Here is a 108,335-nt window from a genome sequence, read left to right on the forward strand (position 1 = left end):
CACAGCCTCCCTGATCTGATTTTCATATATGCTGTACGTTTCACCCTCTCTGCCTGACTGCTGAAGCACGCAGGAAGTCTTAATTATGATAATGTCAAAATATGTATGAAGTCTGCACGCGCGTGTATGCCTGGGCATGGGGGTGCCTGCGTATGCCTGTGTTTGTGTGTGCAAGCATGGGCACGCAACATGTGTGTGTGTGTGTGTGTGTGTGTGTGTGCATGGGCGTGTGTGTGTGTGTGGGGCGGGGGGGGGGGGGGGGGGGGGGTGTTTGCCCGTGCGGGAGTGTGTGTGTGTGTGGGGGGGTGTTTGTCTGGGCATGTGTGTGTGTAGGTGTGTGTGTGTGCACGTGTGTGTCTGTGCAGGTGTGGCATCCTCAGCCTTTGACACATGCTCTCCGCGTGTGTTTTTCAGCCATTCTGAAACCACTCAAACCATCTACAGTATTGCAGTGTGTTTTACTGATTGATCGTATCTTAACTGTATCGAACCACTGAGTTGGTACGTGTATATTTCCAACTGTCATTCTTTGAAAACGCACACTCCACATGGCTAATACTGGCACAGGGCAGTGTCCCTTAGGACAGCGGGACAGTGGCAGGGTCCTCCTGTGTAGGGATCCGGCAAGTACAGATCTGACAGCAGACAGGGAGTGCTTGGCACCTCAGGGCCCACTGTCAATGCCAGAGTCCCCAACATCACTGCATCGGGGTGGCTGTCCGCCAGCGATGAGAGGAGGAGGAGAAGGGAGGGCAAAAGGAGGACACAAGATGAAAGGAGGAGTGGGGAAAGGTAAGGAAGAGTGGGAAAGAAGAATAGAGGAAAGAGGTGGCAAGCCTGGAGTAATATCTCCTTTAATCCTTGGGCATAGGCACAGTGATAAAACAAACAATAAAGAACAATAAAGCCAGGAGTTTCACTATCCTCATGTGGTAAAAAGATGCATAGTCTTGTTAAACTCCAATCAGTAAATCACGCTAAGCACAGCAACATAACAAGCAGCAGGAGACTGCCAGTTTGTCAGGCTGTGGTTGCCAGTTGTTGAAAATGATTTTTAAGCACAGCTGTTCACAGGACAAATGTGTGATAACATATACAGTGATGTTGCAAGGATGTCCAGTAAAGTACAACTTTGAATTGAATTTGATTGATCATGATGTCTGGTGCAGAGTGGATCCTGGCTGTATGTTTGTTACACTCTCTTGGCGCCATGTTAAACTGCGTGTCCCAGGACTGACATAGCGGCATGTAAGTGTAAATGCATTTTTAAACTGAGTTCTGGAGTTCGACATGGGAACAGCATAATATATGTTCACCGCTAAGTGGTTAATGGTTTATTTCGTCTGACAACTAACACGTAAATGTTTCAAGCACGGTAGAAGGGACGCCTCGCGTGGACGGCTATAAGCACAGCTGTTTGCATGAAAAAGTAATGCTGAGTACCTTTTCGGAAGGAGTCAGGGCTGGAAGTCGTGGCCCGGAGACGCGTTTGTATGCAAGCCGAGCGCGAAGGATAAATGGGGCCGCGCGGAAGCGCCAAAAAAGCATGACTAAGCTTTGAAATGCCGATTAAAGCATATTTTAAAGATACGCAACCTTTAAAGAAGAAGATCACCGGACCCTTGAGCCTGGCGCGCAGCCGCCTAAGCCGCATCTACATCCATCTGGCTGCTCGCCTCCGCTGGCAGCCCATGCTCGGAGTCAGCGCACCAGGACAAATTATATGTGGTGTATATTAAAAACACAGAGGAACAATCTGCGCATATTGCTGCCCACGCCGGGAAGCAATCCTTGGGTATTTCTTTAATTCCCCTCCCACTCGCACTGCAAGCTTCGTTAGAAACTAAGATGTACCTCTAATTAGTTTTGCGGCGAAAACTTCAATCTTTTTTCCCCTAAATGAGTGTGACCTTAATAAACAGACGAGACTTGGAGCAAACACAAAACTAGTGGCTTCAGCATTTTACGGTTTGATGTACTGATTTGTTTAGCCTAGTTACACGTGGATTGAATAAAAAAACATACCCAGAGAGCCACATGGGTTACACAGAGGTCACTGAGAATAATCTTAAAGTCAGTGATTTGTAACTGTGATACGCCCTGCTGCTAATATTAACATTAATACAGACTGTGGACACGTGTCTTGCATCACGAAATACCGTATTCAAAGAAGCAGTGCGAAAAGGTACTTGCGCGCTTATATATAGACTGTTAAATGAACAAATATCACAGAATGTGAAATCAACACTGTGCACGTACAGATGATACTACTACGCTGTATAATAAACCTTTATATGGGCAATAGGTATCATATACATTCACACTACATAACCTACTCTTTCCATACCTGGCAACAGTTACATTTAATCATTAACCAGACGCTTTTATTCAGAACATCACACAGAGTGAAATTAAGTAGATTAACGGCAGTATAGGTGCAGTCATTGTACAAGGAAGCAGTGTCATTGTATGACAGCGTTACAATCAGCAGTTGAGTCTCTACTAATCTAATCAGAGGTCTGAATTTTAAACCAGAGTAAGTTAATGTATCATACTGTGTAGCATCTGAAGAATAAGGGTTGTATTTCAGTACATTGATGTGTGAAATATTGTATGCGTGCCAGCCCATTACATTATAAATATATATTGCAGAGGCCATTTTTGGTGTGTTTTGGATGCATACAGGATGCATATATGATCAATTATTTGTTTTATTGTATTTCCGTATTTGTCAATATATTCCGTTTTCAACAGAGGAGGGTTATTTGCTGCTCAGAAAACAATTATTTGGTGCCTTAGATCAAAAGATCCATATAGTGTAGTAGACCGTTACTCTTTGGTTTGTTGGTTGACTTTGGTGCATTTATTGCCTTTGCTATGCGCACAGCATGATTAGTCCGTTACTATAGAGCGTATGATGGGAAAAAAAAGTCCGGAAGCATACGTTTCTTCCTCGGAAAATAAACACCAGACAGGTGATTCCAGGCGAGGTTTGCTGCAATACCGGAGCGAGTTTCTCAGCATTAGATGCACTGCAGCAGAAAGCGGATTCTCAGGAGCATCGGCGCATGCATACGGGATGCAGAGTTCACCCGAACAGCAGTAGCCTACCTGAAGACAGATGGACGCGTGAGAGAGAAGGCCTCTTGACTTTACGTAATCGGCGCGGGCGGAGACGGGGGTCGATTCTGCGAAATTCATAATCACGCAGCACAACTTCTCGGCAGGAGACGCCGTCGGCTCACCGCATTGTAGACTCAGGTGCTTCAAACCTGAGGTGACTCAGGGACAAATCGGACACTTGTCACGACTCCGACAGTGAGGGGTGTCATCTCCTTCATCGAGATCACGTACACGATAAGCTATATTTAAACATCTTTAAAGCCCAAGCTGAAACACATCTTGTATAGAGTGTGATGACCGCTGCGCCCATGACTACAGCGAACTGCTGGGCTCCCAGCAATTATAAATTTACTCTGGGGCCATTGTTTTCCAAAATACCCCTTTGCTCTTGATTCACTGTTTTTCCTGGCAACTCTGGAAGCACATCCATAAATTAAAGTTGTTGACTATTGACAAGCATTCTGCTTCAAAGGCTGCCGTCTCCTGAGGAATGGAAATTAGATGAGATATTGATGGCAATTCTTTAAACTTTTATTATTTCAGCGACGGCTGTGGTAGGAGAGAAGCTCCACTTTTGTGTCGATATCATTTCTATTCCAGCATTTTCTTGAAATATTTAGCAGATGACTTTTTATACGCAAACTATTCCAAGTGTTTTTTTTTATAGGAAACCATTTGTTTCTGGGTTTTATTCTGATAAAAGAGTAACTTTAGGATTTTTTCTGCCAAGTTCTAAGTGTGGTGCACAAAGTAAGACCATTGTAGAGATATTAGGTTCTGAGGCTTCATATCTAGAGGAAATATTGAATTATTAAGATCGAATAATCATAAATATCCACCACCCACTGAGCCAAAGCTGCAGCCTCGTGCTGCCTAACAAGACAAACCAAAGAAAAAATATTCTGCACCAGACTTCATAATGGCAGCTGCAGGCCCCTCTCTGTTTTAGCCATTCAAATGCCGTGTCATTACGATATTGTGCCGCGTCCAACTGTATATGTAGATTTTTGTTGTGGAATGGCTAAATACTCTCGGCAGACCTGAAGCCGTATGCATGGCGAGACCGGGTAATTCCGTGTCAAGGTGCGTCTCGTATATCTCCGCTGTAATGCTTTTCATGATCGCGCTCTCATCAATTAAAATCTCCCCTGAATTTATAGGAGGCTAGGAGAGAGCGGCAGGATGGATGGTCTTCGTCGGCAAACGAGTCACTGACTGCAACCGCGGGTATCATATATCTCAGTCCCCATTACAGTCCCGTGTTTGTTGACATTCGCCGGGGCTTCATGCTTTAGTCCTCTTTCACCAAGGAGCGTCACACGGCTGGATAGATGGCTTCATTCCCACAGGCCGCTTGGGAGCGGCGCAGAACGTAATGTCTTGCTGAAGGTCATTCGCCACCATTCGTTAAACTATCACAAAGTTGTTGCAATGGCTTTTGCAGCTGTGCTACATGTGGTAGTGTTTTTCGTACGCAGTCTACTCCATGGCCTCAGCACTTAAAATAAAATGAAATTTTGTCCTTGTGACAGTAACGTTGTGGTTACACACATTTAAAACGACCAAAGATGACTGACCAAACAGAACCTTGACATTCTGAAATAGAACATAGAATATATGGAATGTAGAATATAAAATGTATGGAAGATATTTAACAGGGACTGAATTAATTGTGCACGTGATTTTAGGTAATGACTCTTAAGTTCAGACCTATTGAAATGTCTTAGCATCCATTCTTCATGTCTTATACAATTTCCAGATCATAATCTCTACATCTGAAATACCTGTAAGAATGTCATAGCATTCAGCGAATGCTCTCTGTCTGCATTCTGTATAAAGCTGCTATGGTACTTCATTCAGATGTACCCACTGATGGAGGAAGTAATCAAAGCTCCAGAACAGGACAGGAAGCTAGAGTCTAAACCTTCTAAAACTTTTATGCAACTTTATTTTTTTGCCTGCCTGGTAAACTGAGTTTGGAGAGCATCTTGAATGGTCCTGTCAAAGACTGTTGGTAGTTTACCTTTTATGTTTCATTTTAACTACAAGGCCATGACTCCTGCACCATATCTTACATTTATCATTTTTCCTATGGGACTGTGAGTCCTGCACTATGGGACCACTACCTCTGGTAATTGCTCAGAAAATGCTGCATGGAAACCAATATTCAAATTGGTATCCCCATCATTGCTCTCAGACATAGATCCAATGCTGCATGCTTTGCTGCACATGTGCTTGTGTGGAATGATCCGCATGCAGTCAGCCATGTAATTTTGTTTAAGTTCTTCAGTGATGTGTGGACTGCCATTGAACCCAGCAGACTTAAGAGAACACTTCCTTCTTTCATATATCTATATCGGGCACTGCACATTATTCTGCACTAGATAACAAAAAAGGTGTTAAATATGTATTCACCCATATTAGTGTAGATGTATCAGTCTACTTCCTGTGTGCATCTGATTGGAGCTTGATTTTAAATTTAATTAATTCATTTTGAAACATTCAGTGGCTGGATGAAAAATAAACCCAGGCAACTTGTTAGTCATACCACCCCACACTCAACTTACCCCTACAGGGCAGATCTGGAAATTCTTGGTATGTTCAACCAAACACTTTCCCTGGGTTTTGTTTCACCATAGAAAAGAGTTGAGAGCTTTTTAAGGACAAGGGGCTGATGGGGAGGCTGAAGGCTTGAGGGCTTAGCCCCCCCCAGAAGTACACGAGATGCCCCTCGGTGAATTTGACTCAACCTCACAGTCTTCAATTCAACTGCTCCAGCACTGTGAAACGGCTTCGCTCCCTATTTTTTTAATCAAAGTCACCACAGCGTGTTTTGAATTGCACTCTGTGGGGGGTATTGTTTGTGATCCGATTCGGGGGAACTGTAGTAACATCACTCTGCAGTGAGCCTCCTGCATTTTCCATCAGAAGTGAGCAGAAACCAGGACCAGATGCTTTAAAGGGGGATTTCCATACTTCAGCTGGACAGGTTAACCCCTGTGTCCATATCAGATGGTTACTGGAAACTGTGAATAAAAGTTAAAACACCAAACAGAATGCCTATTTCTGCAATAAGGTGGGATTTGCAATGAGAACCTTCCACCCTGCATATGTGTGCTAGGCAGTTTGAATTCCCCAGAATTCAAATAGCTCTTGTCAACTGTTTCTGCACATGGGACATGATTAAACATGTATATTACTTAAAACCTATTCCAGATTATTTTGTCCAGTAGCTCATACAAGCATTGGTAAAAATTGCCTTTTTAAAACAGTAAAGGAATTTTCTTTTTAAGACCAAGTGATGTTCAGAGGGTTTGTGGAATGCTCTGTGCTCTGTGTGTGAGGACTGGGCTGTGGGAGAGGGTGGGCCGGGTGCAGAAAGCAGGCACAGCTCTTACCCACACTGTAAACAGGCCTGCTGACCGCTGCATGGCACTCTGAACAGCTGTTTCTCACCCGTCCTTCCTCTGACCCCCTCATGTTCTCTGCTGTGTTCAAACAGGCCTCAGGCTCCAGCACATGCCCTTGCCATCCCTCTACTGCAGAACATTAATACATATCACAGGAAATGATTCAGCTATCATAAGTAACCATGTAGCCATCACAGGAAATGATGCAGCCCTCATAAGACATGATGCAGCTGTCACAGGAAATGATGTAACCATCACAGGAAGTGATGCAGCTGTCACAGGAAATGATGCATCTCTCAGAGAAAAATTTCACTAGTGTTCGATGACGTGGCTGCTCTCAGGGGAACTGGGCTCAGGAAGTTATAGCCTTGGTCAGTGAATGAGGAGCCCTGGTGCTCTTTTCAGTGTGGTGCTCTATTGGATCGAGATCTGGTGACTGTGGAGGTCATTGGAGTACACTGAACTCATGGTCATGTTCCTGGAACCTGTTTGAGATGACATGTGCTTTGTGGCATGGCGCGTTATCCTGCTAGAAGTAGCCATTAGAAGATAAACCTTGGTCATAAAGGGATGCGCATGGGCAGCAACAATACTCAGGTAGGCTGTAGCATTTAAACAATGCTCAATTAGTATTAAGGTGCCTAATGTGTGCCAAGAAAATGTTCTCCACACTATTACACCACCACCTCCAGTCTGAACTGTTGACACAAGGCAGGATGGATCCATGGATTTATGTTGTTTACGCCAAATTTTGACCCTGCCATCTGCATGTCGCAGTAGAAATCGGGATTCATCAGACCAGGCAATGTTTTTCCAATCATCTACTGTCAGTCACCAGTTTTGGTGATCCTGTGCCCACTGTAGCTTCAGTTTCCTGTTCTTAGCTGACAGGAGAGGTACCCGGAGGGGTCTTCTGCTGCTGTAGCCCATCCACCTCAATGTTTGATGTGTTGTATGTTCAGAAATGCTTTTCTGCATAGCACTGTTGTAACATGTGGTTATTTGGGTCACTGTTGCCTTCTTGTCAGCTTGCGCCAGTCTGGCCATTCTCCTCTGACCTCTGTCATTAACAAGGTGTTTTCGCCCACAGATTTGCTGCTCGTTGGATGTTTTTTGTTTTTTGCACCATTCTCTATACACTCTAGAGACTGTTGTGCATGAGAATCTCAGGAGATCCCAGCAGTTTCTGAGATACTCAAACCACCCTGTCTGGCACCAACAATCATCCCACGGTCAAAGTCATTTAAATCAGATTTTTTACCCATTCTGATGTTTGGTTTGAACAGCAACTGAACCTCTTGACTATATCTTTGTGAATTTATGCATTGAGTTGCTGCCAGATGATTGGCTGATTAGATATGTGCATCAACAAGCAGGTGTACAGGTTAACCTAATAAAGTGGTCACTGAGTGTATACCCCCACCTCATAGTCCTGCTTTACAACCCTGCTCTGTACCCCTGCTTTATACCCCTGCTCAGATCTCTGCTGGCGTTCTTTGAGGAGCTCAGTCACTCTGACGTTATTACAGCCCTGGTCTCCCCTCAGTTTTATAGGCCGAGGTTAGAGCCGCTGCTGTAAGACCATGCAGACACTGCTCAGTGCTTGTTATCATTCAATACATTCAATACACTTTTACTGCCAAATTGTAAAGCTTCCACCATGATTATAGTAACATTAACATTTATGAGAGCATGAAAATATGACAGGAGATCCTGGGTTTCCTCTGGAACTAAATCACTGATCTGTGAAGAGAAGCTGTGAGAAGCTCCTGTTGGTAGCCATAAGGTCTCCTGCCCATGTGTTGTACTGTTCCTGTATTGTTTCTTTACAGCAGTGACAGCACAAATGTCAAATACTTGTTATTCCTCTGAATTAGTGCTCTCATCTGATCTCTGACTGGATGCTGCTGTTTGAAGTCCAGTTGGTATCTGAGTTGATTTAGTGGTGTGCGCTTTGAATATGCAGCACTTTAATCATTCACTTTTTTTGGAGGTGAGCTGGAGGGATGCCATGACAGAGGTTGTTTAATCTGTCAGTTTTTGTGATTTTTAATGATGTCTTATGAGTTTTTATCTTGTCTTTTTTCCACTTTAATTGGGGAATGTTTAGGCTGGTTCTACTTTGGTACCATATCTCTTTGTGGGGTGAGTTTTTCCAATGGGACTGACAGCTTTAGATGTATTTCACTTTTTCAGGCATTTTGTCATTTTCATGTCATTGCATTTTTGTCTGCAGTCTCACATCCATGTAATTAGAGGTCCACCCCACCTTTCAGTATGTACTTGGTTTATGGCACATTGCAATATTTCCATATGCTATGCACATGCAAAAACAGCATTTATATAATTTCTGTCCAGGACGCCAGGTGAAAAATATGAAAAGTGTGTTAAAAGGGAAGGTGGTAATAACTTTATTCCTTACCTGCTACAGCTTTCTAATAGACTGTTGTAATTTTGTGTATATATATATATGCATGTGTGTGTGCGCGCATATGTGTGTACATAGTCTAATTATTATAATAATATAATAATTGTTATAATAGGTTCAGTGCATTGTTTGTGTATTGCTCCAGGCCATTTTGAAAAATTGGATAATAGTATGTGGTGCATTATTGACAGAATCATGATATTTGACAAATTACTGGATTTCATTCTATTGACACCATCTCACTATGTCAATCTGAAATTCCAACATGCATGTTTAACAAGGAGGAAAACAGACTAATGGATGTTGCACTTTCTTCCTTTGGTTCTAACACAATAAAGATTTCTGAAAAATAAAGTGATAGCACAAGATGTGAAGCAAAGATGGTTTGTTGGTGCAAGGTCTTAGTCACAAAATCACTCAACAAATGTGAAAAAAGCATTTAAACAAAAATGAACACTTTTAAATTTGACTTATTGAGTATCTATATACAACTGAGAAAGGGATGCTAACAATGTGCTAATATTTATTTTCCATTTAAATCCCCCTATAATAACAACTGTTTGCTTTGAACACTTTAAAGCATTTTAGCATTAGCATTTTAGTGTTTGTCATCTCTAACATTGGTGTGAGAAGGCTGGACTTCAGGCTAATTAACAAGGTAAGGCCCTAGCATTGATTTTCACTCCGCACAGAGGATTATATCTCACTTCCAGCAGGCTAGTGCTCCCCTCTTTCAAAATAATCACATTCAAAGAGTCAGCATTTTTTTCCCCATAACGCTGCTGGAGGCCGATTGGCGAGGAGCCCTCTTCCCTTCTAAGACGTCCCTCTTGACCCAACATTATAAATTCCTGGGGCTTGCCTTTTCCCTCCCTGGCATTTAGGGGTTGCCCATTCGTAACATCTGAGCAGAGTTAAAAGGAAGATTGTGGGATTCTCTGCCACTCTGCCGAGCCGTGATTGCAGGGCCCGGCGCTGAGTAATCTTCCGTGACTTCCCGTCAAATTCTTTCGAAATCCTCGCCGTCGCACTTGGCGCGGTTTTCCCTGCCGTGCTGACTCACGTGAACACCGTGCTGGGGATAAGCCATGCCTTGGAACTCCGATGCAAGGTTAAGCTACACACTGTCTTTCTCTCTCTGCCGCTCTCTCACACACACACACACACACACACACACACACACACACTCACACACATACAAAATGCACGTACACAGGGATGCATGCGCACATACACAGACAACCAAAACATACGTACACAGATAGGTGCACACACAAAACACACATACACAGAGATGCATGCATGCACACATGCACACACGCATGCACACACACACACACACACAAAAAAAAACGGGAACAAGGCAACAGTGAGAGGAAAGCTTTGAAAGTCACTCATGACTAAGAGAGCCGCTTGCTGGACCTGATTATGCAAATGCTAAGCAGGATGATGAGAGAGAGGGAGAGAAAAGAAGAATGGTAGAGAGAAGGGGAGTGGGGGTGGGGGTGCCTGCAGCTACACATAACCTGCAGAGAGGGGCACTCTGGAGCCCCAGTGACGATCACGCCTGGGTACAGGGCACACATCAGGGTTTTCATGGCTTGTAAATGCTTCAGCCTGATCACACTGATAACAGCACATAAAATCGCATGTACATGAGATATGGTTCATAAGTTGTGTGCCAGTGTAACAGTGCCCTGTGGGTATACCGTATATGCATTTCGATATTGGATACTATCTTATTGTTACCACAAAACCTGATTGTCAGATTGAGTGACTTGGGGGGTGGGGTGGGGGAGCACTTTGATATTCAGCAAATCCTTTCCTTCTGCACAGTTGTTTCATTCAGTTTGTGTGTTAGGGGCCAATACCAACAATGAGAAGACCACATTCTCTCTAAGACCACCTTCTCATTGGCATTGGCGTAAATAGCTTTAATAACAAATATCAATTAAGAAAATGCAATCACAAATATCTAACTGTTACGGAAATGTTACACTTAAAATTTTACACTTGGAATGAAATATGCAGTGCAGGAAAATTGGCAGGAGCCTGGAATAAATTATTATTCAATATTATCGACCCTGTTAGGACCGACTCACGTTAAAAAAGAATCTATGGGATGGCTTGATCATTGATGTACTGTTTATCGGTATAGTCCCAGTCAGTTATCTGTTTCATTTCGGCCTTTCATTTTGTCTCTTAGGCCTACTGTACATCCCTTTGAATATGTAAGACATGTCAAGGCGATGTTCCATGTGCAAAATTCTACAGGCAGTTACTTGTGGTGTTCATTTTCTGTTTAAGAAATCCAGCTGAGCTGTGGTGGATATCAATACATCACAATGTTATAAGCAAGCAGGCTGATTTCAGGAGAGATGCAGACAGACTGGTGCCCCTGATATTCATCCATCTTCTGAAGCAGCAGCATGCAAGGAAGCCCAGAGATAAAAGATGTTTCTGGATCTCAGAGCTGTCTGTGCTGCTGTCAAGGAATACAGCGCTGAGTTTCCTTTGCGGAGCTTCTCTGAAGCGCTTTTGCACAAAGGCACCAAACAAGAGCTGGCTAGCAGCAGGGTAGCACTTAAACCTTCCTGATAAAGAGCACCTTTGATAACTCCACCATTTTCAAGGACGCTGTCTCCTCAATGATATCCCATGGACTCAAACAAAAACGGCCACTCTCTCCTTTTCAAAAGGCTTCCTTTCCACTCACAACACAGGAATGATGCACAGGGTAAGCCTTTGAGGTTCAACTGATGCACATCAGGGAAATACACACATACACACACACACACACGCACACACACACACACACACACACACACACACACACACACATACACACACATACACACACACACAATACACAAGCAAGGATATACGTAAACACATATACACCCATACATACACACACTTGCAGGCACACACAGATACACACAAAAATACACATGGTTGTACACATGTGCACACATAAAAACACTAGCACACATGCATGCACACATACACTGACACAGAAATACACACGCACATGCATATTTACGGGCACACACATTCTTGCACGTATACAACCACACATTCATTTGAGACTGCACAAAAAAGCCCACCCAAGACAGCTAGTGGTTTGTGAGTATCAATCACATGCGAAATAGAGGTCATCTCCCTCAGTGATGGGGTTAATAGTGACCACTCAGGAGTGGGCTTGGGGGGGGGAGCATGCCTCCGAAACAATTACACGGCCGCGTCAGGACGGGCGGCTGGGCGCCAGCCGAAAGGCAATACTCACGCGTGGACCTCAGTCCTCAGAGTGATTACAGAAACCTTGCAATCAACAGGGCCCTCTGTTTCCCATTACCCAGGTCACCCCACGGCGTGCTGTGTGGGGTCTTGCGGCCGGGGGGCACTTCACAGAAAAGGCCTTTAATATCACTCTCGCTCGTCGGAAAAGCCCCCGGCCTCATCTGTCACTAGTCTCTGCAAATTTTCCCTCATGTTATGCAGTTTTTCACTCAATCTCCACTTCCATCTGGCGGTAAAATTTAACATTCTTAAGATTCTCAGAGCTCCTTTATACAGCATACGCTATTCAGTAACAGTCATTCATCTGATTTATCCTATTACTGGCTATAGCTGCCTGCCAGTTGAAACTTGAATCTATTTTCCTTCCTTGCTGTTGCTTGTGAGTATTATCTAATATCAAGTGGCAGTCACCCATTTATAACATTGAGAAAAGAACACTTCAGATACATGAAGTGGCACAAGTGTGTCCATAGAGTTGAGTCCCATAATTTCTTGGAAAACCCTGGTTCGTTCCGTTGGTCGTTAATGCCAAGGGCACGCCTGGGTTTAGACTGTGCAGTCAGCTCTCAGCGCACAGCGAGCAATTAGTTATTACTGACAGTCTGTACACAGAACATTTCCCAATTGTGCACATTTGTCATTGTGGGTTTGAGAGGCAGTGAGCAACGACCGCGGCTCTTGCTGACAAGCGTGCTTTCTGAGAAATACGCCTGACACGGGAGTGGTGGAGACTGCATGGAGCTCAAGAGCATTTCCTTCTTGCAGATTGTTTTCCTCGTTTCCACTGACCTCGCCCAGCTATACCTGGACCTTATTGTGCCGGTGTGTCTGTTTGGAATTTGCCTGTGTGTTATTGTAACTGCAGTTGGTTCTGGGGCACCATACTTGCACACCATTGGTGTCAATGACACCTAGCTTGTCAGGATAACAATGATGGATGAGGAAAGAATGGAAAAGTTTGCATTTTCATATTCATGAGTACAATTCCTTCAATGGCAGACAGTGGGTGTGTCATTCACAGCATTACTTCTATGATGCCATTCACCCATATAAAAATGGCCATTTTACGTGTAGCCTGCATTTTTAAAATTAAGGTCTCAAATAACCATCTCTGATTCCAGCATCGTAGTGAATGATGAATACCGGTCTGTTTGTTTGATCATGTTGAAATGTTGATAAAAGATAGAAGCTGCCAGGCTAATGACATCCAGCTGACTGGCCAGCAAATAAATACACTGGTCTGCAACAAGGCCTCTGGCTTCTGTGGTCCTGTCTGCATGCCAAAGTGAGCTGTGCTCATCCAGTGCATGTTATAACAAAGATTTAATGAAGATCACATGGGCGCCATTACATTTGGTCAGTGAATAAGGCAAAATTAAAACATCATTATTTGCACAAAATGTGGCTGGACGTAGCCTCTTCAAAGGGATTGGTTTTGCTTACAATCCGCACTGTATCGAGTACCATCCAATTTCAGCAGCGTGGTTTAATAAGATATAGCCCTCCGCAGTCGAAGCAAGTGGAACCACGCTGATTAGCGGACCTCCAGTGCCACCCCACCATATGTCTGTCCCCTCTCATTGCGTGCCATGTAGATGCACAGAGGCAATGCACCCGAGAGCTGGCACGGATCCACGGACAGAAAAGCAAGTCGTCGTCCCCCCCACAACAGGGACTTGAATGAAAGGACAAAACAAGTTTGATGCGTGGCAGAAAGCTCCTTGCTAAACCTTACCCCCGCTGGACGCTGCCAGCTTGTTACACATGTAGCCAAGATCAATCATTCAGCCACTTTCAGCGCAATCGCTGAGAGAAAAAAGCTCAAGAGTATAAGCCACAGGCCAATGAAACACAAACATGGAGTTCAAAAGAGAGTACATATTGGTGAGCAGTTTTTAATTTTGAGATCACCCCCTTGCTGGTGAACAATATTTAATTGTGATGTCATCCCCTTGCTGGTGAGTGCTTTTTAATTGTGATGTCATTCCCTCGTTCGCAAACAACAGCACACACTGATGCACAGGTGCTCGGAGATAGAAAAGGAATTGTGGTGCTGCTGGAGGTGAAGGACAGTGGCCCCCGCTTCTGTGAATGGCTCCACCAGCTGGCTCCAGCAACCACGGCCATCTAAACCTCCAGCGCCTGCCAAGATCACCCTCCATCTTGAGCAAAAACCTGTTACATGGTCAGCCGAGCAGATGCCCGTATTGAGGGTGACTTACAGGGCTGACATGTTTATCCATTTATACAGGGGGGGAGTGCTGCTGAGGCCAATCACATTGACTACCCTGCTCAAGGGCACAACAACATTCCCCAACACTGGTTTTGAACCCATGGCCTTCTGGTGCAGGGTCGCAACCCCTTGCCACACTGTTGGCACTAACCACAGGTTCATGAAGCCCAGTAATTTACAACTGGGTATAGCCTCTGCCAGAGGCTGAGCATGTGATCCGGTCTACAAGATTATTCATTAAAAAAGAAAATCTTAACATGGAGAGGCTACAGAGTTGATTTGCCCTTTCAGCTTCTCATTTTAAGGTGGAACTTAAACACTTTGAGGTACAGCAAGTCTGGCTGTTTTACTGTGCTACAGTTGTACCCTTAACCATGTAGACAGGTGGAATTTAGGTCACAAGCTGACTTGGTCCTGTTGAAGTGGAATTATGTCAGAACAGCTCTCCAGTGGGAGGCGCTGTAGTCCCGAGCTATTCCCCGCTTACACAAGCTAACTCACGTCAGCCTCATCCAAGCCACATTTCTAATTACTGTCTGGCAGGAGCCCGTCACTGTGTTCTGGGAGCCCTGGACTGCTTGATTCACCCAGACGTGGCCACAGCTGCTGTTGAGCATGTGACTGTCGTCATCCCCCCCCCCCCCCACCTGCCTCTTCAGCGTTTGGCCCCCCCACTCTCCCCTGGGAGACCCTGATCAGTGCCCTCCCCCAGACCAAAACAAGACATGATGGGTCATCGGGCTCCCCCAGGCCCCCAGTGCTCTGCAGAGCCACGGTAGTCTGGCCCCTGACTCAGGGGAGAGGCCTCCATCACATGCAGGGCCAGATGGCAAACGCCTGACACCGTGATCGAGCTGCGGAGGACGCATGCAGAACGAGAAGCACCTTTCCCTGGGACCACTGTGTCTCTGCCGCCAGTCCCTTCATCGAGTAGCAGAGAGAGCAGCGGAGAGAGGAAGATTTAGTAGGGGAGAGATAATTATTCAGGCTGATTATTAGTCAATTATGGTTACTTTACAGGGCATTTGTGCTGGAGTGGGAGAAAGTAATCCCATGCTCAGCGATGTCTCGATAATTGTATTTTGTGCCTGCAATTTAATGTCAGGCACATTATCATCATTAAACATTTGCTGCACATTTTGTGGTGCAATATTCTGCCGTGTGATAAAGCCTTCGAATCTAATTCCGCCATCGCCGAAGTAGGTCTGCGGTCTCCCAGGGTGACACCGGATCGCCCTTGGATTCTGCTTAATGCATCGATGCAATCAGCAGCCCAACGGCGGTAATCTGACTTCTTCACTGCGATGGCACACAGTCTAAAAATGTTCTGGATCACGCCTTAGCAGCGATGCAGATGTATATGTGGGGTTGAACAGACGTCCTTTGGTGATTCCAAAGGACTGGATGATCGGAACCTGCTCAGTGTGTTAACCCAGGAGACTTCCTGTCTTCCTTTGTCGCAGTTTTGACCATGACCCAGGATCACACCTGATTCAGGACTAGTCAAAACCCAAGATCACACTTCTGTTAGTAACAACCGAGTTCAACCACGGATTGACGGAATTTTGCTCCAAAGCCCACAGTGCCATCTTGAAAATCATCCACCCACAGTCATATTGCCAGTGAACTCCTCACTTTTGTAATTTGGAAAAAAACCCTCATACTATTGATATCCCACAACATGACAGAAATATATGATGGATAAGATGGCATAGCTCCCTCGTGGCTTAGATGCTGAGATGGAAGCTGAATAAATAACACTGATCTGGGATCAGTCAAGGGTCATTCTACATGGAGAGTGCCAGGGGGCACAACAAAAGGGACATCAAAAAAAAGACCCTGCGTTAAACATTTCACACGGTGGCCTGCACTCCTCCTGGGTGATCCTGTTTCTGCAGTTCTGATCAGGGTGTAACTGTCCAGAAAAAAAACAGCCTCCATTTACACAGGGCTCAAACTGAACTGGCATTAATCATAAAGGGTAAACAAATACTCTGCATGAGGGTAGAGTCAGCATTGAATCCGAGCCCAACTCCTCAAGGTGACGCGCAGCAATGGGAAAGCCGCCGCAACCACGCAGTGAAAAGATGACGCAGCGCCCGCGAGCCCGTCGCGTCACCTCGCAGATGCCTGTCGTGTTTTCTGCGTCGCCACAGTGGCGAGCTGGCGGAGCATGGCGGCACGCGTAATCGGCTGTATCTCAGCGATTATGCACGGAGCGCGGCCCGCGCGCTGCATCTAATGCCGTTTACTTCCCTCATCCATGAACGCTCCAGGAAATGGGCCAGATGAAGTCTTTAGCTAGTGCAGACTCTTACTGATGCTTCCTGGAGCTGATGCGCTTTGATGTGTTCACTGTTTGGTGCGGTGGGGGCCAGCTGCTGTGGAGTTGTCAGAGTTTACAGTGTTAATGGCTCTTAGATGCAACTGTGCACTCAGTGGTAAAGGAGAGTGCATGTGACTGACACAGGAGGACAGGTGGAGCGCTGGCCGCTGTCTGCAAGAGGTTTAACCCAGAGTCTTTTTTTCACGTCCCCTTTCCTGTGCCCCCTAGTGCTCTCCACATAGAATTCCCCTTGGCTGATCCCAGATAATTGTTATCTATTTGGCTTCTGCCTCAGCATCTATGCTAGGAGGGAGCTGTGCCCTGTTTTCCATCACATATTTCTGTCATATTGTAGGTGTCCACGAAAGCACTGTAGCCTCAAGGCACAGTTGACGCCCATCCCTTCGTCACGGGCCAAGGGTGCCATTGCTTTTGTGCCGAACCGCCGTGGTCCTCCGTAGCAGGCGGGTCAGAGGCGGCTCCGAAGCTTGTTATGGAGTCGGAGGAGCTCGGGGGCCAATTAGGTGCAGCTCATTTCCTCGGCCGCGTGCGGAGGCACTGCGCAGTCATCTCTCATTATTAATGCTTTAACACCGCCGACCGGCAGAGGGGGAATCGGATTCCATCTACTGACCCCGACCGAGGGCCGCTCGGAGAGAGAGACCCCGAGCATCCGCCTCTCTGAGCTCAGAGGTCCTGGGTGTGCGTCCTGGACACATGAATATTAATCTTCGCCTGTGGGGCTCCAGGTCACCCCGGCCCTCGGGGTGGGGGGGGGTGGCGGTCAGAGAGGCCGGCAGCTCTGGAGATCCACCCCCACCTCACGGGTGACCTTTCACCTCCCCCCACCCTGATGGAAAGAATAAGCTCTTCTCGGAAAAGCACGACCTCATCCGCAGTCATCTGCAGGTGTGTCACGCATAGCCAGACTAATTAACACACCAGCCATGGAATCGAATCACACAGAACCACTGCACAGCACAAACAGGATCCCTTAACAGGTGATTTATTTGCACTTTATTCTTTGTTAACATACAAAATGAAAAATCGTGATGGTTGTGTAGCTTGCCGAAATCTGTCAGGTCACATATCATATTGCTAATGGACTGGCACTGAACAGTGTGGTGATGGTGAGGAGAGGTATGGCACTGCATGGCCTTGCGGCCAGTAAATCAGGTAGCTGATGCGCGATCACGCCCCCAAACCCCCTGCTCCCCCCAATCCCCCACATCAATCTCCGTCACAGAGAGCGGGGATGACAGCTTCTCTGTGCTGCGTTGGCAGCTTGTGCCACTTTGACCCAGCTGTTTGGCAGAGGCACTCCGATGCTGCTGTAAAACACGGCAAACAGAGGCCGAGCCCCCCCACACCCCCCGCCCCATACTGCAGCGCCCACTGGGCAAAGGGCCGACACGTTTGCCACACTGGTCTGAGGGCTTGGCCGGGCCAGGCCCTGGGTGGGGGGGGGAGGGGTCTGTTGCCCCCCCACAGACACAGATGCCACACCGGAGACGCTCTCCCCACCATTGGTGCACCACAGACATCAGACGAGGGCTGCCCCGCCATTCCGCCTGTTCCTGTGCACCGTGTACAAAAACAAGGTGCATTAACATGTTCCCTCTGCAACAGACGAACCCTCCTCTCACATTCGAAAAGAGGACAAAAACTTTGTTCAGTCATAATTAGTACCACAAAGTAGAAAATGGACAGTGTGTGCATTCCCTTTGAGAGATGTTAGTAAACAATTTCACTTGTGCTTTTCCATACACTTTTAAAAAATCTACTGTGACCCTTCACTTTCCAGTGTCTGGTCAGATCTGGAGCAGGACGGCTCCAGCAGACCCTCACAGGGCAGTGCTTCAGTGTTCTTCGCTTTGGGGTGGCATAAGTTAGCCGGAGCAGCTTTGGCAGAGGAAAGGCGAGCCGGCCGAGGCAGGCAAAGCGCCGCATTCCGCCTCCGAACGGCTGCCACTGCCAGATCTTAATGATTAAAACTTAATTATCTCCCAGTTAACCGTTTGCGCTTTGGAAAATTGCTTGCAGAAACGCTGTGCCTTCTGAGATCCGTGCTTTCAGCGACTGCAAAGAATCCCGAAGACTGCTGTGATCAAGAGGCGAGGGATATTTCTCGCAAATGGCTCCAGCTTCATTTGATTTCATCTGGCTGCCAACAAAACCTTTGTAGAAGTTGGCGCAACAGCCAGCGTGCTCGCTTTCAAGTTCCTCACACAAAACTAGATCATCTGCCAATGATGCATATAAAAGCCAATAAACTTTTACCCTATCTAGGCATTTTAAATAGTGTTTTGCTCTGATGTGTTTCATACAAGTGTGTTCCGATGAGACTGGTTTTTACATTCTTGGCAAATTACACGTCACTAACATAACATAAAGAGGCACATTGCCAAAATGCACAAACAATTGAAAAAAACTAAAAAAAAAAACAGGCAACATTTTTTGCACCATAGAGGTCCCATAGGGATGACCTAGTTAATGGGGAAGATAATATTGTAGCTGCAAGCAAAGGTTTCATCATACAGCAAGCAGTGCCACAGGCTACTATCACTAAATGAACTGTAACATACTCCTTTTCAAGCATTAGAATCATTACAAATGGTCCGGACTTGCCTCACTCCCACTCCAGCCAATTTAGACATTAGTTGACTTAATTGGTAAGTGGAAGAATGAATTGATGACTGAACAGATGAACAAATGAATGAGTAAATGGCCGAAGCCTTGGACTGGAGTCACTGTACAATCCATCCAGGTCACTCCCCTGTGCAAGGACAATGGTGTTAGGATCTGGTTCCAACCCACACCGTAGGCCTCTAAGCCTTGACAACAGCAAACCATCCAATTCACGCTCAATGATGAGGGTCTCTGTGTTATTGGCACTATTTAATGGAGCGACAGGGTATGGATACGCAAACGTGCTGAATCCTACGAGCCTAACACAGAGCTTCCCTTTCTTCAGCGGCGGAGTCGTGCCGTTCTGAGCGAGAGGTAAACATTGAGTGCCGCAGTGTGAATCGGCCGGGTCGAGTGGCACTCGGGATAAGGCACACGCTAAGCACACATGATGCTGGCAGTAGGCGTGGTAAACGGCTGCAGGAGCAGTCTTGATCAGACACAAAAGGCAGACGACCACTCTCTTATTCCAGCGATAAGCATGCACGCCATGATGAATGCGTAGTGGTTCCTATTTAAGGCATGAGGAGATGAAACAGATACAGTACTTCTATGAGCTATGACTTAAACACTAATAAAACCAACGCATTACCTGATCATTTTTTACGTGTCCTGCTAGCCCACCAACAGAGTATTCTGTCAGGACGGATAGGGGAGGAGACACAGGAGATGTTTACTCAGCCAGATCTGTTTTACAAGAATTTGCTGCCATACTCTATGAAGAATAAAAAGTGGGCCTCCATTTTGAGATGTTAAAGGAACCTCTGACTTTCCTGCACCAAAGGCAGATGTCCTTCTATCATAAATGACCAAATGCAGCTACAGAAGCTCTATGGCAATCATGAGCTGTGGGCGTTCCGGAACATTCCAGAGGGCAGCTGACATTTCCTCCCCTCCCCGTGACTGTGATGTCACAATAATATTCTCCTCCCCTGGCTATGATACATTGCAAGCGGCTGTCCCTGGCGATCATGGGTTATATCTCAGCTTGGTCCTCTGCAGGCTCAGTCGGACACAGCTTGTGCTTTAAAGTGCTTTTTCGTCAAAGTGAAATGCCCTTTCTCCTCCACGGAAAATTAATATGGTAGAACATTTTAGACAACCTTATTGCGTTTGTGTTTATTTCCCTAGATTATACCTCTCCTGTTCTACCATCATGACATTCGACAGGGAGAAAAAAGCTTTTTAATAATTCCTACCTCTGCTATTTGCACACTTTCTCAGTCGCATAGTGCTGACTGAACGGGCCTTCAAAATGCTTATGATTACAAAAACTAATCTCATACCCTTCTTTCCCAATATTAGCACAAGTAAAATCTATAAAAGTTATGGAATAAATAAATCATGTTTCTGACGAGACTGACGCTGGATTCCCCCCCTCCCAACTCCACCTTTGGGGATGGGAGCATAGGTTTAGAAACCCATCTAACACGCACGGTTTGGCACGTAACGCCCCCTGCTGGCGGTGTTCAGAACAGCTGCAGGAGGAAGTCAGGCGCCCACTCCATGGCAGTCTGCGCCACGGCCAGCGCCGCGGCGCCCAGCGTGGCCGAGATGCCCCACACGGCCACCTTCACCAGCTGGCTGGTGGTGGTGGGCGGCGTGTCCCCTGGGGGCTGGTGGTGGAGCTGGCGGCGCAGGACGGCATCGGGGCGCTGCTGGAGGGTGGCCAGCTGGAAGTCTTTGAAGGAGTTGATAGCGATGCTGTGGAAAGGCAGGGAAAGAGGATGAGTGACAGGTGAGATCACCCAATGACCTGGAGAGATCACCCAATGGAAAAGGTTGGTTAGTATAATACATCTTTGTGGTTTGTCTCTGCATGAAGTTAACCCAGAGCAAGGGTTTGGCTACCCATGCCATGTACTTGGTATGCCAAACCAAAAATGGCTTTCACTCCTTTTGATTTCATAAGCTATTGACTTTTCCCAAGAAACGTTAATTGAGTTGAAGCTTAACCTAGATATGATACAGAGTTAAATGAAACAGTAAATAATAATTTGCAGGGGAGGGGATTTTTATGAGAACAAAGCTGGAGGCCCTTTAAAATATATTTAATATAATATAAAGCTGACTCATATGCCTGTTATCTACCTCTGTTCCCAATATGATGGCGAATAAAATCTTCCAGTGGTATCCAAACATTCATGCCTTTGAAGTACAACCAAACTGATTCGGGTAAGTTAACAAGAGTCACATGTTGATATATACATGCTGTAGGCTTTGAGTTTTATTTTAAAGGAAAGCAAAGATAACATACACTGAACATAGCCTCCAGTCTCCAGTTAGCCTGAAACAACTCTACAAACAGGTGACCTTTACAGTGGTGACAACTTTTCACCATCATTTTTGGGACTGACCAGAGTGCCGCCAACAGGGACAAGCGTCGGCGATATTAATTAGCTTGGACTCGCTGTTATGGAAAGGAAAAAAAAATCATTAAAAAACCATAAAATATCCACATCTCTCATTATTTTCCCTCTAGAGGAATTGTAAACATTACAATAAATGAAATGCAAGTAGCTCTCCTCTCTGATTACGGCACCAGCGAACACGGGCTTTCCTGAAAATGCAATGCATGCGCAGTGGGGGCTTCGTGTCTTAAAGACTCGATTTCTTTTAAAATTAGACTTGATTCTTATTCTCCAGCTCTCATTAGGATCGGCCGCTAATGCAGCAAAGCTGAAAATAGCTGACAGGTAACACCAGAGCAATTAACTTTTAAACTTTTTACTTTAACAGCTTAAGCCCTGAGAGACAGGATTTTTCAATAATGAAACTTATTCCCCCACTAAGAGGCAGTGGACTGGCTTATTTATATTACTGAATCCTTCTCTCCCCGAGTGCCCTGGAGTTTTGGCGTTCATTTCACATTAACACCGTGCTCTGGTTCCTGCTGACTTGATGCAGTGATCAAATCAGTTTGTTCAAATTCTCTTCCTCAGCGCGGGGGGGAGGGGGGGGGTGTTGGCTGTCGGTGTATGTTAGCAGTTGGGTTTATTACGGAGAGTGGAGAGGTGTATTTCAGCCCGGGCTCGATAAGTGCTGCCCTCGTGGTGGGTGCGCATTCATGTCAAGCTTGCAGATATTCCCGTCCCTCTCACTGTAACGGAGCACCTGTCCCAGTGACCGGGAGTGATGAAGCTAAAGCTGTGCCCTGGCGCTGCAGCATGTTTGGGGTTGGTGATGTCAGCACAGCTCTAATGGGAATCCCCTGTGCTCCTGCTTGTGATTGCCGGTGTGCTGGGGGGGGGGGGGGAAGACACTCCTGTCTGTCCTGGAGCGGTGAGTGGGCTGGGCATGGGAGAGCAGCCCAGCTGAAACGGGACACTCCTAGAACGTATCTGCAACGTTGCAATGCTGCAATGCTACGAGAAGGCTAGGACTCGCTTGCCCACTCCGAGCCCCCTGGTCACCTCAGTCCTGCACCCTGCCCTGACAAGGTGTGACAGTTAAGAGCGGCGATAACAGTTTAGCCAGCTGAGGGATTGAAAACCACGCTGGTGGTGAGGGGTGGGGTGAGAGAGGGGGATCAGTCTAACAGAGTGAAGGGGCGCACTGCACGCACGCACGCACGCACACACACACACACACACACACCGGATGGTCCCTCATAGAGGGAGGGGCCTATCAGGAATGCTCAAAGCAGCACCAGCAAGCAGCACAAATGAAATCAAATGCTGTTCCATGGACCCCCTCTCAGCTGCACCTGGAACAGCAGCACCAGCACCGCCACGCAGGCGGCCAGCTACGTGCAGCGCCCGCGGCAGCTGAAAGGCTGCACCACAGCGGTACACGCAGGGGGCGCTTGTTATGCACGAGGGGGGGGGGGGGGGCGTGTTCCTGCTGTCTCTCCATGAGGGGGATCCCAGCTCGAGAGAAGAACAACCACCGCCCCAACCCCTAAACCCCACCTCTCTCCCTTTCCCTCCCCCAGGGGACTCTCAAACTCACACTATACTGCTTCATAAGGCACATTACAATGCCTGTCCACTTCATAACCTCAGGATGGCCACATCAGCACCGAAGAGTATAATGAGCTACAAGCAGCCAATGCAGCATAAAGGAGAACACATACCCCAGCTGACCTACAAAGACCAAACCAACAGACGCAATACAGCTCAGCGCATTTACGCTCCATAATGAAAAGGATGAGGAATAAAGAGGCCATTATCTCATTATCTCTTCTGTATCTCGCCACTGCCACCGGCCGCTGCTGCGACAGCAGACCAGTGCCTCGCTGACAGGCGTTTGCCTTCAGAGCAACAGGGGGCTGGTGTCAAAATCCTGTCATTACCCAGAGAGCCACGCTTCGCTCCACCAGTCTCAGGGAAAACCGTGTTTGTGTTTTATTGTCTGTCTTTTTTTTCTGCTGGGAAGAGTAGACAGTAAAGAATTCCCTCCCAGGAAGGTCTCTGAAGATTATGCAAAGCGTATCTTTTAGCTGGCATCGCTAAATAATTAACGCCCCCGATGGAGGTAGAGTATGAGGCCCCGCCCACGTTGCTCTCCGTTTCTGACAGGCCCCCTGTGTTCCTGCCTGTCTGTCTTTCAGGGAGCTGCCCATTCTCCTCCTGCCAGGGTGACTTCAGGTCTGCCATCAGAGCTCAGGGAAATAGAAAACCGGCACCTGTTTCTCCCCCCTCAAACGACTTCTCTGTGTTGTAGTGAGCCCAGGGAGCGACCCCTGCCATTGGTCACTGAGGAAAAGAGCAGTGTGCCATTCGCCCCCACCTTCTGGTGCCTGCCCATTCCGCTGTTCCCTGTCCCCCCAAAAACCCCCCGTGGGATGAGCTGGAGCTCCCAGAGGCCGGTTTCTCTTTCAGATGCCCCCGATCATTTGTCTCGCAATCGCCCCCAGCGATGAGAAACCTACCGCACTGATTCAGCACAGAAATCTCCGCGGGTGGCAGGGAAGGACAGAGCAAGCGTTTTGTCATCTGGCCCACTGGCCGTGAGGTGGGGGGGGCGGATGCTAGGAGGCGGGAGATTGGACCACAGTGGCAAGGGGGCAAAGGGGCAGAGCGCAGCAGACTTGGTGACCACCACCGGTCCCAGGACATGCTGCAGTCGACATTGCGCAAGGTCATGTGCACCAAATGAGGAGCCTGACCTTCAGGGGACGCCCTTTCCTTTTGTTGAGGGGTCACCCCTTTGCACAGAGTCAAACGTGCTCCTCTAGAGACGGGGCCATCCACCTCCTGCCTAGCGCCTGGTGCGGGGCTGGGGGGGGCGGTGGGTGGAGTGAGTTCTAAATAACTCTAACACAAATCCTCAGCATGCTAAACAGAGAAAACGATTCCCACGCCTCTGTCGGTTTAGGCTCTCTCTCCCTGTGGGAGAGCTGCGTTCGGCCCCCTCCCGCCGAATTAAGCCCTGCCCGAGGTGAAGCCGTCACCCACCGCACGCTTGGCAGCCACCACCGTCACTGCCAGCCGCATCAAATCCCGTCACTTCTCAGCTGCCCCCCCCCCCCCCCCCCACTTCAGAGGCTGTGTTACAGGTGGAAGTTGCAGAGTGACTTTCAGTGGGGTGGCGGGGACGGGGGAGAGTTGCCCAAATCCAAACACATGCCAACTGGAGATGGATTTAAAGAGCTCAAACCAAAAAAAAAAAAACCCTAAAGGAGTGGCAGCAGAAACAGGCGCGGGCGTCGCGGATGGGCGGAGGGAGCCGCAGCCGGCGGAGCGTTCAGGCGCGTCGCTGAAATTAACCGCCCCTCTGTACTTCTCCGCCATTCGTGACTGGCTGGTCCAACGGCGCCGGCGCTAGAAGCCAGGGACATCAATCAGGCACCTGACAGCTGGCCCCCAGGTGGGGGTGGACCCCCTAATTTCTGATTTTGGGGATAACTCGCTGTTTTTACGCCATGACTGGAGCTGCTATTTCTGCAGCTTAATGCTTTGAGTCATCGCCTGCGTGGATGCAAATAGGTGTTTTCCTGAGGATATGGTTAGGGATCTGTGTCGTGCGCGAATCCAGAACAGCATGAAAAGGCCAAGCGGAAACACATATCTGCAAACGACACATCCAGGGCCCTTTATAAACATGCCTCCATGCGGAACAGACTCGAGGAACAAAGACATCAGTGAAAGGGGGGGTGGAGGGGTGGGGGGGACCCCTTGGTGAGGAGCATTCTGGGGGGGCAGTTACATTCGGGAGGACAATATTGTGCTGGTTGCTGTGGGCTTCTGGGTCAGGCGGGATAAAGCAGAGAGAGGCACATCGTTTGTTCATTTCATCACCTGCGAGAACAATGCAGGGGGTGCCCCCCCCCCAAAATTCCCCCCAGCCCCCCTCCTCCCCCCTCCCGACCCCCAGAGAGGCCCCACAGCCTCGAGAGGCCACAGATGCTGAGGGGAGGTGTAATTTATGCAAAATTAGGCATGCACATAATTGCCAGGGGACTTGTCTCATTTATTGCATAGCTTGCCCCCATAAGGGGCCTTGAAGTCCCTTTTAACACCAATGGGTGAGGCCAGACAACAAGGAGTGCCTTTGACTCGAAAACGTGCCGGCTCTTTCACCCCCCTCTCGATTGCTCCATTGACGGTTCTGTGAGGGTAAGCTTCTGTTAAACTGGCCTGAACGGAGGAAAATAAACAACAGAAACAGCTCAAAAAAAAGGCAGAAACCCCTCCGAACGGCAGACAGTTCTCATCTCCCCCTGCGCCTGTGGATGAAATGGTAAAAGACCCCCCCTCCCTGTAGGAGATGGCATCTACAAATTCAATCTCCTGGCTTGATGGGGAGTGTTTAGATGTAGAGGATTCAGATGCGCACAGGCAGAGAGGCACGGGCGCTACATGACTACGCAGCGAAGCAGAGCTGAGCCATTCCGTGCTCAACAGCCCCACCTGCTGACCACTCAGCGTGCACTGTCTGCGAGGAGCGAAGGAAAGGAGGCTGGGGTACTGAGCAGGGGTTTCTGAACCTTCCGGGTGCATGGGCCACCCACCCAATTGCGTTTACCTCTCTGGATAAATGCTGCATTGATTTCCACGGTCAACAGTACAACGCGGATCGCACACGGATTACACACAGGGATCTCAGCTGCTCACCTCAAAAGCTGCCTCAGTTTGCCATTCAACAAATTATGCTCTCTTTGTGCTGGTTTCTGAGGCAGGGACACTTACATATGTGAAAGTAAGTATGATGCTAGACCCGCACTACAACAAGCATGCAGTAAAATGCATATAAAAAACCTAACACAACATTTAATCAATGTGGCTTATACAGGCCATTTGTGTAATGTAAAGTCTACAATGCACAATATGGAGTGTGTCATTTATAACGTGTGTGTCACAGCCAACATGCATCTGGAACAGGCTCCAGCAGAAATAATTAGAGCACATGTGTGATTTAGGCTGCCAGCGCTGCTGTCAAACCCTGTGCTGATACAAAAGCAGTTCAAGAACACGGCATGTGCTTATTAGTCACACGCAGTATATAATGTGAGAAGAGGCAGCTTATTGAATTAACCAGTACATTGCAGTGAAAACGTTTCTGACTGGACACATGAAGGCTGTGAGAACTTCACTAGCATGCAGCTCACTGTGAAAATTAATGAGAGAAAAACATTTTATGTTAAAAAAAATTCTGATTTAACACGTAGGCAAACTGAAGCTTGTGACACATTTTCAATACGAATTTTAAAATGGACCCCTGGGCGGATCAACAGCCCTTGCCAGGCCAACTTACTGATTCTTAGCATGTCTGTCCAAACACTTTTTCTGGGGTCGGTATTCAGACAGAGCCTTGTGAGAGCTGTGCCCAGGTGGAGTTGTGACGCACAGATGGTGGCGTTCAGCCCCTCTCTAGCTAAATCAGCACTTCCACTGTACACAGGACCCAGCCGTCTGAGTGCCTCTCATGAAGACGATAAGAGCCCACGCGAGGGGTTCCTGAAGCCCATGCATTATAGATCACATCCAGAGACCGGGGAAAGGTGGGAGAAAGGATCCGCTGGGGGAGAGAGCATTTATCGCTAGTGGACTACAGCCCTCTCTGCTTGCAGTCGGGGGTTCCAGTCAGTGCTGAAACTACGCGACTACAGAGACTCACTAATGCTACTTTTGAATCAAGACTGCAGGAAGACGTTTAAATGTTACAGTAAGTAAAGAATAAAGATAGCTGTGTTTTCCTGTCTTATCCTGGTAAGTAAGGCTTCTGAATGGTGTTGTTATCTCAGTACTAAAACAAGGTGTTTTAGATGGTGACTAACTGGACCAATGTGGACTGACATGGCCTGATACAGACCAATACAGACCGAATGTGGGCTGATACAGATCAATACAGTCCAATACATGCCTAACAGGCCGATATGGGCTGATGTGGACTGATGTGAACTGATACGGACTGATGTGGTGTGACACATGCCGAACTGTCACCTCTTTCGGGACTGCAGCACGGCCCGCTTGGCCAACAGCGGCGGGGGGTAGCGGAGGAAGAGGCGCTGGGCGCGGGCGATCAGGTCCTCGTACGGAAGGTCCTGGGGGATCTGGGACAGGAGGTGGTGCACGCTGGCCATGTCACAGTCCGCAGTCTTCACCTCCTCCTCCCTGTGCAGGACGATCTGGGTGCACACACACACACGGGCGTCAACGAGCTCGGCCCCAATCCACCACGGCAATGTGATCGACTGGTCCAAATCTCAGGTCCCTCGCCCCTCCACCTGAACTGCACCCCGCCCCGGCTGAGGAGGGTGCTCCACAGAAAGAGTTAAGGCCCCCCGCTCTCAGCCAGTTTTGAGGCAGGCCACACTGCACTTCCTGCCTGCTTTGTTATCCACACTTCAAAAGACAGCGTACCCCCCTTTGGTTTCCATTCCCCTATCTAGCAGGGGATAGGCTTATGGAGAAGGAAGAAAGGAACCATTTAAACTAATCTTGCACAAACAGCCCAAGTCTTCCAAAACAAACCTCTAGTGAGTTCATTAGAGTTGTTTAATTAACTGGTCTACAACAAAGTGCCCTCGATTCCCACATGATGCATGCAGCAACACAAAAAAAAGGAAGAAAGAAAAATAACTGAAACCCGAATTAAAATTTTGGAAGCTGTTTTGGAGCAGACCAGTCAGAAAAAGCAGAGCAGCTATATGAAGGGAAAACACTTAGTCAGAATGCCTTCCCTTTCATCTCAAAAACATGGTTCAACCGTGTTTGAGCAGGGACCATGTTGACATTAATGAACCGGTACACATGCACTGAGCATAGGGAATTATGCAAAATGCAAGGTCGCAATTATCATCTTTAATTGAGGGCAGGGTAATTAGTAATTATGCTGCTAAGGCAGGCATTGTTGAGGGAAAAACCCCCAGAAAATTTGAATTTGTGGTCAACTCTTTCCCTGTTTCACTGTGGATCATTTTGGACCAGGTATGCTATGGGCTAAAACAAACAGAAAAAACCCCAATCGTATTGGAGGTGAAAATGCTACTCAGTCTTAATAATGTGGCCATGGGCTGTCGGAGCGTGCCGCAGGGGACAGCCGTCACCAGGCTGCGCGGTTCGCCCCACTCCCGCGTGTGGCTCACGGAGCGAAGGAACGCAGGGGAAAAACACAGAGAGGAGTGATTCTTACCACTGCAGCGAAGTAGACGGCCATGAGGGGGTGGGAGGCCAGGAAGAAGTCGTAGAGCCGCAGGACGTGGCGGAACTCGGAGAGGACGTGGCCATACCACGTTATCAGCCAACTCAACGCGAAGATGGTGCCCACCTCCGCCCTGCAGAAACAAGGACGGGGACAGTGACGCTATGTGCATGGGAGGCTGTTCTGCAGGGGGGGCAGAACACAAACGCCTGTAAAGCTGCTGAAAAAGACGACTGAGTCGTGAGCAGGGAAACAACAGGTTATCAAATTCTACCTGTCACTTCATTTTGTTAGGATGCGGTCCACAATGCCCTGTAGTGAATTAGAGTTCAACCTGCAATGTCTAGCATGCACTGCACAGAGGTTAGCTGTACTGTTCCCAAGCTGAGGCGTTGGTCACCTGGCCCAATGAAACCTCTGGAACCTTCTTCCCTCAAAGTTTAGGGAGACAAACGTGTAACCAAACAGACATTCAGCAGCAGATCGTTCAGACCTCCTGGGGACACAGCAAGTGTGGGATGGACACAAAGCGTAGCAGCCACTCCAGTATAGAGCAGCCTACCAGAGAGGGGCCACGACAGCGGCGTGGTCCTCAACCAGTCTGTGGAAGCGCTGACGAGGGCGTGCGCCACTCGGCTGGGATTGGAGCTGGGATAAACTGGCTCCCGCTCGATAATGATTCCTGAATGTCGGAGACTATGGAGCAATAAAGGCAGTGCCGCTGGGGTGAGTCATCCCCCCCCCAGAAACTTCATTACCGCTCCAAGGACAAACTCTTATCACAGCTCATACATTTCAGGCCCCACACCGTCACCACAGCTTCCTGGAACACAGCCTCCTGGGACCTGATACTACAGCCAATAGCAGCTTTAGGAACTTGGAGCAAGACAGACAGAGCCAATCAACAGACACCTGATAGGTTTCACTGAACATACTATGTATTGAAATATTTCACCCTCCCAGGTTTGGGATTTGGGGGGGGGGGGGGTGGGGGGGTAGAGGAGGGGATTTGTTCTAGTCTACACAAAAAGTGTTTTTGAACAAATACTAACAAATGTGTACTAACTGAGTTCTCTTCAGAAATGAATCTATTAAGTGTGTCTACTTTTAATTGACAACCTAATCACTCTCAGCCAGAGTTTTGACACCTTTTTACAAAGCAATGTCTTGTGAGAAAAGAAAAGAAAAAATAGGCAGGTCACAGGTCATTCATAGAGCAGAAGAGTGCTAGTTTTCCACACAAAGGAGCTTTGGTTGTGGCATCAGATACATTACAACACAAAGCACCAATACAATGTGCACATAAGAGGCATTACAGACTCATGGGCAGAAAGATCTTGTGTGGAAAACCAGCACAGAATCACAATACAAAGCAGTTCCATAGGCTACATGCTTTAAAGAGGTCTGAATTAAGGGCAGAATGACATGTAAGGCTGCACAAAACCAATATAATGCAGAGCTGAGCTGCTTTCATTAGCTCGTTAAATTATTGGATATGCCCCAACTGGTGGATCAAAAGACTACAAATACCATCAGTCAATCTGCTGACTTCCTGTGAAACAGTGTGAACCATTAACTGTACGTTCACACCGGGAGCGGCGAGAGCGTCAAAGGAACCGGTCGTTCATTGTGAGCCAGCGTCTCTCGGTGTCGAGCAGCAGCATTACCGTTGGCGCGCATCTTGGGCAATGTGGGCGTCAGAATAAAGTTGAAGTTCAGGCAACTTTATGGTAATGAGCTATGACGCGGTTCAGTGGCAACCAATCGGAATTGGTTGTGCTCCACTCTAGAGAGTTCTACAGACCACAACCATGTAAGCTTTTGTTGCCACCCAACATTAGTTCCCAAGCACAATGGAGGAGAGGCTGATAATTGCCATGGCGGGTTTTCCCATTATTTACTTTAATGTAGGCTACACACAAATTAATGTTAATGTTAATTAAAGCCCAGGGCTAGTAAATGTGTCCTATAAGCTGTATGTTGAAATTTGACTTTGCACTTAGCATCAACACAAGTCACACAAATCGCTTTAAATTTGTTTATTTTGTTACCAAACATGTAATTATAATTGTTCATTTCTTTCTTTCATCGATTGACTTCTTACCTTCACATTTAAAAGATTTAATGAGGTTAACTTATACCCTACTTGTGGTCAGTCGGTACAAAGATACCGGTCGACACGTTTGTTTGCTTTGTGGCCCCTTTAAATAACGTCTGCAAGACCAAACATTCCAAAAGAACTTGTAGCCATCTACATCAGAGCGTCCACTTCTTCAACAGCGTTGTTGGCAGGGCAGCCAGAGCGAATTTTGACGCTCTCGCCGCTCCCAGTGTGAACGTACGGTAAGGCGAGGCTGGATGCTTTTGAATCAAGTATTGGGCAACTTCTCCCAGGAGAATCATACTTATATATGCAGTGCATTTACTGGTAGTGCTGCATACAGCTTGGTTTTAACACAGATGTATTTCTGGGCTGTAACCACTGCAAAACTTTCTAGTGAAGGTGTCTACTTCTCTCTGGGGTATCTACTGAAAGAAAAAGAAGCAACCAAAAAAGGAAAAATACAGGGCTGAGGGTTTGCTGGAAGACACTTGTGCACGTACTTTATCAGCTTTTTCTGTGCATCCCATAAAGATGCAGTTTGCAATTTCCATAAATGTTTTTTTTATGTTTATGCAGACTAATATAAAAGTAGAAAACAGATTGGCAGTCAAATTACTGTTTGAACAGTAGGGGGGCGGCAGTGTAGCATAGTGGTTAAGGAGTGGTTAAAGAGCAGGTTAAGGTTAAGGAGCAGGCCTCATAACTGAAAGGTTGCCGGTTCGATCCCCGCTGGGACACTGCTGCTGTACCCTTGGGCAAGGTACTTAATCCACAGTTGCCTCAGTAAATATCCGGCTGTATAAATGGATAACATTGTAAAGAACTATAACCTATGTAAGTCGCTTTGGATAAAAGCGTCTGCCAAATGAATAAATGTAAATGTAAACATTTCCCCATCATATTGATATCACAATCTTTACTGTGTTTGTGGATGCAACTCAATAAGAAATCACGGCTGTTTTTGTTTGTAACCTATGAGACATCTAGTGAAACATCTGCATTTTGTGTCTTATCCATAACATTTATGTAAATGAGGTACTAAGTAGTGCTCCACAACACTGGGAGTGTGAAGTATTAGCTTATGCAGAAAATGAGATGTCCTCCTTTTAGAGAAAAAAAAGAGTCGCTGCCCCCTCACAACAGCAGCCAAAAGAAGGCAGAGGTGACATCTTACTGAACACTGAGAAACGCAGCATAGCTCCACTAAAAATGTGGGGGAGGGGGTACACTTGCTTTTGCTCCTGGCACTCGGACGAGACAGAGGCCTGTAAACTTGCTCCCCTCTCCCAAGATGCACCTATTCATTATTTATTAAGAACCTCTTATTCTCTAAATTTTAAATGTCTTACTATTAAAAATAACTTTGTTTTGTGTCTAGGGCCAGACAAGCAGCACGCAATGGAAAAACACCCTCTGTGACTCATTCAGACTGTAGGTCTATGTGCTTGGCTGTGACTCACTGCAGGTCTATGTACTTGGCTGTTACTCACTGTAGGTTCTATGCACTTGACTGTTACTCACTGTAGGTCTATGGACTTGGTTGTGACTCACTGTAGGCCTATGTACTTGGCTGTGATTCACTGCAGGTCTATTCGCTTGACTGTGACTCACTCAGACTGCAGGTCTATGTGCTTGACTGTGACTCACTCAGACTGCAGGTCTATGTGCTTGGGAAAACAGGTGAAAACTGGAGATGGCAAATTGTGGCAAACTGTGAGCATCCTGTTTATGTCATACAGTGCCGTGGTTCAGAGCATCACCACTAAGCACACATCGAACAAGATCTGACGGACAAAGACATATGTGACGCTTGCAACTGCCACTCAAAACACTGATCATCTTAAGTGTGTGGGTTTTCACTGGATTCCTTCTTTTTCCTTCTACATTTCAGTTCACCTCAAAAGTCAGCCAGCAATATGGCAACTTGACAGTTACACAACTTGTAAACAAAATTGAATGACAATCAAAAAGTTTTGTGACACCAAGGGGAAAAAAGACAATAACAGCATTGCAGTGTTTAAATTTTGACTGCTGACAGTTTCTTGGGAAACAGGCCGCATGCAGCTCCAGCCTCCCCAATTATATTTTGCAGAGAGTTGTACTTTCTTGTCAGGTAATCAATTATGCACACACAGCAACAGGAGAAAAAGTCCCCAATAAACAACAAATCCACTGTATTAATGTACTGCAAAATTCTTTCCCTCCTTCCTTCCCCCTTCTGTGCCCCCCACTCTCATATTGCCTTAGTCTTGCTGGCTCAGTTGCAGTTAGGGGGAACACAACCTGAGCCAATCGATACAATAGATTTCTCCATATCTCTAACTTTTGATCTATTGCAATTAATATCCTGCAACATACCAGCACCTTGGGTTCTCTCTCTCTCCCTCCCTCTGTCTCTCTCTCTGCAAAACCTGCTGAGGCAAAAACGCACACTGCTACCCAAGAGAGGAAGTGATTAATTTAGTCACGGCCAATCACGGTGAAGCAACACCAAGCCCGGCTGAAATAAAGACAGCCAAGAGATCAAAAGGCCCTGCTTTGAGACAGCACAGAACTTTTTTCTTCTACAGGCACCAAGGGCTGTAGTTCACCTTAATAATTTATTATTTTATGTGCAATCTATATCTACCTGGAGCATGAAATAAGTGGTAACGCCTGGGTAAATCTGTACATATCTGTAAATGAACCCCAAGAAAAAGAGATTGGTCGGATGTTTTAAACACACATAAGTCCACGGGCCCCTGTAAGGCCGTGTTACGAATGCTTCGAATGGCAAACCAGACACTTTCCCTTCGTTTTCGTCTTCCTAAAGAACCACACTTGGCGCTTTTTAAAGGGAGCTGCGAGTAAATCCTGAAATGAATAGCACAGGTTTATGTGCTATCAGCACAGTGCTAAACATGTAGCGCAATGGCCCTTTTTTCAGAACAGAGATGGTTCAGTGCGCTGCTGTACAACGCACCAAAGCTCTGCTGAGACAATCTGCCTGTCCCCGGGGGGGTGCTGATGAGGCCAGCACTGCTGCTCCTGCTGCAGGTCTGCACCCCCACTTTCTGCTCGTACCTCAGCATGAAGCGGTGCAGCTCAGGGTCCACCTCCTCCAGGATGGGCATCAGGTAATTGAGGATGTGCTTGGTGCTATCCATCGTCGGGTCCATGAAATCCCTGCAAGTGCAAGCAAGCGACTGCTTCAGAGAGGCTGGTAAAACACAGGAACTCTCACAGTTGACACAGGACAATGCAGCGGGTGCACGCATTCACATTTACATTTACTTTCTGCTAAGGTGACACCCTTAGAGAGCTACTTACACAGCATACAGTTGTACATGGTATCCGTTTATATAACTGGGTGCTTACCAAGGCAGTCAAGGTTTAGAACGAAGGTGCATTAAATGTGCCCCACACGGGGAATTGAACCCGGTAACCTTTCTGGACTCGAGCCCTGCTTCACTCCCCTATGCCACCCCCCACCCCCTCACCTCAAGTGGTGATTGGAGAGGGTCTCCACCATGGCGATGGCCATCCGCTCGCCCACCACCAACAAGAAGGTGACAGCGATGTCGTGGTAGCCCTGGTAGTAGTGAAGCTGTGGGTTCCTCCGAAGCACGTCCAGGATGATGTCAATCAGCTGCTCCTGCAGCACCTCCCTCTGCTCCGCCCGCATCCCTGAGGAGGAGGCGGGGTATACATCTGAGTCCTGCCTGCCTCACGCCGGCCCGTATTTGCAATTAGATTGTTGACTGGGACAAAAAAACGTTCTGCACATGGCCGTTTTGTGTGCTTGTGCTTTCATCTGTCCATTTAACCCCCGCCTCCCCATCCCTCAAACCATCCCAAAGCCTACCTTTGGGAAAACGACGCATCGACCTCCGGACATCGAGGAGCACCTGATTGTAATCCTTATGGCCATCTCTGGCATCTTTCGCTGGAAATAATAAAGAATGGCCATATCACACTCCTGTACTCTGTTTATATGATATTCATCACTGAATGATACATTCACTTGGCATTCACTCAGCAGACATTTGGAAATGTTAAGTAGTGAATCACATGTTAGAAAGTTTCAGTAGCATACAGCACATCTCCACTAAGAAATCTACTAAAAAACACCAGAACAACACTGGATGAATCTTGAAGTACTGCACAGACACACAGTTATCTGTACTCAGAAACTAAGAAAATAAAAAAGTCACGGGCCATGCTTAAAAAACAGTATTGGACATCTGCTTCCTTATCTCAACACCTCTTTCAGTTGCACACATAAAGCACACATACACATGAGTACAGACACATACAAACACATTCAAAAGGACATGTACACAACTACACACACACAGACACACACACACACACACACACACACATACACACATACACACAAGGCTGCATAAACAGACACAGACACAAACATAGACACACACTCTTCTTACAGGGCTTGGCTGGTAAGTTGTAGATGTTGACACTGAGCAGCTTGGGCCACACTTTCCTCCTGATCTCGTCCGTCAGGAGCCCACCCTCGCTGATGGCCGCCCTGCGCAGCGTCTCAATGTCCACAGGGTCACTGTTCAGGGCCTGGTGGATTTCAACAAGCTTCTGCTTCTTCCTGGACTCCTGCTCTGCATGGACATGGGAGACGACAGCTACGCTATGCACTACATCTACACTGTGTAAGACTTCCAAGACCAACAGCAAACATACTTAATTTACATATCCCCTCATCTCCTCCTACCCACACCTGCTCCAATCCTGTAATGTTACAAAACTCTACAAGTGGCACGTGAAAATAATTATTTAAAATCCTACATATTCAATGATGTCTCAGTTATAACGTTGATAATTTATGAAAACAGCACCGAGGGATTGTGTGAGCATTTTCATGTCAATGTGAGAAACCACTTCGACAGTAGGACAAGCATGGTCCTCCTTGATGCCTATCCAAACCTAGCCCCCACCCCCTTTTTAGAATAAACTATTTTGGCAGTTTCTCACTCAGTTCAGTCAAAATCAATAATGTTCAGACCAATCAATACTGGCTTGTCTTCAATGATGTAATACCCTGAGGTATGTTAACATACATGTTGTTCATTCATTTACTGCAATAAAAAAAATGCATTTCTGAAATTTTAGTATTCATCAGCTGCTCAGAAATTGTTTGATTGCTTTTCTTTACTTGGGCAGAATAAAGGTTTCAAACTGATCCTGTGGATTCCTTGCTTTCAAACGAGCCTTAAGAAGATTGTTCCAGTCCACGGGATGGCTGAGATACACGCAAAGGAGGTCTTTATTTTTAGAAATTCCCTGAGTCCCTGGAGCGAAAAAAAGCTAATCATTTTGGCCTGACACAATAAATCGTACTCACTTAACTGCACGCACGCCACTTGGGTCATGACTTTAAAAAAACCTTCATTTGCCATTATTTTTTAATTTATTAAACAATATTTGTCACTTAATCGTGGAATTATCAACGCCACAGTACAAGTTGTACGGCACTTCCAAGTTGCGTCACTGAGAAATAGACAACATAGCTACCTAACCAGCTGATGGGCTTGGCACAAACGTAAACATAGGTCCTCACGCACTGGGCCCCATGCTAATGTGTCACACGAACACAACAGTGGGAACAAACATACGTATTATCACAAAAATTCAGCCATGCATTGCTTTTAGTTCTAGGAATTGTGTTTTTTCTGTAACTAAACCATGTATCGCATTGGCCTAATGTGTACCACACAGAGTAGTGTCAGACTAAAAGACGTTTCACTCGACAGTGCGAAATAAGGATAAACTATCAAGCTATGGTATAGTAATGGAATTATAGAACTGCCAGCTAGCCTATTCGCGCAATCACTTCATTTATTTCAGTAAGCTTTTGCTGAAATACCACTTCAATAATGCTTCTGTGTGAGGAAACACTAGGATTGTGCGAGATCGTTCCCCGCTGGAAACCGAGGTTCGAATGTTACACGTAACCAGCTATTTAGCCTGGGAGAGACTGCCAAGTAGTTAGCTACCAAGATAGCAAAGACTGGTGAAAGGACGACTGGTGAGATGGAAGCCAACAATACGTTTTACTTTTGAATGCATCCTTTATCTAACGTTAGACCTCCCGAGGGATCCGAAATGATGAAAAAACTTTCCTTAAATCTGAGCGCATCCACCTTACCTCCTTGTCTCCTCACGTTTCCATTCCCATTCACTTGAGATCCAGTGTTCTGTTGCTGGAGCTTCTTCCCTTTCCTCATTGCCTTGTAAACAGAAGATTAGCAACCGTTTCGCTGAAATTAACATGTGCCTTGTAGATTATCATATGCTTTAAATGTTAAAAGTGGCGTTACTTAACATAAAAATAATAGATCCCAATAGTTAGTTAAGAAGATAGCCGTCATCTGCCATACAGCTGTTCTTGTTCAATCGATCCTGTAACCTTAGCCTATCTTGACAGGAGAAACTGGGCTGTCCTGCTTCCGTCCAATTGGTGCACACGAAGGCCTCGAATGTGGGTGGTTCTTCTGATTGGTGAAATTCCACATTGCGGAAGTCCTTCTGAGAGACGTCAACACGCTATGCATCATGGTAATTGTAGTTGAAATAATTTCAGTTTGTTAATCTTTTTAAATCGACTCAATTCATTCTATTGACACGACCAACATATTTTGTTGTGTTTTCAACAAGCAAATGGACCAGTATGATACACTATGCTATAAAAATAAAAACGTTATGACAAGCACAGCGGTTTTCTGTAAATATAACGTTAAATGTACTCACATACAAGGGCGTAATTTTGCATATGGACGGTAGGGACATGTCCCTACCAATGTTTGAGCGAACACGTTCGCATTATCTTTTGGAGTGAAGTCATATTACATAATTCCAATGTCCCCTTGGTTGTTGTGTCCCTGCCAATGTTGAGACCAAAACCACGCCCTTGCTCACATATTGATGTAAGCCTTTGTTAAGTGACAAAAAAGTAAATTTAAATATAAAATATACCCCCCACCACTTAAGTGTCCACAGTTAGGGATTATACATTCCCGCTATGATTAAGGTATTGTGTGATCGTCTGTTTTGCAAGACAGCAAGCTATTATTTAGTCTTGAAAATGTTTGTAAAAAAAATCCAAATCGCGTTTCACTCGTCACTCTCATGTAATGATATAGCTTCAATAACTAATTACTTAATATGTTTATTTAAATAACATTAAATATCAATCAATTTCAATATACTTATAAACAAATAGGATATGCCATAGGCCTATATCTGACGTTTCTCTTCTCTCGAAAAGTATTTGAATACGTAACTGGCCATCTAGCGTGTTGATACACTGAAACGGACTTTTCGGAAAAACTTCAACTCCCAGAAGTCGTTATTCTTCCTCAACTTCAAGGGGGCACTGCAAGTCCTACGGAGCGAATGTACAAACGGCAGCGATCCAGCGTCTCTCCATTCAGCCTCGTTCACCTGTGTACGTCGACGCTAGTGTGAACGAAGGGATACCGGGGACAGCAGCGAACCTTTACTTTTACGCTATCTGGCTAAGACGCTGAGATTTGATCGACCAAGTAAAAGGTTCTTTGCTATGCAGAGGTTTAATGCATTGTAAAGAAGAAAATGGGCGATAAGAATGATAAAGGCCCTATTACTCGTAAAAGAAGGACCACCATCTCTGGACCAGGGGGTGCAACTTTGAAACAGGCGAATGGGACTCGGACAGATGCTTGTGACGCTATTGAGGCGCATCACAGCAATGGTAAATCGAAGGATCTGAAGGCGCAGGAATCCGCCACCCCGACGCGAAAGGACAAAGGGAAGCATGAGATCATTAACGAGAGACTCAGGTAAAATACCTTTCTAGATTGGCACGCATCAGTCACATGCCAAACGTCTTCTGTGTGCACCCAATGGACGCGGTGCTGGCCGGCGTTAAAATGAATGTTGCTTTAAACCCGTTTGCTAATTTGTCAAGGAATGCCAATGTTGCTGAAGTAGGTGTCCCAGCTAGTTATCTGCTCGTGATTATGAACATATCTTGGTAAATATTTTAGAGAGCTGTCCTCCTTTATAAATAGAAAGAAATACAAAAGTTAGGCCATGGCGGCCCTGGCAAAACATGTGTGAATTTATACGTAGGACTATATGGAATATATGATATCACAGCTATCAACCATAACAATTCACCTGAATACACTACGACATCTTACAAGTACTTCGTGTCCATTTGCATTGCTTTTACCGTTACCCGTTCTCACTGGCAAATTGTGTTGTAATCGTATTTGACAAAAAATCCAGTTACATCGGCTTTTATTTTTGAAGCGGCATTTTTTATATAAAGGGTAGCTAACTATAGCTAGCTACAACATAAACACCCAAAGAGACTGAGTAATGAACGGTGCTGTAGGCTAACTGTTTGATGTAGGTGAAATGTGAAGTGTCTGTCCATAAAACGCTCTGTAGCCACACGGAATTGCAAAGACAATGTGTTTGCACATTTCTTCCAAGTTTTGCGTGCTGTTTTGCGTCATATGTCTCAATTCGACAAAATGCTCGTATCACGGGTAGGCTATGAGTTGCAGCGTTGAAGCATTTAATACGTATTCACACAAGTATATTTGTTGCCTGTTTTGTTGAGGTGTTTATCTGACTGCAACAAGATGATACTGATCTGGGTGTGGACGTGTTTGGTGTGTGTGCAATTCAGATTAGCCAGATTATGTGAAAAGTGTGCCTGTGTAATTTTACCCAGAAAAGCAGTGGGACCCCGTACAGTACTATAAAGTAGAGCTACGACAATCGAACGATACTTGCAACGATTATTAAAACACCTCTCCCCGAAATATAAACACTGTAGGTTATTTGTTTTTTCTAACAGAGTAACAGTCATGGGTGGAATTTGTACTTTGGGATTGTACTTTGACAAACGCGAATCCGCACTTTTAAAAACAATATACAGACGTTACCTTTCATTCTCCGTGTAGTTTTCTGTAGCGTTTGTGTGTGTGTCGGGGGGAGTGGGTAGTCAGATTTTGGTTTCAGTGTACTTCAAACTGATAAAGGTACCAATGTCTTTAGTCGTTATATAGACATATCAGGAGTTTGGTCTCAGTGTTTGAAACACAGTAATTTTGATATACAAGCCTAGGTGTTAGCTAACAGGCCTCGCCTTTTCTTTTAGCCTGCAACTTTCTCTAGCTGTTTTTGTAAATTAGTGATTTGAGGGTTAGTGATTTTCACATAAACGAACCAAACTCAGTCCCCTTAAAGTGGACCAACAGAAAAGGGACTCAGTTCTTTTTGCGTTCACCATGTGAGTTCATTTGAAAGAGGACAGTTCTCTTTCTGGTCCTCTGATGGGGCCTCAGTCCTCTTGCTGTTCACACTATAGTTTCTCTGGACCTCTCAGACCTTTACTGCTTTAGATTATGGGTGGCTTTCACTTGGATCAAGATGGCTGTTGCTAAATTTATCCACATTCCTGTGGTATTTTGGTTAAATTATCGTCTTGCTATCGCTACCAGTGGCCATGGTTCCGTCTAGGGCTGGGCGATTAATCGAATTTTATTTTCAGTTACGATTTTGGCGTCTTAACGATTATGAAAACAAGATGATCGAGAAAATTATTATCATTGTGCCGCATTATATATATATATATATATATATATATATATATATATATATATATATATAAATAAATAATATAGTTATTTTATTTATCTCTTTTTACATTCTTTAAATTTGTTTTTCAGTTGGATTATATTTAACCATTTCGTGTGTAACTTAATTAAAGTTCAAGAAAATCCACTGTTAAAAACACAAGTTCAATAAATGCATGATGTTTCCAAAGTCAAGGAGTAATCGTGTTAAATAATCGTGATGTCAATATTGATCAAAATAATCGTGATTATGATTTTTGCCATAATCGAGCAGTCCTAGTTTCATCTCTTTGTTTATACGAACGTCCCAGCGCAATAACATGTGATCTGTCTACTGCAAGCCTAGAGGGCTTAAGTACAATGGCAAAAGACAAAGCGAACCTGGAGCGCTTTGTGTTCACAATGCACAGGTTAAGCGAACCGCAACGCGGACTTGAAGCGAACCAAACTGAGACCACTTCCCGTTTCAGAGTGGTCTGAGGTCGTTTGGAGTGTTCACATATGCTCAAAAAATGCGGACTAATCCCTCTGAGTTTGTTTTGAGGGCTGAAAGGGACCAAGTGTGAGAGAAACTTGAGTTTTTGGAAACATATTTACATTAACTGTTTAGTGAACATGCCAATTCATCAAGTCATAGGGGATCTGAAAACATGATTTGAATATTCGAGCAGCTGGTGCTTTTTTTTTGGCTGGTGTTCTTTTTAGCATGGAGGGATGCAATAAAGTCAACCATACTAGCTAAGTACATTAACATTATAAAGCTATATTCAAAGTTTTGTTTAAGAAGGGTTATCCCATTGTATGCGTGTAACTGACCAGCTTAGTTTGTTAGCTACTGTAGCTAGATGCAATAAGCAATTTCACTGGCTTGGTCTCAGTTACATACCAGACAACGTCCTGCCACAAACCAGACAAGTTGTAAAAGACATGACTGCAGTTATTTACACATAATTTAGAACAGGCCATATCAACACCATATGCACTGAGTGGAATGACAATAAGTGTGTCACTGCTTCTTGTAATGTGTTACAGTAAAGCAAAAGGTTAACTGTAGACATGGGTAAAAGCCAGATCTAAGCCAGGATAGCTCATAGGGTCAGCATTGGTCCCAGTTTGTATAGATAGATGCACTCCTTTGGTCAGAGGAACGGTCCAGTGCAGGTGCCATTACCCAGATCCATCTTTGTCGTGCTTGTGTGCCAGACGAGAGGGGGCTTATGGCTACTCCATAGCAAGCACAAGTATTACTACAGACCATGCTTTCCAGCATTGAAGGGAAATAATCTGAAATGTCTGCCTGGGTCAGAGAAGGAGATTCAAAAGCCCTGTTTTCACAACTTTGTTAGAGAAATTGTCGACTCATCTCAGAATCAGCCTCAACGGGCCTGTTCCACTATAATTGGTTATTTTAACGTTTTTATTCCATTAGTGTCATCAATGTTTTAAATGTCAAATTTTAATTGACAAAGTTTTAATGTCAAATCGGTCAATTCTAACTTGATTGCCTACCAACATGGATGTGGCAGTGATTTTGCAGATTCACTGGAAGATGATAGAGCTGAGTAAAAGAGACAAACTATTTTTTGTTGTTGTCATTTGTTGTTGTTTCCTTTCCATGTAGAGTAAGCAGTTATGCTATCCCCAGGGTCTTCAAAAACAGAACAGTCAAATTCACCACAGGATTTATTTGATAGAATAATTTTATAGTTGCTAGCTAGCAAGATACTTTGATGTATACTGTATGAAATAAATGGGAAAAAAATCAGCCATTAGTCATTCATTTAGGTTGCTAGTGTAGTAGAGCTCAGAAATATATGTAAATTTATAATGGGAGCATCCGCTAAAGAGTGATGCCACCCCCGCAGGCAGTACAAGCATATGATGATTGGCTCCCTTTGCACAGGAGGTGGGGCTTTACCTCAGGAAGCTAATCATATCTTTAGGTGTGCTTAGGACCTGAGGAATAAAGACATGTGACCAGGAACTTGGTTACTATGTCTAAGAACATGTTTTGTGCTCTGGCCATGGGGGTGGCATCCCTCTTTGGAGTGGGTGCACACACAACTAAGCACTACCACCGAAATAAGACTACCAGTACAAGTAAGCTAATAGTTTTAGTGCAGACTATGCACCGATACATTTTTGTTCATGTCATCTGGATATGCTGATAAGTCCCAGATAATTAGAATAAGGCATTCATGTGAATATTAGTAGATCTGCAGCACTTGCTCTATTGCCCTTGTATTGCCCTTCAGCAAGCAAACCAAAGAAGACGATGTCCCACAGTCAACTAGAAGAGAAGACAGTCCCACAGTCTTCCATTTAACTAGGCACAACAGAGGATGTCATGTGTTTTTAGCTCAGTGGCTAGACATGCAAATGATTTTTGTGTTTGGTATGTTCATAGTTAACTAGATACTGTTCCAGTAACTGGTATTGTAGATTGCTGTCCTGTAAGTACCCATATCCGTTGCTGTCCATGTAAATGAGAATAATAAAAAAGTGTGCCTAATTAAAAGCTGTTTTGAAACTAAATTAATCACAGAGGGTAGGCAGCTTGAATGATGAGTTTTGTTTCATCCATTTGAATTGTGCTTTGCCCTTACGTTGTTCCTGACTGAGTGCTAAATTTAAACAAGTGTTACATTTTACACGTAATTTTTCTTACAATTCAGCAATTGCTGAACTCCTAGTGCTGCGCAGGAAGCATTAATTTTTTTAGACATTATGGTTATGTAGCAGATACTCTTGCTCTTAGTGCCTCTAATAAAGTGGCCCGAAAAATTGCACAAACAGGGCACCACTAACCACGTATAACCAAGCGTGAGTACCAAATACAGTGCTGATATCACAAGTGTATGCTTCAATCAACATGCAAGTGCAGAGCAATATACTCCACAGAGGGACTACACCATTCCAAATGCAATGCTAACACATACCCTGAAGTAAAGCTCAATATAAATAATTTATACATAACTCTGAAGTACACTTCCACATAAATAATTACACATAACGTGATTTTTTATTATTATCTATTGGGGTTGGATTTACTCAAGCCTTAAGTATGAAAACCAAACAATATTCAGATGTTGCTGAATATTAAAAATGTTGTATTTCTTGTTAAATTATTGTGGGGAAAAACAGATCAGTAAGGCCAGATCTGTGATTTTCTTTAAAGTCTGAATCCTTTATGTTATAATGTAAGTCCAAGGCATTGGCCTAACTGGCTTGCATATTAGTTTAAGACCATTATGTTAAGGTTAATGTTTTACTGAGTATATATCTAAGTCAGTTTAATTTATGTATTCTAATTACATAGTTTTCGATGTTCATACAATGATTAGAAGTTTCTCTTAGTTCAGAAGTTTGTGGAAAAGCCAGGAGTTCACGGTTTCACAGCAGCGTAGTTCAAGTTCATAATTCAAGGATGCTGGGTATTGCATCTTGGATATGAAGAAAATATTTGATTCTGAACCCCACTTATTCCACAAGGGGCCGCACAGTAGATTTGATCTCATTGCAGATTCCACCAGACCTTGGAATGTTATTGAAGTTTCTTGCTTGAGTGAGATAGAGAAACCTTTTCTCCCCCTTTCAACTGGTTAATTTGCTTTTGTGTGTGTGTTTTTGTTTGTGTGTCTGTTTCTTAGCTGTCACAAATTGCAGGAGTCCTTGCTAAGCTCGGCCAGCGGCTACAGTAACTACAGAGGCATCCTTAACTGGTGCGTTGTCATGCTGGTAAGTGTCATACCTGTCACCATGAGGGCTTGAGCCGCTCCGCAGCTCCTGACTCTTTGACTCGAAGGCGAGAGAGGCGGCCTTGTCAGCTGAGGAGTCTTGACCCAATCCTGCGTATCCAGTGTCTCAAAGTGCCATGCAAGAGGCTAAAACCAAACAGCATCTTCTTCAACCTGCCAATAAGACCTATGTATTATTCACTCGGCCTGTTGAAAAATTAAGCGCATGAACTGTACTGGTCTGGATCCATGCAAGCTCGATCCACATTTTGCTCGATCCACATGGCTTTGGAGAGGGAGACACCCCCTACGGTTGCTTGTGGCGAAACTCGAAATCTGAAATGTATATGGGAATTTCACATTCCATCCAATATTACAACCCAGTATAGTTTTGCTGAGAGGACTCCTGTGGGTGTGTCTCTTCAAAGCTATTCTTTGTCGTACTGCTATCTTTGAATGTGGATATCGACCAGTTCTATGGAAAAATCAATGCATATTTGAAAATTTGAAAACTCATCTTCTGTTAAATGTGGCAAGCACATAAGTATTGAGCTTTTCAGATGTTTGGCCATATGTCTGTTGTGGTATTGCTTGTTCAGATACTCTGGTTGATTCAATGTATCAGGGAAGCTGAATGTATCTCTAAACTTTTTTTCTTTTTAGAGTTTAAAAGGGGTCATTTATCATCCACTTTACCAGTTAAATAGAAAATTTCACCCTAACCAACTAGACTTAACAGTGGGTTGGTGTGGGCTTTGCATCTTGGATTAAGTCGACTACTAGACATGCAATGAAATATCATAATATCAAATTTTGACAAATCAGAAAATGACAATGTTTTGTGACCCTGAGAACATATTGAGAAATTAGTTTATCTTGTGATTTACATTAAAATCGGCTAAAATGTGCTTTTTCCAAGAATATCATATGGCTGGAATTTTGACTTGACGTAATGCCAGTGTTAGCTGAGAAAGATAGCAGAATAGCGAGTCATTCTGATTAGACCAAGATAGAAGAGATCCAAATTAACTTTTTTTTTTTAAACCAAGCACTTTATTTTGAATAAGATTGAACTGTAGTGTCACTACTTATTTAATATGAAATATGAGTAAAAGAAAAAAATCAAAGAGAACCTGTTCAACCATGTTATATTTTTGTTTTCTTATTAGCATTTTTTCTGAGGGTTGTTGTTTTCTAATCATTTCAAATCGTTAGCTCCATGTAGTGAAAAGTATAGTACTGTGAGCTGAGTGTATCACCTCCTGCCTACCCATTACTCTTAACTGCATATGTTTTTATTTTTGGAAACACCTTTCTAATACAGGTAAAATCAGATAAAAAGTGCCAGCTAAAACTATATTTTTTAGAAAGTGGTTAAGGCTCACACATGTAAGAATGACTTTATGTGGAAATACTAACTGGTATCACTTATGGTCCAGTGCTGTTCTTTCAGTTTAATAGCTTGGATTCTTTGGTGTTTTTCTGGCCTGAAAGGGCCTTATAGTCCAGCAAGGGGAAAAACAACTTGCCTTGCTCCTTATCTCATAGCATGTCTGGATTGTAGCTAATACCATATGTACTGTAAGCAGGATGAGGAAGTTATTTCTTTTTGTCCAGTTGTCATATTAGAGAAAATGGGTACAATGTAATAACTTTACCACATTGCATCCAGTAGGTTTGGGTCTTCTCGCTCACTCTTTTCAAGGCAGTCAGGAACTTGTGTGGGCAAAGTGCCAAGATAGCCAATACTGAAATGAAAGTGTTGATTGAATCATCATCTTCCTCTTGCCATCACGATGATTGGTCTCAGCATTGCAAGAGGTGAGAGGCTAAGCCAGTGTAAGCCAAGGGCTAAGTCCAGGGTCTTGAGGTGTAAGGGTACATTTTACAGGGGAAATCCCTGTTACATGCTCACAGTTCAAGTGATGGAACAGATCAGGTGCAGGTCTGTCACATGAAGGGATGTATACAAAGGTCACATGAACAGAGAAGCTGATGTAAATATTGTTCTGTAATTCTTCCCTGAAAGTTCCCTTTGTATTGACAAACAAGCATGATATGTGTAGCATACACACAGCAGATAGAAATCAAGAAATATTAATATAGAACTATTATATAATATTAGAATAACATATAAAATAATATATTGTATATATGTATAACTTTTGAGCTTTTGCTTTTCTGCACTGTAGTGGAGAACCACAAATGCTGCCTGAGGAGTCTGGGAGTCTGAAAATCTTTAGTTTTCAATCAATAAGCTTCGGTTTCAGTGGAAAGAAGCAGAAACCTCTCCGAGCTGAACTCCTTTTCCCTGTGCAGTTCTAGCACAAATACCTCACCTGCCTCCATTAGCATGATTTATTACCTTTAAATAACTTTATTTCTGTCTCCTGGCCTTTTTTAGAGGCTTTTGTAGAATGAGCAAGAGCAGAATTATTTATTTCTTTATTTTCAAAAACATGGGAAGAACCTTCTCTAAGTGATTTCGCGTAAGGCGCAAAGATATGGGGCCAGCCACAGTACAGCAATGACTTTGGGGAAGCTGTGTCGTGGCAACCAGCTCCATTTTAAGCCAAAGAACAGCCTTGAGCTTCAGCCAATGGGACGTGAGCAGAGAGGGCTGGACCCAACAGGAAATGTAACTGTGAGTAACGGAGAGAGCATGCTGCTCTCACTGTGGAGCTATCTGAACTTTATCCCCCATAAACGGCGAGGAAACTCTGCCAGGCTCTTGTTTGCTCACTTACTCAGGATATCCAAATAATTACCAGAGCATTTACAGTGTACAGTTCAATTCACAGTCATACAGCAGATACAGAATGGTTATGTGGTTTCCTTTTTCTCTGCAAAGGCTGCTGGGAATGAGGAACAGTGGCACATCTCCCCCTTTTATACTCACAGTACTGCATACTGTATGGCATGCTATATGCACAGTACACAATGGCTACTGTTATTTAACTTTATAATGCATGGTCTTCTGGTACATTTAAAGCAGACATTTTTGTAATGTTTTGTCTTTAAAAGCACAGCAAAGAAAAATACGTGTTCTTTCACCCACATTGTAAAGGGCCACTAAAGTTACTTGGCCGGCTTAGTGGTCTGTTTTGGAGGCTGAGCCCAGTGTGTAAGGTTCAGGCAGTGACCGGTTCTGACACACAGTAACAGACTTTGTCAGGTGTGCTGGCATGGTTTACAGAATGCCTTTAATCCGTCCCCTGCCTGGCCACACTGTCCAGCCTTTTTAGCAATGTGGGCCACATGACTGGATTATCAGTCCAGCGATACCCTTGATTTGTAGCTGTCCAATTTGGCTCGAAGTCAGACCACATATGAGAAGCAGTGGGATATTCTAGCTTCCATTCTCCATAACACAGAGAACAATTCTTATTTTCCTGTTAGCACTGTTCTGGTACAGAAGTTCAAGGGCATTTTCATCATTCCATTGTACTTCCAGTGCAATTTAGCACACTCCAATTTACTGAAGGTTTTTTTTTAATGAATTTGTCACGTGTCACCTAAAAATAAACACCCTGCAACAGACCGTTCCTCTGAATTCAAGTGGAATCTGGAGTCCCGCCAGCATAGCCATCTTCTTCAAAGCCACAGAGAGTGAATTTCAATTTCTAAAGCGGCTGTTAATCTAGTCTTTGAAACAAGATCATTTTGACATCCGAATAGGTTTTTTTTTTATATACTTTGTGAACTTTCATCGTAATCCCACTGAACTCGCAGTATTCTTTGTGTGCAATAATGAAAATTTTCAAACCCAAGTGGAAAAATGCCAGTAGAAAAGATCTCGGAACAAGAGAGTAGACTGTATAGCCATTAAAGACAATCAGTCGGATTGGCACTTCTTACAGCAGCTCTCCAAAGTAAAGCTCAAATATTTACAGTGTGTGACAGTGTAGGCCAGGTAATTATAAATGCAAACTGACTCCGTACATGCAGTGTGTGCAAATGAACAATTGTGAGTCAATTAATTGAGTGAGGTAATTAATATTTGATACCACATATTTTGCTGCTGGAGTAAGCCTGTATGGTGTATACTCTTTTTTTGTTATTGGCATGAATTGGTACCTTGTTTGGTTTTGGTATGAACATGTCCCCCTGCTTTGCTGGAGTTTTTGATGCCATTTTAAGTTTGCCAGGAGAGATGAATTAGGGTTCAATACAGAATGATAAAACCCATATTTGTCAGTAGGAAATGAGTGAAGTGGGAAAAAATACCTCCTGCACAACAACAAATATGAAAATGTTGCACCACATTAGAAGGAATCTGTTTTTGGCCCTGTCAACAAAGATGACAGGAGCATCACATCCTCATGGTGCCTTTTCATGGGTCTGTGTGTCCATTTTACCATTCCTCCATCACAAATGGGTCTTCCTGTCTCCAGCATTGATGCAGCATTCATGATTTTTGATGGAAATTAACACAAGTACTGTTTTCAGTGACCATAGAGCCCTATTGATTCACGAGTCACAAGTTTGTATGGCAAGGTCACAGAGAACAGAAATCCAAAGCAAGGGGCTTCTAAGTCAGACACGCATGAAACTTGACATGAATGTTACCCTTGCCATTTCTCAGAATCTATTCAATTATCAGGCCAGGAGTTGTGGGTCACAGAGGCCTCTGATTGGTTCCACAAAGTTAGCCAGTTACATGTGGATTTTAGCAAAGCTTAGGGTTTTCCCTCGCTGTGCCCCAGAATCCCATCAGTTCTCAAGTAAGGTTGAATGTTACGAAGGCTCCTGATGAATTTTTCAGCTACAAGTTTTGTATTACTATTGTGTTCTCAGTTCTCCTTAAGCTAAAATCCATTCCACTCCTGTATGCATTCTTGAAGCTTTTAAATGAATTCTCCCCTATGTTGTTTTGAATCGACAGTTGTGTGGTTGCCCAGTCTTACCCTCAGTACAAATGCAATCCTGCAAAAATGCCCGTTTTTCACATTGCAACTCCCACAATGCACCACAGTGAAGTGGGTGCCAGTTGGGGGATAGTTAGCATGAGGATCTATTAGCATGAGGCTAGCCTTATGCAAAAGTGGACATCATTTAAATTCCACACAGTAGCACATTAACCAGCGCAGTACACTGTTAGCAGAAGGTGTCTGCTTTGTGAGCCTGTAATTATAGGTGGGACATATATTATGGATTGTGGGCAGTTCCATCTTGTTTCTGTCCGTGTCTTTTCCCCCAAGAGTATCCAGCCACTCATCTAATTTCAGTCTGGGAGCATGCTAAGGTATAGCTTTTAATTACACCCCATTTTGTGGCCTGTACGACCCAACCCGCCACATTTTTTTTTGTTTTATTTTAAAGATATCAATTATGATTAGAATTCAACTTCACTTGGACTCAAAGTAATGGGGCTTTCACCATGGGACTTGTTGCTAAGGAAAAGTAACTGGTTGCTGTAAAAGATTAATTAGCTGCATTTAGCAGTTTTGTAGATTCAGCCATCTTTTGAACAGTGAAAGCTTGATACCCATTGCACTAAGATACAGTAATGTAGAATGATGAACCATGTTGGCTATTACAATGCTCAGGGACATATAATTTGTATTTCTTGTCGCTTTACAGCACAATACAAAGTTAAAAATGAATTACAACTACATTGGTAATAGAATTTGTCACATATTCAGGGGAGGGTTGAATTATTGCTTTGTATATGATATGGTTGGTTGACAGTTATGAGTGATGTTATTATAGGTCGAGAAAGTGTAATGTTGTAGAAGAGAGTGATCTCCTATAATATGTACAGTGAGTGTGTAATAAAGGAGTTACTGTGGACTGAAATATGTTCTGAAGACCGGCCTACAATCTAGACTGTTTAGATTTCATTTCAAGTATTCATGTAGATCCCCTTCAGCTTTAGTAGTGAGCATCTGTGTGCCTCTGTATGTCTCTGTAGATAGGAAAATAGTATTGCATGCTTTTAGAGGGTGTTGGTGTTCGTTTGTTTGATTCATGCAAAGTAATAGTCAGTACTAACTTTCAGTACTTATTTCCTGTGCATTCGCAGGGCACAGGAAGTTGATATTGTATACATTTTCTCTTTCCTCATTTGGTACTAATAGTTACGATGATGCCAGACATGTATTTGCAGCACTCAGTAGTAAAAACCAGACAAATGAGGAGAAGGTGGTAGTTGCCAAGGTTACAGCAGCATTGCTTGGCAGCAGTCTAGGTGCTGTGAGAAAGAGCCCGCAGTGATTAGTTGGAAAGCTGAAGTTTTGTCTCCAATATGTGGAGCAAGATTAATGAACCCCCCCATGACCCTCGTCCCAATAAGGAGCGCATGTCTGTGGGCACATCAGTCACTAAACAGAGCAAATGAGGCCTGGCTAAAGCATTGGCAATCAACACCACATCAGGGTGGACTAATTCCAAATGTCAGATGTAATTTAGGACCCTTTAAAAAACATAATCACATCTGCTAGGTCTTTTCCTTCTCCTTCTTGCTTGATGAGCAAGTGCATTGCAGAAAACAACTAGTGATTGAACTGTTCAGTTCAAGAAAGATGAAATGGGAGAATCGAGTTTGGGATTAAAGCGGTGATGCTTTTAAGCGCCATATGGAATACCACATTCTTGTATTTGTTCACTGCACATTTTTCTGCTATAATTCAGCAAAAATAAAACATAGATTGATCCTGTAAGCATGCTGCCAATTTGTTATTTTTTGTAATCAGAACTGTTATGCTGAAGATTAAGCAGTAGAATTGCAACACAGCTCACGGTTGCCTGTCCCCTCTATACACTGACAGTGTATGTTTCCAGCTTTATCAGTGCTGCGGTCTTGCAGTGATAAACCAGCACGGTCTGTGGTTCCACATGTTGGGAGACTTTGATCTGCCTACCAGTCCCCTCATCTGAGTTATTATCAAAGTGCGATACACATCTCCTGATGTTGAGATAACGGTAGCATTGGTGTGGATTCTGTGGCAGATATGTGGAAATTCTCAGATGAATGGCAATGGCAAGACTATCACATACTGTCTCACCGCCCACACCATAAACGCAACTGGTCATTACACAATGCTCTCACTCTCTTGCAGGTCTTGAGCAATGCACGCCTTTTCCTTGAAAACATCATAAAGTAAGTATGGCAGAAACTTTGCTCACTAATTGTCCTTGTCCCCCCTCTTTTTCTCTGGAGCTTAATTCACTCTAGCTACTGGGACAGTAAAAAGGCTGAAGGGGATGCATTGTTAGTGGAGTTTGCCTTAATTCCTTCAAAGCACACGGTCAGCACACGCAGCGATAGCACTGCTGAATCTCTCCATTAAAAACAAGGAGAGAAGACATTGGGAATCCCAAATCACCCATCTACTTTACTCTCTTAAAGATGGTGCAGTAGAGGAACTGGTAGCAGAAATGACCGCATGAGAAAAAAGCTATTATACCTTGAAATAGACAGCAGGTTTTTTTCCCTGTTCTTACAGGGATAGAGTTGTCAGTTGGATTTCATCTGACAGTAAGATTTTGCAGAGTGGAGCAGAGCGTAGTTCTCCATGCTGGGGAGACCATATGTCGCAATGTGGAACACGGCAAGCTTGAAGCTGGCTGCGTCTCCCAGATGCCTCTCTCAGCCGCCGTCTTTCACTGCGTGTCTGAATCACTCAGGCTAGGGTGCGGTATAAGATGTATTCTGCTCACTGCATCTGTTGGGGGCTTCTGAAAAGCGGCTCTTGAGTGAAGCACTGCTCAGGAGCGCCTTCCCACGAGGCTGTCAGCAAACTCCTCTCTCCCTTCAATCAGGTACGGGATATTAGTGGACCCGATCCAAGTGGTGTCGCTGTTTTTGAAGGACCCCTACAGCTGGCCTGCCCCGTGCCTTGTCATCGGTACGTGTGCCATCCCCCCCCGGGGGACATCTCGCTGTCTGTCAGTCTGGCTTTACCTGCCTGACTGCTGGCAGTGGAACGCTTCCCCGGGAAAGGTGTTAGTCCCTGCAGTGCTGCTTAGAAACACTCCCTGCCCTACTTTATGGATCTTGAGGAGTGAAGGTGTAAGAGGATCCTCTCACAGGCTCAAAAAGCTCTAAGGCCTCACATTTATTCACACTGTCTGTATCGACATCCTGTGTTGCCAGACACAGCACAGTACAATCCAGCTTGCATGATGTTCTTAGTTGTGATGGATATATTTAATTTGACCTTGTTTATGGGTGATGTTTGTGCTAAATGTCACTGAAGATTTTGCAACTTGAGTTGAATGAGGGTCACAGAAAATGCTTGGATGTATCTTTTATGTTGCAGCATCCTCTGCAAGTAGTCAGTGTCAGATTATATATTCTGTATCATATTTTGAATCAATGGAAAAAAAGATCAAGTGCTTTTCTGACTCCTAAAAACCTGCCTGGCTTTGTAGAGCAGTCGATTCTTGTATTTTACCGAGTAGTCACAGAGCTCCACTGCAAATCAGATTGCACAAAGTTCATATATAGACAATTTACAGTGTACTGTGTTCATTACTAAATCATCACTGCTCTTCGTAGTATTTTTTATTTTGTACAGCGAAGCCCTCTCATGTGCAGGGCATCAGACAGAAATGGCCAATAAGAGCAACAGATCCTATTTCAGTCAGTCCGTGGCTCAGAGGCATCACCTTTGAAGGAAGCACTGTGACTGCCCAGATTAAAGCAGAACATGCCCTGTTGTTCCGAAACTTGAAGCTGTTCCAGGGTCAGCGTTTGAGGGCGCAGGCTGTTTACTCCCTCTGCTGGCAGCTTGCCGTCTGTGTAGCTGGCATGCTGTGATCAGACCAGCTCTGTCCAGATAGACTCTGACCCTGCGGCAGCAAGGTCACAGACACCTGGGAGTAAAACCAACTCTGCCAACTCTAACATAAAGTATTGCTTAGTTTACCTGCACTATTGCCAAATGCACCGTCAGAGTTTATTCTTTTGTTTCTGTGGTGCTGAGTAGGCTTTGGTACTGTAGTGAGTGTAACATTTTATGCACTGAATAGCATTTACAGCATTTAGCTCTGTTGAACATATCTTAAGTACAATGCTATGACAGTCTTAAACAGATGTGTTTTTGTGTATCCAAACATGATCTCCTTTTTTCTTTTTTTTTCCCAGTCTCAAATGTGTTCCTAATGGCAGCTTTGTATATAGAAAGGAGGCTGTCAGTGGTAAGTACTATGCTACGATGTGTGAAACTAGCTGAACAGATACACCGTGAATGGAAGTGGATACTTCTTTGTAATATTGAGATTGTGTCTGTTATTTACTTTTTGTCAGCCTATCCATAATGAATGCAAACATCTCTTTGATGTAGAAGTTACATTCACTCTCTACTGTGGGAGAGTGCCTTTAGCTGGTGTCTCCTGATGCAGGTTAAAGCAGCTGAGCCTCTGGTGTCACCGGTTTGTTTTTGAGTCGTGATCATCCTCTCTCCTGCAGGGCACAGTCTCCGAACGGTTTGGGACGCTTCTTCATACAGCCAACCTCTCTACCATCCTTTGCTTTCCAGCGGTCACAGTGCTGACGGTGAACTCCATAACCCCAGGTCAGTCCGCCTCTCTCTGTTTGACGCATTTCAGGCAGGTCTGTCCCTTGGGATACCAGCAGAGGCCACACCCACTCAGCGCAGAGACCACTCCAAGACTTAGGTCACACCCATTCAGCAAAGGCCATTCCCATTCAGTGTATGGCCGCTCCCGTCCAGCAAAGTGCTGTTTCCTCTCTCACTTAAAAAGGGCTACAGGGCACTCCACGGTGAAAGAGAGTGGTCCCAGCCCAGAATGTTAACTGAAGTGCCCCCAGAATCAGCTCCTGGTGTGAAATGCAAACTTTCTGTGACACAAGGTCATACACAGCTACTCAGGGATCTGACCATTACTCATCTTTCCCCCGCATGCCCTAACAATCATCGCTTCAATAACAGACTGTTTGTGCTATTACTACATTTCACTATTAGATGCATTTGAATGGCATTAAAAGTTAGCAGTCGTAATGTAGGCTGAAACAGTGGTTGGCCTCATGGCAAAAAGGAGAGCTGTAATACACTGGCAGCGTGCTGTGAAAATGCTGGTACCTGTCTCTGAACCCAGCCTTCAAAGTGTAATAAGTATGTTCTGTTGTGTTTTTGTGTGTCCTGCAGTGGGTGCAGTCTTTGCTCTGGGTGTGTACACCATCATCTTCCTGAAGCTCTACTCCTACAGGGACATGAACAAGTGGTGCAGAGAGATCAGACACGCAAAAGCCCGAACCCTGTCCAGGTCCCATTCCTGTGAGTGTGTCCGACTCGCCTCCTCCACGCTGCCGCCACGCTTCAGCACGGACATTTGAGCCAATCTGATCACTGTATCCCGGATTAAGTGGAAACCACTGTTTCTGCTCAGTTCTTGGCTGGCGATTTCCTCATATCGAGCATGCGTCCTCCTCAATCTCCTGAGACATGTGTTGGGGGGGCTGTGGAGGATTCCTTTTTCAGCCACTCTGCTATGCTGATGCCGATGCCGGTGAAGCGTTCACCTGTGGGGCTGACCTTCCCACATTGCCTGTGATGAGCTAAGAGAGAGAGGTTAATGAGGTTTATGAGTAACTTCTGTATAAATAACTCCTGTGACCCAGTTCCTCTCAGGCTTCGCTGTTTACCCCTTGGTTTGTTTACTGTGAAAAGCTTTCTGTATTTGTGCTTGGAGGACAGGATAAATATTTAAACAATCATTCACAAACTCGAATTTGTACAGAGCAGTAGAGGCATTCCTTAAACATTTGCTCTGCTGCCCTCTAGTGGTGGGAAGGGGAACTTGTCATCACCACCTTATTCATGCCCATACATTCCTACACAGGCCCAACAGTACAGAGGTCCAATGGATCAGCAGTACAGGCCCAGGTGTCCTACCCAGGGAACCTCACACACAGAGGTGAGCACAGAGAGCCCACTAGCCCGCAGTCCTTCAGAACCAAGGCTCTTCCTTTGTTTAGTCCCTTAGTGCAGCTCTCTAAATGTTAAATGTTAAGTGTACCTGAATGGTGTGAAAATTCGATGTCTGTAAACAGACTCGTCTCATTTCAGATTTATACTATTTTGTTTTTGCCCCGACCCTCTGCTATGAGCTGAACTTCCCGCGGTCAACTCGGATACGCAAGCGTTTCCTACTCAGGAGGCTTTTTGAGATGGTGAGTTCTGTGTTAAAACAACATCAGCGTTGTGTGTGTGCGTGCATGCGTGCGTGCGTGCGTGCGTGCGTGCGTCTTTGTGTGTCTTTGCTGAGGGTAAGTTCTTAAGCAGAATGTCTACAGTTTCACATCATACAACCCTTTTATACAGCAGAATTTTAGCTGGAGGCAAATCCACAAGTGCCTTTAGATTTTGAATGTTCACCTCGCCTGCTGTGGGCTCAAAACAAAACATCTAGTGTGTGTGTTAATGTGGTCTGCAAGATTTATGATTGCAGTGTCTTTGCATGTCAAACTCAGAGATGGCTCCAGCAACAGCTTTGAAATCCTTTTACTTTTGTGCTATGATGGAATTTTCTTACCTGTATTTTCCTCTGATGAAATCTTGAGTGCTGTAGCCCATTAGGATAGGCAGGTCTTAGACACATTATGCTCTGTTAAAGTATCTTTACAAATCTAAGGTCTAGTGGATTTGTGCAGCACGCAGTCTAAACTGAAGTCCGTGTAGGAGCAGAGCAACCCCTGCCCAAGGACTCACTCTCTGTGGCTCTGTGGTCTTGAGCACATAATTAAAGGGGAACACCTCCAGTGTGCATATCCCACAGTCCAAATGGAAAAACCCCCTTTTAAAGTGGAACTGCCACCTGCATCTCCACCTGCATGGAACTACGCTTTGATGTTCACGTCTGCCAGAAAGACCGGAGAGCATCACCACTCCATTCAAATTCTGGGTGCATATGTGAGCCCCGCACCCCCCACCCCCCCGTGGCTGTGTTAGTTCCTATAACATGGAGCACATGTTCTGTGCAGTAAGCTTTAAAGGGTTTAATGCTTTTCCTTTCAGCTATTCTTCATGCAGTTGCTGGTCGGATTAATACAACAGGTGCGTAATGCTTCTATCACTTTCCTCATAACAAGCATTGCTGGTAAATATTTAACTTAACAATACCTAGCTGATCACTTTATTTGTTCATGTACAATTCTATCTCATTCCTGTTCACAGTGGAATTTTTCTTTTCCGTGCTGTAATGTTTTTTGTGTGTTTCTTGCGGGAAGAAGAATAAACATTGGCTGCTGTGCTGAATAATGGTTCTTTTTCACAGTGGATGGTACCAACTATTCAGAACTCCATGAAGCCATTCCAGGCAAGCTGCACCTTCAGTGTTGATAGTACACATACTCCTATGCATTAGCTACTGGACACTGTAATTCTGTATCCCCTCTCTGTATCTTCTGTGAGCTGATGTATTTGTGTCCCTGACTCTGCAGGACATGGATTTCTCCAGAATGATTGAGCGACTCCTCAAACTGGCAGTAAGTTCAAAGGAGACACTAAACACTGAACTGACAGGCCGAGCGACTGGCTGACTAAATAAGAGTTGGGCGAATAATCCCTCATGGAAAGGCTGAAGCTTCTTATCAGTGCCAGTGTGACACAGACGTACTGCAGTGTCTAACTCTGTGCCTGAATGGGAGCGCGTTCACATTCATACAGCATTCTGAGGGAGGGAGCATTCTGAAGGCACAGTGAAGCCCATGTTGTTCATGCTCTGATGATGGTGTATGGTGTGCTTTCTTTTAAGCCTGGGGTTTCTCTTATTCGGCAGGTTCCCAATCACCTGATCTGGCTGATCTTTTTCTACTGGTTCTTCCACTCTTCCATGAACTTTGTGGCTGAACTGATGCAGTTTGGGGACAGGGAGTTCTACAGAGACTGGTGGTAGGTGGAAGCCCCTCACTGTCCCTCTGTCGACACGGTCACATGCATGGACTGCGCATGGTGCACAGCAGACACTGTTGAAATGTGGCCTTGCATCACAGCCACTCCCAAAAGCAAAACCATTCCAGATCTAACATAAAGCAGGCTAATATACTCTGCAGAATATGCCTGGTGGTGCTTTCCACTCAGTACACTGACATGTCTGTTGCATCACCTGGAATGGTTCATGCTAGGTGTGCAGTTTCTACCTTTACTTTACCTCTTGCATACACTTGCATTATTTAAGCACCTCATTGGTCAAAGTTTTGTAACAGCATATGCATGTCAAATGACTAGTAGCTTCAGTATTCCAACGTTTTAGGTAGTTATCTAGTTATATCATAATAGGCTAATATGCCTGAACTGAAAACCACAATGTTAAAAATGGAGGAAGCATACAACCACTCTTAATAAGAGAATATGTTGTCCATTCAGCAAGGCTGGCAGGCACCCAATCTGTGGAAACCAGTGTCCATCTTCAGACCTGGAGTCACTGCGCTCAGGAAAACCCAAGATGTGCCAGTCTCCTCAGGCTTACTCTCTATTGTCTTTTCACTGAAGGTTCTGGAATTTCCGAAGTGTTTGGATAATGCACAAAAGGCTCAGTCGGCATCGTATAAAAAGAGACTCCACTGACAGGGGCAAATAACATGGAGTGCCTGCAAAAAGCTCCAAGTGACGTGGGAAAGTGGCAGAAATGGCACCTATTGGCTGGGCAGAACAGATGAAATAAAGCAAGAGCATTGGCCACGGTGTAGTCATTAAGTCACCCCCTCAGCAAGTTTGACTTTTTCCAGAGCGGTAGTGGTCTCAGGTTTACCTTGCTGCACTGAATAGCATGTGGAGCCAGGGGATGAAGGGGAGGTGGAGGCAAAAAAATGAAAAAAATGCAATTTACTTTGAGAAATTGTCCGCCTCGTTGCAGAAAGCTGGAACATTTTGTCCCTGCTTTGTTTAGATAATCACCAAAGTATATGATAAATGTCAAGAGTCAACGCTTAGACTAATATTACGGGGGCAGCAGTATATTTCACTGCCCTGTAATGAGCTGTTAAAATGTGTTATTCATAATGTGAAACGCTCAGCAGGGAGTCCAGGCAATCCTCTGCCTGATTTCCTCGACTTCTATTTTCCAGAAGGGGGTGAGTCATAAGCCACTACGGGGAGCAAGCTTCAGTGTATGTTAGTGCTGCTGCTAGAGCCCCCCCTACTGGTGAATATGTGGTAATACTAGTACTGACTATGGGCCTGCAAACATGCCTCTCTGATGTGAGATAGATTATCTCCCTGAATAATCCTTCCCTGACTGGTGTCTTTGCTCTAGTCCTGCCCAGAGGAAGCCATTCTGCTGAAAGGCTTAAGTACAGTTGTTATTGGGCTGGAATGGTGGAGATAAGAGAATAACATTAAGACAGGCCTCAGCCAAGCCAGAAATCTAGGACAAAAATGAGATTGAGCAATTAAAATGTGCATAATTACAAAGTGTCTGTTTTTCTCCCCTCTTTCAACCATCCCTTCATCCTTGCTGTGAGTAGTGATGAGATTGCCCTTTAAAGCATATGTGTAGCGTTTGGCATTGGTTAGATCTGACCTTCATTTGACTAATTTAAGCAGGTTTGACTTTTTTCATTAATTGTGCACAGTTTTGAGTTTGGCTCTCTCTCAAATTAATAAAGATTCTTTTCTGATTTGTGGGAAATGGTAGCACTCACTTTAATCTGATGTTCAAAGCAAAGAGCAAACCATAATCTTAAAGGACTGTATTTGCAGCCGAGTGTGTGGTATTTTAGACCACACTCCTGACCACACAAGTGTTAACACAGCTCCACTGTGTTAACAGCAGGCCTGTTTTGCAGGAACTCTGAGACGGTCACGTACTTCTGGGCGAACTGGAACATCCCTGTGCATAAGTGGTGTCTCAGGTGAGTGACACTGTCAGGTTGCGGCCATTGGCTCAGCCACTGTTAATTAAGTGCATCATAAAACCAGGGGAAGTACCAGCCCCCATTAAGATGATTTTGTTCATACACTCCAAGCCCATCTGGTATTGAAACTGCACTGTGCAAGATTCTTGTCTAATATATTTCATAGTTCTGTGGTCCTCAATGAATGGCCCACTTGCACTATAAGACGTTTAACGATGTGAACACCTCACTCAGTCCCGACAGTGCTCGTCATTGTGCCTATCAAAATGAATGGGAGGCCACTCCTTGTCCTCAGCCTAAAGTGACTTCATTTTCATAGTGCAGTTTCACAGTGCAGCATTGGCGTAACATTTGTTTGGTGTGCTCACAGTCTCCAGCCAACCCTTTTATTTATGTTCCTGCCCTTTCCAAGGCACTTCTACAAGCCCATGCTGAAGAGGGGGGTCAGCAAGTGGGCCGCCCAGACGGCCGTGTTCCTGCTGTCCGCCTTCTTTCACGAGGTGAGGTTCCAGAGGACGCCCGCGACGTCATCACGCACCCACCCTTCCCTATTAAACATTATTAGACTTTACTTCTTGGGCGCAACAAATTAACACTTTTTATTTTACTCTAAATAAAAGCTTTTAAAATGAGCCTCTTGGAGCCAGTGACTGTGAGGGCTACCACAGCAGGCATATACGTATATGATACGTGTGAGACAGTGGGACCCAGTTGCTAACAAAGCTCCAGCTCTGTAACTGCAGCCATGTTTGGCTTTACCCCTCACCTGTAGTGCGTAAAAAATACCGCAGAGTAAAAATGTAATGTATACATATAATATAAAAGTTACACTGTTCAAAGCACCTGGTAATGCTTAGTTTTAATCTTTATATAGCTGGACATTTACTCAGGCATCTGAGTAACAGCCATGGAAAGATGTTTACATTCAGAGAGAGCTACCTCATCATAGGCTCTGATTAACAGGTGTGGAAATCCCTCAGGGCTTGCTGTAGCGCAGGGGACCGTGCCCGAGCAAGGTTAGTGTCACACATAGGTAATATATGGCTACCACACACTGAAGGCCTCTCTTCCGGTTCTCTTTCAGTACCTTGTGAGCGTCCCCCTGAAGATGTTCCGCCTGTGGGCATTCATGGGCATGATGGCACAGGTCAGAGCAAAGACGGCAGTGTCAACTTCATGTATTCATGCGCTTAACGATGCAGAAAATGTACACTAAAAGACTAGTCTATGATGTAGAAGAATACAGTACAAAATAACGTCGTATGAATTTACGTATAGCATCCTGCAATACTCACTTACGTTTTTCAATTTCAGATTCCTCTGGCCTGGTTTGTGGGTCGATTTCTGAGAGGCAACTATGGCAACGCGGCGGTGTGGATCTCCCTCATCATTGGCCAGCCAATTGCCGTGCTCATGTACGTCCATGATTACTACGTGCTCCACTTCCAAAAGTCGTGACCACTCCGGGGCACGAGCAGAGGCCTCAAACAGAGTACCAGTCCCTGATACTCTCCACTGTTTCTTTACACAAGTAAAATTATACAGTAATTAAATGTCTATTTTTTGAGGGGAAATATAAATTTAGAAAGTAGTGACTCGACAACCAGAATGGCTTTTTAAGGTGGTATGGATGGGATAAGTATTTTAATGCAATTGTTAGCCATCCAGACACCAGCTATTTGCACTTTGCTACTGTAGAGAGGTTGAGCTCTCCAGTATTCATGTGCAGTTATTCTGTAACACTGCCCTGCCAAAGTGACGTCCAAGTACATTTCTATGCCTTCCCATTCTTTCTTACTTGAAACTCAACTCTACATATCAGTAGAATATGAAATTAAGTGCAGCCGTCCTTAAACGAGCACCAGACTGTAAGTGTGTTTTTTCGGTACGTTCAGCACTTCTGTTGCCTTTTGGAACATCTAACCTGCTCTGTCAGCTTCTCTTTGCTCATGGTTTTGCATTTTCTGTTATGGCTGCAAGTAGAACAGGAACCAGTGTTGCAGTTATGTTGTCTAGTTTCTTGATTTTTTTCTCTTTTTTTTTGCCTGGATTTATGTTAACCATCAAGGGTCTTGCAATATGAATTAAGCCCATCTCTTTTGTTAAATAATTGATTTTATGTAACTATTTATTGTTTCTTTGCACTATTTGCATACTGGCATTTGCGTACTGCATGGTGTTTTGTGTATATTTGCCAAGCAATAGACAAAGTACTTTTGAGTACTTACAGGCAATTCAGTAAATGCAGTTGAGTATTATTTAAAATAAGACAGACATTTGACTTTACCCATTGCCTTCATATTCACCAAACCTTATTTAAATAATCTAGTTGAAAAAAGAACAATGAGGCATATAGTGTAATGTCAAAGGATAACCTTTAAGTTAAAATCACAGCCTCATCAAGTCAACAGTATTTACTGTTTCCTTGGTCCATTCCAGAACTTTGCACTCTAACAGTTCAGTGAAGTAGTATACTCTTATTTCTGTTTAAGTACTCTTAATGTGTTTGGAATGGAGCTATGAAAGAGTTTATTTTTCTAATAACCACTTTCAGTATGGCACTTTTTGATCTGCACGTTTTGAATTGATGTCACATTCAAAAATGAGTTTATTTAAGCAGAAAAATGCAAATGCTTATGTGCCTGTAAACAACTGAGCCATTCAGTGACGTCATTCAGCTTCTGTAAGGAATTTATTTTCTGTTCAGTACCTTTTAAGTTTGTTTCAGTATATTGGAAAATTATTTGTATTGAATTATGATTTATGTATAAGCAATGGCATGATGAAGGTCATGTACCACAGTGAGCATAAATATTCAGGGATGTAACTGCGTGTAAGTTCAGGGTTGGCTTTGATCCTCACCAAAAATAGCAAAACCGAATGTATAATTTATTTGATCTAAAAAATAAGTGAAAATATAAGGAAATAAGAGCAAACTTTGTGAAAGCTAACGGTTTACCTGGCATATTGTTTTGTTACCTGGCATTCCACAAAAGGGATTGTTTTATGAGAGGAAATTCAAACATATTCTATTTTTGGCCTCACAAATGCATGGGGCTTCAAAAGTATTTTTTCCATAATATTAATTGACTATATAAAGAAGAGTCAGAGAGGGCAAATCATTGTCTGTTTCATCCTGTGGGAATCTGTGATTGTGACCTTATTTTCCTAGTCTTTTTCTCTGTGGTGACATTTTGTAAATTTAGATACTTGGTTATTTTCTCTGTTCTCGGCTCCCATTTTGGTAGCTGTGAAATAAAGTCCTGCCAGTGGAATGGTCAAAATGTCTGTTTCCAATCTGTGTGTACAAATGACTAAAATTACAGGTGCATGCTTACCGATACCTTCTTTAAACTACTTTCTATACTGTCTGCTGTCAGCACTTTGGGGGAATAACAACAGTTGTGGGTGATGAAACAAATTTGTAGAGGAGGCTAACATAATACCCTACCCTGAGCAAAAAACATTCCCTGTTTTAGCAATGAATTTACATTGAACCCCACTTTTATATGGACAGACAAGGAGACATTTTCAATTTAAGTGATGGACATTCATTCTGCAGTCTTCTATAAAACGTTTATTGTGCACAGGACATATTAGGGAAGCAATCACACAGTTCCAAAATAAATACAAAATCAGGGTTTCATCAGCTCTTGGCGTGTGCAGGGAGGGTCTGAGGGAGGACCGGACGTAACATCTGGGACGATGGCAGGGGTTCGTTCCAACCTACTGCTGCAATGAAACAAAGGAGAAGTGTGAATTCCTAGTGCTGAAAACACCCCATAAAAATGGGCACACAAAAGCTGTGAATGCATTTGACTTTATCTCCAAGTTTAAGTCACATTTACTTCTTACAATTAAAAATTTCAAATTTACTGCAGTGTGGTTGGTGACACTCCTTGGCCAAACCTGCACAGCCAAGCAGTCCACCCTGTATCACCTTTTGACAACTGCAAATATATCTGCAGGCACAGCCCATCTGTTGTTAAAATTCATGCACTTTACCTTTGCTTTGTTCTGAACGGGTAAGTAAAGTTTGAATTCCGCTGGGAGTTCATCTTCTGAATAGAGTCTGTCTGAGAAATATACTCTTCGGATGCGACAATTGGCATGGATCTGCAGGAATAAACAGGCCGGTTTCATCTCAAATGGAAATGCACCAGACAAAGGACTTTTAAAAATGTGCCATTTTTATATGTTGTATATAATGGCTCCAATTTTTTTTTTTTAGCTTCAATTTCTTTAAGGGGCTTCAGCACAGTCCGTATTACGCAGCTGTTTCACCTTTCATTTTGTCTTTGACTGTGTAACTCCACCTTTTTGATTCACTTACAGCACCAAAAGAACGAGCCAGCCCACAGCATTTCTAGCTGAAAATCCGCCTTGAGTTTCAGGCGCGGTTTGTTAACGACGCCCATAACACCGTTCGGCATCTCCCTGGCCTTGCGCTCGGCTCACCTGCACGCGAAGTGTCTCGATGTAGTTGGTGCCGTAGGCGCGGCGCGTGAAGTCGGACAGGTTGAACTGGATCTGGTTCCAGCCGTCGTCCAGCCGCATGGGCATGGTGCAGATGAAGGGCTTCACACGCGTGGTGCTCTGGTAGTTACTCGCCCGGAACCGCCGCCTCACATTCTTATCGTCCAGCACCTGTGAGCGCGGAGCACGGCTCAGTCACCTCATCTGCACTTAACGCCGAACAAATGGTCACATACGATGTCCGACAGAATAACCAGTCACCTGCTTCTGTTACTTCTTGCAGCACGTTAATATCATTTTGCCCTTGTTAGACACTGCCACCAGGCTCTACACACCACAAGCTCTCACAAACAAAGCCTTCCTTTAGACAGTTCCAAGACAGGCCCATCACTTGTTAGCTGAAGCTTGTGAGAGACAGGACTGTTTCTAAATATACCAGCCAGCTTTAATTCTTGCAGTTCTTACACAAAGATCTTCCCTCCTGCCAGAACAAAATGGTCTACAATATGGGGAGGACTAAGCAGAGTTCACAGTTTGTCATGTTTCATGACTTTGATCTTTTACTTTATAATTTCAATGTTGAAATTATATATTTCAATGACAGAGCGTATAACATCACATTTCTGCATGTATAGTAGTGTCTCATCCAGCAAGGCTCTACCAAAGCAGCATTTATTATACACACAATTATTCAATAACTCATTATAATCATAACTGAAAACTCACTTGTTCAACCTGTATCTTGGTTCAACCAGCACTGAACTCTATAAACACTCATGCTATGTCCTCAAAAACATTAGCTATACCATCAAACGTCCTCTTACACCTGCTATGGCACTTAATATGACAAGTTATGTAATGACTACTACTACCAGGATGAGACACTTGACTTAGAAACGGCTCTGCTCTGAGCTTAGCCTTCTTGTATGCACTTTTGTAAGTACTCTGGAAAGCGTCTGCTAAATGATTAGTTATTTACACTTTTTTTCTGCATTTAATCATAGCCATCGCCCATATTCTTTGTTAAATTATACCCTACCTGGACCTCGAAGGTGAAATACTTCTTTAAATTCTTGATGATCATAACCAAGAATGGAAGTTTGATTCCCAGAGTCTTCTTCGGGTCTGCCGGGCATGTGATGTATGTTGTACTGATGGGTTTTTAGAAAAGAAAGGGTTATACATTTTATTCATAAATGTTTAATGTATTCATAAAATCTAGGGAGGAAGCACAAAATTAATATTCGCGAACAAATCAAAGGGCAGGTGTAATTCATAGCACTATTCGATGCGTTTAAATACCACCTTGAAGTAGACATGTATCAGGAGCTCACCTGACATTAGTGCCTTCCACTTCCAACACCAGAGACTGGATGTCGTTATCCGTTATCCGCTTAATATGGCCATTTCTAACCTATAATGAGGCGGAGGATGCTCAGTGGTTAGGTTAGGTAGGTAGCGATGCCGGACTGATCCTTTCGCTATAGGAAATAATCTGGTATTTTGCGCTAACATTTGCTATGCCCTAAGTTTTGCACTTCATTAAAAACGACAGAAACGACACAGTGTCAGCCAGAACTACATCAGTCAACCCCACACTCTGCTTTAACGCTGCGCCAACTAACAAACCAGCTTCGCCTGCTTGCCTGCTGGACCAGATAACCGATTAAACCAACGTTAGCTCACACTAACGGCAACGCTTTTACCGAGGGCTGGGCTTACCAGCCAGCATTAGCTTTAAACTAGACGAAAGCATTACCAGGAAAAATATGTATTTTTAAACAGGTTAAGAGCTATCTATCATGTGAAATAAAATGAACATCAACATCTAGCTACCTGCCTAACGTTAGGCTACGTATCCTATCTGGATGAGGAAGCTAACGATAGATACTTACCTTTTTATCCCATATCTGGAGCGGCTTGCTTCCAATACTGTACAGAATGGATAGGAATCCACTCTGAAATGTGTTTTTAAACATTCCTTTTCTTTTGGGTTTCCCCTGATCCACGTGTGCGCTTGGATAGTCTCCCGTAACAAGCTAGCTAGCTGCTGCTGTTGTCGTAGTTTGTTGTAGCCTTTCCTACAGAGCAGTCAGATCCGTGTGGCATCAACGTCTCAACAAAATTATTAGTCCGTTCCACTGCTAAGGAATTTCACCTAATATTAAGACACTAAAAAGTATTAAGGCTGCAAATAGAACACTTCTAAATTTCAAGCATGCACAAAAGGATTTCAACTTGAAGCGCAACACTTCATATAATGAACCACACAGCTAGCTAGGAAGCTGTTTATATTCAATCAGCTAGCTAGCTAGGTTTATCAGATAAGATACCGAGCAAGCTTTTTACACGTTAGTTCATAGCAATACATCGTTAGCTAGCCAACCAGCCAAGCTAGCAATTCCCAGAATTATCCGCAGTAAAATAAATCAAATATGCCTTTATAAGTTAAATAATTTAGCTACCGTATACAGCGAATCCTTCAAAGCAGCAGTACCGACCCGCATTTGCAGCGCCTCTCTGCTTGTATTTTGAGTTGCTATGAAACGCCGCCCGGGCGTTTTATCAGGTCGGACTCATTGTTGACGCATCTCAGTTGCCACAGTAACATAAAACTCACCAGCTAATATATTCAAGAGTGGGTTGCGTACCTTGGATTTTAATACAAACAATATTGAACACAGAGATGCTATTTATGTATGCTAAATCGAGCTTGCCTCGATTGTTGTTGCTGTTGTTTTTTGTTTCCTGTGAAAAATTGGAGTGAATTATTTACTTCTATTTTTATATTTACAATATTTAGTTATTATTTCATGTGCAGTTTGAAAAACTAGTAGACATTTTTGAATTAATAACTGAAGATGAACTGAAAAAAGCTCACCATAGTATCACAGGAAGTTAAAGGTATTTTTTCTGCTGCATAGCAAGACATTAAGGAATTGACCGACATTACGAGCTACTATATAGGCTAAATTCCCCTGAAAATAAAGTATGAGTGTCCATATTGTGTATTGTCAAACACATGAGTACATTATGAATATAGGATGTTGCATTTAGATTGTCCATTAATATTTAAGACATTTAAAAATAGTTTACATTTAAGATCACATTCAGGTTAGGAAACACAGCTCAAAGTTTATAGTATTAAATGAAGAATGAACATGTGTTCATTCTTCATTCATGAACATGTGATATGTCAAAATAAATCAAAGAGAACCCTGTGTTCTATTTTCATTCAAAACTGATAGGCTTTAATGGTGGAGCACATCATTTCACCTTGCAAACATCGGATAAAACACACATCAGCTGTACAGCTGGCCGCTGAAAGTGCTCCAATTTTGTCCTATAGTCCAATGCTGTATCAACACTGGGCATAGGCCTACAGCCAACACTTGAGGCAATGCTGAGCAAATGCTCCTGCAATGGACAGTGCTTGAAAGGTGCACTGTCCTGGGTTCTCTCTCCCGGGTTCAAGGCACATAAAATTAGATATTTTGCTTAAAAGTCACTATTATGTTGGCATATCCATGAAAGAAACAGCAGAGTATATTGGTTCATTGACTGGGGGAGAGAGGGGTGTCAGAATGGTCTAAGACAGTTTTTAGTGGATGAATCCAAGCTTTAAGGACCTGAAATTCAAAGCTTGTTGCAGAGATTTACCTCTTCAGAGGATGAGGAGCTACAATCAATAGCTCCCCAATAAGGCGCGAGTAGTTGAACCACCCAAAGTCTTGTGAATCAAGCTCCAGTAAGACACAATGTCAAAGAAAATTATATTTCCATTTTTATTAGCTGGGAGGCATGTTGCAGTTAAGTTCTAAAATCTGATTGTTACCCAGAAAACTTTTTTAATTAAATATATGAGGGAAATTGTGAAGATAGTTCCGCTTTGAACCAACTGCGCACTTGTGGTCTCAGAAGTGTTAGCACTGACGCATGTTCGAATGGTTACTATTGCCCTGTTTGTACAACTTCTCGTACCATTTAATTAGATGCACCTTGTAAAACTCTTTCTTTCTGTTGAGGACAAAACAAATAAATATAGTCACACATTCAAAAACATATTTGTTAATAAGAAGCAGCATACCAACACGGAGTAATCAGATCAGTTAAATTCTGACAACTTCGGGGAAGCTTTGTTTTGCATCGAGGTTCTCATTAAAACGTACAGTCATTCACATGTTCACACCATAGGTAGGCCTATACAAGATCGATAAACAGGCTACGATTATTCGCAAAGTTTTCTTCGGTTTTTGGGTGTGGGGAAATTCTCTCTGCTGCAGGGAAAACAAGCCTTTTTGGCTAATCTGCCGCCGAATCCAAGGTAACAAGAGCACAAAGGCGGAGTTAGAAAAGGTTTAACTAGCGGCTGGATGGAAGGCTGGTTGATTGTTGGAGGCAGAGGGAACGGCCGCTTGTTACGCCTACCTCCTACCAAGACAGTGAAAATCGCATCAATTGACACAGCACACTCTCAGAACGCGCTGCGCCGGAACACATCTGCCATAAACCACTATTGCGATATGCAATGAATGATTAGCGAAAGTAGCGTTCCTCTATGATTTAAGAAGTCGTTAAAATGAGGCAAAGTTAGATATACTTTATTAATATTTTCTTTGCTTTATAAAAATGTCAGAAACTTCCTCAAGCAACTCTGGTTTAGTCACCTCTGGCCAGAGAGTCCTCCAACTTGCCATCCGTGGAGAATGGATTGCGCTTGAACAGACGATCAAAGGACTAGAGAAGGGAGACCCAGAAATCTCCCACTTCGACGAGGTGAGTATTATCAAAATCATTTGAATGTTTACTTGGTGTTTTTTATTTATAAATTCTCACTTACGATAAAAACATCGGCGCAGTCCCTGCTATGAGTCAAGCGTCTTTTATTGTCATATGCACAGTGAAAACGTGTCGTTACACCATACAATGAAAATAATACGCAACGTTATGTTTTCAGATGTCTGCATTAGTTCACTCAATGAATTAACATTCAGAACGTATTTATACAATAGTTACTATACGCTTATCAGTTTAGAATAGCGTGCAAAATAATCACTTTTTTCATTACGTTAACCACACCTGTAGAGGGTGTGAACTTCAATGAGTTCTGAGTTGGTGTTGAAATGCTGTGTTGTATCAGACCATGACTGGTTTGCTGGATTAAAACACACGAACGCATGTGGATTACACTTACCGTTGTATTTTATTGGTGGAGTATTAGATTTAAAACTACATTGTATGTTGTACTGGTAAGAGAGTGATTTTTTAAGCATGAAGAAGTGAATGCTTAGATGAAATGACTGGCTGGAATGTGAGTCAGGGTGGATTTGTGTTTGTGGTTGCAGGAGTCTGGCCTGAGTCTGCTGATGGTTGTGGTCAGGGAGAACCGCCTGACCATTGTGGAGAAGCTACTGGAGCTGGGAGTGAGTCTCAATGAACAGACAAAGGTAAGAAGTGCTCCTGGGCTGTAAATGGTTGATGGTCAAATACCAAAACCACAGTACCATTGTTTCTCTATAGTGCTCAGGCCAAGGTGCAAACACAACCAGGGCAGGAAGACCTGGTCTCCTTGCCTTAGCTTATAACCTTTAGACCCAACCTTAGACGAAGACATTTTTCTTTCCACCAGTAAAATGTACAATTTTGAGAAGTAGGATGGCATTTCAATTAAACATAGTTCTGTTATTTACCTTGTCCATTGTTTGATTCTGGGAAGCTGAGGAAAAGCCATAGAGCACCCCTGTGTGACACAAGAATCACTTGAAGCACTTGTTCCTCCCTCACCGACATGCTAATCCATCTCCATTTCCCTCTGCTGGACGTGAGGAGAATGTTGACTAAATGTTTCCTGCAGGATGGTGGGAGCATCGGGGGGCGATGTTCCTTGGGGGAAAAGGTCAAAGGCAGAAAAAAAGGGGGAGGGAGGGGAGGAGATCGAGCTGGAAAACTCAAAGCCCCCGCTGGGGTCGAACACTGACCTTCAGACAGAGTTACTGCCTCTGTGCTGCCTTCACAGACATTGCTCCTGCTGTTTATTGTGTGTGTTGTCTCACTGAGCCCAGGACAGCAAATCCTTGATCTCCATTACATGGAGAAGTAGATCATAAGTCAGTGTAAGTCAGTGTGTTGTCCACAGCCCAATATGTTTTTAAACCTATTTGGTTATAGTTAAAGAGGCACGCAATTAGTCTATAGCAGTTCAGTTTGTCTCTAGTCTTTTTAGCTTCTTACTTACCATCACCAGCGGTCACTGAAATTAATGAAAAATGCTGTGCGAGTGATGAAACAATGAAACACTTGTTTCATTTTGTCATTCAACCTTAAGGTCTAAGCATACTGTGGTTAGATTGAATCTCAGCCAGAGTTTGTCTTGGCCTGTTGGTATTCTGAAGCAGTTGGAAAACAGAAGATGATACCCGGTGTGGATATTATAGCTATTATAACTGTGAGCCAGTGTGGTTGGAAGTAGTTTCCATTGCAGAGAGTCCATACTACAGCATGTAGTACATGCATCAGCCTCACTCATCCAAAACTAGGCAGCACCATATTGACCCTTTATAACATTCTCCATTCATGTCCAGTTTTAAAAGTGCTCCACATTTCCTCATTGGTTGTTGACGTGTAAAAGGCGGTTATAAAAATACCAGTCTTGTAGGCAGTTTCTTTAGTGACTAGTGAGATTTTGCTACATAGCCATGAGGATACATTTTGATTGTAACAGATTAAAACTAAGATATTATATTGAATGCAATTAAGAATTACAAATTCATTGTTTTTCTTGTTTGTTAATGATCTGAAAATATGGGCCTGATCTACATATTAATACATTTTCTTGGCAGGGATGTTTGAATTGGAATGTTTTACATACAAAACAGCTGGATGTCATAATTAAAGACAGAAGTTAAATATGAATTCAGTTTTCCTCTCAAGTCAGCAGTCAGGGAAACAACTATGTTACTTCATTTAAAGAGTATGTCACCAATGTAGAAAAAGATATTAATCAAGTTTGGACCTTTATCTAATGAGAAATCATTTCAACTTGATTCACAAGCTTTGCAAGGTAAGTTTTCAGATTTCAGCTAACGATTGGGGGTCATGATGTTGCTTATTGTCTAATGACAGACAGCACTGGACTAACGAATTCTGTTGTATGTACATTGGTCAGAGTTTCAGAAACATCCTGGCTCAGGGCATTATGTTCGGAAGTGAAGACGTGCAGGAATGTTACCACCGTCTGATCGCGTGTCAAACAAGCAATCAAGTTCTCATTAGATACAGTGTTGACTACAGAGGAAGTGAGTTGCCCCATTGAATTTAATTGTTTAATATACAAAATTCTTCTGTAAGAAATAGTATTATCATTATTTGTGTTAAGTTTGTGTGTCCTGACTGACATTGTATTAGTCCTTGAAGTGCAATTACATTTTCAGCAGTGTTTCCATGATTCTGTAGTGGATAAAAGATATGCTGCATTTAAAGCATTTCTGCCATCATGGGACTTCTGACACACCTTTTTTTGCATCTAATGCACATACTGTTTCAGATTTCAGTGTGAATTATATGCTACAAGAGAGATGAGACAAGTAACTCTGGCCAAGCACTCCCTATCCCCTGAAGACGAAAATGCAGCAAACTCCCAGTCATAGTTGGCCAATAGCAGACGTGGTGGACTCACAGTATCGATGTATTGACGGCTGTAGGACTGGAACCTGCACTAGGGCTGAGTGTCTGTAGACTGAAACGACAGAAGGTTTTTAATCTGAGTGATCAGGTTTTGTGTGATTTAGCTCTCAGGAGAAAGGGCCATATCTTAATTTCAGATCACGGGAGCGTTACAAGTGAATAAAACAGTCACAAAGTTAAACAAAAGGAGGAAAGGAATTATATTCTAAGTAATTAAAGTCAGTGTGCTCTGTAAGTACAGCATCAGCTAATGGTCTTACCCAATTACAGCTGTTGTGTCTTGAATAGACTTAATTTATGCTACCTCCAGATAAAAGGTGTAGTTCCACATAAAAGATGGTTCTTTATTGTACTTTGTAAAAGAGATAGCCATTGGATAGCAGTCAAGGAAGAGGTTGGAGCCCAATGAAGAGATCGCTCCATTTAATTGCCTCTAGTTTGTTCAATGCCTTTGTATGTCATAGATCAGTTTAGTTTACAAGACAGAGATCCAATTGAAATGTGACATGAAATAGAATTATTCTACAAGTGGGAAAAGTGGTTTCACCTGGTTTAAGCCATGAAAACTAATTACTTAACAGTGTTAATTCTGGCAGTTGATTTTGATTTAGTCTTAGTCTCAAATGCAGACCAGGAGCATTCAGGTTCCAAGGGGTTTTTTTAGAATAGCAAGGCAAGTTGGTGGTGGCAGAACAGGCAGGGTCAAAAACCAGGAAGGCAGTCCAAGGCAGAGTAAAACAGGAGCAGGGATCAAAAACAGAAACAGGCTGGGGTCAAAGCAGGTAGGCAGGCATATCAGGCAACCAAGGCAGGATGGCAGGCAGGGACAAGGTAGGCTGTCAGCACAGGTTCAGCAACACAGGAAAACAGGCAGGTACACAACAGAGAAAACACTGAGACAAACTGGCAACAAGACAAAGACAAGCAGGGAATATATAGGGCTGGGCTGATGAGGAGATGGGATGCAGGTGGGAAGGCAGGCAGGTGGAGGCGATCAGGAAATCAGGTGGGCTGGCACAGGACGGAGAGTGGGGCAAGGCCAAAACACAAGGGAACTGTAAACAAAAGCACATGGACAACACTGACACACAGGGAGAACACAAAAACAACAGCTAGGGGGTCGAAGTACTGACAATATTAGTTTTTGTCACATTTTAGTCTTTTAAATTATTATTGACCACCACTTCATTTGCAATACTGATCCTAACGACGAAGTGAAAAAAGACAATATTTCCACTGACTTTGTCTTACAGTGTAGGACCTAGCTCAGAACAACATTAGCATTGCTGGATATCCTAGTTATAAGCTTGCTAACTTGCCAATACCAAATGGCAAGAGCGAGAGTGAGCGCTGTTTGTATATATGCTGTAGAGTGGGGAAGTAAGAGGCAGTCCGAATTAAGGAGCAGTCCAGCTAGCTAGATAATACAAGGAACATTGACTTAGTAGGTTGTTCATGTAATGTTAACATTCATCCTGCACCCAAACAACTTACCTACCGATATGCACAATTAACATTAACAAGTAGAGTGAACAAGAAAAGAAACCCGTCTGCTTTTAGCTAACAGTCAAGCCTTTAAGTTGATTTTGATAGCTATAGAACTTACCCTATCATATATTTCTGGTTGGTGTGCCTTCAAATGCCTCAATGTATGTTCTGTTTTTCCCACTGATTTTGTACCCGCACGATCTGCATTTTGTTTTATAGTCAATAGCATTAGTGATATAGATACAATTTCTCCATAAATCGGCTCTTTTTTTCTTCTGAGTGTTCCATTGGCGGGGCAGCACAACCTGGACCTGTATATCAACCAATCATAAGCATGCAGTACACGTTTATGCATATTTTGTAAAGCGAGTGCCTGCACGTAATTTCATTAAAAAAATATATAAATGGTTGCTAAATTACTTGTCCATTGGTCTGTCTCTGACATTATTGTTTTGTTATTCACCAACAAAAATTGTACTATTTTTCGTCACGGTTTTTATTTCCAAAGGTGCATTTTTATTTTGTTATTCTCATTTTCGTCGTGGAAAAGGGTTCGTTGATGAACATTTTTCGTCACAGTTTTCATCAACGAAATTAACACTGTTACTGAATCAGCAAAAACTTCAGTAACTCTACCTCACCTCCAGGGTGTTCTGCAAGACAAGTACTGCCGCCACCCTTCTGACAGAAACACTCCCCATAAAGTGGTAGCATTATGAGACTGAGGGAAAATGACTCTACTGTAGGTGTTGCTCAAATTAATGTTTCATTAAAGGGGGAACACACATATCCCTGCGTCTCCTTTCCACGGTATTAAAATCAATGACATCTTGAGAATTGAAAATGGAATGACCACAAAAACCCTGTTGGAAGTCTGCAAAGGCTTAACAGCAGGGTGTGTTTCCAGAAGGAATTTCATAAGCTCTGCTTTATGAGTGAAAACTGGAGAGAAGCCGTAGGAGCGGGTTTTTACGGAGTACCACCTCTTAGAACTCCATGATGGCTTTGAGTGTGTGCCAGGGTCGACCATTATCTGTCCTCATCCTAAGTAATGAATGACGCTCATTTATTTTTCACTCAATGTTGTTATGAAGTGTCACTGGAGAGCATGTGATTTGGAGACTGTTCCCCGTCTGCATTTGTGCTGACAGCAGGCCAGATTCACAGAGGTAGCACTGTCTTACCACCAGAGGGATATTATCAGCATCCCTTTTACAGACTTCAGCTGTTACAGAGGGCCTTATCTGCTCTGTAGATTGGGAAATAAGGGATTGTGAATCATTGCAAAGGTCCAAATCACAGTGTCCCCTGTGTAATGCAAGCTGACTTCATACTTCACACAAACCAGTCTGTAGTGTTTCTGATATACTGTTGTCCAGCTTTTGTTTGGTCTTCAGATACTTGAAGAATACTTGTACAGCAATAGACTGTTTTATCATTTTAGTATGACTGTCATTATTGAGCTTTCCCTTTCACTTTAAGTAGACTTTCTTACAGAAATTGTCACATCATCTAATTCAGGGGTGGCCAACCCTCTCATGGAGAGCCACATTCAAATGAGCAGTTTGTTATTCAGCAGCTTCAGGAGTTCATAACGAGTTTATCATTTGAATCAGCTGTGTTGGAGCAGGGAGAGTTCTAAAACACGCAGGACATGTGGCTCTCCAGGAGAGGGTTGGCCACCCCTGATCTAATTAAAACTTTTCCTGACAGCGACATTTGATGAAGCATAACAGCCTCAAATGATCAGTTCTCATTCAAGTCTAGGATGATTTAGTATTTCTTTTAAGGCAGAAACATTCATCATTTTGAGTTCTGCCGCAAGAATGTAATACCATGGTCACATGCTTTGCCATTGCTGGGCCAGTGTTCTGGCTGCTCACGTTAACGATCTGTCTTCAGCTCACGAGAGCTTCATGGTCCACCAGCACTGAGGGAACGTGACGAATTGCCGAATTGCGTTAGCTTCCCCCTGCAAGCCAAAGGCCTGCTCCAGGGCTGCTGGGTGGCAGAGCGGAGGGGTGATAACTGAAAGGGTAGAGGAGCTGGCATGGGGCAGTCTCCTTCGAGCTGGCAAGAAGTGTTGTTAGGCCGTGCCAGCATATTCCCGTGGCTCCCCCGACGAGCCGTGGGTTGGGAATCAGGAAACTGGAGGAGTTTTTCGGGTGAGGTCATACACGCGGGCTCTAGCCTCAGTTGGGATATATAGATTCTGGAGACTTAAAAAATACCATGTGGACTGAAGCCCGTGTTTAAAAAAGCAAGACTATTTAGTTGCCCTCAGCATTAGTGTAATGGTGCCCAGCTGTGCCTAAATCAACTGGTAGACACGACTTTCCCAGACAAAGTCAACCATTTCAGATTTAAGGATAGTTGTCCATTAGCTGAGACTGTTAAGTATAGCACCAGGCAGTATTTGATGGGGAGCCCCCCGCAGGAGCGTGGATAGCAGGACCAGTGGATTGGTCTTTGGCTCAGCGGTCTCAGTAACGGTGGTAATTGGTCAGGCAGCGGCAGATCCTTGATGCCCCACTTCTCTATCCTGCTTTGTATTGGCCAAAGGCCTTCTGGAGCCAGCAGAAGCATCGCTGTTCATTCCCAGTAACACCACAGCTTGAGTTATGGTGAGCCTTCTCAGAACGCACATGGCAGTGTTCACAAAAATAATACTAGCCCTATGGAATTTTCTGCGATGCTGTTCTGAAACACTCCAAGTGCTTTCTTTGCGGTGTTCCCTGGGATAGAGTTACAGCAATCTACATTACCCATAAGCCATAAAATACAGCCAAAAATGCTGCCCTGTTCGAAATGCTATAATCCTGCCCTCATACACTGAAGCGGGCTTCCTTGTGACTTAGAAACAAAAAAACAAGAGTCACGTTCCCCTTCATCTGTTTCAATGTTTATTATAGTCATTGTGGGTTGTGAATTATGAGTAGCACATGACATTGGTTAACATTAGTCAAACTGCAAGTGTTATGTTTCATTCATATACAGTATGTCCTTTCGTACATATGTTGTTGAATGTACTTTGTAATATGTCATACTTCAATACATGTATAGTGCTATGCTATGCTAATCATTCCTATGTTAATAATACATCACACATGTGGTAAAATATTGGTAATGTTCCTGATTTGTTCTTGATTTGTTCCTGATATGTGCCTGATTTGTTGGATTTTGTATTTTGGCATGGATTATATATTTTCTTTGGGTCTCCACTCTTACATCTAAATACTCTTACACACCACTCAAGTTGAGGAGTATGAGAGAGGCTGCAGAGTGCATGTGAAAACTCTGAGGAGTGTTCTCACCAGCAGAACCAGACAAAGAGACGTGTTTTGTTGATGAATCAAGAATGAAAACCTCTCTGTGGTTTGTTATATTGGGGCCAGCCTCTCCACATGGGGAGTGGTTCAATATGGACTTCATCAGTGTAGAGAGACGGTGAGAGTCAAACTCAGGACATTAAGGTTAATATTTCCATATGCAGTAAATTACGTCAGCCTCCATGTTTTCTGTTTGGCCACATTAAAAGCACAAGCAAAACCAGGCGACTCAGCTTGACGTTCAGACCACTACGCTCTCCAAAACATCATGCTTTATTCACTCCAACAGAAAGGAAGTGACAAATGCCTTTCTTTAATCAGTGGCTTGATAGTTTTTATTTTCCCCTTGGTCACCCGGCTGGAATGTGTGTGACATCTGCAACGATGAAGCCGTGGAGTGTCTGCCTGTCTTTGGGTGAAGCAGAACAAGCCGTTGTGGCCTTCAACCACAGGCATGGGGAGGGAGAGAGGTGCTGTGTGCCCGTCCTGACCGCTGTGCTTGCCCCCACAGGACAGGAGGACTGCGCTGCACGTGGCCGCCGCCCATTCCAAGGACGAGATCGTGAGGCTGCTGGCGAAGCGAGGGGACCCCAACACGCCGGGAGGGGTAGGCACCATCTCTGCCATTCCCTCTCTCACCAGCCTGGCTCCCTCTCCTCCCCAAGGAGAGCTCAGGAAGGGTTGCATTCCTAAAGAATACCATGGGATACCTTATTTGGCCTTTTCCTAACCAAAAGCCAAACTCGAGACCATTATTATTTGAATAAGTATAATAAGTCTGGCAGATCGAAAGGACTTTGACACGCATAGTATGCTTGATGGATACATACCTCAAAAAACTGAATAGACAAAAATGGGACCGTTTTTTGCGGTTTATAGTTACAGGGCCTGGCAGTGTGTATTCCTTTTCCATGTGCAGGGCTTTCTCTTTGTCTCTCTGACAGCAAATGTGTCTGTGTCTTAATATTCATTCAGTGCTCTTCTCTGACATTCATTAGACTTGATACACTATTAAGATGTAAAATAATATTCTTTGTTTTTCTTTTTTATTGCTTTGCATTTTTACACTTGCATTTTTGAAACTGTTTTGAGATTATGTCTAGCAGAGCTAGTAGAGTGTTTTACTGTCTGCACTGTAGCTAGCCTGTGCCTGCTGGAGTAGAGTGTTGCTTAGAAAGTGTTAAGAGAATGAGAAGAGAGCTCCCCAGGAAGACTGTTGACAATACCCTTTGGAAGAGGAAGCAATAACCGTGGGCTTCAGAAGGGCCAGGAGTGGGGGACAGGAGCCAGAGAGAATTTGCCTGTTTAATCGGTCCAAGTAGGGCAGCCTGGTGGTGCCTGTGGCAGGGAGGTTACCCCACACGAAGAGCAAGACTGCTTAAAGGCCACACTCAGACACACCAGCACCTCCTGCCTCATAGAGGTGCCGTGCTGTGCACACTAACAAAGACAGGAGGCGGGAAATGCAATGCCAAGTGTGAGGAGCCGCTGCATCGCTGGGTGCCTGCTGGGGGTGCCACGTACCACAGACTGGAGTCTCCTGCAGCTTCATTATTATTTCATTAATTCATTACAGCTTTGCTCTCTTTGTCATTGGCCGTTTACCAGCAGTTAGTCATTTCTCATGCCTTTTAAAACACTTCGATGTGTTTGTAATGCTCCCTCAGCTCTTGTGTGGTTAAATGTATTTCACGTTCCGGCTCCCCTCCTTGATGTCCTTGGCCAACACAGGTCTGATGTTGTGCAGGACAAAGATCAGCTGCCCCTGCACTTCGCCGCCTCGCGACCGACCGGCGCTCTCAGCACTGTCCAGACCCTGCTCAAGTTCTCCAGCAAAGAGGCCCGCCTTGTACAGGACAAGGTAATGCAGGATCACCATCCCCCTCATCTCTGCTGTTTGTAACACACAGTGTGCTATTTGTCCAAATGAAATCTCATCAGTTCATCTTCATGATTATTCGTTGCCTCTTTCAGGCCAAATGGGTTTGCGTATAACATGAACTTCCCTACCTAATGAAAGCTAGTTTTGAAGAAGTTCAATCAAATTCCTGAACAAAACCCCAAATCTTCATGTGCATTTTATTTTATTGCACATAGCATATTGAATCAAACAAAAAGCCCATTGTGGTATATGGTCTTTACCGTATGGTACATTTTTTGTCAGCTTACAGTGGAATGTTTCACAATGGAAAAGAATGCGTTCACTGTTTCCATTGTATCGTTCCTGTCTAGGATGGCTGTGTGCCACTGCTTCGAGCTGTTGAAGCCGGGAATGTTGGAATCGTTAAGGAGCTCCTTGGAGCCTTGACAGAGCCTCAGCTCAAAGCCCAGAGAAAGGTAGAGTCTCCAGATTATTTAAAAGGTCACATACTCAAATCTCCACTTCATTTCAAATAAAATAACATGAATGACAAAATACTGGCACAAGCATTCCCTAAACTAGATAATGGCTGACATTTGTTCAATTGCATTAGAGAGCGACTGGTGCACTTAGTAAATATCGAAGATCTCAGCAGTGCAGTTCCATGTTTTTCAACAACAGCATTTTGTTTTGCTCTCACGACTTGGTTTTTAATAGCACAATGAAACTGCATTTAGTGACACATTCAAATATGCCGTCAAGTCGCCGCAAAAAAACTGTGAAACAGGATATGTCTCCAATTGTGACTAATGCGTCAGTAAATGCTGGTTAAAATTAGATGATGGATTTAACTGATTTAAGCTAACGCTTTGGAGAGAAAAAGCAGTTAACAGAATTGTCTGAATTGTTTATCTCTAAAGCACTTTCTCATGCTTACTTGTTTTCTGTGTTACGGTCCAGTAGTTTCAATGATGCATCTAGCTTTCCAGCACCTCTTTGTTTGCAGTTGTGTTTTTCCATAAATGGATATCACAGTGTCTCATTAGCGTAATAGTTTTGAATGCTGTCATATTTGCCATTTGCGGTTGCTTTCATGAACCAGCATTCCCCCCTCCCCTTGAGAGAGAGACTTTACTGAATAATAGTGTGGTGACTTGATAACAGAAGACGCTGCGTCAGTCCCCCAGTCTGACGCGATTGGTTGGATTTGACCGTAGGGCACAGGAGACTCTGCCCTTCACATCTGCTGCCGGAGAAAAGACATGGAGATGGCTAAAGTCCTGGTGGAGTTTGGGGCCAACATCGACATCCAGAACGTAAGATCTGCCTTCCAGGTCACGCTGGAGCAGGATGCTGCGTAGTTTCTGACCGCCTGATGTTTTTGTATGCCTTTGGCCCTGTGGAACTGAAAGGGTGGGAGTCCATATGTGCCAGTACCTGCATGTGAATTGGTATTTATCAAATGGGGTAGTGGGGCATAGGGGCACTAGAGACCTGGAGGTGAAATTTTATGTATCAGAGAGGGCATAGGGGGTGGCAGAGGGTTGCAGGTGAATTGGTATTTATCCGATGTGGCATAGGGGGGTGTCAGAGAGCTGTAGATGAAATGGTATTCATCAGAATGGTAACAGGGGGCTCTAAAGAGCTGCAGGTGAAATGGTGTTTATCGGATGGGGCATAGTAGGTGTTCGAGAGCTGCAGGTGAAGTGGTATTTATTAGATGGAGAGCTGCTGTCACATTTCACTTGTTCCCAGGATGAGGGACAGACGCCCCTTCATGTGGCCGCCTGGGAGGGGGATGAACTTATGCTGAAATTTTTCTACCAGTGCAAGGCCAACCCCAACATCATAGACAAGGTAAGTCAAACACACACACACACACTGGCATATGGCATATGGTATACATATACACGTATGCACTGTAAACAACTTTATGAGCAAATTCAGTGTGTGACATCAGCTGGCTCACCAGTGTCTCCTTTCCTCCAGATGGACAGGTCCCCTCTGCACATCGCAGCAGAGAGAGGGCACACCAATGTGGTGGAAGTCCTCACGGAAAAATTCAAGTCCAACGTGCTGGCACGGACGAAGGTACAGAGCGCCCGCCCACGTCGTGTTCCGCCTTATTTATTTTTCATAAATCAGGGACATTTTTGACTGTCAGAAACTTGTTTGGTTCAAGGAATGTTTTTTGTTAGGCTCTGGTCTTGCCTCACGTCGACGTAAGCCTCTGTTAAACTCATTTTAACGTGCAGAGAGGAGAACGTGACTTCATCTTTAGATAATTATATGAGGCTTGCGATAACAGCTCCTCTGCAGATTCTAACCTTGAGCCGGTACAGCATGGGTCGGAGGGTGAGTTATTGAAGTCTCAGCCAGCAGGCTCTGCCAGGAAGCCCCTCGTTTGGAGGTTTATGGTGGTGAGCTAATCTGTTCCGCTTGTGTGCTGGAGATCAAGCAGCAGCCTTCGAGTGCACAGCGGAGGCCTGGTGTCCCCCGGTCCCTGTGCCTCGCTGGTTCTGTTACCCCATGTATCCCCATAGGACGGCAGCACTCTGATGCACATCGCCTCCCAGTGCGGCCATCCCGACACCGCCCTGGCCTTCCTGAAGAGAGGTGTGCTCCTGCACATGCCAAACAAGGTAACCAGGGTGCAACACTTCTGTCACTGACTGCGTCAGCTTATGTCAACCCCAGAACTATTGTGGATGAGGTTCATTTAAAGATGAGAGTCCATAAAAGCAAATTGTTGTGTCAGGACAATTTTATTATTTGGCTAATCATGACAGCCCTCCGCATTATAGATTATTTATATTTGTTTGCATATGTCTATAGGTTATATAGATTGTAGTGTACATTTCCATTAGATATGATTATATTGTTGTCATTTAGCAGACACTTATCCAGAGCAACTTACATAGGTTACAGTTTTATGTTACCCATTTATACAGCTGGATATTTACTGGGCTGGATGACTTGTTAATCATTATGCTTTTTGGCTTAATTGTTGCAGTTAAAGCACTCGGTGCTTCTGATATTCACAAGTGGCAGCTGCATTTTGTCTTGCACATTGAGGAGGGAGAGCTTGATTAACAAAGCATGGTATGGCTCGTTGCAGTCAGGCGCGGTCTGCCTCCATGCGGCGGCGAAGCAAGGCCACGTGGCTGTAGTGAAGGCTCTGCTCCTGAAGGGGGCGCATGTGGACGCCACCACCAAGGATCGCCGCACGGCACTCCACATCGCAGTGGAGAGCTGCAAGCCCTTGGTGGTGCAGACACTGCTGGGGTTCGGGGCACAGGTCCAGCTCAAAGGGGGAGAGGTAAACCAACGTATTTTCCGTTTTCATTGCAGTTATGGCATGTGGTGTCATTATACCAAGCATTAATACTACTGCACCCATATTGACATTCTTGCCAGTGTGGTGTCTATTGATGTGTATTTTTTTAATGGGATTGGATATGATTTGCAGCTTATTGTGCACATTAGCATGTTTCGTGGAGACAAGTGACTGTCACATGACTCCCTGCCTGCAGGCCATGGAGACCCCGTTGCACATCGCCGCCAGGGTGAAGGAGGGTGAGAAGGTGGCGGAGATGTTGCTGAAGAGTGGGGCAGAGGTTAACGCCGAGCAGGAGGTAGGTCAACACGCTGCCATTGGTGGACTGTGTAAGGACAGAGGCGGGATACGAGCGCTACATTAGCCACAGGTGCTAATGGGCGTGCATAAATAATGTCATATTAAATACTGAAATGGGACACATTTTTAGGGGTAGCCTCCTCATGTCCTAGAAACACAGCAGATCATCATAAGAGATTACCCTAAAATTGAAATTGAAACTGAAATGAAAATTGCAAGATCACCTTTGAATCTGAGTTGACATTATCCCTCAGTCCTGTCAGATTTGCCTACTCTGCTGCTCCGTGTCCCTAGAACGGTGAGACGGCCATGCACATTGCCGCGCGTCACGGCAGGCTGCAGATGGTGAGGGCGCTGATGGAAGAAGGCGGGGACCTCACCTGCCTTTCCAAGGTAATGGGGCACGGCTGATCACGTACACTTAGGCACCTCAGCCAAATCTCTGTGGATTGTGCTGTCTTCCAATGCAAGGTCTCTGAGGGCAAAGCCACGATTACACCCCAAAAGGTGGAGCCTGGCAGCGCGAGAAAGATGTGAGAAATAATAGAGGCGGTGGCCTTGTGTTGTTGATTGCTAAGCCCACCTGTACTGGATTGGCAGGGTCAGGCTGTGTGGCTATGTCAGGCCTGAGGGCCAACAGTGAAATATTGTCCCCTGCTGTGTACAGGCTGGGGAGAACCCTCTGCATGTTGCTGTGCGCCACTGCCATGCCCATGTAGTGCGGGAGATTCTCACATACCTGTCTAGGGGGAGGGGCCGCAGGGAGGCGGAGCTGTGTGTCAGCCAGGAGAACCAGGTGAGTCTGAAAGACTGAAAGGTGTGTGAATTAGAGCTCATCATCCAGCAATGACCCTCAGTGTCACCCTCTACACTACCAAAAAGACATACCTAAAGACAACTGCTTGGTCACTGAAAACCAGTTATGATATCATTCGTGACACCATACATATAACAGATTTATAGAGGAATATTTTTTAGATGCCCTTTAATATAATTACAGCTCCATACCTCCTTATAATGATAACAGACAAGATCTGGCAGCGCTACTTCTGTGACACCTCCTGTATTCCCAGGTTCACTGGCTTTTCTCGTGTATGTTGGTGACAGTTATGTCCCATAGGTAGCATTTAAGTCAGGTGACTGACAGCCAGGCCATGACAGCCATGTTTTTGACTGCCAGTATAGTTGATGGTCATCAGATATTCTATGCTGCCCCAGTGCTTCCAAACAAACTAATAATAAAATAATTTTAATCCAAGTGGGCTTTTTCTGTGCCTGTGTGATCATTTCACATTAGACTTCAATGTCTCTGAGCACACAGAAATATGGCTCCCCCAAGTGGTGGTGATATGATATTACATCCACTATGTGCTAATAGAAAAAGCCTGACAAAGCAGAATTGACTCTGTATTTCCCAGAGAAACATAAGCATGTGAGTTGCACCTGGTGCTGGAGAGCTCCTTAAGAAAATGGGTCACTGCAGCTTTAGCATAGCGTCTTGTCATTGTGCTTGTGTTCACAGTGATACAAATCAAGCTCTTGGTTTCATCTTCATCACACTCCGCCCTCTAAGCTCTACCTAATGTGTGTAGTAGGAGTCCATCAGAACCTCTTGGGGTGTGTCAGGGTCTATGTCCGCCTGCAGGAGGGAGAGACTTCCCTGCACCTCGCAGCAGGGCTCAGGACAGATGACATCCACTGCGACGGAGAGGACGTCAGCATCATCCGGACTCTCATGGAGTACAACGCTGACGTCACCGCGGCAACCAAAGAGGTCAGGGGCCTCAAAGACCGGACACGCCTGACACTCTTAATCAATGAGTCTATTCATAAATTTGTGTGTGTGTGTGTGTGTGTGTGTGTGTGCGTGTGTGCGTGTGTGTGTGTGTGCACTCTCTCCCTCTGTTCCTCCCCCTCCACAGTCAGGAGAGACCCCCCTGCATTACTGCTCCAGAGTGGGAAACACTGCTGCCCTGCAGGAGATGCTGAACAGTGTTAACCCCACCCATCTGCAGCAGGCTGTCAACAAGCATGCTAAGGTACAGAGCCCACTGCAGAAGCATACTGCCCACACAGGCACAGCTCGGTGTTGCACCCAGAGCAGAAGCATACTGCCCCCACTGGTACAGAAAGGTACTCCTGCCAGAACAGAAGCATACTGTCACCACTTGCACAGCAAGACGCTGCACCCAGAGCAGACGCATACTGTACCCACAGCACTGATACCAGACCCATCTCTGACTTTTTTATACAGTAGAGAGGGTCAGAGTGTTGCTTATGTTGAGCTGTTGTTTCAGCTGATATCATATGTCATGATATATTTGATATAGAGTCTGCCCCCCTTAGGACCAATGAAATATCCTTAATGTAGCAAAATCACAGTCGGACCAGAAATAAAAATGGTTGGTGTCCACTGGGCTATGCATGCTGTTAATGTGAATACAAGTGAGACTCATGTGTCGTTGTACAGAACGGCTGGTCACCCTTGCTGCTGGCAGCAGAGAGGGGACACACGGAGGTGGTGAAGATCCTGCTGCAGAACCATGCCAGGGTGGACGTGTTCGACGAGGTGAGGCCACGGCGTCCTGTGTCTCCAGCACGCCTTGGGGTTTGGCCACAGCCCGTCTGCCTGCCAGTGATAGCGGGGCAGTGTGGCATAGTGCTTAAAGAGCTGGGCTTAAATACCGGTTTGCAGGTTTCAGAATGGGACACCACTGAGGCTGCATGCAGAGATCTTCAGCACAAAGGTTCAGATTCAGCCCAACATAATTAAGCATTTTGTACTTAATTATGAGTGACATCAAGAGTTACAGGGCTCTTCTTTATTTATTCTCTAGCATTTCCATATAATCAGTTATGACAGTTGAAGAAAAAATGTTGCATAGGAAATTAATACATTTCTATAAAAACATGGTCCTCAAAAGCAAGCAAATGAAACCAGTTGCTGAGAGCTTTAATCTGGTCCTTAGTCATCTAATGTTCTTGAGTCTCTGACACGGTTAGGAAGTTGTATTTGAATTCAAGCAAAGATTCTAATTTGATCATATTTCCATTATGGTTTCTGCCACATTAAGAAGGAAAATACTGCACTCACCCTGCAAAGAGCACCACAAAATGCATTTTAAAATATAATAATAGAAATTCATGTTCATGTACTGATGGCGTGAGTGCTGATGCACTTGCTCCATGTCTGTGAAAATGAATTTCTATTCAATTTAAAACGCACTTTTGAAACCTTTGTGGTTCTCTTTGTACTAGCAATACTAGCACCCCACCTATGCAAAAAGACTTTTTTGAGACTGATCTCATCTTTAGTTGTTTGTTTATTAAGTTTATTATGGCTCATGTCACATCATGGCTTATTTTTCACGCACTCAATCTCTGCTTGAAAAATCAGGGCCATTGTGCTTCAGTGACAGTGACAGTGACAGTGTCACCTGGTTTTGTCCAGCATGGCAAGGCTGCCCTCCACCTGGCCGCCGAGCACGGGAACGAGGAGATTGCTGATGTCCTGCTGTCCCACAAGGCCTTTGTTAATGCCAAGACCAAGCTGGGCATGACCCCGCTGCACCTGGCAGCCCAGAGTGGCTCCACACGCCTGGTGAGGCAGCTGGTGGAGACACACCTGGCCAGCGTCGACGCCCTCTCTCTGGTGAGGCCCTGAGGAACCAGCCTGGCGGTCCGAGCAGACAGGAAAGTGCCAACAGCTAGCACTGGATGTGTTCACTGTAAACATCCTTATTGCCTGTTTTCCTCCGTCGGCAAACATTCACAGCTGTTTTCCTCCGTCGGCAAACATTCACAGCAAACACAGTCAGCTTTTTTGAAATGTTTGCCCCTCTGTGGAATGGGTTTGCTCACTGCTGTGTGTGGCTGTGTGGTCCTTATGAAAAAGCATCCATGTCCAGAAATGGGTTAGTGGGGAATTCAAAATAAATTTTGAATCTTTATCTAAATCTGAATAATTTAATCTACAGCTTCTATGATGGATGATATCAGTTATTGTGACCTTCTTATGTATTCTGTATACATTATAGACTGTATTTTACAATGCTGCCCCCCCCCCAGAGTAAGCAGACACCTCTGCATTTGGCTGCCATCGGTGGACAGCTGGAGGTGTGTAGCAGTCTTCTGGACATGGGGGCTGACATCAACGCCTCTGACATTGTGAGTTTCCGCCCCTCTGTGCGTCCCCGGGGGAGGGGGTGGGGCCAGATGCTCTAGACCTGCAGTAGGACTACAGGCTGAGTGAGAAGCTCTCCATCACGTGACATGCCCTGTCTGTTTGTCTGACTGACTGCCTGGTCATTTGTCTACCCGTCTGTTCACCTGACTATCTGTGTGACCATCATTCTGCTTTACTGTCTGCCTGTCCATCTGACTGTCTGTTTGTCCATTATTCTGCCTCTCTGCCTGCCCGCCTGACTGAATGTCTGTCCATCTGTAAGTCTGTCTGTCCTTCCATCCACAGCATGGTCAGACCCCCCTACACCTTGCAGCAGAGAATGACCACTCGGAGGTGGTAAAGCTCTTTCTGAAGCAGCGGCCGGAGCTGGCCACGCTGGCCAACGTGGAGGGAGCCACCTGTGCCCACATCGCCGCCTCCAAGGGGAGTGTGGCCGTCATCAAGGAGCTGCTCAAGTTCAACAAGGGCGGCATGACGTCTGCACACAACAAGGTCAGGCAGAGTCAGACCTGTGCCAGCAAAGGAAGCTCTTAGTCATTTGTGTTGTTTATACTTCAGTGAGAATGGAAGCCAGAGGAAGCCAGCGTAATTACAACAGCCCAACTAAAATATGTCTGTTCATAAGGGAATAATTGTGTCATTAGTAAATTCTTATATCATAAAGCAACACCTGTCAGTAGGTACTTGTGTCATTAAGGGATCACTTGTGTCATAAGTAGTTGCTTGTGTCATAAAGGGAATGGTTGTGTCATGATGGAATACTTTTGCTGTAGGGGAACATTAATGAGTAAAAACCTGATCGACTTGTGGCCCTGTTATTTTCTCTCCTTGCAATTGCCTTATATGTTATAGTTCTCCTATGATCCGTACTGAGCCCAAATAACAGAATCACAAACTAAACACCACCAGATCCAGTCAATATTGGACTCTGTATTAGTGTGTGTCATCAAACTCATGTAAGAATTGCTCTTATACTAATGAAACTAATGAACCTCTTTCTAAGGTAATTATATGTTGAAGTGTGAACTTTGCAGGTTAAATTTGCTCTGCTCTTGAGATGCTAATGAATCAATGTTTTTTTAACAGCATTAACAGAAGGGAAGCTGTAGCACATAAGCTATGTGCTTGGCTCACAAACCTAATCTTGATAGCCAAAGTGAGAACATCACAGGAGTGGTGTTTCTCAAAGTGGTGAAAGGTTCTTGCAAAGCGAGACCCTGTCCCTTTGGAGGGGTGAGATCATTCCATGGCAGTCGCTGTTGGCAGCTTTAAGAGCTGGCGGGTCAGAGGTTGCCATTTTTATTTTGTAATGAACCAGAACACATTGTTTCATGACAAGATCCAGATCCCTTCTCAGTGCTACAGCACACGCAAAGATGGGCCAGCTGGGTGATGTTTTTTTGGCTTTTTGATCCTTGCCATCACAACTTTGTGCTACCAAAATGTGTCAACTCATATGTCAGCTCCACTTTCTCTCATTTTAAGAATATTACTTTACAATAAAAATGAATGAAATACGTAATAAATGTTTTATCTTTATCAGGAAATCTCTTTTTACATGGCTATCATTACATTTTATGCCATTCTTTTTTATGCCAATCTTTTGGAAAAGACGGGAGCTGTAAGAAAAAAATAACTTAATGTGGAAAAAGTCGAGACAATTATACATGCTTGTTTTATGAGAAGTGATCCCATAATGAGACACATTTCCAAGGCAGAAACTGATCTTCTGAGTCTGGTTGCCCAGCAGAGTAATTTATGAGATCTGCGGGTTTCTTAGACTTCCTCTTACTCCTACCGTTACACTTGAATGCTGTATGTTATGCAATGACTCCTACCATTGGCTGTGACACTGTTGATTTGGTATTGTTTCTGCCACGGGCGCCTGCAGCTGTACGGCTGTACGCACAGTGCGTACCATGAGATTTCCGATTTGTGAGCGCTCCACGCCAATAAAGCTCTTTGGAATTGAAATTTGAAATTAAAAATTGAGGGAGAGAGGTGTGTCAGAGACATTAAAAAGGAGAAGACAGACCACGCCTTGAAATATGAATGGCATTGGCTGTAACGCTCCGTGTGGCGGTTGCATTAACGGAAGTCCCGCTTTTATACCAAACGGCCAATCGCTTTGTTGGTAAAGGCGTAACCCAGGAAAAGGCAGGGCTATCATATTCAGGCAGAAAAAGGCAAAAAATGAACGCCCACAGCCCACTCTACTGTCACAGTTACAGCTATGCAGCACACAAACGGGGCAAATCTACACAATGAGTAGGCTACTTAATATTAGGTACCAAGCTAACGTCCTATATAATGTATCTGATGGAGATCGGCAAATTATTGCTCCAGCTTTTCCGCCAAATATAAAAAAAAAACAGATGTAGGCCTATTATATATTATACGTAAAAGACGACACAATTGTCTCTGACAATTAAGGTATAGACCATTTTGGATTTTATGATCGTAATATCGTGAGCATTTATTAACATTTGGAATTTATTGTGCTTTTTTCAATTTCTATCGAAGTAGAAATTAGCTTGTTAGGTGTACCTAGGTAGATTCCAGATAGGTGTATCAACTAGCTGGCTAGCTTGCTAGCTAAAGTTAGCTTGCGGCACACTGAAAAAGTAGCCTAGCTATAAAACAAACAACAAACTGTGATACACCGATTTTATTAAGTACCGGGCATAAAAAAGGCTTAACGTAAGATAACGATTTCGTTTTTTTTTTTTGATATGTGAAAGTGTTTATGACAAGAGATGTGTGAGAGAAATTTGGTCTTCTTTGATCGATGTTTATAGGTACATTAAGCCATTAAGGTAAGTTAAGCTTGTTTCTTATAATGGCAGAAAAGCCTTAATGTTCCTTATTGTAACAGTAGGCCTACACATTGCTGATCACCACCCCAGTGTAGGCTGTAGCTCAAGTGATGTCTTAACAGGTTAAACATGAAAATTTGCCTTAAGCTATTCCCAATAGGCCAACTGTAGGCCAGCCGCAAGCAGTGTCTTTATAATGGGTTCCTATGGAGAAAACCTAAGTATTTATATTAAACCCATGGGGTCGTCGTAGTGGTTCTTGACAGTGGTCATGATCAGAAACGTGTTAGAGAAGTGTAGTCCTGATACATTGCTGTTTTGGTCCATAATGCTATGTTAAGCGTTTTCCTTATAATGGGGGTCAATTGAGAAGAAACGAATTAACGCAAGATAGTTACCCCTTTCATTGGGCTTCAGTTTTGCTTTTTTGACAGGAGGAAGTGTTTCTTCGTATTGGTTCATGAGTCTTGTGTGTAGTAGTGATTCAGGATGTCTGTGTGTAGTAGTGATTCAGGACTCCTGTTGGTTGTAGTGATTCAGTATGTCTGTGTGTAGTAGTGATTCAGGACTCCTGTTGGTTGTAGTGATTCAGTATGTCTTTGTGTAGTAGTGATTCAGGACTCTTGTGTGTTGTAGTGATTCAGGACTCCTGTTTTGTGTACTGATTCAGCACATCTGTGTGTTGTATCCACTCCAGACTGACAGCTCCTGTCCGCTGCACCTGGCAGCCGCCGGCGGGCACACAGAGGTGGTGAAGGTGCTGCTGGAGGCCGGCGCATCAGCAAGCGAGGAGAATGCGGTGAGAGACTCTTAACGTATGAACAGCCGACACAGTCAAAAACTTAATACCATAGAAGAAGAAGGTTGCATACTCTTTGCTTTAACTGTTCAGAGACAGTGACATCACCAATGTGGCCATTACCCTCACTGTGATCAGTCAGAAATCTTGGTGGCCTCCCATGTAGCTCAATGGTTGAGGTGTTTGCTTTGATCACAAGCTGAGCTGTATGAGCCCGGTTTGATCCCAGCCAGCTCATCTGCTGACAAGGCTTCATTCTGTTGGGGAGAGGGTGGCTAGTGTGGCAAGGGCCTCCTTACCACAGCATTCTCAGGCACCCTCTGATTCCTCAGGTGCCTGCGATTTGTTGCAATGATGTCAGCAGAGTAGTGTCTGTACTCCAGTAAGTGGCCACTCCACTGTAATGCACTGCATGACTAGTGCGAAACATAGCCATTGGCTACATTGCTCTTGCCTCAGCACTGCGTGAGTGCAAAGTTTGCGCCAGTAAGACAAGCCTAGTACAAGTATAAAGTGGAAAAAACATTAAAGAGCCAGGACATTGTGGCCTTATTTTTCTATTTTTCTTCCTCAAATATTTGTTACCCTTCCATTGCCAAAATACTTCCATGCAGTTTTAAGAGTGATTAAGTAATGTAGAAATGAGTATAACTTATTACAGAGGAAGTGGAATATTTTATTTTTGCAGTGGAGGCTGACTGAGACTCTGTGTGTTCTTCAGTGCACACAAGCGCGGTTGTGTTGGCAACACATAATGATGCATCAGCTTCCTGCAAAAGCACCTGAATCAAAAACATTTTCACAAGATGAGCATGAAATCACTGTCCATATCAACATTAGAGTTTTTGCTGTAGATTAAATGACACTATCTTAAACTCATTCTGTGTTTTTTTGTGTGTGGAGTTGTATTTATTCTGTTGGCCGTGTGACAGCAGCGTGTTATGTTCTGCGGTAAGGGGCTAGTCTCATAAGGACAGAAACCTCTGTTTGTCTCTCCAGGAGGGGATGACAGCCATTCATTTAGCAGCCAGAAATGGACACACACACATGCTGGATGTACTGAAAGGCAGCATCTCCTTCAAGATCAGCAGCACAAAGGTGTCTGTCTTTCCCCCTCACTATCAACAGAAGCATAAGAGTGTATTAGATTTCTGACTGACTTCTGTTGATTAATAATCCATGTTTTATTTACCCATGTGCGTGTGCTTTTATGTGTATATGCATATTTTGTTTGCGTGTAGGTGTGTGTGTGTGAGAGTGTGTGCGTGCATTAGCATGTTTGCATGTGTGTGTAAGTATCTTTATGTGCATGTTTGTATGTGTGTGCATGTGTATGTGTATGTGCATTTTGAATGTGTTTGTGTTTGTGTGTGTGTTTCAGACTGGCCTCACTGCACTCCACGTGGCAGCGTGTTTTGGGCAGGTGGACTTTGTGCGGGAGATCCTTACTGAAGTGCCTGCTACTCTGCGCAGTGAGGCTCCCAGTAGCAGTGCCTGGGAGGCCATGCCAGGCCACCAGCTGCCCCCAGAGGTACCAACACCCCACCCCCAAAATGGCCATCCAGCATGCAGCTCATTGCATAGTAGGTATTACTGTCTGCCTAACAGAGCTCCAGCCTCAGCATCTCACATCTGTGTGTATGTGTGTGTGTGTGTGTGTGTGTGTGTGTGTGTGTGTGTGTGTGTGTGTGCGCGTGTGTGTGTGTGTGTGCGCGTGTGTGTGTGTGTGTGTGTGTGTGTGTGCGTGTGTGTGTGTGTGTGTGTATGTGTGTGTGTGTATGTGTGTGTGTGCATGTGTGTCTGTGTGTTTGTGTGTGTGTGTGTGTGTGTGTGTGTGCATGTGTGTGTGTGTGTGCATGTGTGTGTGTCTCCTTCAGTCAGGATACACTCCTCTGCACCTTGCTGCACAGTCAGGCCATGAGGGCGTGGTGCGACTGCTGCTGAACTGTCCCGCCGTGCAGGCCGACGCAGAGACCGAAGCGCAGGCAAGTTCACCCCCACCCCGCCCCCATCCCCCAAGGAGTCCCTCCATCCTAAACAGACACAGTGCGGCATGAGCATTGACATTCTGCCCAGTGGGTTTATTGTGGGATCAACAGATGCCTATTTTTCATTTTCTGCTTCTGTGCTGTATGAGTGTTTGTGTACATAAAAGGAACTGCCACATATTCCCTGAAATGTAAACACAAATAAACATGTCGATGGGACCTGCATGAGAGAGTGTCCTGTGTTTCCAGTGAAACAGAATGTTTGTGCTGGAGGTCTCTGAGATAATGGATCTGTGATGCTACTCCCTTAGGGAGGCCTCTGTCTGATTGGCTCCGCCTCCTCCACAGGGCTCCACCCCCCTCCACCTGGCAGCGGAGAATGGGCACACAACCGTGGTTGGGCTGCTCCTGAGCCGCTCCAGTGCCCTCCTGCACCTGGGGGACTGGCGCGGACGTACCTGCCTGCACCTGGCTGCCGCCAATGGCCACATCGCCATGGTGAGGGCACTCCTGGGCCAGGGGGCGGAGATCAACCACACTGACAAGGTACGAAACTTGGACAAACCTACAGACCTGGGCAAGGCCTCTACATTACATTACTTTACATTAATTTATCAGACCCTGTTACCCAGAGTGCCTTCCAGCACAAGAGAACAAAAGAGTTTCCATTCAAGGTGAATGAGCAACAGTGTCATACCAGACTAAAAAATTCCCAGACTAGTGAGTATGAGCATAACACTGTTCAAGCTCTACCTCAAGTTAACTTGTGCCGACCTGAAGGATGAGATGAGATGGGGTGCAGGAGGGATGCCATGAAGAGTTGACAAGAAAAGGAAGTGGCCAGTGCAATTGGGCTGTTAATGGGCCTGGTTTGTAAACAGTGTAAGGATTTTCTCCCGAACTTCAAGACACGTGATGAAGAAACGCAAATGTGAAGAAATTAACGTGAGCACAAATGTGAGTGTGAATGCAGAGGACGAACGTGAACGAGCTCAACACCGCAGTCACGAGTGCTAACAAGGGTATGCCCCCGCCCCTCCCCCCCTGCAGGCGGTGTGGACGCCCCTGCACTACGCGGCCAAGGCGGGCCGTCTGGAGATGGTGCGATTCCTGGTGGACAGCGGTGCATCGGCGCGGGTGGAGAGCCAGGAGGGCCGCACACCCATCCAGTACGCCGCTGAGGAGAACCACCAGGCCACCGTCAGCTTCCTGCTGCGCCGCAGCAACAACACACAGCGGCTGCTGGAGGACAGGAAGGTACAGGCCCCACTCCCACGCCCACACCCACACCACACCCTCACCCACGCCACATCCCTACTCTCCGCCTCTCACAACACACCTGCACCAAGCACAGTAGATATGAATTTTGACACAATATCAAATGAAACTTTTGCTGTAGATGACTGTATAGGGGTACTGATCTTTAGCTTGGGGTATGATGAAGGAATCACACCTGGCCATGAGGCCAGGCTTGTCAGCCCCCCATTTGGAACATTACCAGGGAAACAGGGAGATGGGTGGAGAGGGGATGCTGCATGCAGTTTACACAGTAAGGAAGTGCTAAGTGGGATTTTTATAGCTGTGGTTGAACATGGTTTGGTAATTGCATTATATTATTGTCAATTAGTAGATGCTCTTATCCAGACCAACTTACATAGTAGACAGTTTTACATGTTATCTATTTATACAACTGAATATTTACTGAAGCAGTTCTGGGTTAAGTACTTTGCCCAAGGATGTGGCATAGTGATAAGGAGCTACTTTCCTTGCAGAGTAGAGTTAGGATTGCTATGTTGTTTCATTTAAGCTGAAGTACTAATAGCTGTGGAGAGGAAAACCAAGATAAATGAAAATCTGATCAATGACCATGTGGGGGACCATGGGTGGGGCGTGTATCCATGTGCATTGCCTAGTTTTGGAGAAATTCTTCATGGTCTCTCCTTAAAAGATTTTGTGACTTCCCATGATCCTTAAAACAATTGTCTGCCTGTAACTATGTATTACACTGTGCCCTTGCTGTGATGAATTGTGCCTGCAGTGGCAGACTCTAATGTACCATTAATATAATATTTAGTTGTTTCAGTGTGTGAATTAAACCAGGTGGTTTTGTAATATTTCATCAGATGGCAAAATTAATTCAGCTGTAATGAACTCAGTTCTTCCATATTATATAATGTCATCTAAAGATATACTGCCAAAATAGAGCTGTAATGTTTTCATATGTGTAGTGGACCACAGGTACATTGCTCAGTACCACAGCTGGGTACATTGTTAGTAAAGTATAGAGACTCTCTGTAACTGGGGAACCCAACCCATCACTTAAACTGTGTTTATTGCAGTCTGACCACAGGGGGGCAATATTGTGTAAAGCTGCAGTAAGCACTGTAAAAGTCCTGTGGAACAAGTGTGATGAAATGATATCATGGACACCCACTGAGTAAGCCCAGTATTGTTGTAGCCAAATTTGTTGTCTCAGCTCAATGGGAAAGAAACCACAGCAGCTGACACTTCTTGTTTTTTGAGTTGTGAATTTTTAGAATACTGTAAAAGGACACATTTATATAAATGCCACATATATGATAACATACAATACTATAGAAGTATAATGCATTGAAAGCATATGTTAACATGAAGTCTTAACCAGTCCTGATTATCTGTAGTACCAGTACAAATGTTTTGTTTTCCTTTTGTAATGGACATTGTTTGGCATGCACCCAGTTCATCTTTGACCTGATGGTGTGCGGGAGACTGAACCACAATGCTGTGATCGAGGAGTTCATGCTACATTCGGCCGCACCCCTGGACACAGCAGTCAAGCTGTCACGAGCATTCTCCCTGGCCGCCCTGCGCGAGAAGGTGCGCTCCATGGACCTGCTGAATGCCGCCCGCTACTGCGAGGGTGTGGCCACCGACCTGCTGACCGTGGCCTCGGGCGGCAAGAGCGCCGGCGCCATCCTGCGGGCGCTGGACCACCGCGGTGCCAGCATGCTGGACTGCCTGATCGAGGGCCAGCAGAAGGCAGTGGTGGCACACCCGGCCGTGCAGAAGCACCTGACAGACATGTGGTATGGCAGCCTGCGCTGGGCCTCCTGGAAGATGGCGCTGCTGTTCCTGTGCCTCTTGGCCTGCCCCCCCGTCTGGCTGGGCCTCTCCCTGCCCCTCCGGCACAAGCTCAACACCGTCCCTATCGTCAAGTTCATGAGCCACCTGGTGTCCCACATCTTCCTCCTGGCCCTCTTCATCCTCACCATCGTCTACCCGCCGCTGAACCCCATCTGCCTGGGGCCGCTGCTGCCGGGCTGGAGCGAGTGGCTGCTGCTGGTCTGGCTGTCAGGGATGCTGGTCTCCGAGCTGACTCAGCCGGGGACGAGGTCTGGGGGCCTGGCTTGGATCCGCGTGCTGGTGCTGGCTTTCTCAGCGGTGGCCTTCTGCTGCCACCTGCTAGCCCTCTGCTTCCAGCCGCCGGGGCACCTGCACTGCCTGTTTGCCCGCAACGTCCTGCTGGCCGTGGCCATGACCCTGAGCTTTGTGCAGCTGCTGGAGTTCCTCACCTTCCACCACCTGTTCGGGCCCTGGGCCATCATCATCCGCGACCTGATGAAGGACCTGGGCCGCTTCGCCGTCATCCTGGTGCTCTTCCATGTGGCCTTCACCATGAATCTGTCAGCCATCTACCAGCCGGTGTACCCACTGGACTTCCCCACCGCGCTCAACAGCACCGAGGCACAGACGCCGCTGGACATCTCCATCCAGCTCTTCTTCGCCCTCTTCGGCCTCATCGAACCTGACTCCATGCCACCGTTGGGCCGGTCGCCGCCGTTCGCTGGTGCGGCCGCGCGCGTGGTGTTCGGGGTCTACCTGGTGGTGACAGTGATCGTGCTGGTGAACCTGCTGATTGCCATGATGAGCGACACCTACCAGCGCATTCAGGCGCAGTCTGACACCGAATGGAAGTTTGGCAGGGCTGTTCTCATCAGGGACATGAACCGCAAGTCGGGAACCCCCTCCCCCTTCAACCTCTTCACCAACCTCTTCTTCTACGTCAAGGTGCTCTGCAAGCACGGAGGTACTGGTTACTCATATTCAACATTTTCTCTGAACTGACTTTGCTACTGCTGTATAAAGCCAGTTCAGTGGGTAACCCATACAAAAGTCATGTATTCAGAATATATGAAGAGATGATAGAGAATATATATGCGTGTGCCTGTGTGTGTGTGTCTGTTTGTGTAATATTTACAGAGTTAGTACATTCCAATATATTTGTGATCTCTAGTAATATATTTTAATTGTATTTGCAATATTCATGGACTGAACAACATATTTTTCAGTATATCACAGTGTCTTTCATTTCTGCATGGGAAGGCTAACCCAAAGGATTCAGTCCTCCAAAAGCTCTGCCAAAAATTTAAATGCTATGTGCGACTCATATTGGGCTTTTTATTTTTTTGATTTACAGAAAGATGACCATTAGGTAAAAACAGAGTTTATAAGTAGAGACAGCTATTCAAAATGACTGTCTTTCATATCCCACAAATTTGCTTGTTTTCCACGTTGCAAGGCAATAGTGCACTGATAGGCTGTCATGTGTAACGTAAGATAATTAAATCTCTACACTGATTGGCTGTGGTGTGCAACATAAGCTAATTATAGTATAGTGCAAAACTGAAAAGGTCCATTCAGATATTTCACTGAACTTTTTTTCCTGATCCCCCCCCCCCCCCAGAACAGCCATAGTTATAGGTGATTATGATAATTTTGATATCATTGATGTCATTCCTGCTCACAGGTTTGTGACTAACTTACCAAATCTATATACAGAGATCAAGTCTGCCCCCCCTTAAGCACTGACCATAGATCATATCCATATATTGAAATGAAATTGTTGCGGTCATGGTCAAGGCTGAGTAAACTGACCCTGGATCAGGGTGGATGTCCATTAGTGAGACTGCCTGTGTTTCACAGGGAAGATCTGCTCGTCAGAGGCCCGGGACCTGATGTCAGAGGAGGAGGACATGGATGGGCTGTCGGACACGCGCTCCCTGGATGTGCTGGCGCACTGTTCTGCAGGCTGGATGAGGGGCAACAAGAGGACCCAGATCCTCCCTGAAGGCAAGTACAGGCCCCCCTTTCCTGCCAAATGAACTCTAATAATAATTATTACAGTAATTATCACAGATTGTATTGATATAGCACCTTTCATGGGCTTATCTCATATCACCAATGTGTGTCACTAACCCTTGGTGCCAGAACGCTCAACAAACAGCTAAGGTGAAGAGGGAGGGAATTGCTTTAGCCAATTATTATTAGATTATTAGATATTAGATTATTTGATTGTTAGATGGCCAGATTGAAAGATCCTGATTAGGAATTTAGCCAGGAGCCCCCTGTTCTTTGCAAGAAGTGCCACGGAATCATCAATGACTACAGAGTCAGGATCTCAGTTTAACATCTCATCTGAAAGATGACTTTTAAAATGGCCAATGCATTGGCTTTATTGTACAGTACATTTTATGGTGTAGTCACTGCTGTGAAAATGACAACTGAGATTCTGTTGGCTGTGTGGGGCTGGTTAAGATGCTGAGCCCTGGTTTGACATTGTGACCAGGGTTGGTTTGTGTCCCTCAGGTGGCTTTGCCCGGTCCTCCAGACAGAGTGGGCAGGTGCACGTGGAACAGGTAACCGACTGGCAAGCGGTAGCCCAGCGCTACCTGACACTACGGGGCCGAAGTGACGGGACCCTGGTGGGGAGGGACCCCACTCCCCACGAGGAGCTGAACGTCAGAACACAGGCCGCCGGCACCCTGCCTGACAGGGTCTCTTAACCGGGAGGGTGTTGGGTCCAACACCACTCACCCCCCCAAGCCCGGTTCAGCTGAACATGGCTTCATTACCATGACCTGAGAGACAAATGTGTCTGGCAGTGACGCTTACAGTTACTTTGCCGTTCTTTGAAGGCCAGGAGTTGGTGTTTTATGGCCATGAGGGGAAAACCTTTGACTCAGTTTTGTCATTCACTGACTGCTTTTTTGGCTGGCAGTGCCTTGGCATACTTTGTTAAGGTTCACAGATGATGTTTTAGAGGGTTGGAATGTTACAGAGCCAAAATGGAGGCATTTCACACAAGTAACAGTGCAATGCATCTAATGAATATACACTGCCTGTCAGACCTCCACACAGGAAAGGGAGGCTGACTTTGACAAGGTATTCCATGTCAGGATACTGAATACTCAGTTCTGGATGAAATGTACTGTATCCTCTGCCATTGCTCGTAATGATGTTGTTTGATTGGAAAATGAGTCTTCACGTACGCTGTAATGAGTGGAGCTTCAGTGTGTTGTCATTCCTGATTTGTTTGAACTAATCAAAAGCCTGCTCTCCACAGCAAAGTGGAGCATGATAGCTCCACCCATTTTAGGATTCACAAAGCCTCACTCTCCCATCAACAGCATTATATGACCTGCAGTTATTCTTAGTCAGAAGTCTGTATGTATGAATGCTTTTTTATAATTATTCTTTTTCTCCAATTAAAATGACTGTAAAGGCATATCCAGTTTGTTTACCATATCTTTTAATATTGATTATGCAAAGTAATCTAACAGTAATACTTTATCATCCTGAATTTCCATTTTAAATAGTTATCACAACTACAATAATACAGAAAACAGTCACATTATTTGCTTTTTTAATACCTTTGCTGATATATATTTTCCATTTTTTTATTCTGAGGCCAGAAGGGCCCTGAAAATTCTGTGTGAATCCTTTACTTCCTGTGTGAACAGAAAACTGGACAATTTTCAACTGTGTATGGATCCCTTTAGCTGGTGCTAATGTAACCCTGACGACCTTTACACATGGAATGAGAGGGACTGCCTTTTTTGCCACCGTTTAAGATGCACGCTCACCAACCATGTCTGGCTGAGAGAAGCAAGTCACACTTCCAGAAGAGTCAAAGTTGTCAGCTGTATATATATTTTCACTTTCTAGATGTATTTCATTATCTATATTTTTTATGGCGAGGTGCCTCATGTGAATATCTGCAGGTGTTGTTTTGAATGGTAGGTAGTACAAACAGACAAAACTGCCACTGCTTCTAAGAATTGTCAAAGCACTGTACTTGTCTGCTGATGTGGGCCGTTAATAACCTTGTCACTTCGATGGCAGCACCTGCGTGAAGTGGTCTTTTCATCTTCCTTATGCGTGCATCTCGACTAAGAAGCATCTCTATTAATATTATCCCCAATTCTCTCTTCTCCCTTGAACAATTGTAAACGAGCAAAAAGAGATGTAACCATTAATAAACTGCAATATGGGAAATACTGTTGCTTTTCTCCTCGGACATGAAGTGACAAGACCATTTCTTATCCGGTAAGAGCAGCGAGGGAATAGGGTGTGCTTACCTTATAATTCATGTACTTAAACATGTTATAACTCATCGCCATTAGGAGTCAGCTTAGCGTAACTTTGGACAGCAAAGGAGAGTGCAAAAATAGCCCATAGTTTAAAAAACTCTTCAGATGTGCACTTCTGTGAGTTTATGTTCTGTGTAACATTGAGTTTCCTTTTTTAAGTGAAGACCACAATTGTTCATGCTGCTTGCTACTTTTCTTCGACCACATTTGAAAACTGTGAGGAACCTCATGTTTAACAGAGGGAGGGTGGATGAATGTTTTGTGAGCACAACAATATAACAAAATGAATGTTTTTTGAGTGGAGGGGCACGTCAGAGAGTCACTGCACAGAAAGATTCTCTGAATCCAAAGCTGGCTGAGGTCTGAAGTGGCTGCAGTTTGTTTCTTTCTGTGCTCCCCCTTTATGGTAAATACCCATATCATTGACGACCTGGCACATTCCACAGAGAAGAACTTGGGGATGGATTAAAGATTGGGCAAAGATCCAAGTGCTTGAAGCACTACACTCTATGTGTGTATATGTGTGTATTTATGTCTGCATACACACAAAGAGAAGTGGTATGAAATTTACATTAGGGGCCATGTTTTAAAAGAAAAATTGAGCTGTTTGAGTTAACAAAAACACATCTCTTTAATATGAAGGCATAACTCTTTTGCTTACATCTTCAGTTCACGGTGCCTTTGTTAGAATCGAGATAAAGATGGATTCAAATGTGCACTGGGACATTTTTGCCTCAAAACCTTGTTCAGAAGCTGAACCTGTTTCAAAAATTGGGCATTTCAGAAAGTGAATATCACACACAGTGCTAAGAACTGGTTAAGTTTCAAAATCAGTATTCCGGGCTAGCAATTGCAGCCTCCAGATCTCAGTTTGATTGTACTTTTATGGTATGAGCTCAACAAGCAGTTCACAAGCAAAAACAAGAAATCTGAAGGAGATGAAGAAATTCTTGGTCATAAACCTCTCCAGTGAAGAGTCTGAACCTCATGAAACTGTATATTACTATGTTTATTTAATATATTGCAAAATTGAACACAATTCCACAGGATGAAACTTTAAATCAACGCAATTTCCTCCATGCTGGTATACCTAAGAGTTAACCATCTTTCTGTTATGTACATTTCAGAACATCCATGCATTTTGGCTGACTATACCTTTTTGAATTATGTTGCTACCAAAAAAAAAATTATTGTGGCTTCAACAGTTGCATGGTGACAGAAAGCAGGATCAAACAGAGGTTCTGTGGGACTGGTGGCTGAAACAGGAGCATTTTCCAGCCTTGTGTTGTTTCCCTGAGCTGGACCTGAAGTCATCCACAAGGCCCTGCTCCTTTGAGGGACACAGGCTCATGGGCAGTTGAGGACGCACTCATGGGATGCGTATGGAATTTCTCTTCTTCACTTTGACTTATAGCATAATATAGAGGGAAACATTTTGTGCTGGGCTTTGCTATTTGTGGACAGATCCTATGGGCACCACTTGGAAAATTCACACTGCTGGTTTTCCTAAGTCTGCTATCAATGAAAGGGTTGTTCTAATGTGCACATGCAGCATTTTCACTTCCCACAGTATCCGTCGTAGTATGCTGCATAGCATACCTTGATAAGCAATTACAAGGGAAGTGAAACTAAAACACAAAATTCAGTTTCACCACAATTCTGCTTGTTTTTAGTTTTGAATAAGAATAATATGCAGTGCTGTGTCTGTGGAAGTCAGTGAGACTAAAGAAAAATGTTGCTACAAAGAAATCAACACATGCTGACTTTGTCCAATTTCAGGTTGTTTTTACATTGAATCTGGGCCTTAGTGATTCACTATTGCAGGTTTATGTGTCAGTCAAACGTCTGACACAAACTCAACATGTACATTTACTGCAGAGGTAGAGTGTGCTAAAAGTGCTTTGTTCTTATGTTCTAAGCTTGTCATTTTACTGTGTATCACATAGACCTGCATCACATTTTACTTCTTAGAGCTGCCAAGATTACCAGTTTAAGTCAAGATCAGCCACCAGCCAGCGGTTCCATTTCTGCTTTACTGTGTCAAATGTTACAGCATTACGGTGCCTTTGTGTGCTCAATGATTTACTCATAACAAAGAGATCAGGTTGCGTTTCATGACTTTCATTACAGCAAATCTACTGTAACTGAAAACCATCTTTTCATACAACAATAATTATTTCATCTGGACAAAGTTACAGCTTAATATTATTATTCCAATCCAGTTACCGCTGTTAGAATGTAATTAGGTTAAAAGAATTTGCTGCTAGTGATTGAAATTGGTTTAAACTGCTTTGTTTGTTAATCCTGCACAATCAGGTTAAGGATAGTTAGTTAAATGATTTTCCTACACTTTTGCCTGTGGGACTATTTGTGACTCAATGATTACATCTGTACAGTGCATACAGTTCCAAAAGTTTGGACACACCCTTCTTTCTTTATTTTTACTACTTTCCACATTTTAGAATGATAGTAAAGACATCAAAATGAAATAACACAAATGATACTATGCAGTGACCAGAAAAGTGTTAAACAAATCATCTTATATTTTAGATTCTTCCAAGTAGCCAAAATATTTTTTAAACTTAAAAATTTTTAAGAAACTCTGGGACTTTGTGTTAAAAAATCTTGCAGTGGTTGATTATGATGTGGATTTTTATTTAATGCTCAGCTTTTGCTCTGACTACTTCAGGAGAGACAGCTCCAGACAGCTTTCAATGAAGCAGAGGAGTTTTTATAGTGCAGAATAGCCCTCGTTTTTTCCCAGTGTGTGCTTTTAATCACCATATGCTGCCATTGTTACTGTGCGTAAGTGCCTGTGTTGTGTTTACACTGGTTGTCTCAGTGTGTCTCTGTTACTCTGTTAATGTTGCTGTTACCGAGGGACCGTCCCACCTCCGGAAGGTGTTGTAACTGGGTACAGCAACGTTCACAGACGTCACTGTGAGAGAGCAGGAATGTGTGACTCAGGCGGTCCGCACACTCCAGCTGTCAGCTTTGTCCAGGTTGCCTTTCTCCATCTTTCGCCGTCTTTCACCTACCCCCATGGAGCCAGACGCAGAGACTGAGGTGCATTGTGGGTAACAGGCTAAGCCAGCCATTTCCCATGCACTCAAAGTGCTCCCCAAATCAAACACAAAGTTAGTCAATTGTCAGTACAGTGGCACCTAAGAATGCTTCGAGCAGACAGAGCAGGGGACTTTTCTTGTACTCTCAAACACTTTGCCTTTAAAAACAGGCCGACGTTCATAGCCATCAATGTTTCAATGTTTTAGTGCTTCTTTTCACTGTTGCCGGATGGCCTTCCTGGAACCCGTGAGCCAAGACCATCCATCAGAAAATCTCCCGCGCCTGATTCCTGTATCCCCAGGGGAGTTTTGCTAATACGATATGAAGTGTTTCTGCACTCGTTTACTTTGACTGCCATAATTCTCACCTGGTTTATGTAGAGATCAGAGGTTCACATGAGCAGCATATGATATCCTTCCAAATAGCAGTAAAACTCTTCAGCTTTCCCAAATGCTCTGCTGATGTGGATCCAGCCAGTCTGCTGGGCCATATTTAGGCATGCAGTAAGGAGCTGGCCCCGAAAGCTATGCACAGGTTGGTGGTAGATGGTGGTGGCGTTTGCAGTGAGGTACATGCTGTGCTGAGCAAGGCACAGTTAGTCGTGCATGAAGAATTGTGTGCTGTCAGACTGCTTTACCATGAATGACTGACACCTTTGCTGCCAAGCGTCATCAGGATGGTAGGAGAAAACATGGGGCCCCTGCCCCTCATCATCATGTTTAGGCTCCTTTGGAGGGGTCACCACTGACCCCAACACACAGGCACACCTCACAGCGTCTCTCTAGGAAATACTGCTTAAACTGCTCATTCTGCATTACACACAGCTAAAAACCCTGCTATCCTTCCCACACCTCTCTCCCCCTATTTAAATGTCCCCTGTCAGCCCCAGCTTCACCGTTTTACCCTGCTGTTAACAGATCCTCTGTGCTATGGCTGTGCTTTTGCTATTGTATGTGGTATAATGCCCAGATATTATTTTCAAAACATCCTTCAGCTCATTCAAAGGGAAGGAAAGAATGGCAGACTCCCCTGACATTTCCTAACATTCCAATAGAAAATCCTAACCACCCCATGAATATATGCAAACACCCATACCCTGTGGCATATCAGCATGGAAAGGCTCTGTGTTTTGAAGGATGCTTTTTCGAAGATGTGTCAGACTACCCTGGATTAACCCCCAGGCAAACCTATCCTTCTCCTCCTCATGTTGGTTAAGTCATCGGGGGCCAAGGGGCAGGCTAGGCCCTGAGGAAACCAAGGGCTTGTGAGAAATCGGAGGAGAGAGACAAAGGGCAGGCAAACTTTTTTTTCCATTTATCTCCTCGTGGGATAGATATGACAACAACTCTGAAATTATTCTCATCTGTTTTTGTGTCCTGCAGGGGACCAAAGGTATGCAGTCAACCAGGTGCTCCTGCCAAAAGTGTCTGGCCTTGTTGTCAGCGGTGATACAGTGTACGTTTCCTTTTTTTTTCCTGTGTCACCTTGGTAAGCATCACTTATACATACTACAAGGCAGTACCCTCAAGGACAATTGACCAATAAAAAGCATGCTGCGGTATTTGCACTTTCAACATGAACAAATCACATTCCTGTTGTCAGTCCAATAGCACAGAGCATTCAAAATATTCTCAAGTATCAGGGCAACTTCTCAGTGGACCATAACTCAGTTTCTCTTCCAGGGTTCTATTTTGGGCTCACATGCAGAATTTTCTTCCCAGTGGAATGTTTGTCAAGAAGAAATAAAAAAAAGTATCTGTCCCCAGAGAAATGTTTCCAGGACTGGTGCCAGCATGGAAATACATACAAATACCTTAATTTCTCAACAAGTGCCTTTTTTCATAATGATTGCAGTAATTGAGTTAGAAAGGAGTCCAACAGAGCTTTATATTTGCGCTACAGGCAATCTTCTTTGACTCCTCTCTGCTCTTCTCTCTCCTCTCTCTCCTCTCCTCAGTAAAAGCGTGGAATTGTTTACGGAAAGTGGTTGGCAAAATAATCCGTTTAAGCCTGATGATGTTACATGTTATTGCATGTTAACTTCTTTTTCTCATAACAAATTCATCAAAGCATCCAAATGGACATGTTCACATCCTGCCATGAGACTTAGTCACACGTGTATCTCTCTTACAGGTTTCATATATTTCTTCTCTCCTCCTTTCCAGCCACCAGATCAGCGACTGTGTCTCTGCTCCTCCATTAAAGAACACAGTCCAGGGAACATCAGCATGAGCTGTGGCACCAGGAGATTAACGATGTCACCGGAAATGGGGCATCTGTTTAGACTCCTCTGAGGAGATGGATCTTCCCTTCCCACATCTCCAACTTTATCACCGTTATCCCTTTGTATACAGCAGGTTAATCACTTGTCTCTGAAAAAGCACATTTCCACCTATCAAGAGCAAAAGACATCGGAAACATTCAGAATTAATGTAGTGGATTTATTGGTTGTTATGATGGTTTTGTCTCCCGTTTATTACAGTAATAATAGGTTAGTTGAATGACTAGAGAAAAAAACACTCGTGCTGAGTCTGTTCTGATCTTTTTGGCTGCCATTTTGGATACATACAATTAGCATCTACATTTTCAATACACACCCCACTACCACACACCAGAGCAAGAAAAAAACAGAATGTGTGAGGAGAATGACTTTTTGTATAATGACATCTATAAAATTGCTAAAATCTAATCCCTATATAACTGAAAATGAAAATGAAAATGGACTGTTATAACCAGTCATAAAATTCCCTCGTGTTTCTTCGAAGTTCCCCACAATAACAACAGTTTCTGACACTCCATCTCAACATGTGTGATGTCATAATGCCACCGTGTCTATTGATGTATGAATTGTTCCTGTAAATAGTTCTGTGAATGCCTACTTGTATTCTTGTATTCCTGTCTCAAGCTCCTGGCCCCTCACTGAGCTGGGACCTTCAGCAGACAGAAGCCAGTCTGCGGGTCCTCTCATCATGACGTCAAAGCCAGAGAAAGCCAGGACCATCTGGCTCCTCCTCCACAGCCCCAGCCCGGGAGAAAAGGAGGGGGCACATCTGCAAGAGTATACAGCCCTGAAAGAGAGAGCAGAAGGAAAAGAGCACTTAGAGACATGTAGCAAGACTGAGACACAGAGAGAGACTGAGACACTGAGGCACAGACAGACTGAGACACTGAGGCACTGAGACACAGACAGACAGAGACGCAGAGGCACAGAGAAACTGAGACCCTGAGACACAGAGAGACTGAGGAACAGACAGACAGAGACACAGAGACATTGAGAGATACCGAGAAACTGAGAAACTAACAATGATAAGCTCAGAGAAAAAAAAAAGTATGAGAGAAACTGAGAAACAGGGAGACCTTGAGACAAAGAGACACTGAGAGGCTGTGAAACAGGGACAGTGACAGAGACACTGGGAAACAGGAAAAAACAGAGGCCCTGAGAAACCGAGGCAGGAGAGTCAGAGAAGCAGCGAGAGACACGGTCTGGCCTGGGGCTCGCAGGTGGACCAGTGAGGGAACCTGATTCAGACAGGGGCACTGAAAATGCATTACACAGCATAGTAGCCCCCTTACGGACTGCACGTTCACACAGACATTACGCTTTCATATGCGAGGAGAGGAAGGGAGGGGTAAGAATCTCTGCCAGCCTCTTCTGGGAGTCCTGCTGAGAATCTGGACACCCTCCATCAGACCTGCTTTTCAGTGGATGCATCCAGCCAAGACCACCTACTGTCTTTGTGTGAAGGTAGGCACATATTCCACATTAACCTGTAAGTGCAGTGACATCTTAAACAGATGTATAGATTACACAGATGCAAGTTCAGGGATGTTCTTTTAATCATTTTCCTCAGTTCTGCTCTGAAACTCTGCTCTGAGTTTCCTTGTTCCAGACCCAATAGCTGTGCCATAATGTGTGTTGCTGGTGTCATATCGTAAAGGGCTGCAATTTGGTGAGCTCATCTGGCTGATTCAGACAGGCTTCCATTCTAACATTCTAACATCCAAACATTCTGTTACAGCCATAACTGAGGAATATTCATCATGCTTGCACCCAAAGATTTTCAAGAGGAAAAAAATAATGCATAGATGATTATCATAGAACATTTTCATCATTCAAAAGATTGCCTACAGAGAACCACACATGATGACTCACTAACACTAGCTTGCTTTTCAGAAAGCTCTTCATGCAGACTGCTCTTCACAGGAATCTTTCAACAAACTGTCCAGATGTTATCTGCACCAAGACTGCGATTAAGTTGATGGACTGAATTTCAGAAGCTTGTCAACAGTGTTGGAAATTAGTCATGACCTAGTATACCCTGTTTGAAATCTCATTATGTATTTATTATGCTTAAGAATGCTGTTTGCTTCTACCTCTCCCTCCTTCTTTCTTATCACTGACCAGTCTAAACTGGTATTTTGGTATTTTCCTGTGACTGATATTTTGATATTTTCCGGTGAATATAGAACTCATCCTCTCCTAAGAAATTTTAGTCAGATTGCCAGGTCAAAGGGTGTCAGGGCAGCAAACAGCCAGTCTGTGTGAGGAGGAGCAGGATGGAGGGAAAAGTCACAGCCAGTCTGCAGAGGGGGCCAGGAGAGAGAGAGGCAGAACAGCCAGTCTGCAGAGGGGGCCAGGAGAGAGAGAGGCAGAACAGCCAGTCTGCAGAGGGGGCCAGGAGGGAGTAAGGTGGAACAGCCAGTCTGCAGAAGGGGCAAGGAGGGAGGGAGGTGGAATAGCCAAAGGACAGGGAACAAATATAATGAGATTAGAAATTCTCTCACAACACAGATGTGGATGCCCAAATCCCCCTTTTCCATTTTTAGCACGGCTTTCATTCTGATTTTGGCTACTGGTATGTGTACTGTATATTATTAATACTTAGTCCACATCAATCTAGTGCAACAGACAAGCAGACAGACAGAGTGCTTTTTTCCCAACAGCTCAGACTCTTTATATGGGAAATGTCATGTGCAATTTTTCATCAATTTGATGATATTCGATTTAAAAACAGATTAAATGTTGCTAAACCAGCTAAATAAATTGTGCTCTGCCTAAATTAAAAACTATATGCAAATAGTGATGCTTGTTAATCACTTATTGAGTTCTGATATTTCAGTCTCTATTGACATTAGTGCCTTTGACACAATAGGAGACCCATCTTTTCTGGGCATTTGTTGAATGGACATTATTGTTTGGCCTGTAAGGCTTACCTTCCTTGATTTGGAAATATCCTGCTTCAGAGATGAATATTTGCATTTGACTCATACAGAACAATATTTCCCACCCCTTAGGAAAAATAATGTGTTCAAAAATGGCATACAAAAATAGACAGGGTACAGTGTCATGGTTTAGGCCTTCTGGGTTCAGTCATGTTGGTATGCAAAGCATTATGAGAACATGCATTAATATAAAATGTTTGCAGTACAGTTCTCCTATTATGCCTTTGATCTGATTCAGGGATCACAGGAATCAATTCAATCAGGTAATGGATGTGAATTCCAATGAACCCAATCCAGGCATCACTAACCGTTTGAAATTGTGCTCAGGATGCTAGTGTCTAAACTGTTTGCAGAGGAACATGGGTGGTGGCCATAAGTGCCCTGTCTGATTTACTGAGGTGACATTTCTGTGGATCTATACAGTCACAAAATTTATGACAAGCTTTTTTTTAGGACCTGTCTGATATAGTCTATTCCACACCCTAATGTATGTGGATGGTGGAACAGTAAATGATTGGCTACATGATAGAGAAGCGCATGGTTTGCATGAGGCCTCCCACAGACAAAGGGCACCCCTTCTTATGACTACCACATCCCTATGGTCTCTGCATACATCACTGTATTCTGCACACCTAACATTGTTAAACTCAATGGTCAGCCTGATATCCATTACTACTGTTTCAACCATCGATATCCACTGATTTCCTCACAACATCAGCTGAAATGGCTCAATGGTCCATGCGGTCACAGTCCGTTTGGTAACGGTCTACATGGTCACCATCAGGGCTGGTGCTGTATGAGCCAGTACTGAATACAGAGTTCTGCTTTGACCGCAGTCTCAGTGCCCTCCCTTTCTCCATGGCTGTGGCAACCTCTCTCTCCTGCTTTGCCCTAATTTGGTCAGAGTAGCCTTGAGTTGGAGCACAAAGATCAGGGATCATTCATTCTAAACTGTCACCACACTGT

General features: G+C 44.4%; 4 protein-coding genes across 5 annotated transcripts; 2 read left to right on the forward strand and 2 right to left on the reverse strand.

The window, feature by feature from the left end:
- Positions 1 to 17,844: 17,844 nt before the first annotated feature.
- Positions 17,845 to 37,618, reverse strand: zgc:63863 (uncharacterized protein LOC393372 homolog). Its single transcript, XM_036516091.1, has 8 exons — positions 37,364 to 37,618; positions 35,631 to 35,816; positions 35,045 to 35,125; positions 34,680 to 34,866; positions 34,264 to 34,365; positions 29,088 to 29,229; positions 27,896 to 28,080; positions 17,845 to 21,212 (listed from the first exon to the last, which is right to left on the reverse strand). The coding sequence occupies exons 1-8, from the start codon at positions 37,440 to 37,442 to the stop codon at positions 20,978 to 20,980; spliced, it is 1,197 nt and encodes a 398-aa protein (XP_036371984.1). The 5' UTR covers positions 37,443 to 37,618; the 3' UTR covers positions 17,845 to 20,977.
- Positions 37,619 to 38,625: 1,007 nt separating this feature from the next.
- On the forward strand, positions 38,626 to 62,675 carry dgat1a (diacylglycerol O-acyltransferase 1a). The gene is made up of 17 exons (XM_036515925.1): positions 38,626 to 39,035; positions 44,498 to 44,585; positions 51,646 to 51,686; positions 52,349 to 52,434; positions 53,676 to 53,728; positions 54,000 to 54,105; positions 54,700 to 54,828; positions 55,394 to 55,468; positions 55,621 to 55,724; positions 56,569 to 56,607; positions 56,828 to 56,869; positions 56,994 to 57,038; positions 57,332 to 57,444; positions 59,340 to 59,405; positions 59,821 to 59,908; positions 60,493 to 60,555; positions 60,723 to 62,675. Exons 1-17 carry the CDS (start codon positions 38,809 to 38,811, stop codon positions 60,864 to 60,866), a joined length of 1,509 nt encoding a protein of 502 aa, XP_036371818.1. The 5' UTR covers positions 38,626 to 38,808; the 3' UTR covers positions 60,867 to 62,675.
- Positions 62,676 to 62,972: 297 nt separating this feature from the next.
- Positions 62,973 to 66,398, reverse strand: cfap20 (cilia and flagella associated protein 20). 2 transcript variants are annotated; one of them, XM_036516003.1, is made up of 7 exons: positions 66,350 to 66,398; positions 65,780 to 65,965; positions 65,219 to 65,298; positions 64,924 to 65,035; positions 63,867 to 64,055; positions 63,414 to 63,524; positions 62,973 to 63,137 (listed from the first exon to the last, which is right to left on the reverse strand). In XM_036516003.1, exons 2-7 carry the CDS (start codon positions 65,861 to 65,863, stop codon positions 63,135 to 63,137), a joined length of 579 nt encoding a protein of 192 aa, XP_036371896.1. In that variant the 5' UTR covers positions 65,864 to 65,965; positions 66,350 to 66,398; the 3' UTR covers positions 62,973 to 63,134. The 2 variants fall into 2 exon arrangements, with proteins under 2 accessions (XP_036371896.1, XP_036371895.1); XM_036516002.1 differs by having other exon boundaries at positions 62,973 to 63,140; positions 66,350 to 66,389.
- Positions 66,399 to 68,513: 2,115 nt separating this feature from the next.
- trpn1 (transient receptor potential cation channel, subfamily N, member 1) lies at positions 68,514 to 98,135 on the forward strand. The gene is made up of 28 exons (XM_036515903.1): positions 68,514 to 68,660; positions 69,230 to 69,331; positions 76,896 to 76,991; positions 78,132 to 78,245; positions 78,617 to 78,721; positions 79,463 to 79,561; positions 80,001 to 80,102; positions 80,235 to 80,336; positions 80,789 to 80,887; positions 81,364 to 81,564; positions 81,779 to 81,880; positions 82,177 to 82,275; positions 82,550 to 82,678; positions 83,528 to 83,656; positions 83,805 to 83,921; positions 84,353 to 84,451; positions 85,334 to 85,534; positions 85,951 to 86,049; positions 86,354 to 86,560; positions 89,582 to 89,683; positions 90,683 to 90,781; positions 91,065 to 91,214; positions 91,561 to 91,668; positions 92,020 to 92,217; positions 92,722 to 92,928; positions 94,390 to 95,737; positions 96,634 to 96,780; positions 97,297 to 98,135. The coding sequence occupies exons 1-28, from the start codon at positions 68,514 to 68,516 to the stop codon at positions 97,491 to 97,493; spliced, it is 4,905 nt and encodes a 1,634-aa protein (XP_036371796.1). The 3' UTR covers positions 97,494 to 98,135.
- The last annotated feature ends 10,200 nt before the right edge of the window (positions 98,136 to 108,335 follow it).

This window comes from Megalops cyprinoides, chromosome 21 (assembly GCF_013368585.1).
Source record: "Megalops cyprinoides isolate fMegCyp1 chromosome 21, fMegCyp1.pri, whole genome shotgun sequence".
NCBI classification, from domain to species: Eukaryota; Metazoa; Chordata; class Actinopteri; order Elopiformes; family Megalopidae; genus Megalops; species Megalops cyprinoides.

Bases quoted from the DNA above. Each gene is read 5' to 3' on its own strand.
- zgc:63863 (XM_036516091.1), bottom strand. From the start codon at position 37,442: ATGAGGAAAGGGAAGAAGCTCCAGCAACAGAACACTGGATCTCAAGTG. The intron at 35,126-35,630 runs GTAAGAAGAGTG...TATTATTTCCAG, and splicing joins CAACTTACCAGCCAAGCCCT to CGAAAGATGCCAGAGATGGC. The intron at 21,213-27,895 runs GTGACAGTTCGG...GCCTTTCCACAG, and splicing joins GTGCTGCAGTCCCGAAAGAG to CATCGCTATCAACTCCTTCA.
- dgat1a (XM_036515925.1), top strand. From the start codon at position 38,809: ATGGGCGATAAGAATGATAAAGGCCCTATTACTCGTAAAAGAAGGACC. The intron at 53,729-53,999 runs GTAAGTACTATG...TCTCTCCTGCAG, and splicing joins TAGAAAGGAGGCTGTCAGTG to GGCACAGTCTCCGAACGGTT. The intron at 55,725-56,568 runs GTGAGTTCTGTG...TTTTCCTTTCAG, and splicing joins TCAGGAGGCTTTTTGAGATG to CTATTCTTCATGCAGTTGCT.
- cfap20 (XM_036516002.1), bottom strand. From the start codon at position 65,863: ATGTTTAAAAACACATTTCAGAGTGGATTCCTATCCATTCTGTACAGT. The intron at 65,299-65,779 runs GTAAGTATCTAT...GCCTCATTATAG, and splicing joins TCCAGATATGGGATAAAAAG to GTTAGAAATGGCCATATTAA. The intron at 65,036-65,218 runs GTGAGCTCCTGA...AAAACCCATCAG, and splicing joins GTGGAAGGCACTAATGTCAG to TACAACATACATCACATGCC.
- trpn1 (XM_036515903.1), top strand. From the start codon at position 68,514: ATGTCAGAAACTTCCTCAAGCAACTCTGGTTTAGTCACCTCTGGCCAG. The intron at 79,562-80,000 runs GTAAGATCTGCC...ACTTGTTCCCAG, and splicing joins CCAACATCGACATCCAGAAC to GATGAGGGACAGACGCCCCT. The intron at 81,565-81,778 runs GTAAACCAACGT...CCCTGCCTGCAG, and splicing joins TCCAGCTCAAAGGGGGAGAG to GCCATGGAGACCCCGTTGCA.